The sequence below is a fragment of the Aythya ferina genome (genome assembly GCF_964211825.1).
Source record: "Aythya ferina genome assembly, chromosome: Z".
NCBI lineage: Eukaryota > Metazoa > Chordata > Aves > Anseriformes > Anatidae > Aythya > Aythya ferina.
In genome coordinates this window covers 47888586-48032764 of record NC_140299.1, presented here as the reverse complement: position 1 = coordinate 48032764, position 144179 = coordinate 47888586, and the positions used below count along the sequence as shown (strand labels likewise).

The following is a 144179-nucleotide window of genomic DNA, read 5'->3' as shown; positions in this document are numbered from 1 at the left end:
AAGATTTTAAAAGTTAATGAAAGGCTAGCTGCTAAAAGCTAACACTTGTGGCTTTGGGCTGAAGGAGCAGAGGAACAGGAGGGCAGCCGGCTCATACCAAATATCTGAGAGTACCTTACTCACGGGAAGCATTGGCAGACTATAAAGTGCTCTGTTAATTATTGTTGACATTGCATAGAGAGCTTCATGCTGTTCTTTCTCTGCCTGCTTCAACTTAATTTGTTTGAGAAAGTACTTTTTTTGTGCTGAAGATTGTGTAAATTCATATACTCTACTGCACTGACAGATGTGTCTTTGTTTTAGAAGAAGCCATTATTTTTTTTAGTGCTGAATGTGAATGGAGCATTTCACATTGGTTGCTTCCAAAAATATTTATAAAGTGAAGCTGAGCAGCTCAAAATATTTTGCCCTCCTACACTGACATTCACATGCCTTTATAACAGCGTTATCAAAAGCTTTTGCAGCATGAGTCGACCACAAAGATTGTGTTAGTCAACAAATGGCTGAAGGCACACATTTTAGTCAGCTCTACCCCACACGATGTGTAGCAGTACCCAGTAACACAACAATAGCTAATGGGGTAATTATTCTCTGTTGTGAATCAAAGGCAATCTTGTAATCATCGTAAGCTCTTATAAGTTCTGCTTATCTCAGGAGCCAGAGAGGGAAGAATTAGGGGCCAAATTTCCCTTTCTCTCTCTTTCTCCTGGTAAGATGTAGTTTGTCTTTTCGCTGACTTCCAAAGCCAGTGCTTGTTCTGAGGCATGCCGTTGGTCTGGTAACCTCGCAGTGGATGGTGGCATTGCTTGCCTTCCACATTTCACCACTGGTGATTACCTGTGTGCATTTCTGTTCAGCCTCCTGTTTACTGATTCTTCCCAAGCAGGCTGCTAAGAAATGAAGTATACCAAATCCGTTTGAGAATAGAGAAATGCTCCCTATGAACGCATGAATGCATACAACTAAATGACTCTTAGGTTTCACAAAATGACCTCTCTACCAATTGATTTTAATGATTTCCATAATCTTCACCACTGTACTGAAACCAGGGCTTCCCATGTATTTCTTCCCACAAAGAGTCATCTGAGTGGACTATATTTACAATTAGTGCCCTCCAGCTCAAAGTAGAAGAGCATGAATGACTGACCTCATTAGTACAGTGATGATAATTAACACTCAATAATTTGAATGGTAAAACCATATGTTTTCCATGTCCATTCTAGGCTCTTTGTGTGCTTCCATCTTTAAAGACTAAAAACGTTACTTAATGACTAGCAGAGTCCAGGAAGACAGCTTATAAACCTGCCAAATAATGTGTATCTCTTTTGGCTCTGGTCAGCCCCAAGGAGCTGGGGACAGTGAGACTAAGCAGCATGCTGAAACACTTTGATTCTCCTTGATGGGCAAATGGTTAGAGCAGGCATTTTAAACTGTGTGTCGCTGGGATGTCATTCTCCCTGAACAGTAGCAAGGAGCTCAACAGCAGGAGGAGACTGGGTCTGTCCTTCCACACCATCCTGCCTTTCTAAATATGAGTTTGTGATGATGGAAAAAAGGCAGCTTTACTTAACAATGAACAGCAACTCCACCTAATCCCCCTTCTTCATTATTTAGGAGATAAAATATCACTCTAATATACTCATTGACTGCAAGCTGGGTAGGATGCCATTTCTCTTCAATACATGTAGAAGTTTCTTTCCTCATAATCCTTGCATTGTTTGGACACAATCCTTTTCTGTATGCTTAAGCTTTTTCCATTGCTAGGTGATTTTTATTTTTTTTAATTGCTGATGAGTGCGTGACCTTTTTGTTATCTGTATTGAGTGTTAATTCTGTGGTATTTAAGTGTGTCAAAATGAAAAGTCCCTCAGCTGAAGATCATTTTCAGTGGAGATCAGTAATCGATTTTCTTTTTAAAAAATAAAAAATAAAAATCACTGTGTGTTGTGTATGTGGGACTTCTGGAGGCTTGCAGATCAAAGTTATTTCTGAAACTTTGAAACAGGAAAGAATAGAAGCCTTTCAAGCATGTGTTGCAATGTATTTGCTACCTTTTTTGGCAATAACTTGCAGCAGGTGATCCAGAATGGCATTCCTAAAGAAATGTGGAGGAAGGTTACAGCAGACATGTGCCATCTCTTGTCCCCTATGAAGTGTTTACTCCCTTCAATTAATTTGTACCTTAACTAAAACAAACAAAAACAAACAACCAAAACCCCCTCACCTTTCCCATTTGCTTAGCATGAAGTAAGAGAATACTAATCACTATGCGTAAAGTGTCCTTGAAGAATCTACTCATTCAGGTTCTGTGGAATAAAAGTGAGATATGGAGCTTGCCTCTGCTGTAACCGTGCCAGAGAAGGGAGGAATTGATGTGACAGATCATCTCAGGCTATCTAAAGAACTAGGTTAAAGGATGAGGGTCGACACGGATGTTCTTCTGGCATGAGGTATCTTTCTAGATGAAAAATGACTTATCTGTGCAGAGGGCAGTAATTTTTGATGTCCATGCCATGACTGAAGTAGGCTTCCTTCTCTCTGGGTGCTGATTTCAGATTTCACCAGCTCCTACTGCAGGTGAATAACACCTTTCTTCGACCTTGATGTTTCTGGCATAAATGTTTAGGGGCGTGCAAAATGCCTAAACAAATCCTCCTCTCCTTGGAGAAAGAATAAGTGAAGAAATATGTGATAGATGCTAGTGGCATTACTTAGTGCATGACTAAACTGCGCCTACTCCATTCTCACTGAAGTTCTGAGTGGCCATTGAAGAAAAGCAGGGTGTGGTATGGCATCAGTGCTCCTGGTATATTACTGAGCAGGTCAGACTGTGCCTAGGTAAGATGTTTGAAGATGCCTGGTTTCCCCAGGAAGCCTTGAACTTGCCTGCAAGAGTCTTGCCAGAGTTTTTGAACCTTGTAAAAATGCAGTTTCAAAATTCACCTCCTGCCCCAAAAGTGCAAGGGGGGTTTTGCAACTAGCTCACAAGATGCTCATCCTGATGTTGCATCATGGTACCTCTGCCTCTGGAAAAGCATTTTTGAAAAACATCATCTGTGGGTTACTGGAGTTTGCCTGCTTAGGCTGGGTTAGTGCAAGATGCAGTGCCCCATAGGTGAGCCATTTTCTACAGAGAACAGCACTGCCACTGTCCCTCACCTGCTGGGGACAACGCCCAGCTGCGGGTGGGTAATGCAGGCATAGATGTCCTACTGCAGGGAGAGATAGGAGAAACAAGAACTGGCCAGACTGGTTATAGAGGCCCTGCTAGGGGCTCCCTGGTGCTGGGTCTTGTTCAGGCAGGCTACAAAACCTGCTGCAGCAGGGTGGCTTGGTTTGGAAAGAGCCTAGTGCTCTTTTTTTTTTTTTTTTTTTTTTCATGCTCTCCCACTCCCATTTTTGTCCTAATTCCTTCTCCCCCTTTCATAGTGTTTTAATTAAAAGAATACACTGGCAATGCTGAGTGCTGCATTGGAGGGAGGCCCCAGTTAAACTGGTTCCAGATGTGCTAGAGCTGGCCCAGCCGTGAGCACCGAGGAGGAAAGTGTGCCTCTTTGGTTACGAGCAGGCACCCATGTGCCAGGCTACGCACGTGGCTGACTGCCACAGTTACTAACCTAGTATTAACTGTATTAATTGTGGACATAAACAGTGTTTAGTGCCAAGCATGTCACAAGCTGATTATAAAAGCTCTGGTGTAGGCAGGGTTTCAAATTGTGCTTCACTCTTAATTTTAAGTGCTTTCCCTCCCCCCTTCACCCTCCCCCTTTCAAATTCCTTGAATGTGTCCGTGTATTTATGAAAACACAGCCGTGTACCAGGCTGTAAATACCACCAGCAGTGCCCGCTGATGGCTGCGGGCAGCCGGCAGCGAGCGGCTTTTGTCGCCCGTGTGTCCCCCCCCCCCGCAGCCACCCTGCTCGGCACGGCTGACCTACTTTTTGCTGCACGTCCTTCCGAGCTGCACAGACCCTCACAGGCCCCAGGGCTCCCCGGATCCCAAAGCCTTGGGGAGCCGCAGCCGCAGCTTCCTGCACCCATCCCCAGCCGTGTGCCCCCAGCCTCTCCCCACAGCACGGTGTATTGGGGGGGTTTATGGCCCAATACCAGCTGCCTTGATGTGAAGAGCGCCTTTTATTTTGTTTGTCTATTGCTGTAAGCTTCCCTGGGCTCGGTGTCTGACCCGGCCATTATCTGCCAGTAACCCATCTTCAACAAAACAGTCCCTGTGGTAAAGCGTGATGTAACTACAGTTCGTTGCAAGGACAGAAATAGCACCAGTGGCACTTATGTACAACACAGCCCCGTCGTTCTGCAAGAGGACAGACAGACTGTGGATGCAATGCGAAGAGGAGGCGCTGCCCTTGGCTGTGCCGTGTGGCCAGCATCCTGCCCCAGTGGTGAGACCACGGGAAGGTGTGCTGGGGCTGAAGTGCTACCAAACCGTGGGCAGGATGATCTTTGGCCAGTTGGCTGCAACTCCCCTTTGCATCATATTTTGCTTTCCTGTGTTTCTCTTGAAACAGTGGTGGTTTTTTGTTTGGTTTTCCACTCTGAAAAAAAAAAATAAGGCTAGAGGAAAAGCCTTTTAGTTGCATAAGAGTTATGAAAGGAAGATAATTTTCTCTCATTTTTAAGTATAAAACTTGTTGAACAGGACAGAAGTAAAATGTTCTGAAAATAATGATTTGGCTTGGACACACACCTTTTAGACTACTATCTCATTTGCTTGGTCTGAGAAGTACATGCTGGGTTTTAATAAAGAAACGATTATTGGGTATCTGTATAGATATTGTCAGCAGAGCTTTTTTTTTCTTTTTTTCTTTTTTTTTTTTCTTTTTTTTTTTTCCAAGTACATAAATACCACTGAGCATACAAACAAAGCGCGTGCAAGTATGTGCAGGTAATGAAACGTGCTCTTTGTCCAAAGGAGTTAAAGCTTCCCTGGTGCAGCTGGTAAAACTTGGAAGACGAATGAAAGCAAAACTTCTGAGAAGGACATTTCCTGGCAGCGCAGATTTCATAGGCTCAGGGCCAATGGACATCGATGGAGTAACCAAGGTCCCTGGGCACTGTGACCCCAGTGAACAGCTGTGGGTCACTCTTCTGGCCGTTGTGCTCTTGGAGGACGGTGGGGACAGCCCTGTTCTGTTCCACAGGAGTGCAGCTGGTTCTGTTTTTTGAGTGGACAGGTTGTCTGCTTGGCCCTGCTTCACTGGTTTAAGGCATTTCCCACCAAGGATGCCTTGGCTGCGCGTGGCTGCTGACCTGTTTGTAACCTGTGTTTCGCAGTTTTATTTTGAGTGTGGTTAAGTGGAGAGATCCAGGGGCATCTGGGCTCAGTCTTCCCCTCTCACAAAGGAGGCACCTTCAGTCAAGCTCTGGGCTATCTTGTGGTGGATTATCCTTAGCTAACGTAATAGTGCCCTGCTGTTAAGGGCAATAAACAAATCCCCTACTGACTGTTAGGTCTTTCAGCAGCTTTGATGGGAACGACTGCCAGGTGTCAGCAATAAGGCCAGAGCCCTTGGCAGTGGTTTAGGGTACTATCCATGAGCAACTGGGGCAATTCCTGGAAAACAAGGATTTTATAGAGGAGTTATGGGTATTTGTTCACCTAGTCATGTAGGGAGTTGGGCTTTCCCATGTATCTTTCTCAAAACACAGTATGAATATTGGGTTGCAGATGGCAGTTACCCAGAAGTATAAATTAGAAGAGCTTCTGGGCACAGAAAAGTGCAACTCTCTATCTCCTTCACAGTTGTCTCTTTCTTGGTTTTATTTTGGTCACTAGACTCTTCAGTCAGCATTTATTTGTTTGTTCTCCAAACAGCTGCATGCCAGTTGCAGGACAAAGAATTTGCACATAACACAGGGAATAAGTCTTGTGTACCCAGCCAAGCACAAAAGTGAAGATTTTACAGAATAATGGGGAGGCAAAAACAGTTCAGCCCCAAATTAGCCATCAGTTCACTATCATAAACTAATCTTTAGTTTTCTGTTACAGAAGCTGAATAATTCTTGACTTCATTAACAATTAAGTCAAAACTGAGTGGTGACTGCAGGAGTTGGTCTGTAGTGACAAAGTTCGTGAGATAATCTTATTAAGGAGAATTATTCACCTGTTTAGATTAACCCACAAAATCTGTGGAATGGGAATTGATGTTGAATGAGTGCCACCAAGTGTCCTCCGGCTGTATATGAAAGCCAAGGTCTTAAGTGGGAGAAAGGTAACACAGTACCACAAAGTTTTGCAACTTTGAAAGGAACATCGCAGTGACAGCAAATTCTGTTAGAGTGACAGACGTCATTATTAATGCCACACTGAAGTGCAATAGTGATCTCTGGAGATCTGGTAAAGGTGAAATACCCCCAGTGGGGGGCAGAAATACAGACATAACCCTGGCTATTCATCCAGCTCACCCATCTGTTCCATACGGTGTTTCTTCTGAGTGACTGGTGCTGCTTGATGTTGATATTAAGCTGCGTGTGGCTGTGCTGCATTATGTCATATGATGGCATGACATTGAAGGATCTTCCTTCAGCAGACCTCGCATATGTCACAGGACTTCCTAATGGGTTACGTAAATTACAGATTTGGCAATTAGCATTTTGGCCCTCCTTCTGCTGTTGATCCCAGTGCCAGCCTTGTCAATGAATGCAGTAGGGGCAAGGCTGATGCTGGGTGTATATGCACAGACCAGCACAGTTTTAGCAGACAAAACAATTTAAAGTGTTGCCTAATGCCCTCCGAGATTGTTTCATCTCTGCCTATCTGTAAACTAGACTAAAAGGTTTTCAGGTTTTCAATTCAAACCCACAAGCTTGATTAAATAAGGAAGATTAATATTAACGTATCTCTAATCTTACAACTTGCTGAAACTCAGGTTCTTAAAGCAATGGATGCCCAAAATGTACCAGAACTCCACTTGTATTTCTCTGTCCTGGAAGCTCAGGCAAAAAAAAAAGAGATGCCAGAAAACCTTTTTATTATTGCACACAGTAATAACTACTTGTTGTGCTGGAATCCATTGCCTAAATTTCCATACTGCAGACAGAGACCATGCCTAAAACAGCTACACAAAGAGCATGAAGGAGGTTTTTCCTGTGGTGGGTGGCATCCCAGTTGCCTTTCCTGATCAATGCGAAGTCCCTTTTTTACTGGAGAAACAGCAGAAGGCAGTAGGCCAGGACAGGGTCCTAGACAAAGAGATGGTTTATTGCAGGATTCTGGCAATGCACTTACTGTAGGCAACAACAGCAACAAAAAGTAAGTCCCAAACTGTGCTGAAGGATGCACCACAAAATTTTGACATTTTTCCTGGAATGTGTTCACATATAGATAAACTAATCAGTGCTGTGGTAAATGGCACCCAGTCAAGTGGGAGGAGTGGCAGGAAACAAAAGGGAACACCGTACATTGACTGGGACTCTTGAGCAGCAAATGAACAGCAGACCCATTCCTTTTAATCAGCAGCCCATTGTATGTCTCAGAGCCTTTCCACAGAAGTTAATGGATGAACAGACTTTTGCTGGCATAGATTTTCCATTGTAGAGCACTCTGTTCTGTTCTGGTTTACCATTTTGCTATAAATTAACTTAAAAGAGTCACTTACCACTGTCAGAGCATGCTGTGAAAAAAAACAAAACAAACAAACAAACAAACAAAAAACTCACTTCTGAAGCAGTTTGTCACTCTTCTTTACATGATGGAACTGGAAAATACAGGAACAGGAATCACCATTATGGCCCTGAACTTTTTGGAAGGATTTTGGGGGACCTATGGAAACCAAAGGGGGTGATGTTTGAGTTGTTTAGTCTCACAACATGTAAAATACATATTATTGATTTGCTATATTTTTGAGTGTGCAGGGGCTTTCTGAGTGCTCTGTGAGATGGTGGATAGCCATGCTGCCAATGGGTACGGATAGGCAAGAGAAGGTACTAGAAGTAGATGATGGGAGTCAGAAGTACCTTTGTAGACTCGGATAAATGGCTAAGCTTTGGTTTAGACAAAATTAACCTTCTGCACAGAACAATAAAGAAATAGCTTCCCTTATCCTCTCTTGTCCTTTCCAAGAACAATAAGTACAGCTATCAGTATTCTTGCCAATATTTCATTTATTATCTCAATTTGAAAGTATTTTATTGTTTCAAGGACAATTTTTAATATACTGGAGAATACTTCTAGTAGGCTGTGGTATCTGGGCTCAATCTTACCATTTATACAAGAAGAGGAAACATAATAGCTTCTCTGAAATGGCCAACCTTACTACAGCTTTAGAAGCACTCTATGGGGAGTTGAATAGAAGGAAATGGCAAACTGAAAAGGGTTGCTAAGAAACAATTTCAGATGCTTCCAGATTTTATTAAAAAAAAAAAAAAAAAGGACACAACCACAAAGCCGGACTAATAATTTCCAAAAGGAAATGATCAGATGGCTCTTTTCTACTAGCAAACAATACTAGTTTACTAAACAAGGAAATAATAAGGAAATAAGTGCATTGGGACCTAGTATAATTAATAAACATGAATGGGGAGTCTTTCCCAAAGAAAAGCTTTGTACGAGGCCTGAACTTTGAGTAAAGCTTCTGCTTTAATAGCCTCAGTGGAGAATCTCTTAAACAAGTTGCACAGGTGATTGGACATGTTGCATTGATGAGCGTCAGGTGGAAAACCTGCAGTAATAGTCCACTTTGATGCAAGGACTGTTCGTGCTGTCATGACAACTGATGTGTGATATGTACAGATATGCCCTACTAGACAAACCAGCACTCCCAATCAGTTATCTGTAACAAAAGATGTTCTCAACTTCTACTTTTCAGCTGTTAGATAAGAAAACGGCCTTGCAGTTGCAGCTGATCCCAGATACATTCATTCTTAATGCATACAGCTTGTGTTATGTACTTGCATTTTTTTCATGTTTCTACTCATGAATCATGGTTGGCTGCTCAGGTATGGTTTTACTGATAGTTTGTTTTTCCATTGTTTTTAGACTTTTAACCACGTATACTTTCTCGGCTACTTTTTGAGGGACTACCTCATAATACACTTTAAAAGTTGGCTACCAAAGGTCAAAAATGATGCAAGCCAGTCCGTTAATAACTAATGAAGTAAGTTTTCTTTTTTTTTTTTTTTATTTTTATCTCGTGAAATCTTGATCGGTACATTCTTCACAACTTCTTCAAGGAAACATAACCCATGAACAAGTGAATGAACCAAAGAAAGTTCATCTGGCACAATTTAGCAAAGTAGCAAGCTACAGAATAGCTGTCAAGATGAAGTGGACACTATGCTTTTGGTCCTGGAACAAACTGGTTACTTCAGTTTTTATTTAATGAGGTAACACAGGAATATGTTGATATTGTGATTCTATTCTCTCATGTTCTTTGTAATGTAATTATATCCTCATGTATCTTTGTCAAATATTTTGTTGTTTACAAAACCCAATAGTAGATGTTCTTATTACACAAAATTATGTTAAGATATTAAAATAAGTGTGAATAATTACGCAACACAGAGTTTTCCACCCCTCTCCAACAACTTAAAATTTCCATTTTTGACTGATAGGAACAGCAAAAAATTACCTACAATCTTTACTCGGTTGAAGACAGTTTTATTAGTGTCATGCTAATTGATACTTAATCTAACTTCTGCTGAAGTATTTCAGTTAAAGGCATTTGGAACAGGCTCTAAAATATTAGCTTGCATGCAGAAAGACAGCCATTTTGACTTCTTTTTATTTTAAGGTTCATTGGACCTCCCTTTGAATGTAGGGTGAAAAAATTGGCATTCTTAAAAGAGTAGTTTGTACTAAACTATAGTTCTCTGACTCTGCAGTCAGAGAAACACAGCTTTCATTGTGCTTTGTGCTATCTGAATCATGTGCTCAATGAATGATAGATCAATGCTTAGTCAAGCCTGGACATGGTGAACTGCAAAAGCTGATGAATGGAAGCCAAAACGGGTTACAAAGTATAGTTACTTCTTTATGGTCAGCAAAAATATCCCACCAGGATCTCAAATCCTGGGAAAAAAAAAAAATAATACTGAGTTTAGCATGACAAAGATTAATTTAAGGTCATATTTTGACTGCTACGTAGATAATGAAAAGAGAAACTGAAACAAGAGATCGCCAAGTGGACAGTGTTACACTCAAGTAGTGATTGAGCCTTTTGGATCTCAATGTCCTTCAAACATCTTGGAGAATCAAAAGAGAAGTGACCATATCTGAACAAAATCCTGCACTAAACTGACTCTCCTACCATCTGTCTCAGTCCAGATCTTTGTGGATGCTGTCCAGAAGGAAGAAGAGATCTCTGTCTCCATGAATGTCAAATTCTTGACTGCTGTGATTTTCTCCTGTCTTTGGTCTTCTGCTTTAATTCTCCTTTCTCTTAGTTCTTAAGAAACTTCTCCTGATGATATGACCATATTATTCTCTCGTTAGATTCCCTTCCCTTCCCTTCCCTTCCCTTCCCTTCCCTTCCCTTCCCTTCCCTTCCCTTCCCTTCCCTTCCCTTCCCTTCCCTTCCCTTCCCTTCCCTTCCCTTCCCTTCCCTTCCCTTCCCTTCCCTTCCCTTCCCTTCCCTTCCCTTCCCTTCCCTTCCCTTCCCTTCCCTTCCCTTCCCTTCCCTTCCCTTCCCTTCCCTTCCCTTCCCTTCCCTTCCCTTCCCTTCCCTTCCCTTCCCTTCCCTTCCCTTCCCTTCCCTTCCCTTCCCTTCCCTTCCCTTCCCTTCCCTTCCACTCTGCACGTCTCTGTGCCTACTGGGAATATATGCTGAGCATCACTACAGGCAGGACCAGCAACATTTAAGGAGTTGTGGCAGCCTCAGTACTGTCAGGCCACTAACATTCATAAATCCTTTGCACATCATTAGGTTGCTCTTGATGGGAAAAACAACACGTAAGCAACACAATTCCTGAAAGCTCATAAGAGGAAAATCACATCTTTTCATGTTTCACATCTTCGGTTACAAATTGTATTCTAGTTTGCACACATCCAGTTTCTTAAAGTATAATCTTGCATCTTAATTAATAATAACTTATAAGTAAGTATGTTTTTTAAATGAACGGCAAGTGTTTCCCTTGGTGAATGCCCACATGAGACTTGTCAAAGTTCATATAGGTTAACTTTCTTTACTGTATCCCAAGAACATAAATTTTCATGCATGAAAATCCTTTGGTAGAGTTAAGACGCACATTATTTTGTTTGGTGGATACTGTTGCCCCCTGGAGGCCGTTTCTCAATTATCACAATATTAGATTGGAACTTAAATTAAAACTTAGAAATGTTTGCTATTACAAACAAAATATTCCCTTTAGCAATTAAAAATATTGTGATTTTAATTAAAAGGGTTTATGAGCTTATCAGAGAAATAACTGATTTCTTACTATGCTAATTATTTTTCTACATTTGCTGTTTAGATTTGCAAATTACTAGACAGTAAAATTTAATTGCTTTTTAAGGGAGATGAATATTTAATTTGAATACAGTACTTGGGAAAAATAGGGATTTTCTGAATAAGTGTGTATGTTTAAGCAGCATAGCTAATCAAACTAGGGAGTGCAAGTGTCTCCACTTGCGCTGCAGACACGTTTCTTCACAGTGCTACTATTGCTCATGTAAGGGCAAGACACAGAAAAGTGCACAGTTGCGAGCAGAGGCAGTCCTAGATTGCATGCATGCTTTATAGCTCCTGTATTGCCCCTGGTTGGAAACAGCTATGAAGTCAAAGGCAGCTCGTGGAGTTAAGCATTGTGCTTGGCTATCAATGACAGCACTTACCCTGATGGCCAAGCAGGCAGGAGCTCAAAAATCACGTCCAGCTCCTTCTCCACTGCATAGTCTCCTGCTGAGAGAGGGCACACAATCAGGTACACCCCTGCAGGGCACCTCATAGGCATCCTGAAGTGGAAACTACTTTTCTGCACTTGCATAAAACAAACGAAAAATACATAATTTTTTCCTCAGTTTCTGGGTCTGTGAAGGACTTGGAGCAACTTTCAGTGGGACCTGTCTCTCAGCCCCTCAGGTCTTGACTTCTATAGCTAGAACTAAAATAAATTGCTCATTAGAACAATTTGGTGGTTGACGGTCTGTAGCTCACATCCAGCCCAGGTAGCAATGAATTTTAGTCCTTGGCCACTGGAGTCAAAGCTGGACTACTGAGCCAACTTCATAGGTAATAATTAATTCAGCACTCCATGCAGAAAGATATTCTCTATGTGAGTAAGAGTCTATTTCTAAATATTTAGTTCTTAAAGGCATTGCTAATCAGTATCACTAGTGGTATAAATTAAGTATTAATTTATACATGTCTACTTGTTTAGCTTTTGCAATTACTCCCTTGTCTACACTTGTAATTAGGCTGTTTTTTCTTCACGAATACTGTATCTCTCAGTCTTTTTTCTCTGCTGGTGCTCTGATTTCTGTTGCCTCCCCATCCCCATGAGGTGCTGGAGTTTGCTTCTGCTATTCTTTGCTGAGCTTCCTGCCCCAGCAAGGGAGACACCTGTGCTGACAAAGAAGCAACCCCACACTAGTGCAGGGATGAATGGGGCTATATACGATATACATATGATGGAAACAGGACAAGGGCAATGTGTGGTAGTGCTTCTTATATATGTTGCCTAGACTCAGAGAAGTTGGTGCCACTGATGGTTCATGCATCATGCTCCGTGGCAGGCACACCAGCTTATTTTGCCACGCACCAGTTCTTCAGTTTGGGCTGGTGCTTCCTTCCACATGCAGCACCACGCTGCAGGCTGCTCTGCAGCTTTCTGGGCAGGCAGGTGCAAAGTGCTTGATTCTACTTGCAAAGCCCTCTTTGTCTGATGGCTGTCAGCGTGCCTCCTTCTCCAGCATTTTCTTCCTCTTCTGACTACAGGTTCAGTATCCCTTCCATATTCCCACATAGTTCACATTGTGCTGTGTAACCTTCACGCAAAATTTAATGCGGTCCATTGCACTGAGCTTCATTAGTACTTCAGGTAAGCTGAGTGAGAGTCTTAAAAATGCTGAAAAGCAGATGAAGGGCACCTGCTAAGAAGTGCAAGAACTGGGCTTGTGCTACCTGTTTTCTCTCAGGAAGAGCAGGGCGACATTAAATATATTCAAGTATTATAATATAGCAGGGTAATAACTGTTCATGTTATTGTTGCTTTTTTTTTTTCTGAGTTTGGGCATGAGTAAAGATTTCATGCAAGCTGTTAATCCAGAAGTTCATAGCCAAAGTCTGTCTCACTATGCTCCCTTACTACTTAAAAGGATTAATTTTTCATCCACTGCAAATATTCAGTCCACAACATAGCTCAGTTGTGTTTATACACAGATTAATATATATATATATATATTTTTTTTTTTTGAGGACATGATAGTTTGAATCTGGTGAGACTATGTCTATATACATTCACCTTGTTTTTGCATGTCTGTTACATACATTAATGATAAAGTTTATACTTTTATATGGAAACTAACAGTCTATTATTATTCCTTCCACAATTCTAGCTTTAGACATACCAAGACAAAAAAGCACGTTGGTTGGAAAATGGAGAAGTCCTTACTGCCTCCTGTCTGCAGGCTCCCTCTGTTTCTCTCTGACTATTCCCATCTTGCCTGTCCACACATAATACTCCAGCCAGGTTCCTCCTTATGCTGCTTTTGTCTCTCTCTCTCTCATTCTCTCTCTCTCTCTCTCTCTCTCTCTCTCTCTCTCTCTCTCTCTCACACACACACACACAAACACACACACACAATTGCTATGCATATATTGCCATATATATTGCATATACATATATATATGTGTGCGTGTGTGTGTGTATACATGTATATTTATATACATATACATACATATATATCTTTTTTATATATTTTTTCTTATTCCTCTGTCCTCAACCCCTGAGTGATCATACAATGCTCATTAGCTTCAGGAGCAAATGAGGTTGCTCTCAATTGCCTCCTGTGTTCCCTCTGTGGAGGTGCTGACCCAGCCTCATAACGTGGGCCCCTGCTGAGCTCCTGGAAGGTCTGCCCATGCCCAGTGGCTCTGAGCAGCCATTTTCCAATAAAAGAGGCAGAAGGAGAGCAATGGAGTTGGATGATGTGGCCGGAGAGGATGGGGTTACTGCACAGACATGCAGCCTGAGGCAGGTGGGACATGTGGCTTATCCTTCAGGGACGACTTGGCACAGGCCTGCTGAAATTGTCAGTGAATGTATGGTAGGCGGACATTACATTGGGCTGAAGAGGAGTATTGAAGAATAACTTCATCAAGTTAAAAATTGCTGAAATGTTTATCTGCTTCTGGAAAGTAAAATAATAATAATAATAATAATAATAATAATAATAATAATAAGGTGTTATTTGCAAGAAGGAAGTTTACAAATGGGAAGAAAAAAACAGTATTTTGGCATTCAAAGCATTGTTTCTACCCTCACTGTGCTTGAGTCTGTGGTTGTGACAGCATTTGAGAGATCAAGCCTGCATGGAAATGAGGCACCCTGTGAAAGCATGCTTAGGACCAGAGCTGTAGGAGGGTGGCAGGGATCACAGAAGATCAATAGCACTGTCTGAGAGATGAGGCTGTCCAGCTCACTCACCAGTGCAGGAATCTGGGCTGACCTGCAGTAATGCTTGCAAAAATGCAGGCAGCACTTTTCCCCCCAAATCCCTGGGAAAACTGGGCAGTTGTGAGAAACTTGAGGCACCAAGGAAAGGTGAGGTGTCTCCACAACAGGCAAGGGTGGTCTCGAAGATAGATAGTCCAGGTGTGCTGGCTCCTGCTATATATTACTTCTGTTGGTTAGAAAAGGGAGGAGAACAGGTAGAGCTTAAATCCATATTGCTTTGGAAAGCAGAGGAAGTTAAAATGTCTACTTCTGTTTGAAATCTATTTTTATTTTTTTTCCTGTTTGAACCTCTGTTTTTTTGAATGAAGCTTTAATGGTGACCACAGGGAAGGTTTAGGCTAACCCAGGCAGTACAGACAGCTAATCCCACCTTCTGCTTCTGCTCTGACCACAAAACACAAACCCTAGCAGGCCCAAATACAGCCACGGGTGAGAGCTGCCCTGCGTGCAGGCTGCGTGGTATTTACAGTTACAGCAGCATGAGCGGAGCGCGCTCCGGAGAGGCGTTAATCGCCGTCGGTTACAGATACCACGGCAGGAAGGAGAACTAAAACCGGCATGCAGCTTCTCACGTTGGTGCCACAAACGGCAGGTCTGAGTGAGTAGCAGGTATCTGTAAACACCAGCGAGGAGGAATTCTGAGTTGGAGCAACCGCGTGCTGACCACAGCATGGCCATGAAGGGGCGGCCAGGACAGGCGCTGCAGCTAGGGTCTGGCTTTGTCTGCCACTGCGAGCGGGTGGATGGATGGATGGATGGATGGATGGATGGATGGATGGATGGATGGATGGATGGATGGATGGATGGAGGTTAGATGGAGAAGGAGGAGCCTGAGAAGGAAGAAGAGGAAGAGGGGGGACCAAGATGACTAGGGGGGACCAAGCCGAGGTCTGTGCTGGCTTGGGCCTGGTGCAGACCTCTGGCACTTTTCTCTGATGTAAAGGGAGAAAAAGCAACAGAAGGATGCAAAAATGTGTTGTACTTTGTGACAGACCAAGAATCTCATCCTTAATACTCCTGAGGATCACCAGCTTAGCTCATCTCAGCTCAGGGATATTGCTATTGCTGGCCCTGACCCATTCAGCTCAATAACTCCCAATCCCATGTGCAACTATTCTACTCTAAAACAATAAGACTTATTGGAGAAAAACAAAAAACAACAACACCAAAAAAAGACACAAGACCTTCAGAAGGTCCCTTTAATTTATTTATGCAGCTGCACCCTACATAATATCATTAAACTTTGAAAGGGTTTGGACAAACAGCTCTGCATCTTACACAACACTTTTATATTTACCTGTAAGACATTAGTTTGTTCTAGGTTGCTCACTAGGCAAGTAAGTTGTTTGTTTGTTTGTTTGTTTTGTTTTGTTTTTAGTTCAGCCATTAGGCAAACTGCTGTTATCTATTTGAAAAAATAGTACTTCTGTTTATAGTGAAGCATTAATAGTACTTGTTAAAAACGAGCTTAATTTGGCATTACAGTTACAGGGTGGTTGAGCAAACTTGCTCTCACAATAATTTAAAATTTGAATTTATGTCAAGAAGTATGGTTACAGCTACAGTGCTAATGACTCAAGTGTTAGCACTCATGACATAGAAAATATTTGGGTGGTAACTGTGGCTAGGAAAACTTTCTGCCTTCATTCTCCCCTTAGTATGTGGACTTGAGCAGCTACTTGCTCAAAGGCTCCGGGAGCTGCCCCTGCTGGGAGGTCAGAGCTGCTTTAAGCTGGGGCACATTAAGTGGGGATACGGAGTCAAGACATGCATGTTGACAATGACCAATGAATGTCCATGGCTGGTGGTTGATAGGTCTTCTGCAGTTTTCCATGGAAACAGGCTAGAGTAAGCAAAGTCTTGTGCAAGGGAATTGGAAAGAGTCCTATATCCCATAACCATGGGTAGCTGAAGGCAAAGGCTGGTGGGGACAAAAGTAACATCATATTTTCCTGTAGCTCAGAGCATGAGGATGTTAGTCTGAATCTGTATGTCTGGGTGTTGATCACTTGGATAAAGCTGGCATGGCAGATGTACCTTGAGCAGCTGTGTGACAGTCACACTTGGGCATCTGTCAGGCTCTTGCCCCTCTCGTTCTTTAAACCGTAAGAATGAACCTGCAGATTCTTTCATAGCACAAAACAGCTTCAGAGAAGGGACAATGTGCCTGTGCTCTGCTTTCAAAACCCTTCCTTCTCCCTGAACAACTTGAAAATAACAATTTCCAAATCAGAGGCTGGATCAGAAAAAAAGCAGTGATTTGTGTGGTAGTGAGCCTGAGGGAAGACAGGGAGAGATGGTGGCACAAACGTTGGCATCCAGGTCTAGGGCACACTGTTAGCTGACTTTTAGAACATTTGTCATTTGTTTTTGACTCATTCAAATGAACAGCATCCAAATATGTTTTTTTGAATTGACAAACGACAAGAAATTAGGTGGCTGCATTTCTGATTTCTCTTCCTAATATGCAAGGGCTCCCCTTCCCCCTGCTTCTCAGCAGAAGTAAACAATATTCCCTGGGACAAAATTTAGCTTTCCTCTAGCTCTTCATAACATTTAGCTCATGTTAGTTAATGCCATTAGTCAGAGATCTCCAATTTAAGTGTCATAAAATGCTAATTATAATGAGGCGCTTGATGTCTCTCCCCGGGTGTAACATCTCAGGATGCTGCTGAAGTCCTATTGGACAAGAGTTACCGGGACAGAATGAGGAAGGTGTTTTGCTGTGCTGTAGAGGTTAATTAGAAAACTTCTCATATTATCGGTGAACCTAATTAATTTCACAACTTTAGAACAGAGTCCTGATTACATCTGGAAAATAGCTGATAGCCCCGATAGCAAATTATGGATAATTTGATACAAGACCACTGTAGTTTGAGGTTACCTGGCAACAGCACATTTTGCTGACTTTTAAGTAAGAGTAATGACTACGACCTGGGCGAAGAGAGCTGTGCAGAATGTCCAGGGGGCGGAAAGTGCCTTGTTCTGGTCTTCTAGGAGGAAATCCTGATGATTTCAGGGAGTAAAAGAGGATGTTGCCATGGAACACATACTGGTTGTGCCCCATTTCCACTAAGCATGTCATGTCTAAAGACTGCCTTCCCACAGATACTGTTGTGTCCAAACTTACTTGCTTGACATATGCTTAAACTCTATCACACAGTACTAATAGTCTGCATTCTTTATTCTTTCTATGGATTTATAAATAAATAGTTCTAGTCATTGCAGCCATAGACTTACAAGAACTCAAAGATAACGCAGTTTTCAACCACAGCTCTACACCTGCCCTTTGTGAAGGTGTATTTAAAAAGCAATCTTCCCACCAGCTGCTGGGCTGGTGATAGATGGGATTGAATTAGTAAGGCAGATAGATAGATTCAAGCTGACATCCTTGTTGAATCAGCTGCTGGAGCTGGAGGTTACTGGAAATCCTTAAGGGCACATGTGCACATATGCAAAACCATCAAGAAAAAGAGCAATATAAAGAAAGATTGTGTCTTTGTTAGAAGCCAGAGCTTGTCCCAAAGATTAGGCTTACTGGAACTACTGGCTGAAAGCCCTCCTCAGCTAGACATGGGTTTTGTGTTGTTGTAACTCCTTCCTTCCTGAACATTTATTAATTCTTGCACTTTAACATCATATGTACTCTATTACATCTGGTTTACCATCAGCCTGCTATATCAGCCTATGGAGAATGACTGGGAGGCTGGCAGAGCTTCCCAGGAATTTGTCAATGCTGGGAAGTCCCACTGAGGTTTTTGGGGCGTTCCTCTGCTGACCTGCCAAATCCGATCTGGATTCTGGTAGCACAATGCAGGGAAACATAGCCTCCTGGGCACGTGCTACCCCCAGCCTCTCAGGCACACAGCTGGGCAGTTGGCAGAACGTCTGAGACTTCTCCATGTTCTTCTGAGATTATATATGAGTTTCTGGCTGCCTCACATACAGAGGCCAGGAAGGAAAAACGAAGATGAGAGCTTGCCCACACCAGAGGGAGTTTGTTAGCACACTTTTCCAGAGAACCTCTGTTAAAACAACACTGATTTTTTTTCATTCTTATATTATAAAGTAATTCCTTTTAGCTGTGTTGGCAATTACAACTTTTTTGCCAAATGGAGCTTGTGTCTAGAGCTTTTGGCATTACAAGAATGTCAGGCAGGGAATGAGAAATAAATCATAGCTGTGCTGACAGTACCTTTCAACGCTGGTGAGCAATGCCTGCGATCACACACAGAGATGGGAGATGAGTAAGAGATTTGAGGCCACATTCTGCTCCAGCTATGCAGAGCTGTTGAAGAAAAATAAAGTAGAGCACATTGCTCAGGAAAGTCTCTCAGAGCTGTGGGATGTTGGATATGTGCCCCTATTCTTTGGGAAGGTAGTAGCATTAAGCCATGGATAAGAGAAAGGAAGGCATATACTCTTCTGAAAAAAAGGCCTCTTTTCATTACTTTTTATTTTTTATTTTCTCTCCCCTGTTTATTTGTTTGTTTCTTCAGTCCAGGGGAAATCTTGCAATGTAGCTTGGTGGACATGTCACACATTTAAATAAATCAAAAGATGAAAAGTCAATTCTTGCAAAACACAAGAAGAGTTGCTTAAGAGAACTGACCTGTTATTGCAAATGATCTGTCCATAGATGTACAGTTTTACAAGTGCTTCCGTGTCTCTACAGATCAGGAGTTTGCAGCAGATTGCGTCCTGCCCCATCAAACTTGTACTCTGTTAGTAGAGTTAGGTGGTGTAAAACAATTTCTGTTAGGAGGCTTTGGTGAGCAGAATGCCCAGCCGCTCTGCACCTGGCAGCCTTGGCCTAAATGTTTGTGATAGATAGAATTTTGATCTAGAAAATTTGAAATGTTCAGGTTTGTTTGTGCACATACTATGCCCTGGAGTATCTCATGCCCTTTCTCACCAAAATCCATAGATGATGAAATTCTGCTCATGATTGCCTTGCTGACATAATATTCCTGTTTGCTCTCTTCCTGCAGGTACCTGAAGAAAAAGTTATTAGTCTTTTCAAAAGAGGCTTCAAACAGTTTACCTGTCTGATTTTCCTTTAAGCCATTATAAGCAGTTAATTGTTGGGTATGACTTTTTTTTTTTTTTTTCTCTTCCCCATAATTATACCAGTTTGCAAGCTTACCTTTAAGGCATAGTTTGAATTTTGTGAGTAGAACTCCAATAAAACACTATCATTAATACATTATTTTCAATGTTCAACTATCTTGATTATAAAGCATAGTTAGTTTTTGATTCAGTTTCTAAAAATCTGACTTTTCTGTGTCTTACTATCAAGTACAGAAGTGTCTGTGAGCTGAGTGTCATGCTGAGCTGAAGGATTGCTCTCACAACCATAATATGTTCAGGAAAGCATCCAAAAGGAGCTGAGATCTGCCCACATATAGAGGGTCAATTTCCCTTTAATGTGTAGTTAGTGGAGAGTATTTCTGTAAACACAAAAGGAAACCAAACATGTAGATGTTTGTGGACCAGAATCCTTAATTTATGGAAATCACTGCTATCCAGCTGAAGTCAGTGAAGCTATGACAGCTTATTCCCTGCAGTAGATTTGCCCACTGGCTTCTGCAAATATGTGTTTGTGTGGGCAATGTGGGACAAGTTGAATATGGTCATCAACATTGACTAATGTCCTTCCAGGCTAATGTCCTTCCATGGGAATAGAATACCAGCCTCAAAAACATCACTTTTGCAAACTGTGTTCTGCATAGGAATTGGTTTCTTTGTGGCCATGAAATACAGTCATGTTACACCCTGCATACAGAAAGACATTGCTTGCAAATTATGAGAAGATCTCAAACTGAATGAGTGGTAAGACTATTTCCTGAGAGGAGCATTCTGATCAAACCAGAATATGTCTAAAAACTTCAGCATGCAGGTAAGAATATCACGTCTGGTCCTACCTTTCTAGGTGTTAAGCACTGAAGGCCCCATTAGACCTTCAGAAGACCCTCCAGGTCTTGTTGATTCAGACCTCTTACAGGCACACTAGTAAATAGGTTGAGGAAAGATTTCAGAATTCTTGACCATCTCCACATCTTTTCATGGATTAACTGTTACTGCTGCTTTTTCAATTTGCAGCAGATTACCAGCAGAGAGAAAGAGGGAGAGAAAGAAAAGAAAAAAAATAAATAAATCACAGAATAATCTTTATTTGCACACCAAAACAACTTAAGTTCAATTTGCAAAGAAAAAAAAAATTGCAATCCCTTATTCAAAGTACTTTTCTCCTATCCATTTTCGAAGTATAGGAAGAAGATTCATGAGAGACATTAAAAGCAGAGACAGTGAACCACTGGGATAGAATGTGTTGAGAGGCTGTGGAGTCCCCATTACTAGTGTTTGATGTTTGTCTTATCTCACCTAAGATAAGACAAACATTCACAGGGAATGACATAGATGGTGTTTTTGCCCTAAGAAAAGGAATAGCTGGCCTCTTGAAGTCTCTTCCAGACTTCTGCCTTCTTCCCCTCCCTTTTCCTTGTGATTTATGGCTCCTTGGGGTTTCTGCCTGCCCTCTTCTATTTTCTTGACAGCATATTATGGAGGACTTGCACGTAATTGTTGACTACTTGAGTGCAATAAGCTGTTTTTGATTTTCTTTGATTTTCTGACTGTATTTGGTTAAATATCTGAAATAGCATGTGACCTTGTTAAACCACACTCCAGTAAACTGTAGATAAAGAATATAATTTTGTATTTAGAGTTTGGCAAAGAACAAACTGATCCCATGCCACTGTCCCGCCAAGGAAAGATGTGGTACGCTTGAGGTGAAGGTCCTTAGAGCTCACTCAGAGGCCTCAGAGATGCTTCCTGTGCCACTAAGTATATGGGGCTGGATCACAGGGAGGGTATTAATGACAGGGTTGTTTGGGTGGTCTTCTCTGTTACTAGGCCTGGCTAGTTGGCAGACTATGCCAATCCTCAGTCAGCAAACAACAAAGGAAAAAAGAAGGGACAGCACTTCTTTCCATGGTAGGTGAACCATGCATTTCACTCTGCCCCAGAGCCTGCTTGAAGCTAAGTTTCTGCTGAGTCTTAAAGCCAAAGGGACTGCTGCGGCCTCCTGTCATGTTAAAAAGGTAAGATCCATTCTCCAAAAAAGTGTTGTGTATGGAGACCTTAGAATGCCTTTTCCTGAATAATTTTACAAGACTTTCAGAGTAAAACTTGAGGGTTATTCTCTCTTTTATGTGTATGGGCATGCATGTGTGTAAATACGCCCTTAGGTAAGGAGCACTCCAGGCCAGGGCTCGGTGCTGCCACTCTTACGCAGTCCTCTGACATTGTCTAAAGTATTTGCCACAGATAAAGCGAGAAGGCCTCAGGAGGGTGTATAGATCTTGACCCCTTGCTACCTTCACACCGCCTCACATGGCATTACTCCTGATAAGAAAACATCTCACTGCAGCCACAAGTGACATGCGTCTTTGCTGCAAGCAGTAGCACGATCAGCCTGTGACAAGGTTTTTCTTCAGTCAGCACAGGTGGAGGAGGTCAGTCTAGAAACCCTTCTATTACCTGACCTCCCTCCCCTTGTGCCTGGAGCACCTATTGATTGCAACAGATATGGGCTTAACAGCATGGGCACCTGGGATTAAGACAGTTGACGGCCCTGCGTGTTGGATTTCCTATCACAAAACTGACCTTACGAATCAGCTACAGAAAAAATAAAAAATAAAAATAATAAAAAAATAGAGTTAAAGTGGAAAAAAGGAGACTTCGGTGCGGTTAAGGTTTATATTTATATCTGGCTGCCATGAAGGAACCAGTGCCTGAAGCTGTCAGTTGAACGGTTGCACTTGCTGAGACCGAGTGTCAACGTCTGTGCAGGGGGGTTTATTTTTCTGCCAGTACAGACCAGGGCTCCCCTATAATTAGAGGTGGCATGGGGTGAGGTCCTGCCACAATCATGAGTTCACTCCGGCTCCTCACTCAAAAATAGGATTTGGGGAAGCGGGGAGGTGCGTGGGGGTATATCGCCAGTTCTCGTTTTTTGCACAAGATGCACCTAACAGAGTAGCACAGGGCATGATTGATATCTGCTTGAAGCAAGCTGGGTTTTATTTTTTTTCTGTACTTAACCAGACCTGAAAAGCAGTCCCAGGCTGTGGCTTCAGCAACCGGCAGCGTGAGGCCAGCTGAGTTGTGTGGACTCCCACAAAGGGTGTCTTGCTTCCGGCAGATGTCCCAGATACCAGGCCATTTGATCCCACCACAAAAATAGTTGCGTAAAATATTGTGCGTTGGCTCTAGCCTGACAGCGATGGGACTGTTCCGCTTCGCTGGGCTGGTGGAAACATCCAGCGGGGCTGTGGCTCTTGTCCAGCAAACCTTCTCCCTCCATGGGGCAGCGAAGCGCCTCTGCAAGAACGAGAAAGGGAAGGCACCGGGGAGCTCTCCCTTCCTTTCTGCAAGTCAGGCTCTTAAAAAAGGGCACATACTTTCCTAGCTGAGTGCTCGCACCTAGGTTTGTTGCCAGGAGGGATGGAAGAGAGAGTGCTGCATAGCCTAAGGCCCCTGGCACATTTCAGGATTGTTGCTATGCCTTCAGGAAAATACGGACTGCCAGCCAAATCCTCAGCTGGTGCTGACTGGCACAGACCTGCTGTCTGCAGCACAGGGAGGCCGATTTGCACCTGTTGAGAGTCTGACCCAGGAGAAAAAGCATAAAAGAAGCAGGTCCTTTTGCACTGTGCTTCACAAGGTGTTGAGGATCCCCCACCCAGAGCTGAGACTGCTGCTGGTCTTCACAGTGTCACTGGGAGCAGGGCTGCAATCCTGCAGAATTTTAAGCCGCAGTGAATGCTATTGATGGCTGCACACATATATTTCTCAAAATAAAAATCATGCCACAAATCATCCCAATTCCACAAAATAATCCCACATGGGCAGTGAAATCATGCAAGAATCCTGCTTCCGAAGACAAAATGTTCTTAGCCAGAAGAGGTTTTCTGTTTTGTTCTGTGGTTTCAGACCTATCTGAAAACTGGCTCTGCTCGCCTTGTCCTTCATCCTGGTTTTATGGGACAAGTACTGTCAAAATGAGCCGTGAAAAGGGGCCAGGCACCACATCCAGAGAAGTGACAAATGGATACAAGCACCAGTGAACTGGTGGGAGCACATCCCTGTAGTCTCAGCCACTGCTTGTGACAAGGCCTTGCAGGCAGCATGGAATAAATTAACTCTCCTTGGAAAGTTCAGGCATGCTGCAGCCACATGGGCATGCAGAACCCAAACTTGTCTCCATCACCATGTACTGAGAAGTGTACTTGAGACGGCAGGCTATGCAAAACAGGTGTCAGCTCTTCCAACCCAAGCTAGAAAACATTGCTAGAAAACAATTCAAGCTGGAAACCTGAAAAATGAGCACTCCCACTCTCCTGCTACCTGATAAGCTGTCCTCTGTCAGTGTCTGGTGTCTAGTGTCTGTTAATACTCATCAGTTTGTTTGCAAGGCTGGATGCAACTGAAAGCTGATCTGACTCCTGACTGCAGCAGCACATGGCTTTTACCTCTTTTCCAGCCTAAAAGAAACAGTATTTTGTGGTGTGCTAGCAGTTTGTTTATTTTATTTTATTTTATTGTTTGCTTTAGAAGAATTTCTGACCACAGTAGGTTTTCCCATTTTCTAGGAGCTGCATTGCAGTGGAACAATGGAAGAATGAGAACTGGGGAGAAAATGATAGGCTTACATAAATTAGAAAAGAAATAAACTAAATTGACTGTGAACACAAAAGCAACCATATAAGGTTGGAAGAAAAGCTTATCCACTCACGTGTCCTGTCTCTGACCTGTGCTCAGACCAGAGGAAGCACATGCTCCTGGGGCATCCTCCAATCTAAAAGCTCCTGGCTACCAGTCAGGCTCAGAGACTTCCCAGGCTAGAGGTTGCTGCCTCTCTACATCCAGCAACCCTTTTGAGGACTTCCTTCCATGGTTTTGGCAAATTGCTTGTTGAGCCTCTTTATATTTGTCCTACATAAAGCATCTCATGATGGATGAGTTCCACCATTTTACATTGTGAGGAACAGTATGTTCTTTTATTTGCTTGTAACATTGCAGTCTGTAAATAAGGACAGAGTGCGGAGTTGCCATTTCTCAGCCTGATGTAAAAGCACAGAAGCACAAAAAGAAAGAAAGAAACAACAACAAAAACACAGGAAAACCTATTGGACCATAACAACACCCAGAAGAGAAAACAAAACAAAACAAGAACAACAACAAAAACAGGGACAGAGTGAATTTGGCTATGCCATGGAGCATAACATCCAGTTATAAATGTTCTTGCTAGGCTCACCCCAGGTTAGAGGGGTACAGGGTGTCACGACCTGGTACAGCTAGGTGAGTCACTGACTGCAAGGATATCAGCACTGTTGATCAATCTTACTGCATCTGTGCCTAAAGGTCCTAATTTGTATCTGATCGTCATTTTCCAGGTGCCCTAAACACACAGTGAAAAGACAGATCAGCTCCTGAGGGCTGGCCTCTGAAATATTAATTGAGCGAGAGCTGGCAGGTACAAGGTGCACAAGGCTATTGATACCCACCAGATTTCTTTTGCTACTTCTAGACTTGCTGGACACCTGGGCTCAGACACCCCAGGTTTTGGGAACACACGTAAGACTGTAACCAGAAAAATTAGAAGTTCTCACTGGTTTCTTAGCCCCTTACAGTGCTTGCTCAGAAGCAGCCACTGCCCTGGGAAGGAGCCAGGCCAACATACCAGCTAGGTGCATGCTTCCTTGAGCTGTCCAGGAGGTGTTCAGTCAAAGCTGAAACTCTTTTTTTATCAACACCAGCCACTCAGAAAGGCAGCAGAAAGAGGCTTCTGCATTTTAGCCAACATGCTTCCCTGGTGTCATGGTTTTGGCTGGCATAGAGCTATTTTTCTTCACAGAGGCTTGTGTGATGCTGTGTTTTTGGATTTTTGATTAAAATAGTGGTGATGACACACTGCTGGTTGCAGAACAGTACTTACATTAAGTCAAGGACCTTTCAGCTTCTCATACTGCCCTACCAGTAGGGTACTGTCTTTATCTCCACCCATGAGTTCTCACTCCATTACTTCTCCAATTCTCCCTCCCATCACACCTGGGGAGAGGGAGAGAGCAGCTCTGTGGTGCTGACCAGCCTGCTGGGGCTAAACCACAACACCTGGTTAAGTGCATAAATGGGAGGGTGCCCAGTTCTCTGTCTTTGCTCTTTGCCTTCACTGAAGCTGTTGCCTTACAGTGAAGAAAAGACAAGCATCTTCCTTTGCAAACTGTAGTGTGTTTTGAAAAAAAAAGTGTATTTCCTTAGTAATGATGAAAGCATTATATATGTGTGTGTGTATATATGTTCATTGATAGATCGGAATAGGTCTGTCACTTTAAAAATCTAGACCCCATGATAATCTTTACCTCTGCTCTTGGACATCACAATCTGCTGTTTGTACAGTACCTTTGTTTATGAAGCAGGGTGCAGAAACACTAATCAATCTAGTAGGAAGCTCTAAAATGTAATGTAAGTCATCTTGAGTCATTTAAGCCTGGTTATGCTCAGTGCTTTTGTTTCGGCACTTGCATAAGTGGTTTCTTTGCTTTTATAGAAGACAAAATATAAGAGATGGTAAAGACATAGTGGCAGGAAGGTGTAATACTAACACTGAAATTTGTGAAACTGGTCATATCGCTCATTATCACAGCAAATAAGGCCAGATCTGTGCTTTTAAATGTTATTTAAGCTATGGCCTTTATAGACTGATATTGAAGAATCTTACTGTTTGATAAAATAAGGCACAAAAATAGTACTGGTAATTAGTTGTTAATTTTTTCTTCTTTTGTTTGAGACTCACTTTTAAAAGCTTGAAATAGCATTCTCTGGCTGAAGTAGGCCTCGGCAGCTAGCTGGAAAAGGCTGGACATCTTGATCTATCATAGGAAAATGGTGGGCCAACTCCAACTGTGTTAAGAGTGAGAATAGCTCAGGAAGATCATTGAATTTGTTTATAAAGGTGCCAGGTAATAAGTGATGAGGAAGTATGCTTACCCTATTTGTTCCTGATGCACGCCACCATCAGAATTTTCTGTTGGCCTGAATGACAGCACACAACTGAGGACTTGCAAATACCTTTCTATAAGGATCTAAGGAATTCAGGAGCTTGACTTAAAATAGATATCTAACGATATGTTTCTCACAAGCACCTAAAATGTGATTTACCACTCTTTTATTTATTTATTTATTTATTAATAAGCATATGGTACACTTGCTATTTGTATGCAACTATATTAGCCTTAAAAATGCTTTAACCTAATATTTCTTGAATATTTCTTCTCCCCCTACAGAATGCTTTGATGTGTTGTGGAAAAAAGTTTGCAGCAACATTTGTGTTTCTACAGTAAGTACGCACAAAAGCTGTAGCTTTTCAGATGGAATTCTAGGTCAGAGTTGACAAACTGCCAAGAGATTTTGCATGCAGAAGGATGTTGTTAGAACAGAGTGCGAATGGCTCAACTTGTTGAAACAAGTCAAAACAACATCATTTATTCCTGGATAATTGCATCAAATCAAGTTTGAGATAAATGCAGTTTTGCTATGGAGAGAGCTAATATAATGTAGCTAAAATAGAATAGGAAAACATACTTCAGGAGCAAAATTAATTCTTAATATAACTACAGTGGAATCAGCAGATGTTACATTGGTGATGAATATGATTCGCATTATCATATAGATATATGTGAAAATGACCTTTTTTAATGTGTTACTAATCACATAATAAATCAAGTATTAAATGCCATATTTCCTAATGAGTTAGTTAAAGTGTTGTAGCAGCATTTGTCTAAGAGCTTTTTTCTAAGTCTTGGGAGAGTTTCAGCAATGTGGCACACCTGCTTAGCAATCCAGCATTTTCATATGTTAGCGCGGGCCATAGCCCACTCTCACATATGCTAAGAAAGACCATAGGAAAGACAATAGGACAGCATGTACCAAAGTACCTTTCATTCTGCTTTGGAAGGATTTGTCACATAGCTGGAAACTGCTTGTTATGGACACTGTACCTTAAGAAAATATTCTGTTATTTTTTCTCAGACATACAGATATTGTTTGGATTATTACAGAGTGAAATGAAATATAAAACAAACAAAAAAACTGATGTCAGTGTCGACAGGAATACATATAAAAATTTACTCCTGAAGACACACTCACTGATTTCTGACCAAGGGGAATATGATTTATCCTAGACAAATTATTTTGAATTTATTATGTCTGCTAATATAACAAACAATAACTTCAAAATACAGCCACAGTGTCCTCAAATTATGTGCTCTGATCAAAATGCATTAACTACGCTTATAGAATTTAGGTTTCCCCTGTGGTTGATATCTTTAAATATCTTTAAATGGCCTTTCCTTTTTTTAATATAAATTTGTTTTTGTTCTGTGATTGAGATGATTCTTGAAATAAGCAGAGCCAACTGTGGAAAAATATATTCTCAAATTTTCATCAAAATAAACTATCATTGTTTAACACTGCTCAAGCTAAAGCACCAATCTTCTTTGTATAGGTCAAGAACATGAGAGTACATCTAGATCATCAGAAGCTTCCACAGTGATTTTACTGTGTAAAGAGAAAAAGCAATGGGACGAGGTACGTGAAGACCAATAATGTGCCCTCATGTGGGGGCCCTCATGTGGGAGCGGTGCTTGGGGAGAAAAACTTCATTGGCTCTCCAGCTGAAAACAGTTCCAGCTAAACTGTGGTCCAAAAGGCACTCAAGGAGGGAACAAAGCAGTGGCTGGAACTTGCAAAGAGAACTGTCTTAACTTTCAGTTTTTCTTGTTCTTACACCTTTTCCAGTCTATTTCTTCCTACACACAGCCTGAGGAAGACGCTGAAGTTAACTACAGGATAACATTTGCATAATATAAGGAACTATACAAACAAAACTCTCAACTCTTTGTGTGCTCAGCCTCCAAAACAAGAGGCAGGTAATTTCCTTGATAGAGAGGGAATCTATTTTATGTAATTATTCATTTTTTTTTTTACTAAACGGGTATGCTCATAAAAGACAGTGGTTTACCATAGGTAAAAGGGTGAATAACTTCTTGTTTTATTGCTGTGGGCTCACCATAGGGGTCTGCAGGTCAATAGAGAACCCAGAACAATGCAGAAACATAGTTTTCCATGTGTTGGTTTCCAAATAAAGGACAAAAATCTCTAGTTCATGTGGGCTAGACCGAGGCATACAGACAAGGTCACTTCACTATGGGATGCCACAGAGGTTTTCTGCTCAGAAAGACCATGAGGAGCTACTGCACATTGTTCTTTTTCTTACGTTGGGATTAGGTGTACACACGATGGGATTTATCCGGGCTGGTAATTTTCATTAGAAGCTTGGTATTTATAAAACTGTACAATTGGTGTGTATTAAACTTGCCCCAATTTACTCCCTTGGAACAACAGCTTGAACTATGTGTCTTAAAAAGGCTTTCTTATAGTGTGTGTGAATGTGTGTTTATGCCTGACAAATAATAATAATAAATGCACTAGAACTGAAGGTATTGAAAAGGAATCCCATAAACTGTTTTTACACACAGCAGCTATGTTTGGTCTCTTTGGCTCTATTTTAATTTCTGACCAGTAGCTTCAAATCTATCAGTGCAAGATTCTTGTTCTTTCAGCTATTCTTTAAAATTCTCTTTCAAGTCTAGGCACCAGCATTTTCTTCTGTTCTTCCCTCTTTCCACATATTTCTGTATCAGACAGATTGTATTTGTTCAGCAAGACAGCTAAAGTCACTGCCTTTAAAGCTTGTACTATGCATTACACTCTCACACTTGACTCTCATTTTAAATAAAACTTTGTTCTTCATATACTCAGAGACCAGGAAAGGGACAATTTGGCTGCAAAACTACACAGTTTGGAATCAGATGGAGAGCTCCATGTCTGAGTTTCAATTTACCTTTATCCACCATCTTTTGGGGGTTTCTGGGTCTAGCTGTAATCCGAGCAGCTCATTTTGACAGATTTAGAATGTTTCATACAGTAATTGGAATTTCACTGCTTTAATGTCTTCATTCAAACAGTGTCTCTGATCATGGCACTGGAAAGGAAGTCTTATGCTATACATAGCTTTATGTGAAAAAAAGGAGGTTTATATGATTATGGTAATAGTTCATAAAATCTAGCAGACAAAGAATAATTTAGAATTCATTTATTCATAACAGCAGAAGTTAATATTCTTCTTGCCTACAAAAGAGCTTCAGACATTATTAATCTTTTCTCCCAGATTTCTACTATTCTGCAGAGCTAGTTTGGTTTGCTTCGATGTTACAGATGCCTTAACTTTTTTTTTTTTTTTTGTACTTTTTAGTCTCTTCAAAATACTCTTTTTCCTTAAATAAATAATGCTGATTCCATGAAGATGGTATCAAAGTTGTCTTCCAATTTTCCTGCAGATTTATGTAGGAATTTGAATAGAACACTGCATTCTGCTCTCTGTTCTGCACCTAATGATTTTATTGGTATAGAATAAATCACTTCCCTACAACTGAGGATTTAAGCAATTTAGCATATCCCTTCATAATCTGAGAATTTCTTTTTAATGGTTTATCTGCTTTGAGAACAGGGGAATAGTGTGTGTGTCTCTGTTTCTGTATGTTATTCATATTATTTTATTAAAACACCCTTTTTTTTCTTTTTCTTTTTTTCTCGTCCTTTTATTTTTCCTTTTATTTTATTTTTTTTTTTTTTTTCCTTCTGGTGATTCTCCTCTATTTCTTCATCTCTGGCCAATCTACGATACTTCAAACCTCCCCAAATGCAATTTTAAGCTGAGCTCATAGCAGGCTGGCAGCAGCCTCAAATACTTAACTAGTTACTTGGGACCATTTCTGTACTCCCTTGGCCTGACTTTGTCGAAACCCTTCCAACTGAAAGCAGAAAAAATTTGGCATGCGGCCACAAGAGAACTGAAAAGCAAAGACCATAGGCACAATGTCAGATTAATCTCTGTGTTAACTTCACTGGAGCACTATGCCTGGAACATATTAATACAATTTTGCTGTGTGATCTGTCAGTTGCATGCTATCATTCTAAAGAGTGGCTCTTTAAAACCTTGTCCTCCAGGTTAAATGAATTTAACGATAGTGAACTGGCAGATCATAGGAGATGTTTGTCCTTAGAGGTGTCTGTGGTGGAAATCTGCAGCTTTTGGTGCTTGGTCCAATGATTTTTTGCATTTTTATCGGTGAACTGAAAATACAGGTAAAATTGCTGTTGATAAAATTTGTTGATGACAAAAGGAACTGAGATTTTTCTGGGGAAATATAAGAATAGAGAAGTCAGGCAGAAAATTTCACAACAGCAATCTGGCCATTTGCCTTTTTGCTAATGAGGTGTATTGATAACTGGAATCTCTGTCTGTGTGTGCACGCATATGATATTTTTTATTGTTTTCCCTCAGGAACTGGAACTCAAGGTTAGAGGTAACAAACTTCTTTCACATATATTATTATATAGTATATACAAGTATATTGTTATGACGTATGTTAAAATTTGGTGATCTGTGGTGAGCTTTGTGTTCACTTACTCTACCTACAAAGTGCATATCTGGAGAGGGCTTTGTCCTTTTGCTCAGATAGGAGTTGGAAGAGACCACCTATTTAACCCTTGAAGACTCTCAGGTATGTGCCCCACCTTCCATGGCAATCTTTGCAGCTTTGGACACTTGTCTAGTCTGAGCTGTTTTTGTTAACAGTTTTGTTGAGGTCATGACTAGGGAGCAATGCCCTAGTAACTTTAGGGGAAGTGACCTTCTGGTTCATTCGTTGTCACATTCAGACTAGGAGGAGGAGAAACAAAGAAGCTGTCATCATCACAGCCGAACTGTAATAATTTTGAGTTATAGGGGAAAAAAAGAGGTGAATTCCTGACCTCAGAATTTATGGGTGTTTGGCAATTCACTCTAACAAAACACTGCCTTCTTTCTGAGGCTGTCAGCTTTACCTAGTCACCTTAGAGAAGGTTTATATTGCTCAGTTAAAATATATATGTGTATCTATGTATATATTTAATGCAATTAAAAGAAAAAAAAAAAGTTAATTTCCAAATATATGTTTTGCTATAGAAAAGTCTTTCCAGAATGTAAGAAAAATCCCCACCAACAACACGCACATCTATCCCCTGCCTCCCTGTGGTGATATCTCCTGCCTCATTTCTTTTGTGCTTTCCTTGCACTGGCAGCACTACTGGCATTCCTGCTCAGGCAGCCCCCAAACAGGCCACCTTCAACAAGAAAAAATAAGGCAATTCCTATAGATGATTAGCATTTGCCTAAAAGGCAGAAACAGCCTCCAATGGTTTGGCTGAGGATTATAATGGCATCCTCACTCCCCATTCCCATCTCATTAGCATCTTGTGGCACTTCAAAACCAGCCAGAGGTATGGCTCTGGTGCTACCCTGGTAGGGTGGGATGCCTATATCCCACCCCTGGCAGCAGCAAAGGGTGGCACTGGGTGTTTTTTTTTGCTATTTTAGTCTTGCCTGGATCCTCACTGCTAGGCAGTGCCCTTTGCACAAAACCTGCCAAGGGGCAAATGAGTTTTCTTCATTAACAGCATAATTGATGAGGAATTATGGACAGCTCAGCAGGAAGAGCAAAGGCCATGAAGATGAGCAAAAGCACTGCGTGCACAGCAGTAACTGCAAGGTTTTCTTCCTGGAAGAGGCAGACCTTCACCAAGCTCACCCAGCTGCTTAGATCTGGGTGTACTATGACAGGTGGCAAGACCAGAAAATACATTCCTGTTAATTCGCAGCAAGAAGAAAATATTTCTGAAATAAGGTATATTTATACATGGTTCCATGTTGTCTTGAGCCTTACTGATGTCCTGGAAATCCTAGTCTTTGTTTTCACCTCAGTTTTCTACTTTATTTTGTTGGCATAGAGTGAAAAAAGTGTTTCTCTAAGATTCTGCACATGTGGCGTGTATCATATCTTTCCCCCTTCTCCTCCTGCCCTGGCTTTTTGGAGTAATTGGTTTGCTGGTGACTGCCCGGGCTCATCCCCTAGCCAGGGCCTGATGCTAGTAGCAGATCATCTCTTCAGGGAAGCATAAACAAGGGCTCGCTGTGTTTACTAGTTATAGCGGTAGCCCCCCTTCCCACTACAGGAAGAGTACACATCCCAGTACAGATGATGTGTGACATGTATGCTGGCTGAAAACCAGGCAGCATTTGCTTATTTTCCCAGTGGGCTGAAGGTCCAGTGACCCCCATCCCCGCCCCACAGAACATGGCGTTGCCGCCTGGCCACGGTGTTCTTGGTGAGGACTGTGACACAGGTGCTGAGGTGGACAATCCGCAGGCGAGGCACAGGGTGTGCCTGCCACCTCCAGGGACACAGCAGGGACAGTGCCGCTGCCAGTGCCGCCGCCAGCACCGCCGCCTCATACAGGTGAGCTGGGCCCAGGCCTCCATGGGGCCTCACCCAAGATTTACATTAAATAGCAGCCTGCAAGCAACTGTGAGACCCAGAGCCCTGGGTGAAGCTCAAGGCTTTAGGAGAGGCCAGGCATTTCAAGAGGATCCAAATCCATCTCACAAGCAGCAGGAGTTGACTGCTCAAGTTGTAGCAGACTGATTTACAGGCTGCGCAATGGCTTTTATTCTCTCAGAGGTCCCTAATACCCAGTTGTGATGGTCTAAGTTAATCAGTAGTAGAAAATTTATGGGGGTCAGGAGGAGGACAGCCTCATTCAGGGAGTTGTTCAGGGGACGAAGTGTGATTGGAAAGATGGGGACAGTTTGGTGACTACTTACGAGGCAGTCTGCAACATTTAGGCAATTATCTGGGGCCTGGAAGACAAAACTGGTACTTCTGTCATCAGATAACAGGCAAAGTATAAATCAGTTTACAAATACGGGCATTTGTTCTTGGGGCTGTCTAATTGAAACTTGTATTTCCAAAAGGTTCAGAGGCTTTGGATACCCCATTGCTTTACATACAGAAGTCATTAACTTGCCCCAAAGCCCCACCTCCACCTCTCCTTTGCCTTCCCTTGGGTCCCAAACTGTCCCTGCCTGGATCCCACCCGTTCTGTGCTGATGCCCGTTGGGTTGCCATGGCAGTCCCATGGCACAGAGATGCCCGTGGTGGCGCCATTTTTACTGCAGAACACCAGGTACAGGTGGGATGTGAGTGCCAGTCAGGCAGCTGCAGGTGATTCTCAGCTCCCTCCCTGCTCCTTCCTCTTCTCCTTCCTTTTCTCCACAGCAGCAAGATGTCTGGGGTAGAAGACGCTTTCCGTAAATTCGCGGTATATGGTGACACGGCTGCCAGCGGCAACGAGATGACCGGGAAAAACTTTTCCAAGATGTGTAAAGAGTGTGGGGTGATGGATGGAAAAGCTGTGACCAGCACTGACGTCGACATAGTATTCAACAAAGTCAAGTGAGCGTGGCAGCGAGGGGTGTTGGGCAGCGCTGTTGGGTGGGCAGAGGAGATGGCATGAAGCAACCAGGCTCTCAGACAAGGGGCACCCTGGGGTTTTCCTATCCCATTGCCACCCACCTGCAAGGTAACTTTCCTCTTGGTCTCCCCTGGCTGTAGGACCAAGGGTGCCCGCACCATCACCTTTGCTGAGTTCCAGCAGGCCATGAAGGAGCTCTGTGGTAAGCGCTTCAAGGGCAAATCACCAGAGGAAGCACTGCAGGCAGTGTATGGCCTCATCGAGGGGAAGGAGCCGGGCAGTGCAGGCACCACGGTGAGTAGGAGCTTCCTTGCCCACTGTGCAACTGGAGCTACCATGGGATCACATATCCCAAGGGCTATCCTTGCATGTATCCTTGCCTATTTGTGAGCTCACTCCTAATGCTGGCTGTCTCCTGCTGGTTTCCTTTTTTGCAGAAAGCCACCAAGGTTGGTGGGGTCGAGAGGCTGACGGACACTAGCAAATACACCGGCAGTCACAAAGAGCGCTTCGATGAGAGTGGTAAAGGGAAGGGTCTTGCTGGCCGCGAGGACCTGACTGACAACAGCGGCTACGTTGGTGCCTACAAGGGAGCAGGCACTTACGACAAGACACACTAGGCATGAAACTGCTTAGGAAAGCAAGGACTTTCTTCCCCTATTACTTGGGAGGAGAGGCAAATAAATCTCATGCAAGTGGCTTTCTGTGTCTGTGCACATCAAATCTGACAGGGTGAGAATGCATGGGGTGGGCACTGGATGATGGTTGTGTGGGGGTGGTTCCCCATCCAATGATGCTTTGATTGCTGTGCAGCAGGGCTTGAAAGCACCTCAATCCAAGGACAAGATAACCTTCTGGAGAAAAGTCTACGGGCCAAATAGCCCACTGCTATCACATGGCTTCTCATTTCTAATTAAGTGAACAGTAGGTTAGTCTTCAAATATTCACTCATTATTTTTATTATCCCCTACCAACACACTTGTATTTTGTTGTTATTTTTGGCCTGGGGAGCAATGCATACTTGTCTTTGTATTGCCTCACTGTGTTACACTTCACGCTGGCAGTTTCTGGTGGCAGACAGCTCACCAGCAGTACCTTACCATACCTCAAAGAGTACCCTTATGAGGCATAGGATGCAACAGTGCAACAGGTACTACCCTGGGAGGACGGTAGAGGTCCCAGTAACACCAGTCCCTGCTTTTTGCTTTTCCCTATTCGCCAGGTTAAACCCCCTCACATATTCCTAGCACATGCCTGGGTCACTCATCACTATTTCCCCTGGTTTCAGGGTGCTGGCAGCTGGGAAAGAGTTCATGACCTCAAGGAAGTGAATAAAGTGTGATGACTGACCGTGACCTCCTGTGCTGCCCATGCCTTTCCTGAGAGTTTTGAGGGGATGGGAGACCAGGAAGGGGGCAGGAGAGGTGTCAAAGAAGAAGCTGAGGTGCTTTCCCAAAGTGTTTGTTCAATTGCTTGTCTTTATTTCTCAGTACCAGAACTGATCATTAAAACTTCACCTTAACTGGCAATAAATAAAATTCTGTGAAATTCAGACTCAAGGTGGTTTTTTTTTTTTTTTTTTTTTTTTTTTTTCAGCCACAACAGGATGAAATGCACAAACTAAGATGGAAAAAAAAGCGATGAAATATATGTAAAAAATAAAGGCCATATGCCCACTTTTTAATTGGCTTTTTATAACTCAGATAAAACACATTCAAGGTGGCAGCAACACTGGCATAGTACACCATGTGCTGTACAACAGTTTAAGCAAAGTACATGTAGATTAACAGGTAGCAGGGCATTGTCCACAAAAGAAAAGGTAATGCGCTTATGTAACAATGGAAGAACATTCTCACCTAGCTCTGCTTTTGATGTTATACCATTCCTTATTTTAATGCAGTCAGCAGGTAATTGCAACAAGTATTAATATTTCAGAGCTATGACTGTTGTTCCTGACACTTTGTGTTATTCCTGAAGTGGCTCTACTCAACTTATTGCTCTTGAGATGCTCTGGTGAAAACATGTCTGGGAATCTGCAGGACTGTTTGACAGTGCCTGTGCCTGGACACAGCTCCTTAACTCCTTTCTCTGGAGGTCCCCTGCTCTTCCTAGGATGGAGGCCTGGTTGGTTTTCTCCCCAGAACATAGCCCTATATGGACATTACAGCTGTTGTGTGTTATAGTGTTATCCAAGGTATGGGTCTGAGGTTTTCCCAGTACTTTGCACCCTACAGCCCCATCCCTTACAAGGGCTTATTGTGGGCCACTTACCCACGGTGGGTAGTGGCCCCTTGGTGGCCAAGCAGAAAGGCCTACCAGCTCCAGCAGATAATGCAGTTTTCAAGCAAAAGATGTAGGCACCAGCCATCTCACAGCTGTACCAATGTCCAGGCTTGGTGTGGTGTTTTGTGCCATTCCTTCTTGCCACATTTTGAGCAGCTCAGGACCTTGTCATTTTGAAGGAAAAGAAGACAAGGACTGTCCTCAAGAACCTTGATTATTTATTTGTTAAGACCCCAGTTTCCTTAAATAATGAATCAAGGAATAGTCCATGTAAAGTTCTGCAAACAAACACAGGGATGTGTTGATGTGTTGTAATATTAGCTTCTTTTCTTCTTCTTCTTCCTTCTTTTTTTCTCTCTCTATATATAGTTGGCACAGAAGAAGCTGTGGGAGCTTGGGGAACAGACTGAGAGCTTTGTACTTGTGTACTGTGAGTTCTGGTTTGCATTAGCTTGGGTACAGTGTGACACTGGAGGGTGGATTTCTGAGACATGATTCAATCTACTTCATCCTGTAATCTAACTTGTGTAGTACTCCAGCACCAACAAGAACCACTGCTTGTCCTGCCTATTCCTTATAAGTAGAAACCACAAAAAGATGAGGAATGCCATGCTCCCTCCCTACAGCAGCTGCAGAGTGGACAGATGAAAAGGAAGTTGTGCTCGACAGAGGAGTTCAAAAATAGTACCTGATTACTACATGCCCCTGGGGAGGCAGTAATAATAGTGGATCTAAGATTTTAAAATAAAGACATGCATGCATCAATGGCAGCATCAAAGGCACATCTGCAAGCAGGACAGAACAAAACACAAAACACAAAACCAAAACCAACACAAAAGAAACAAACAAACACATGGACAAAAAGCAGTTTATGCTTTAGTACATTGGGAGCCTGCAAAAATTGAGAAGATTGCCCAGTGCAAGGTGGGGTGGAGGATTCCTCTTACACCACCGCCATCTAATACTAAATTTCTGTACCATTTTGTGTTTACTCTCTTACAGAGGCCATATTGTCTAGCAAACCAACCATGCCGGGAGAAAGAGGTTAGGAGCCTTCCCCATGGTGGCAGCAGGTGCGCATCACAACCCCTGTGAACATTAGGGGAAAGGCGAGGGTGCCTGCTGGCACTCCTGTTGAATGGAGTGCATGTGTTTAAGCAGTAATGAGAACAACAAGGCTGGTGGAAGCTGCCAGAAGAGCAATGTAGCTCTCTACACATGCAAAGTGCTGGATTTGGGGGTAATACTGGGAACGCTGGAAAACTTGCTGAAATAGAACAATGCTGCTAATCTAGGAGATTATACCCAGCTATGGCTAAGATGTGTCATTACTGTGGAAAAAATGGAGAAGGATTGGCTCCAAATTATCTGTGGGGGAAAGAAACATTGGACCAAGACATGCTGTCAATTTACAACCACTTTAACACAAAGGCAAAAACAAACAAACAAAAACCCACTAAATCGTGTTCTTTGGAAAGCTCAGCAGGTTTGTATCTGTGGTGTGTCTCTGGACATACTCCTCATCCCCCAGACTCCAGTCCTTCCATTCCATGCAGTTTTCTGGCTATCTTCTAGAAATTTGACTCAAGACCAACTTCAGTAGTTCTTTGCTAGCTGGTCTTTGCTCCAGGGTACTGGAGCATGTTACATGTTACACCAGTCAGGTAGAAATTGCTTGATAACATTGATGAAATCTGCACACAAATTAGAACAAGATCTGAAGATATGTCTTTGTGACTGTGCTGCAAGAGCAGAGGCAGTAGGACAGGGAGTTATCTAACACTGGTAGGAAACAGATAAGAAACTACAGATACATGCATGCATGTAATGGTTTTAAAGCAACGTCTTCAAACTACTGAAGACCTCTGCTATCCCTTTTGCCACATGGACACGCAGTAACAGACTTGCTGTTGCTGAAACCAGCACGGTTTTACTTTACAAAGCAGGAATAAGAAAGAACAGGTAGCTTGTGTTAGTGCAGCCACTGGCTGGTGGATGAAGAGTTAAGATGGAGAGTTAATGATCTATGTATCTTTATACTGATCTGATCATCAAGGTAATATTTAAATTCAGAGTTATGAATTTTAATTGAAAACAATGTAATACTTTCCCTGTCTCCCTCATTTCCTCTGCTTTTTTGGTTCTGCGCATCTCCAGCCTAGGGAAGCAGTGGTCAGATTTGGTGAAGAGTTAATTATATGCCAAGAAAGCCAGTGTGTATGTGCCTCAATTAACATGAAAGGGGAAAGGGAAGGGGAAAGGGAAGGGGGAGGGGAAGGGGAAGGGGAAGGGGAAGGGTGAAGGGGAGGGTGAGGGTGAGGGTGAGGAGGAGGGGGAGGGGGAGGGGGAGGGGGAGGGAGAGCGGGAGGGGAAGGGGGAGGGGGAGGGGGAGGGGGAGGGGGAGGGGGAGGGGGAGGGGGAGGGGGAGGGGAGGGCAGGGGAAGGGAGGGGAGGGCAGGGGAAGGGAGGGGAGGGGAGGGGAGGGGAGGGGAGGGGAGGGGAGGGGAGGGGAGGGGAGGGGAGGGGAGGGGAGGGGAGGGGAGGGGAGGGGAGGGGAGGGGAGGGGAGGGGAGGGGAGGGGAGGGGAGGGGAGGGGAGGGGAGGGGAGGGGAGGGGAGGGGAGGGGAGGGGAGGGGAGGGGAGGGGAGGGGAGGGGAGGGGAGGGGAGGGGAGGGGAGGGGAGGGGAGGGGAGGGGAGGGGAGGGGAGGGGAGGGGAGGGGAGGGGAGGGGAGGGGAGGGGAGGGGAGGGGAGGGGAGGGGAGGGGAGGGGAGGGGAGGGGAGGGAAGGGAAGGGAAGGGAAGGGAAGGGAAGGGAAGGGAAGGGAAGGGAAGGGAAGGGAAGGGAAGGGAAGGGAAGGGAAGGGAAGGGAAGGGAAGGGAAGGGAAGGGAAGGGAAGGGAAGGGAAGGGAAGGGAAGGGAAGGGAAGGGAAGGGAAGGGAAGGGAAGGGAAGGGAAGGGAAGGGAAGGGAAGGGAAGGGAAGGGAAGGGAAGGGAAGGGAAGGGAAGGGAAGGGAAGGGAAGGGAAGGGAAGGGAAGGGAAGGGAAGGGAAGGGAAGGGAAGGGAAGGGAAGGGAAGGAAAAAAACATCTGGAGGTCATTGCACAGTACCAGTTTGGCTTCTCAGAGCTCTAGAGTTGGACAACTCTCGCTTTCAGTTGGGTTTGCAGTATGTCACTCTGTTGTTTCACTGGAGTTCATGGTGAATTAAAAACCCAAAGGAAGATGTACATGCCATAGGCTTGTGTCTTTTTTTTCCAGCAGTATTATCTAATCTACTGGGAGAATTTTTCTTTCCCTACACACTCTTCCTTTTTGATCATTGCTCATGCCCCGCCTTTATTCCTCCCCTCCTTTTCCAGCTCCAAAGCCAGCTGAAACCCCTGGAACAGCTTCACAGGTTGTCTGGGTGCCCCTGTAAGGGTGTTTGAGTCTCAGCCCCCAGCTGCCTGCAGCTGCAGCAGGAGGCACTTGTCTGTTGAGCTTTACCCATCAGCAAGCACAAACACCCCCTGACACCACTGGGCCCACAGGCTGCCCCAGCAGAGAGAGCTGGGGACCAAACACGGTTGTGCTATAGCCTTGCATCACACCATGCCAGGCAGTGCTGGGACAGCTCTGGGAAATGGGTAATACAGAGTATGAAGTGGTTCTTTTCCCTCCAGGTCTGGGATCATTTTACCTCTGGTGTTGTTTTTCGTCACTGTGATTGTAAGGAACCATATGGTACTTTAAAAAATAATATATGTGTATATATATACATGTATATATATACATATATATAATATATATATATATAAATAGATACTATATATAATATATATACTATATAATATATATATATAAATATATATATAGTGTATATCTATATATGTATATATTCTTCTGCATTACTTAAAGGCTGTTTGTACTCACTGAACTTAAAGCTAGTAGTTATAATTGATGACTATGTGCCCTGTATTCAGCATAGCCTTTTTCTTCTCTCTCTCTCTCAAAAGTGCAATATCCTTGTGCAGGTTTAGGTGCACCCACCCACGCTGGGTGCGTTTCATTCCTTGTCTCTCAGCCAGATGCCACCCTCACTCTGTTCTGTGCAGATGTGGGATATATTCTGTATCGTGCTACCTGGAATTTCCCACTTTTGGTATCAGAGACAAAGGGTCACACGGAGTTTCAGAAGACTTTGCTAATCACCCTCAACTAACCATTTATGATATAAATAGTTCACGAACTGTACTCACGTGCAGTACACTCACAGCAAGTGAGTACATTTCACAGCAAGCAGTGAACAGATTAGCGAGTTCCTCTGCTGCACAGACTCAGCAAGAACCAGGACGGGATGGAGACCGCCAGAAACGCTCAGACAAGTGCATCAGTCTAAAAGCGTTCAAGTATTGCCACCTTCTGGCAGGGCCATGTCATTGTGCTGCTTAACTACAAAATCAGGCCTCCAGGCCGTTCTCAGATGCTCACTTTATTGAACCTGCAGTTCTGACTGCAATCATTCCAGAAATAAAATTTTTGGATATTTTTCATCCTCTGCTTAAATTTCCCGGTTTTTCATAGCGTTTGAATTAGGTGGAGATTGGTGCAGGTTTTTTTATGCAGTCTGGGTTGGTCTGTATGGAAAAAGGTGGATGAACTCCTCGCATTCTCAAAAATAAACATGCATTTGTAGTTTTGAGCCCTAAATTACAAAGCTGTAAACACGGTGTATTTTCCTTCTAAGAAAAGCTGGTTTTACATGTTCTCACCTGCTTCTTCCTCTGCACGTCACTCACACCAGCTCCCCTGCCTCCATGCTGAGGTTTACTACCCCTTAAGCTCTGCTGTGACAATTACTTGTGTGGCTATATTGCCGAATGATATTTCTGTTATGAATCAATCTAAAATTAATACAATATTAATAATAATCAAATCCACACACACAAAAAAAGACAAAGGCCTCTTCATGCCAGTGGCTGTTTATAGCACATTCCTACAAATGGGAAGCTGGAAGTACCTGCTTGAGGAGTTGTCTGCCTTTGATATTATTCAGTCTCAAATTCAGTCACATCCACCTTTTGTTTTCCTGGAGACTTGTCCTTGCAGCAAAAGCTAAATGAAAGAGTTAAGATCTCTCTGTTATTTCAGAATATCCAAAAGAGTGGCCTTCACGTTTAAGGGAGGCTCCATGCGGACTAATGCGACTTAAAACCCCGCACAGCTGATACCTGTAATGCAGAAATTCTTGGATAGCTTATGTGAGGCACTGGCTCCCAGCACCTCTAACTTCCCAGATGCCACAAAGTGTCACTGAAAGACAGTATCTTGGGAAGGCTTAGGTGTAATAACAACATACATATTTTGAGGGATTTTCCTGCTAGTCCCAAAAGCAGCCTCCGGCCTTAGTGGGTTTATCTGTTCTGTCAGGTACCATTCAGTGTCAATAAGGGCATCTCAGTTTTCTACAACAACCACAGTAATTCAGTAAATACACAAGCTCTGCACATCATCAGCATTTTTCAGAAAGCATTTTAAATCTGAAGGATTCTTGTTAAAACAGCAGATTTTCTAAAACAATGTTTTTAATCTCAGTTTAAAAATCTAATCCAGTTATTTCAAAATACTTCATATCCTTATTGTAAACTTTTATTACAGAACAGTGAAACTAAAAACAATCAAGCAACACCAAAAGAGACATTCACTTAGAAGAGAGGGGAAGAACTATTCCTCCAGTTTTCTAATACTAGGTAAAATTTTAAAAAACATATATACGTATATATTTCAGGGAAATAGAGTGCTGTCACTCACTGGCTGTGCAATTGGTTTTATTTGTGCAATTGATTTATGACTGATATCCCCATGAATGTACCAATTGCACATGTAAAGCTGACAGTTTCTCTGCAATAGGGATAATGCTAATAAACAACTATATATAACTATGGTCAACATCTACTCAAGCTGTTCATGTAGAAAAACTGTTTTCTAAAAGTAATAATAAAAAAATTATCTTGGATATAAGTAACGTTTGACTCACATTTGAAACATGGCCTATTGTACTAAGTATCTTTCAGTAGCATGTGCTTTCTGAAGTGTCTGGCACTGGATTCTGCAAAACAAAACTACCAAAAAAAAACTAGACTTTTTTTTTTTTTTTTAAATAGACCATAAAATGAGTATAAAGAAACAAACAGTTTTACAGTAAATCCCACATTTTTATAGTCATATTTTATGCAAATTATTTCATGCTTTCTCATTGTAATTGCCCACACAATTTCTTTCCTAGAGAAAAAATATCACTGCATCTCTAAGAATACCCTGTTCAAACAACTAAAAACATATGCTCTAAACAGCTGTATGCAACAAGTATACCTAACTCTAAATCTTATTTTTCATAGTCTTCTAAAATCTCTATATCTAGCAGAATCCTGAGATACATGTAAGTGCCTGTAATGTGCCTGCTTGTGGGGAACACACAAGCAGAAATTTTGATTTCTAGGATATTTAAAATGAGATTGGACAAAAAACACATAAAGGTAAAAAATGGGAATAGAGATTGGTTACATAATTTGTAATTATCATTGCTATACTTACACAGTACTGGAAACCCTGCTTGGGCCATTACAAAAAATAAAAGGTAAAACAAATACCTTTTCCTGAGATGCTCACTAGCATTAGTAACAGGATAAATAGTAACATTTAGGAGAGGACGAAAGAAAAATGGTTATCTTTAAGCCTATTTTAAAATATTTGATCTGGGACTAAAACTTAGTTTCAGAGGTTATAAGCTGTGATAAATTCTCACAAATGCTTTTCAAGAAAGGCTTGAAAAAAAGAAATGGTTGCCACTCAACAAAACATAAGAAGCTTTGGTATATCCAAAGAGGAACATGGAATCTCTAGAGAAGGCTCAGACCACACAAAGGAAAAAGTTGCTGCTCCTTCACCGTTCAGTGCACAGCTGCCTTTTCAGGAACCACAACACTTACTGACTTCAGGCTAAAACCCAGAGTCATTGTCTAAGGTGCTGATACACTTTGTTCCAAGGTGAGAGCAAGTCCCTGAGTTCCCAGGTTCCACCAGGAAAAAAATAACACCCTGATGGACAGCTGGGCTTCCACATGAGGTGAGAAAAGAGAGGAGTTGTGAACACTTAAAAGTTAAGAGCTGACGATTCCTCTTTCCACATGTTAGAAATTCTCATCTCCTGGTTTCTTGCTGCTTACCTTACTACTGAGAACAGACTTTGGTTATAAAGCAGCTTGGGGGTAAAATCAAACACACTGTCAGTCAAAATGACTGACACTTTCACAGCAGATTTCCTTCACTGTGAGAAGTGTTTATGCTATTCTTCCTCAGGTAGGGGGAAAGGTGTAACAATACTTGTCCATTTAAGAGCTAAGAAAATTATTTACAAGAATTTAAATCCCCATCTGAACTCAAATACAATAAACGAAGAAGGATGAAAGACTTTAAATACTTATACATGACAAAAATGTAAAGCATATAAAGCTGTAAATAAAATGAAATGGAAGGTAGCAAAAGTCTAAGCATCTGCACTTACATTTGTGCTGCTCACTTTGTGTTCCCAATGTTTTCAACTTTATTTAGGAGCTTGCTATTCTGCAAGCAAGAAAGAAAAGGCAAACCTACACACAGGGCTTAGCTCTGAGCTTTATATGGTAAAAGTGGAAGTACAAAAATCCAAGTCACTTGGTTTCGGAAACTGAACTGCTTCTTAGAAGACGTTTGCTGGACAAGGCAGCTGCTGTTCTTCATGTTGTTAGTGGGAAATGTCGTAATAGTAGTTACGTAATCTCAGCTCAACCGCAACGAATCCTGGTCGGTCATCAACACTGTGGAAAGATGACAAATATCACTGCAAAGGAAGGAGATAGCTGAAAAGGTACATTGGCCGTGCAACACCTTGGACTTCTCAGTGACAGATCCTATAAGCTGCTCACAGTATTTTAAGGCTACCAAAATGTTGCTACCAAACGATAACCAAATGGCAAATGGCAATACATAGTGAATTGTCATGCCTGCTACTTTCTGTTGATGAAGGTATTACAAGAAATATATAGTAAATCAGCTCCATTTAATTTTGTACTTTGTTTACTTCAATAGTAAGAAGAAAAGAAAATTTACAGGGTATTATCTGCTTCATAACGGGTATTACAGTCATACAGAGCAGCTTAGCACCATTGAGAAAAGCCTAGGTATAAAATACATGGCTATACTGTCTTTATCTGCACCTCTGTTGATTTGGGAGAATATAATAAAAATAACAAGACATGAGAATTATACTTTACATATTGAGATAGTTACACTGCATGACCTGAGCATTCTTATTATTGATTTTCTTTTCTTTTCCTTTCCAGTGTTAAAGCTATTTGAGTACAAACAAATAAAACCCAATACCCTTGAAAATATGCTTACTAATCACAATGAAAATGATACAGATTTACTCTAAAACTGCTGCAGCATTGTTTGAGACAAACAAAAAAGCAGAATTTTTTTTATGGCTCCATGTTCTTTCTAGAGTACCAGGTGTAATAAAACTACCAAAGAACAAGGTACCTAAAGGTGAAGTTCCAGACCTCCTGAAATGGAACCCAGAGACCTTTGCTGAAAATATTCTCCACATATTCTCCAGATGGTGAATTGGAAAAGTAAGTAACAATGGACTTTGGATGCTTTTTGGAACTCTTCCTACAGCTAAAGGTACTTTCAACAAAATAGTTTAAAATGAAAATTGTAAAACATTTGAAATGAAATTTTGCAATATACTGATTAAAAAAAAAAAAGTATTAGATGGGCTTTCTCCTTCCTTCTTTCCTTCCTTCCTTCCTTCCTTCCTTCCTTCCTTCCTTCCTTCCTTCCTTCCTTCCTTCCTTGTTGTTTTTTTTCCCTCTTATCTATATTTCATAATTCTGACTTTTGAAATGTTGCTGATCAGAAAAAAACGTTTCCTAAACATTAGGTACAACTTGTAAAGATGTTTTGCCTTTCACTAGCAGGAAGTCAATGTGGTATCTAAATTGAGGATGTTTAGAAATGAGACAAGAAAAAGTCAAAACAATTAAAAACTGAGGAATAGAGGAATAATTTGATAACATGATTGAAATTTTAGTAGTTTTGGAAATCAAATTGAAACAAAATACAAGCCAGAATGAAACAAAATACAAGCCAGAATGAAACAAAGATGTTTCCTTAATTTCAAATTTTCTTTTGAAAATACACCAGGCTGACGTTCTGGTGAAATAATTATTTCTGATTATTATTATTATTTATTTTATAATCATTCCAGCAATAAATAGATCACCTGTGCAAAATCAGATTCTTGTACATTTGATAACTCACATCATTTTTGTTTGAAAGTGTAACTGACTCCTTCCTTTGCATGTTGTTTGCAAGCTAAATACCATCTGACATGATATGCTTTGAAATACTCTTATTTTATACTTTCTGGATGTCAACTAAGCAGATTAAATTATACTGCTATTAAAGGAGAGAGCATCACATCATACTCACTTGTACGTCCAACACAATTTCATTAAGTTATAGACTTCTGTTGGACAAGCTTCTGGACGTTCCATTCGTTCTCCTCTTTCAATCATCTGTGCGACTTCACCACCTTTCATTCCCTGGAATAGAATTATAGAATTGTTAAGGTTGGAAAAGACCTCCTGGATTATCTGGTCCAACCAATACTACCAATACTACCAATGTCACCACTAAACCATGTCCCTAAGCACCATGTCCAACCTTTCCTTAAACACCCCCAGGGATGGTGACTCCACCACCTCCCTGGACAACCCATTGCAATGCCTGACTGCTCTTTCTGAGAATACATTTCCCCTAATTTCCAACCTGAAGATGGGGTGCTAAGGCCTTCTTCAACCTGTAACTACTCTTTCAGGTAGAATAATAAAGGTGTTGGTTAAAATTTGCTCTGAATTTTTACAGTAAAAGAACTGCCAGATAGAACTACTCACCTTATATGGTTTTTGCCCATAAGAGAAAGCTTCCCACATTAAAACCCCAAAGCTCCAGACATCACTTTTGCTAGAAAACTTGTAGAAATTCATACATTCTGGAGCATACCACTTGACTGGCCATTTTCCATGACTTTGTGCCTAAAATAAGGAATAACAGAAAAGAAAAAAAGCAGTCTAGAGACAGTAGTATGTAGTAAACAACACTGTAATTCCTATAAGCCAATTTAACTTAGATTTGCGTACATTTGTACCAAGTATTTCTAATGTAATGGCATTAGAAAAAATATGCAGAAGCTTCTTCAAAACTGTTACAAAATTGTTCTTAATTTTCCAGACTCAAATAACACACTGAAATGAACGCTATGGCAAAGCTAAGCCCAGCTGAAGGACCTGGAGTTATGTTTTCCATGGCATTCAATTTTAAGCTCTTTCAAAGATTTTTCAAGTCTATTTTTTGCAGGAGGTAAGAGATATCTACTTAGCTACACTGAGTCTTCTTTTTAGTTTAAGTCGGTATTTCATTTCAAAGCAGCTGCAAGCTGCAATTTGCTTAAATTATGCCATAACACTGTGTCACAACAATGCAGGTGTCAAACCATACCAGCACAATGCTAGATCTGGTAATATAATCATGCTGTATTTTGTGAAGTTGTAAAAGGAATAGGCCTTTGATACCAGATCTCAAACCTCTGACAAGCTAGGCTAGTGGCAATGATTTAAGGTGCTACTGCCTTTTCTGGCAGCAGTTACTGTTCCCATAGGAAGGTCATAAGAAGGCAACATGTGCTTGCTCCTTCTCTGCAGTGTTTCATAGTCTGACTTACTGTTTTTAAACAACTGATGAAAGGAAATAGGCAGAAAGAATAAATAATTTTAACTTTAATAGCAACATATCAGCAAAGAAGATATAGACAGGATTAGAACATTTGTCTCCCAATGATGTTTTTACCTCATTAAACGTGGTAGTTATTTAAGTCTCTTTAGCTGTACAAAGATCCATATAAGTTAAAACTAATCTGAACGAACTTTTCCTAGATCAATGATTGCTTACCAACTGTACTCCTCCAACAAAATCCCCCAATACAATTGTGTTAGTCACACAGTGTGCTAGCCTATATTTTCCTTGGACATGGTGAAAACCATGTACTAAATTCTTACCTGCAACAAATACTTTTTCCCCCTTTTATGGCAGAAAATGTCTAATTTCTATGGAAAATTTCTACCCTCTAATGACAAATTTACCGATAGTAAATAAAAGAAGCAACTAAGTAAGGGATTATCTTTTCCCTCCCTATTTCTTAACAATCGCTAATTTAAAAAATCCATGACCCACTAGCAGACTATGAAACAATAGATGACACATAGCATTTCTTATTTTCAACTCTTAAAAACAACAGTACTTAATCTGAAAACAATCTCATTAAGATATGTTAATACACAGCTTTGGTGTCTTGTGTAAACCTTACCTTGTAGTAATTTTCATCAGCGCTAAGAGCCTTAGAAAGTCCAAAGTCACTGATTTTGGCATAATGTTGGGTGACTAATAGCACGTTCCTTGCAGCCAGATCCCTATGCACAAAGTTATTCTCCTCCAGGTATTTCATCCCCATGGAGACCTGATGTACCAGCTCTGTTATATTCTTTTCCGTGACATGTCTGGAAATCATAATTGAATCTTTAAGAGTTCATTTTCATGATTTTTCAAGTTCAATTGCAAATTCTCCCTATGAACTGCCTCACATCATACTAGGAATGTGATCCATTTGTGTTTAGCTAAGCTTTAACAGGTAGCATAAGAATGTCCTGAACAAGACAATATGTGAACATATCAACAAATGAGCAATTGAAGAATGTCTGAAAATTCTTTAATTTATGCAGAATGCACTATTTTACCAGAAAGGTTTGACAGTTTGGAGACATCTGCAAGATAATTATGTCTAGGTGAAGAGTAACTACAGTAACTAATTATTAGATAAACGTGTTTTCAATGTAAAATGTCCCTGAATTTAAAGACAGAAAAAAAGAGCTGTCTGTTTTTCCCCTTTTGGATAAATGCTATGAAAAGGAATCAAAGTTTACATACCTATTTTTTTGCAAAAATTTGTTCAGTGGCCCAAGTTCAGCCATTTCCATTACTAACATCCAGGCCTCAGCTTCACATATGCCTATCATTCGGACAATATATGGGTTATCCAGTTGCTGCATTACATTTGCTTCTCTCAGTAATTCATCCTTTATGGCTGGATCATTACTCTCATTCTTAAGAATTTTTACAGCCACTGGCTTGGCACCCCTACAAAGAAGAATCCAACTCTGGGATTAGTTGATGAAAAATGTACATAATCTTCAACTGATGCTTCTCTGTACATAGTACAAAATGTGACAAAAGACAGAATTGAACACTAAGACAGAAAAGAAACTGATTGTAATGGGAATAACTCTCTATCAAATGCTCAGAGGACAGCTAAGCAAAAGAAAGAGAATAGAAAGAAAATTTAAAGTAGTTACAAAAGGTCTAAACAAGCTTTGAAATAAATGTACCTTACAATATTATCTTGTCCATTCTGGCTAGCCTCAACTAATAAAGAGACCAGGAAATAGTGGAAAGATTTACTAAAGAGTTCCCAGAAGAAAAACTACAAGGGCCTTTCTCAGCACTGAGGTGTTTTGGGGGTGAGACTAGAACATGCAGCATTGCAAAGCCCCAAGGCAGTGCTCTGACCTACAGAGAAACTAAGCCTGCTCCTGCAGCCTACAGCTCATACAAGTGAAAAAGTCACTGATGAGATGGCAGAGCTCAAATGTGAACAAATGCTGTGAAACAGGATTAGCAAATACACAAGCTGGCACCAGAGCCCTTCAAATCCCCTCAGACTGCACTGGAAAATGAAAAATCCTCCTTGGCTCTGAAAATCTCAGTAAAAGAAATGCCTCCGGTTCTGAATGGTGAAAGTATATACATAATCAGTCCATGCACTTAAACAACATACTGATAACATTTTATTACGAAAATGCACAGTCAGGTGCTCCCACTTCTGCCAGTTTAAACAGGGTCTGTTCCTACTGAAATTGCATGATAAGGGAGGCCACAACATTTTCTGTCTACTTGAAAATCAATACTGCAGCTTCATGAAACAGGTATTTAGAATGATTAGTTTAGGTGAAAATCCATTTGCTCCAGGTAAACTGTGCACGACAGTCTACACAATTTTTCTCAGAAAGACTGCAGTTGTGAAAGAAAAGAATAAGGGGAATGACTGCCCACATTGTGCGGTGAAAAGGCATGGGACTTCTCACTGTATTTTATCCTGGACAGGAGAGTAAATAGTAATAATGGTCATTTCCCCACTTCACAGACAAAAATAAGAGCTAGGGGGTGACTACGTTGCAGCCAAGAGATGTTTGCAAGCTGAAGAAAATGAGTGCACATGCTTCCATGTACAAAGACAGAAACTGGTGAATTTTAGGCCAAATTACTTGGGTACAATCTGTCAACCCAAATGACAAGGTAAGATTACTTCTGCTCAGATAGGTGATAAAGCTTTTATGTATTAAACTTTATGAAAATAGAAATAAATACTTACTTTTTCATCTTATAGAACCCTTTCTTTACAGTACCAAAATTGCCAGAGCCAAGTTCTCCTTCCTCCAGGGTTAACAATTTCCTGTCAAGAGTGACATTTTTTGGTTTCATTTCATCTGGATCAGCGTATGGACTTTCATAGACCTCAGTGTCCATGGGTAAAGCCTCTCTCTGATCACCTGCAGTTCAGTGAATAAACATATCAGAGATTACATGAGACTGTTTTGCTGCCACAGTTTTATATTAACCACATTCATGTTCAGGATTATCAGCTGCATCTTTGGGCTTGATTTATGCATTATAACAAAACCACATGCAGTCCAGCCACAGGCACTTTAGAACATCCCAAATTAGAGTGACCTCTACCTGGTGACATGTGCTAGCTGTTGAATAACTGCATAATGTTACTGCCAGAAGGATCCTCGACAGGAGAAGGGTTAAAGATGTGCCTTTCATCTTAGTGCTTTCCATTAGTGCTCAGACAATTCTTCACTCAGAATGCAATATTTAATTACATTTCACAGAAAGCCTTGGCAACAGCTTGGCACTGTGGATTCAGTGGGGCACGATGCTTTCTATGAAGTGTAAGGATGCAGCTTTTAGAGTCAAAGAGATAATAATCCTCCACTTCAACATGCAAAAAAGGGATTACTGTTAAATCACTTCTATTACAGACGCTGACATCTGGCAGTCTCAGCTACCAGACTTGAGCTATGATAGCAGTAAAACAATACATAACATGGTGTGAAATATAAGTAAGAAAAAAGAAATGTGGGTAGAGGGAAGACCTCTCACATAAGGAAACAGATGTTATTCATAGCATAAATTACTCTGCTTACCTTTCTCTGCTCCCATAAGACCTCTTGTCCTTTGTAGCACATAAGGATTAAAAGCTGCTTGGTCATCAGATGGGGAGCCAATAGGTGGCTGAAGCTGTAGCACACAGATAGAATTATTAAGTTTAGCAATATATATGTAAGTTAAAATCATTTTTTTCCAGAGGATTATGGCATAATGATTGCAAGAGACACATAGGTAAGAATCAGAGAGTAAGAAAAGGATCAAACAAAGCTTATTCATTCTGGAGGCTATTGCTAGAGTATATATGCAGGCCAAATTACACATACACTGCTAAAGCATAAAAAGTTACTGCAAATATTTCAGAACATTTGATCTGAGAGAATTAACTGGAATGGGTCATGCACAAATCTTACCCTGCAGATACTAAATTTTCATGCTGTCTTCAAATCTGCTATGTAACATTGCAAATCCTAAGAATTTCCCTATAATTTGTCCTTCCTCCCCCTCCAAGTTCTTTCTCACTATACCTTGGCCATAGAGAAGTTCCTAGTACTAATGAAAACAAACAAACAAAAACCCTACCCTGTTTTTCTTGTGGATGTTGTAGAGTGTCTCAACTTGGAAGAAACAAGGGTAAAAAAGAAATTATTTTAATAGGCTCAAATGATTGAACATCATGGACCAGATACTCTGGGCAAGCCTGTCTGCTCTTTCTGGACTAAGGAGGGAGAAAATTACCAAATTTCTACTACATTTGAAAATCTGATTCAAATATTATTCCTCTGCCTTTGTTGCTTTTGTCAGAAGCATTTCATGGAGCACACAAATGAATCTGGAAGAAACACTGTGCATTCTGGAGCTGCTTGGTTGAAGGATGAATCTCACAAAATAATCTATAGGTTAGTTAAATTTATAACCTGCTTTATTCTGTCTGTGATCAGGGAGACATTACTTTTAAGAACAGGGAATTACAAAAATTATTTCTGTAAATCAGTAATGTTTCTTTCTCAATGTTAAATTTTTACTCTAGTGATGAATGACTTCACTTTCCTAAGAGAGTGTTTCAAAACCAGAAATTCAGAGATCAACACGAGTTTGCTCCGTTCTAGTAGGAAATAAAGATGCATTGTACTTGCAGAATACTGGATAAATCTATTTTGCAAATATTCAAGTATATCATTATTTTTAATAACTGAAGATTTCAGTGGTGTAAGTTTCTGCCTGAAACAGTTGTGGTTTGCAAGTAAGAAGAAACAGGGAAATGTCTAGGAGTTAATTGGCATTTTATCACTTGGAAGCAGCTTTTTGACCCAGGATGTACAGATTATTAAATCATAATGAAGTGATATGCCCAGGTGGATGAAGCAGAAGAGGTTTCTACACAAACTTCACAGCAAACCACAAGTAGGAAACAAACGCTCAGCAAGATTCTCACCTAGCAGGATGAGTGTGGTGGCATCAGAGATGGTAAGAGATCTCTGACTTGAGTCATTCAGTCTTGCGGAATGGTGTTGAAAGGCCATTTGCTGTCAGGGTAATCCACATGAGTACTGACACAGCTCTGAGATAGGCCAGGGACAAAACTGACCAGCCAGCTTCAAGAATAAGGAGATGAACGATATAGAACAAGATCCATTCTTTCTCCTCAGTCCTGATTTTGTTTTCCTAACCAGGTAAACCTTGCCAGATCTACATGTTAAGACCTGCACGTCCAAGGCCTAAATCACTTGATTTTACAAACAGGACATATGCCTTGGTAAAAAAATAAATCACTAACAAAAAAAAAAAAAGAACTAAAATTGGAATTCAATCTTAAATTCAATCCTAAACCCCTCAAGCAATGGGCTGCTAGTTTTACTGTGAACACACTTAGGATAGCTTTTCCGTACACAATCTCCAGATATATAAGGAAATACTTATGGTCTATCAATGCTATTTTTTTTTCCAAAGAAAAGTCAAATCAGATGGAATTATAGTTACTGAGGACACAGTGATTTTAGTTTGTGGATTTAATATATTCTCTATTGCTTCAGAACATGCCAAGACCCCTATTTTGTTTGTTTGTTTGTTTTTTAATCTTACTGATAATTACTATGACCCATTCCCTATCACCACTGAGAAGTGGCTCTAGTTCCACTGAGGGGTTTTCTAGATGTGTTCTTGCTTCTGCAGTTAAGTGTACACACAGGGAGATAATCTTACAGTCCAAAAGATAATTAGTAATGGGTAACTCACTGAATGGATACAAAGCAATATAGGCTGACATTAATACCTGTAGTGAGATAGATATATGTACAAAGGAAGCTGTTGCAAATTATTACATTGCATGGGTTTTATGGAAGCGTCCATTTAATACTTCTTGGCCAAGAAGTCCAAAACAAGAGAGTCAAAAAAGGAGAAAAATATGTTGACAAATTTGGAAAGGAGCTCAGATGTTGAATCTTCAGTGGCAGCTTCCAAGATACTGGAAGAAAAGTTCTCAGATACTTTGTAATGATACAATCACAGTCTCAAAATATACCTTTTGCATACTTTATCCTTAAAATAGTCTTTCTGACAGAAATGCAAAGTATTCAGTAAATGACATCTCCAAGACACCACATTGTTCTGGGACTCATGCTTTTTGAAAGCTTTAGTAGGACTTATCAATTGTTCTCTGTTCATTCTGAGGAGTACCTTGACAATAAACCTAAAGTGTGATGTGAGTATCTGAACCCAAGCCTTGGAATGTCCCACATCATACCTCTCACTTAAAACACTGAAATCTTTCTGTTGTCACAATTATGTGAAGCACATCTGTAGCTCCAGGCTAATGAAACGAAGTATCGTAGCCCTGTTTTCTTTCCACAAATGGTCAAGTTCTTGCTAGAGTTTGTGTGATTGCTGTTACATGATGAGGAATATAAATTAAGCCCACATAGAGTACAATATCAGCAAATCTTTCTAGTCTTCACATGAGTAAAAGGTTTGTGCACCAGTTGTTGTCACTGCAGCTGACGCTTAGGAGAAATGAGATACAAGCTCTTTAAAAAAGGCCTTTAAAGTAATAAACTCAGGTTTTCAAATGGCCATGAACTTTGTGCTGGAAAAAGTGATTCTCGTTTGATATAGCAACAAAACGCTGCAGGCAGAAATATAATGATGGTAATTCTGCTGCAATACCTTGTATAAATCTGATAAGTAAGATTTATATGATTATTGCTGAACTACGGGGCAGAAACACTTAGAAGTTCAGTAGGCTCAGACAGTACTAGACAGCCCCTCAAACTTTAAAAACCTCAGAGGGCATATATTTTCATGTGGTTAGTATTACCTGGGCACTAGAGAAGTAGTTAAATATCCCTGAAAATAGGTCGCAGGGTATGAACTGACCTACTTTCCACTGGACAAACAAACTGATGTACACTATATTCATATGTCTCACAAGAAGCTCTTCACCAGTCCAGAAAACCTGGTAAAAATATACTTTTGACTATGACATAGCTGACTCTTTATGTGAGAGGTAGACAGACATTTCCTTTCCTTTATAATTCAAGAACAAAACAAAAGAATCAGAAAGGACTGGGTCACCTTGTTTAGAAACTGCATTAAAAAGGAGTGCTTTACTCCTATTCTTGTGAATTAATCTCTGTAGATGACACAGTAACGCCAAATCTAACAAAGTTTTGAGTGGATTCTTTCTCAGAAAGATTCTCATGTGAAGATGAGTGATAATGTCTTACATATCATTAGGGCTAGCTTAGTTAACTAATAGATATGTATGTGTGGAATGATATTCCCCATTGCTGCAGTTCAATTAAATAGCTTAATAATATATATATGTATATATAATATTTGTTTAAACTGTAATTTGATGCTTCACCTTTTCAGCTCATGCGAGTAATTTGGGAATATTGTGTAGCACTCAGAAAACCTCAAACAGCAGCATTCTCTTCCTTAGTTCTGACAATTATGTATTTGTGACACGTAGTACCCTGCTTGCCTTTGAACAGGATATTCTAACAGAAAGGTTGGAATTTTTCTTTTGCAGTCAAGAGCCACGGTCTAGAAATGGTGCAGGAGGTCTCTATCTTTGCATATATGGTGGCCTGGGTAATAGTACAATAAAAACTGCCTTTTAGTTAATTGTCGTTCAAATCCAGAGTCCTTCCTCTCCTTGCTTTAAAAGCAGCAAGTTTAATTCTGCAGGTCTTCCTGACAAAGGGAGCTTTGTCTTAATACAGCCCACGTATTAAGACAAATAAGCCCATGTATACAGCTAGAGGATTACTCCTTATATTCTTACCAGAACCAGAGAATGGGCAACATAACTATGAACTTGCTCTTACAGTTAAAAAAATAATATATGAAGACTCTGCTAGAGGAACCCGTTAAAAATGGCACATCTTATGTGCTACCTTGTTGTACGACCTCTTGTAAACTGTGAGGCTAGATGTCATATAATGCTTTCCTACTAGAATGCTGCTATGACCTTACCCATTTTTTAACATGAACAGATTTTATTTTATTTTATTTTATTTTATTTTATTTTATTTTATTTTATTTTATTTTATTTTATTTTATTTTATTTTATTTTATTTTATTTTATTTTATTTTAGCTAGGGTTTAATTTCAATTGGATGAAATTTTCAGATATACATTGTTAATCTAATCTAAATATGTTATTATTTCCCTTATTAGGGACTGACTTTACTGATGTAGCAACCTTGTAGTAATAGAGCTATATCCACAATAAGAGGAAAGTAGGAGGTAGAGAGTTTGATCTGAGTCAAAGGTAGCTCTCTAGTAAAACGAATAACACTTTCTGTGTATGGTTAAGGCCTTGCTAGGATAACCCCTATGTAGGTATGACAGCATCCAGTTGCTACACTGAGAATGAGATACATTTACTATTTGCTTTACAATATGAATGAAAAGGCTCCCATTTCTCTGTCTAATTTATGTAGTAAAGACTGTTATTTGATAGTAAATATTGTATTTATGCAAGCAATCAATACAGAAAGTATTATTTCTTTTCACGTTAGTAATCCTGATTTGCAATAAACCAAACGTATATACAGGGCCACAGAGACATCTTGCTTTGCTAAACCAACTGCGAAGCAAAATGCTGCATGACAAAGACCATGGTAGCCAACTACTCAACGAGCTTTGACTAAAACTAGGTTACCACTAGGTGGCAGAAGTTCATTTAAATAGTCTAAAATGACAATTTTATGAGTAAAACAGCTGGAAAAAAATTGATCATAGTGCTAAAAATACATCCAAATAACCAGTTCGTGAAATAATAATAATAATAATAATAATAATAATAATAATAATAATAATAATAATAATAATAATAATGACAACCAACACATTTTGCAAGTCTGAAAAAATATAACGGTGTAAATTTTAGGCTTTACTGTCTGACATAAGAGAAGTAGCTGTATGTAAGTAACCAGGTGTAAGGGTGTTAGGTGTGTTAGGTAAGCTCTCTGTGTCGGGGTTAATGGATGGCTAATTTTGGAAATGTTAAAAGCTGGACTTTTTGTTTGTTTGTTTTCTTTAGGGTCTGAATTTGTCAGAATGATGAAATTTGTGCTTAAAGAAAAATTATGATCCAAACAAATTTCTGAATTATTTTCCTAAATGATTGCTTTTTCTCTCTATGCTTCAGTTAGTACTCTGTGTGCATTCCCTAGGAAGCAGAATATAGGCGTTTTATTGCAGAAAGCAACCTGACAGAAGCACAGGTTTTATCATGTGAACAGACAGCAGTGAACAAAGCCAAAATATCCCTCTTGTCTAATATGTGATAGTAAGATAATTTTTTCCAGATAGATTTAGAAAATGCCCAGATATTATACACATAATTGTATAAGAGGACAGAGAATAAAAATGAGGCAAGAGTCCTATAATAATGTTGAGGGTGTGCGGCTACTGGTACCTTAATATAAAAATGAACTGAAGTTGTATAAAAAAGAGTAATTGTTTTTGTCAGGATTATCGAATATAGCATGTGTCCAACAGCTTTTCTGAACAGCAGTGTATCTCTACGGCTTTTTGTGCCTGCTCATTTTTGTTCCAGAGCAACCAGTAATAAATAAATGAATAAATAAATAAACAAATAAAATGAGAGACTCGTGGGTAGAACAGGGACACACATATTATTCTCAGCATGCAAGCCCATAATTAATTACATGCTTCACAACTGCACCAATTACTGGACAGTATCATTTTCTGGCCATGCAGCAACACTGCCATTAGTACTAGACTGTGTTCCCTTTGACACCCTGACATCTACTTTCCCATTCTGCTTGGTCTTGCAAAATCTCACACTTTCCTAAACTTCAATGTATAACAAGATTTGTGCACACAAGTTCTGTAGGAATACATTCTGTGATTGCTATTAACAAACTGTTCCCTAAATGTGCTCAGAAATAATCTAGTAAGCAAGCCAATTTTCTAATTAGGAATGGTATTTACTGCTAGAAATATCACTTTGTTCTGCTATAAGTGTTTTCTGAAGTATTTTATCATTTACACTTTATCTGCACACATGTTGAGAACAGTACTAATATTTTGGGATGTGAGAAATGACTTGAAAATAGCCCCCCTCACACCTCCCCTCCCATTTTATAAAAAATTCTTTAAAGCTATTGCTTTAGTTAAGGCTACAATTATGCAGATGATTACTAAAAAAAGCAGAAGCTTACAAAATCTTCACAATCAGATTGTTAGTAGTCAAGACACACATTCAGTAACAGCAAGCCAACAGGAAAAAGGAAGAGGGAAATTAGTTAAGTGTAAGTCCTTTTAACTCAACCAAAAACCTAAAAAGACTGTATGAGGCACCTTTTTGCTGCCAGCCTTTGGAAAGGTGTACGATTTGAGTCTTGAGATAATTCCACCTCTTGCCCAACTCTAGAAACCACAATGTCAAAGAGGAACAGTAAACGTGTCAGGAAAACTGCTGAAGGTATTTTACAAAACAGATGTAGTACAAAAGAACATAACCCAGCCTTTCTCTTGTGTGTGCCTGGTTAAGTACAAAAATAAAGCAAGAAATATAGTGTATGAAATCTTAACACTAAATTTTCTTTAGACGGTATTATTTTAAACCAAATTGGATCTGTGCATGTATCTTAAAGCAACATGTAATTCACAGACTGCCCGTTCCCTGGTTGTTTTATACCATGTTTCTTCTGCCTCTGTTATTGAGCTTAAACCCCTCCCAAACATATTAAGTTATATGAATCAGTTGTTAAGTTTAGCGTGTTGAAGGTTGATTGGTGTAAAGCAAAGTTGGAACCACCCCTTGGTCTTACAAAAAACATTATGGCTATTGAAGCAAAAAGCAAGCAAATTGACATTAATTCCAGCAAAAATGAACAGGCCTTAAATTTTTCAAGTGCACTTATGTTCTTATAAAGATACCTTTTAAAAATTCAACTATGTTTTAAAAGCAATTAAATGTGACTAGTAAGCATTTCTAGTGGTCACTGAGAGATCATACCTGCCTAATTAAAACTGCAGTACTTATTGAGCAAGCATTTTGCCTGTATCTCAGGTTGAAATAGTAATGCGATCCACATCCTTAGTCACTTAAAATTATTATTTTTTTCTATTTAGCTCAAAAAATAGTTTTTCTAATGATTGGATTGAAATTATATTTTTTCCAAGCTTATTTGATTATTTGATTTTACATAGAAAGGTATAAAAATTTCAAATATAGCTATGCAGTCCTTATTCCTGATGGAAGAACAAACTTTCTCAATCCTTGACCCTCTTCATAGCTGTATGAGAATTCAGTAACTGCATATTGAAAAGGCTTATTGAATCTGTTATTTTCTTTTACCTCATAAAATTCTCTTTCCAATTGTGAATAAAGGAAACCCAAGGCACTCTTTTATTATTTTACAATAAATAAATTCTGTAAGGGTGTAAGTGTTTGCATGTGGTGAATGTAGTACATGTCTGCATATTATACTTTTACAACAAGAGTAACTCCCAGCACTTCACCTAGCAGCCATTTGCACTGTCTTTATGGTAATAGTCCTTAACTCAAATGTTTGTATTAGATAGTCAAATATATGCAGATAGTAATTTTAAAACCTAATCAAGGACAGCAACAGCGCCAGTTGGTAGTGAAAATTATTATTTTCACTGCACAAGGATTCAAACCATTGTGCAAAGGCAGATGTTAACTGCATACACCAGGTATGAAAATATTTGGCTTTACTCAATAAAGTGAACCTTCATTTTGCTTCTGCCAGCAGTCTCAAAATGGGCAATTTAAACAGAGCAATATCTCTCCTCCAAGTGATGATACAGTCACTAGACAACTTGACCGTTAATGTTCAATGAGGCATTTTGAACATATTGTTCAATGAGACATATATGAAAACACCACAATTTCCACGTATGTTGTGTATATAAAACAAATTCACAAAATTAAATGCTTAACAGCTCAGTACAAAAATCTGATGAAAACAATAAATATGACAGAAATGTTAAGCTTATTTGACACCTACTTCTAAAACAATCCCTTAAAAAAAATACTGCAACAACATCCAAGTTGTATGATTCCTAGAGTATTATGTGGCTGTAGGGCTTCTTAAATGAACTTACTGCTATATCACCACTTACTCTTACCTTTGAAGGGGTTCCAGGAAGGGGACGAGTGTCAAAAACAACATTATCTGTAAAAGAATCAAATGTAGAAAGATACTGAACAAGGTTAGAAATGTACTACAATAATAATAATTACAAAAAATAAATACGTAATTACACAGGGGGGCAACTTTCTAGCTTTTAGATCATATTGCAGCATTTCTCCTGGCCCATCTTCTTGGCTTTTTGCTTTAATGTGGGGCAGTCACACTCTGCTACTTGCTGCTACAGAAACAAAGGTATGTGCACTGCCTTAATGGGAGTGTAAAAAGTAAGGGCGTATCTGTACACCATGTCCCTGGTTTCCAGTCAGAAAGAGAGAAGAGGGGTCCTTAGAGAGACAAGACCACTTCTGGAATAGCAAGAATCAGACAAGGATCAGGCAGGATTATCTTTGTCCTGGCAAGTAGTGAAAGAGATGACTAGGTTTCATCCGTGTAAACCCCAAGCAGAGCTACAGGCTAGGAGAGGAATGGTTGGAGAGCTGCCAGGCAGAGAAGGACCTGGGAGTGATGGTGGATAGTCGGCTGAATATGAGCCAGCAGTGTGCTCAGGTGGCCAAGAAGGCCAACGGCATCCTGGCCTGTATCAGGAACAGTGTGACCAGCAGGGCTAGGGAGGTGATCGTCCCCCTGTAGTCAGCTCTGGTGAGGCCGCACCTCGAGTACTGTGTTCAGTTTTGGGCCCCTCACTACAAGAAGGACATGGAGGTGCTTGAGCGGGTGCAGAGAAGGGCGACGAAGCTGGTGAGGGGCCTGGAGAACAAGTCCTACGAGGAGCGGCTGAGGGAGCTGGGCTTGTTCAGCCTAGAGAAAAGGAGGCTCAGGGGTGACCTTATCGCTCTCTATAGGTACCTCAAGGGAGGCTGTAGTGAGGTGGGGGTTGGTCTGTTCTCCCACGTGCCTGGTGAAGGGGACGAGGGGGAATGGGCTTAAGTTGCGCCAGGGGAATTTTAGGTTAGATGTTAGGAAGAACTTCTTTACTGAAAGGGTTGTTAGGCATTGGAACAGGCTGCCCAGGGAAGTGGTGGAGTCACCATCCCTGGAAGTCTTCAAAAGATGTTTAGATGTAGAGCTTAGGGATATGATTTAGTGGGGACTGCTAGCGTTAGGTCAGAGGTTGGACTCGATGATCTTGAGGTCTCTTCCAACCTAGAAATTCTGTGATTCTGTGATTCTGTGAACTCAGATGACGTATGGGATTAAAAAAGAAAGAGGCCCAAGAGCGCTTTGGAGGTCAGGATACCCCTAACCCTCCCAGAAATTAATTCCTGCAGGCACTGTGGCAGTTTAAAGAACCCCCTTTTCAGCATCAGGTGCAGCCAAATGTTTGTACTGCCTGTCTCCTGTGCTCCCCAATATGGGAAGTCCTCATCTACCAGCAGCTCACCTGTCCTGTTGCACCCAACCAAAAATGCCTGTACCAGAGCTGCTGGCATGCCAGTCTCCACTTGAAGTAAAGGTCACCAGAAGAGGAGTGCCAGGACAACCACGCTGTTAGCATGTACAGGCCAAGTACAACAGACTGCCATTTTCATCAGTAAAGTGCATTTTGGATCTGACGTTAATTTTAGAGCTGGGGGTGGTATCATCCCTTAAGGTACAGGATCTGACTCTATCCTGCATGACCTGGCAGATCTTAACTCATTTGAAAAGTTAGAATTTATTTTTTTTTTAAATCCAAATTTAAAATTGCATCTACAGAAATCTGCACCCACCCACCCTTAAAGTCAAAAAAATGCACACATTTTTTATCATCTTTAACACAGCTATTTATACATTTCAAAATAATAGGAATAACTCACCACTTTCTAAGCCAAGTCGTGGACAGGGAATGGTAAGAACTCTTAATAATCCATCTGGTTTGTATGAATAATGCTCAACTAACTAACAGAATGAGAGAAAAAAAAAAGAGAGAAAGAAGAGCAAGAGATAAAAAAAAAAAAAGGGTAAGAGAGGTATTATTAAATAGATTGTCTGCTTATAATCACATGCATATGTACACTATTTGGTATATGTTATAACAAATGAACTGGGCATACAGCAGAATTTTACTGCATGTACTCTTATGCCATCTTTACTTCTCTCTATCAGAGGTGTATGTTTCTGAAGCAACTTCCTGGCTGAATCTGGAACCTCACCCAAGAACTGGATTTACGAAATAACACACTCCACATCTGACTCTGCTATGAACCAGCTTTGTAACTCTGAGCAAATAACTTCTTTTTACACCTCTGACTTCTACCTATTTGTTTTGGTTTTGGTTTGGTTTGTTTGTTTTTGAGTTTTTATTTTAAAGATGGTCAAAACTCTAGGGCAGGAGTTATCTTTCTACATGTATGTAATGCTTTCTTTGGGCTCCAGACTCAGAATGGGATGTAAACAATTAATAAATGTATAGTACCAATAGTTGTGCACATTTGTGTTCCTGCATTATCCTGTCCATGCCTGTTGCCATTTTATCATAGGTACATGACTGCTATTTTGGCTTTGGTACATTTGGGTAGGAAGGTGGTGGTCTGCAAGTGAAAAATTTACAGAAATTCAAAAAATGTGCAAGTTTTGCAGGTTGCTTTAAATTTCCAGTTATTCAGGGAAAGAAATATGCAGGATATTTACAAGCAAGACTGAGTTAATAAATACAATTAAAGGCACATATTTTAGATTTATGACTGGCTTTATTTGTCTTAATAGTTTTAATCAAGAAGAAAATTCTTCATGGTTTTTACTTCACTTTACCCAGTCATTTCTCCAGTTTTATTCCTTTTTATTAACAACTATGGCATAGTTAACTAGCCACTCATCATTTGATTTACTTTTACCACAGTTCAGACACATTTTGGAAGTAACCATTAGCAAACTATGTTTATTCAGTCTACAAAGGTGGGAACTTCAATGCTAAAGAATGCAATGTGTGTGCAGCATCCCAAAACAACCTACATGCTTCCCAGAATTCTGCTTATCATTATTATAAAGGACATAAACCAAAGACCTGGCATAGCTACTATTGAATACGATCATTTACAAATGCAAATGGTCTTCCATTTTAGAGAATGTTCAGCTAATTGAATAATGATTACAGCAATTTTAAACTCAGTGAGGCTTCAACATCACATTTAAATATGATGAAAATCTCTACACTTACTTAGATTTTTACACTAACATACCTTTTATCCATGTATGAAAGCCATAAAAAGCTGGAAACTTGACAAATAAACTGCCAAAACATGCTGCTGTTTAGCCAAAGACAGTTGACACACAGCAAAGTAAAACAAACTGCCAAGCTGGGTTATATTGCAACATGATGACAGATATCCAAGCAATTCAAACTTAACAGACCTGCCAGAGGGTGTCAAATCTTTTTCCATCTGGTATGGAGAGCTTTCCTGTCTTATCTCTGTCAATACGGTAATGCAGTACTTTTCCATCGTTGAGCAGACACAGGGCATAGGAACCATTGCTGTCCCTTTCTCGAATTCTGAAGGAATAAGAGAGATTTTTAGGGTTATTCTTTGCTAGCAATGAGTAACTAGGTTGAAGATGCTTTTTTAAATCAACTTTTCTCAACTTTCGAATTAAAAACAAAGAAAAATCTGTGCTGCAACTTCTGAAGACATTTTGCTAAGCCTTTCATTTATTTCTTAGTGTAATTTGTTTTCAGATAGAATTCCCTAAGTTTCTCTTTTCATCTCGAGTCAACATATGACAACAGAAAATCCACAATGTGGAGCTCTTTGCTAGGCAGCTACAGAACATTGTGCAGTGCACAAAGTGCTCTCTGAGCTAGGAAGCACTTCAAGGCTTGTGCACTGCAGCCCTACCAAAGCCCACAGAAGTCTGAGGACAGGATCCAACATGTATAAGCAGCTACACTTCTGTGTCTTCCCCAGCTGACCTAAAATTAAAAACAACAGATATGTACCCCCATTAAAATAAGATTTCTCTCATTTATCTTTAATTTTGAAACAGAGATGACAGTGAGAAGAGTAAACAAAATAGAACGTAATATGAAATACGAATAAAAGGAAAATTTTCTTTGTGCACTGAAGCAGTTTCTGGTTTGCCTGGGAAATGAAAATAACTTGTACATTTCTGTTATCATTAATTCTTTTGATTTCTGGAAAGACCTTAATGCTTTCTTGCAGATTTCATGTAAATTTCACATGAAATTTCACACAGTAGTTGGTGATAGATCTGCTCTTAATTTCACTAAGGAGAAATCATGGAATGTAATATAAAATAACTGTCTAACATTCATGGGTAGCCAGCATGATCTCCTGCTTCTAGAAGATCTGGAAGCAACAACTGAGATACCTACACTGTGTTACATAGCTGTTTAAATCTTACTCTGGGCTAGATCACATTGAGAACAATGTCTTCTAGTGACTGGACCCAGAATAGGTAGCTTGCTACCAGCTCCATCATAATTGGCCTAGGGTTTCTAAGTTTAGAAAGCAGGTTTTAGTTTGAGGTGCCTGTGTTCAATTATTACTGATAATGAGACAGAAGTGGAGTTAGCTGAAAATTTGCTGCAATATATATATTTTTCCTCTATGAAAAGCACAGATTGGGCAACACAGACATTTTATGTTCCAGTGTGCACAGAAAGGTACTCTCCATTGAGTTTGCCTCTTTTTCTCCCCGTTGTACTGACAGTATATGATGCTGATGAACCAGGGCCTTAAGAGCCATTGCAAGCTAGGGAGCAACCCATCTGACCACTTCTTTCCTAGAGCTGTGTGGAGAACTGAGCTGCTCAGTAAATGTTTAAAGTTCCCAAATCAAAGACGCCTGGATTTGAATGTCCCCCAAGAAAATGTTCAAAGTGATACCAGTTAATTCTGTTTTGTGTGAAAGGGATAAAATATGTACTCTGAGAGAAGGGCAAGATGACCCAGGCCTTGGAGGTGTCTAAAGGATGATTAGCTGAGGAACTGCTAATCAGGAAGACCATTATGTTGCCATTCTTGATAGAAACGTCCTGCTGTATGCCCTTGAGTACATCACCAATCAACATAATGTGGATAGTTGGCTGAAAAACAAAGATTAAGAGTATTCTAATGTGAACTACTTGTGAACTATCCGTGAACTATCCTTATTAACAAAAATCATGCCCCTAGCCAGGGAGACCCCAGCCCAACAAGGGACACTTCTCTGAGGATGCACAGAGTGATTCTGTTGTGTCATCAGCATGAGAGCTCTGTAACCAACCTGAGGCTAGGGGCTCGTACAAACATGTAAATATAGTGATAAGGGATTGTACAAAGAGTTGCATGGGAAGTCCTAAGGTGCACCCGCTTTGTGGGAAACCACCTGGTAACCAAACAGACTTGCACAATTCTGAAAAAAGCAATAACTCAACCTCGTGTATGGATTGGCTTCTTGCACACCAGACAATGAATCCCAGCTGTTTATCAGACAACAGAACTGCTGCTCATAAAGATTTGAGAAGAGAGTTTTCAAAACTCTTTTTTTGTTTTTGTTTTTGTTTTTGGTTTGGGAAGAGGAAAGACTTCTGGGGTCAACTATATCTGCCAAACAGTTCTCAGAGATTGCACATTGAAATGGACATTACCTGTGAGCATTTACACCAGCAGTTATCACCTAGAGAAAACAGCACTACTTCATACCAAATAATGTGGTTAACTATGACAAGGTTACAATATACTCAGTAATTTTTCAGAAACCCTGAAAAAATACCGCAGAACACCCTTGCTAAAGTGCTGGGAGGCGTTGCAGATGCAATGCTACTACTTGCAGTCACATCTCCAGAGACTGCAGTGGCAAGCATTAAATTCTGCTCCTCATTAACTCACTCAACTCCGAACTACAACGGTGTTTTACTTCAACTACTCATGCAACTATTTTTCATGCAGAGTGCTTCTTGTTGCCAAAGATGTGAACAGGACACTGGCTAATGGAAAAGGGAAGTAGAGATGTTTTTTTTCTAAAACCAAAGTAGCTTGCATACTGTCTCTAAAGCAACTTGAAACACATCGTGGTTTTTCATGACATGCAGGTATTTTCTCAGCATGCTGATTTCCTGTGCTGACTGACCAGTGGAGAGCAAAGAATGCTTTGTCTTCCTCTTCCTCTGACTTGCTCTTAGCAAGTTCATCTACAATGGAACCTAAAATTTGATCTCCTGATAAGGCTATTGTGGTCTGCTGCACAGTGAGAAAACACCTTAGCAAGCAGGACTGAATCACAGGCATATATTTTGCTCACAGCAAAATACGGGACGCTGCTCCTAAACTCTACTTTGCTTCTAAAGTTTTGCTGTAAAACCGCACCTGCTATGGTTCTCGGTACAGCTGTTTTGGTCAGGATTCACATCTTTTCCTGACCTCTCTGACCCACTGTGCTGCTGGAGCACATAGCACAGAGACAGCCTTAAGAAGCCATGGTCCTGCTGCAGTGGTCTGCAAGTGGCACCTACCTATGTACCTAACTGAAAATAAATAAACAGATCTTCCAAAGACAGCTTCTGTGAGAGGGAATAAATCTCTTCCAAAGTGGGTTTCTGTGAAGGGGAGTTAATTACTTCCAGAAGCATTGTTAACAGTCTAATAATAAACAGTAATGATAAATACTTTGTCATTTATCTTGTAAAATTGCCATGGCCATCTAAGCCTAGCAACTGCTCGACATCTTGAAGAGGAACGTTATCATTAATTAATGTCCCTGAATTAAGGTTATGTTTACTAGGATTATTTTCATTTTGTCTGATGTCAAAAATGTCCAGGTCTATTTATGAATACAAACATAATAAGGGTAGATGAATATTAAAGAATACTCTGTAAGATTGGATAAATGGGGCACCTAACTAGGTATACAGTCTTGTAGTGTCAAATGCCTAGAGGAGGACAGTAAGAGTAATGCAAATATAGGCAGCTACATGTATTTTTCAACAGCTACAGTTTTTTGGTCGGACAAAAGACAAGTAAACTCTTACAAACGACTGCACTTCAGATCTTATTATTTCAAAATGGTGTTACTGGTGTTAACTATTGTGACATATAAGAGGCAGCTTGGTCCCTTAAGGTCAAGAGATGCCATTATGAGTGGTGCTGTGAGCCAATTTATCAGTCTTGACTAGTCTTGTACATCTTAATAAATTTAATTACATATTAAAGACAGTTTTCTGATTTATTTATTTTTTTTTACATAACTTTTCACATTTTATGTGAACTACATAAAAAGGTATATGGAGCCTAAACTGCTAATTGTGCAATGCCTTCAACCAGACTTTCCTTAAAAGTTGACCTTTTAAGTTAAACAGTATTTCTGAATTATTGTTTATTTTCCTTCAGCTTCAGATTTCCTTCAGCTTCAGAATTTCTGTTTTTTAGCACGTATACAAGATCACACATTTATACAGCTGAAGTGGTCACCACCAATGACAAAGTAAGATGTGCCAAGAGCTATCACATACTTAAGAGAATCGTTTCCTGTGTGAAACTGCGGAGAAAGTATTTTTAATACCGCTGGTCTGTCACCATTAGCAAATATTTAGTTTATTTTTCAACTGGTCCATGCATGCATGAGCTCACATAGATAATACTACTAACAACAATAACAACATGTTATTAAATCACATTAAGTATGTTATGTTATTAATAATAATATTAACTATGATCATCTAGATAACACTGATTGCCATATTCTATAATTATGTTCTCTACCAGGGAAAGTTCAATGAAAAACTAATACTTTACAGAACTCTGGTAAGAAACAAAGTCCTGTACGGCATGAAAAATAATAATGAAACAGATGGAGTCTTTAAACAATTTAAATCCTTTGTTTTCAGTTGCTCTTTGGATCATCTTACAGATGTCATATTCTCCTTCTATTCTGCCACTATAATTTTTCCTCCAAATGTTGTGGCTAGAGTGGCAATCTTTTCCATGAATGTTTTTTCCAGAAGAAGTGGACGCTGATTCCTGTTTCTTGTCATGTCATGGCATTGTTTCTACATTTGGCTTTGAAAACAAACTCTACAGTACCCACATACATTCTTATTTCCCTAGCTTTTCAGTCCTGACAAAAATCTTAAAAAGACCTTTGAAAACACCTTAGTGAAACATTGCTCCCACATAACTCTTCCAGCAGCTTGTATGAGGGACAGTCCTAAATTTCTGACGCTATTCAGAATGTTTTGAAATGAAATCAGAAATATTTTCAACTATTTCCATAGTTATTGTACACAAACATATGTAGCTCTGATAATCTTGTAGTGATGCAATAAACTGGTAAAGAAATCTAAGCATTACATGTGGTCTCACAGAGACCGCTGTACTCAATTTTGTTTCAAGCTAGGTCAGACATCAGATTTCTAGTGTGATTACATTTTTAGTGACCCTTGCAAAAGAATATAAAGAAATATTGTAACCTTCTAAAATTTATTATCCTTCCTGTAATAAACAAGATTCTGTTTGTCATATACCGGCACTTAATTCAGATCTGCTTGTGCAGTTGATCAATACCTCTGGAGTTCATCTTTTCCAAAATCTAGCTTCCCTTTATGTTCCCTGGATGCTTTCTAATTCCCACTTCAACAAGTGACCTTCTTCTAGACAGTGAATGTTTCTAAATTTTATCCTTTAGTAAGCTACCACACTTGAGTGTCTCAACCAATGTGAGAAAAAAGTCCCTGCACATTTCCAAGCACAAATTCACAGTAATCAGTCCAGAGATGTACAGAAGATTCTGATACGCACTGCTACTGGGTAAGGAAAAAATACAAAATATGTGTGCCTGACATATAAAACAATGTACCTCTCTAGCACTCACAATTTTCATGCTACTGTTTCAGTTAACTAAAAAATGAGTGATTTATTTGTCAAGGCTAAGCAAGCCTGTGTTGGGCAAACCACCACAGAAATAGAAAATGTCTCTGAATTAGACATTTGATTTGTTATTTGGTATGGGCAAGTAACAGGTCTACTTATCTGAGAGCCAAAAGGACTTCAGAAGGAAAACAAATAGATTTCTGGTACAAATGAGCAACGTTACATCTTTTGCTGGTCTGGCTGCTGAATTACGGGGCCAAGATCTTGTCCTGTTTTTTTCCCTAGAAGCATGAGTCAACAGCTGCTAGGTGGCTACTGACCTCTATACCTGCCAGATAGGCAGTCTATGTAAGAACAATTAATGCATTTGAAAGCACCCTGCAGATGCAAAAGAAAACTATTAAGGCTCCAGTGGCACATCTTACAGTTTAAACGGAACCTCTAAGTCAGAATTTTTCTCTCAAAGGGTTTATCTACCTGATGTGAAAGAAGCCTTCTGAGCTGCAGCAGAGCTATCTAAGCACACCCACTGACATAAGCAGTCCTACAGGAAGAAGGTCTACCTAGTCATCAAGGGTATCACTGCAAACAGTACCAGAGATGCCTCTTTGGCTATCTCTGAAGGAAGCAGGAAAATTCTGGGAAAGAATTTCTATTTAAAACTCTAGGAATGCTTAAAGAAGATTAAAAAGAGACCAGAAACTACAATGGAGACTGAAAATGTCCAGTCTGCTAAAAAACTGCCCTAACTCCAAACCCTATCCTTGTGTTTCCGAAATGTTAGCTAAGGAATCCATTTTCTCTCTCTCTCTCTTTCTATTTATTTATTTATTTATTTATTTATTTATTTATTTATTTATTTATTTATTAAGAAATATAGATTAATTTATTTTTTTTTCCAAAGAGAAGAACTTTCATGACATAAAAGCCAATGCGTGCAAGGGGTAAACTGGAAAAACTGTGAATTTTAATATATCATCAACATCATGACTCAGATGATGAAACAATAGTTTGGAAATATATTAATGCATAAAATAATATTTTAGAAAAAAAAAGTCATAAAAAAGGGTTGTTTCATTTTAGTATTGTATATACATTTGCTCCAATGGAGAAAAATAGCAACAGAGAGTAGCAAAGTAACAAGAGAATGAAAAGGAGAGAAAGCATGGCATTGTTGTGTTGGTAATTATCTACTCAGTGACTACGAATCAGTGAAAACTCTTTTGTGCTACTGAAAGAAGATTTCAGAAGAGGTGAATCTGTGACAATGGGAATATTTGGCTCCACAAACTTGTAATATTTCCTCCTTACAATTTGCAGAGAAAACGTCTCGGTAATGACTTTCAGAGTGCGATCCTAAGAAACAGAAAGTAGTAGGCTGAAAATATGAAGGTGCTTGGCTGTGATAGTTTTACCCTGCTGGGCAGCTGAGCTCCACATTAGCTACTCTCTCATTCACCATCCTCAGAGAAGAAGAGGGAGAAAATAGATGTAAAGGGCTCATGGGGTTTAGGTAAGGACAGGGAGATCACTCAACAAGTATCATCAAGGGCAAAACAGACTTAGTATAGGGAGATTAATACGATTTATTGCCTATCACTAGAACAGTGAGAAACTAAAAGCAAATTAAAAACGCCTTCCCCACATCTACCCTCTTCTACCTCCTCTCCCCCGAGTAGCACAAGGGAATGGGGAATGGGGAAAAGGGAATGAGGAATGGAGAATGGGGAATGGGGAATGTGGGCTGCAGTCAGTCCCTGACACTTCATTGCCACCGCTTCCTTACAGTCACTCCCTGCCCCTGCTCCCCGTGGGGTCCCTCCCATGGATGCCGTCCTTCCCCAACTGAGTCTGTGGGGGCTGCCCACACGCAGCAGCTCTCCAAGCACTGCTCCCACACGGCTCCGTTCATCCCACGGGGTCCATCCATCCATCCCCCAGGAGCAAACTGCTCCAGCACGGGTCCCCCACGGGTGGGGGCAGCTCCCCCCAGACCCCCTGCTCCTGCGTGGGCTCCTCTCCATGGGCTGCAGCTCCAGCCTGGGGCCTGCTCCTGCGGGGGCTCTCCATGGGCCGCAGCCTCCTCCAGGCCACATCCACCTGCTCCACAGGGGCTCCTCCACCCATGGGGGGGCTGCAGCGTGGAGATCTGCTCCATGTGGGACCCATGGGCTGCAGGGGGACAGCCTGCTCCACCAGGGGCCTCTCCCTGCACAGCCCGCAGGGGAACTGCTGCCCTGTGCCTGCAGCACCTCCTGCCCTCCTGCTGCACTCAGCTGGGGGGCTGCAGGGCTGGTTCTCACTCCTTGCACTCCGAGCTGCTGTTGAGCATCAGGTTTTTTCCTTTTCTTAAACCTGCTCTCCCAGAAGCCCAACCAGTGTCTCTCCCTGTCTCAGCTCTGTCCAGCAGCGGGTCCCTTTTGGAGCCATCTGGAGCTGGCTCTGCTCTGACAAGGGGCAACTGCTGGACGCTGCTCACAAAGGCCACCCTTGCAATGTCCTGTTACCAAAGCTTTGCCACATAAGCCCTATACAGTGGCAACTTTGGTGAGAATAACAATGAAATAAAAAAGGACTGAGACAAGGGAGATTTAAAGAAAGGAGATGTCAGTACTCAAACTATTAGTATGTAAAACCTGATAGGAATTAACGTTACTGGAAAGAAGGATTTAGAGGATTTAATAGTTTTTAAAATAAATATTTGAGACTGAAAATACAAACTACTCCATATGGAAGCATATGAAAGCTACATTGACACTAACAAATAATGGGGCAAATCAGTAAAGTAAGACAGTGGGTACTGAAGAACTGTATCCACCCTGTACATATTTCTAGGGTTTTGCTTTGGAGAAGCTTCAGAAAAGTCATAGATTAGTACTGAACAAGGTTATATAGGTGATGAAATTTCTTTCAGGAATTATATAGATCTAAGTGATTCTTTCTTGCCCATGACCTTTAAACTTTAATTTTATTATTACATAAATATTTATTTATTTATTTATTTACTGGGGGTGGGGGTGGGGAGAAGGAGGGAAAGAGGCAAAAATGCCATGAAGAAAACATTTATACTTTTCAAATGAGGATTTTCTCAATTAAAAACTGTTTTGCTAGGAGATTTTGACTGACTCTGATCCTGAGAAGATGATGGCTGCTCATCACCACCTTAATTGACATGTTTGTGCTCATATATTTTAATAATGGGGCTACATTAACATGAAGGGAGACAGACACAGAATGAAGTTACTAAGGTGAAAGAAATTCCTTCTCTGGCTTAATTTCAAAAGAAAGGCACATCTCTGCTCTTAGGAATACTGACAGTTATGGATACCAGACGTGTAAGACAGACAGCTTGTTAATAATTGTTCTGCTTTGGTTAAATCAGTGCGTTGGGTGTTGGAGGAGATGCTTAGCTTGGGGGGCACACCAGGAGGAGGCTGGGCTGCCCTCTGCCAGGCATGGCTGTGTCCAGTCAGTTCCAGCTGTCTGCAGCAGGCCCCGTGGAGGGCACCACAGTTCCCTCAGCCATGTGCGCACACTGCTGCCCTTTGAAGATGTGGACAGTTCCAGGAGGAACTGTAGCCCCTGGAGCATGCATTTCTGCAGGAAAGAGTGTGGGGAGAAAGGAGACAGAGAGAAACTGCTATGGGCTGGCCACAGGTTTGTTTCCCTGGACCCATAGATTTTTTTTTGGGGGGGGGGGAGGGAGGGACTTTGCTTGGGGAGCAAAGTCCCACCCACTGTAAGTGAAGAGCAGGCTCAAGACCACCTGATGAAACTAAACAGGTAGAAATCTATGGGACCTGACAACATGCATCCCAGGGTCCTGAGGGAACTGGCTGATGTAGTTGCCAAGCCTTTCTCCATTACATTTGAAAAGTCTTGGCAGTCAGGTGAAGTCCCTGGTGGCTGTAAAAAGGGAAACATCATGCCTCCTTTTAAAAAAGGTAGAAAGGAGGACCCGGGGAATGACAAATTGATGAGCTTCACCTCTGTGCCTGGAAAGATCATGGAAAAGATCCTCCTGGAAGCAATGTCAAGGCACATGCAAGACAAAAAGGTCTTCAACTTTACCAATGACATGGACAGTGGAATCGAGTGCACCCTCAGCAAGTTTGCAGATGACACCAAGCTGAGTGGTGCAGCTGATACAATAGAAGGAAGAGATGCCATCTGAAGGGATTTGGACAAACTTGAGAAGTGGGCCTAGGTGAACCTAATGAGATTCAACAAGTCTAAATGCAGGGTGCTGCACCTGGGCCAAGGCAATCTCAGGCATGAATACAGACTGGGAGAAGAACTCATTGAGAGCAGCCCTGCAGAGAAGGACTACGGGGCTCTGCTGGATGAAAAGCTGGACATGAGTCGGCAGTGCACGCCTGCAGCCCAGAAGGCCAACTGCATCCCGGGCTGCAATAAAAGAGGAGTAGCCAGCAGGTCAAGGGAGGTGATTGTCACCCTCTGCTCTGTCCTTGTGAGGCCCTACTTGGAGTACTGCTTCCAGGTCTGGAGCCCCGAGCACATGATGGATGTGGAGCTGTTAGAGTGGGTCCAGAAGAAGGCCACAAAGATGATCAAGGGGCTGCAGCACCTCTCCTACTTTGAAAAAATGAGAGAGCTGGGAATATTCAGCCTATAGAAGAGAAGGCTCCAGGGGCACCTAACTGCAACCTTTCAGTATCTGAAGGGGACTTATAAAAAGATGGGGAGTAATTCTTTGCTCAGTTGGATAATGACAGGACAAGAGGGAATGATTTTAAATTAGAAGAGGGGAGATACAGATTAGAGGTTAAGAAAAAATTCTTCACTCAGAGAGTGGTGAGCACTGGAACAGTTTGCCCAGAGAGGCTCTGGATGCCCTATCCCTGGAGGTGTTCAAGACCAGGTTAGATGAGGTCCTGAGCAACTTGATCTAGTGGCTGGCATCCCTGCCTATGGCAGGGGGTTGGAACTAGATAATCTTTGAGGTCCCTTCCAGCCCAAGCAATTCTATGATGATTCTGTGATGATGTCCACAACCCCCTGCCCCCCATCACCCTTTGCAGTCTGTTGGGGAAAAGAGTTGGGCTGGAAGGAGTAAAGTTGAGCCTGTGAAAATGTGGGGACGTGGTTTGAGTGCAATATGTTGTTTGATGTTTTTGTCTTCGTTACTTACAATCCAAATTATATTAATTGGTAATTAAATTAATTTTACCCAAGCAAAGTCTGTTTTGCCTGTGACAAAGACTGATAAACAGTCTCCCTGCTGTCTCTCCTCATCTTGACCAACAAGCTTTTCCACTTTATTTTCTCCCCCTGCCCATTTGAGCTGGGGGATTATGAGACTGACTGGGTGGCCTGATGTTAACCCACCACAATCATTTAGCACTGCTTATCAATTGATTTATTTTATTTTATTTTATTTTATTTTATTTTACTCATTTATTTATTTTGGACGCTGAACTTCTTTGATGTTCCATTTAGAATACTTGCTTAAAAAACAGGGACCCAAACATACACTATAGTTTCCCATCTTCAGTTAAGTGAAAACTGAACCTTGGACACACTTGTTTAGTATAGGAATAGTTGCATTGTGTAATATTTATCATGCTGAATTGAAATCTCTCTGTGAATAAGCCATCTTTTAGGACACTCTCTCACTTGAGATTCATTTAAGTGAACTATGTAATAACACTAAGGACAAACAGCAATAATATAGGAAAAAGCACTCACAAAAATTTTCCATTGTTTCTTGACCCAATGAGGATACGGTGCTCTGATTCTTCCCGAGAAATCCTCCCGTGGAACCAAGGCATCTTCTCATGGGCTGTAGTAGCAATCAATTTCTCCAGCTGAGGTTTTTGACTTATGATAGCTTGTTCAAGAGCATGACCCTAGAGTGGTAGAAACACAATGGGACAATCAAATTGTCTTCTGCGATAGAAAGTTTACATATAGATTCCCAGTATTGTATGGCTTTTGGGACATCTGGATCCTGTACATTTTGTTGTATATGAGGAAAAGTAATAGTTGCTACACAGACATTAAAACAAAAGATAAAATAGGGTAATCTAAACATCACAAAGCTAGTTTTTTTCTTTTATCTCTGAGAAGTGGAAGGAAAAATAATGAGTAAACCATAAATAGATTAATATCTCAACCAAAATTTGTGTCATATTTTTATGCTAGTCTGGCATAGCAAATATACTTGATGTCACTCTGAGATGTCATAACATACCTCCATATTACACACCTTATGTCAGCTTGCTGACATTAACTAAACACACTTTGCACTGTTTCAGCATGTACTTATTGCAATATCATAAAATATAAAATCACTTAAGTTGAAAGGGACCTCAGGAGGTCATCTAGGTCAACTTCTTGCTACAAGATGGTACAACTTGAAATTCAGACCAGATTGTTCAAGACTTTGTCCAGCTAAGCCTTGAAAATCTCTATGGATGGAGACTGAAAACATTTATGTTTCAACATTTACCTGTGCTCAGGGGTTTGTTTGTTTGTTTTTATATTCAATTGTACTTTCCCTGTTACAATTTATGACCACTGTCTTTCATTTTCTCTCTGTGCATGTCAATAAAGAGCCTGGCTATCTTCTCAGTAACCTCTACTGCAGGAAAAATACCCACTGCTCATAAAAATCTGATAATTAAAATTCTGTTGTGACAAAATACTATATAGCATATTTGGGATTGATGTATTGTGTTTGTGTGTGTTCGGCAGAATATCCAAGTTGGAAGGGACCCACAAGGATCACTGAGTCCAACTTACGGCTTCATAAAGGACCTCCTGAAAATTAAACCATATATCTGAGAGTACAGGCCAAATACTTGAACTTCATCAGCTCGGTGCTGTGACCACTGCCCTGGGGAGCCTGTCCCAGTGCCCGACCACCCTTTCCCTAACCCCCATCCTGACCCTCCCCTGTCCCAGCTCCATGCCGTCCCCTCGGGTCCTGTCGCTGTCCCCAGAGAGCAGAGCTCAGCGCCTGCCCCTCCGCTCCCCTTGTGAGGGAGCCGCAGGCCGCCAGGAGGCCTCCCCTCAGCCTGGTCCGCTCAGGGCTGAGCAAACCAAGGCACCTCAGCTGCTCCTCAGATGCCTTGCTCACTAGACCCATGACAATCTTTGTTGCCTCCCACCCCAGATACTCTCTAATAGTTTTATGTTCTTGTATTGTGGTGCCCCAAACTGCACATAGTACTTGAGGTGAGGCTGCACCAGCACAGAGCAGGGCGGGACAATCCCTTCCCTTGACTGGCTAGCAATGCTGTGCCTGATGTACCCCAGGATACGCTTGGCCCTTTTGACTGCCACAGTTGATTCACATTCAAATTGTTCTTGGCCAGAACCCACAGATCCCTTTCCATCAGTCTGATCTCCAGTTGTCATCCTCCCGTCTGTACAGACATCCAGGATTACTCTGTCCCAGATGCAGAATCTGGCACTTGTTCTTGTTAAATTTCATATGGTTGGTGATTACCCAGCTCTCTAATCTATCAAGATGTCTTAGTGCAAGTTAGTTAAGTAGGACTTTCCCCTCATGAACTCATGTTAGCTACAACAGCAACTGCTGGAACCAAACCCTGTACTTTCTTTTTATCCTAATTCAAAGACCATTTTATGGAAAAACCAGCCTGCAAATTTACCTGCAAATTCCAAGTTTGTTTGACGTACTCTCTGATGAGGTTCTCTTTTAAATCTTCAAAGGGCCCTGTTTTGGGTTCAATGCCTGGTGGTCGGTTGAAAGGTTTTCTCAGTAGACAGATTAGGCCATCCGCTTCCTCTGAATGATAGTTAATTAGTTCAGCAGGACTTGCATGAGACTTCCCTCCTGCAATAGCATATGTGCCACTCAGCTCCCTCTCAATTGTATAATGATGAACCTTCCTTCCATGGGCCAAGGATAAGGCAAAGCCTCCAAGGTAATTCCGACTTTGGCGAAGCAGATATAGTCCATCACTCACTCCTCCTTGCATCAGATACTCCTCAGCTTCCTCACGTGTAATATTGCCAAAGAAGTATGGCAAATGGTTAGCTGGGTTAGTCATGCTGGAAGCCATGATTTATTTATTTTTGCTTTCTAAGAAGCCAACTTAATGTTTAACACCTGAAAAGAAAGAAGGAGACATGATTAACAGTTGAAAAAAGAGAGGATAAAACCATAACATGGCAGTTCACGTGTGGTATGTTTTTAATACATTTTTGAAAAGCTTTTGGGAAGAAGGTAACATTTTTGTTTTTATCTTGTTAGAGGTTGTCTTTCTAAATGCCAATAGTGGGTTTCTCCTGGTTATATACTGCTGTTGAAGTTTCCTGAAACTCCATGAGTATCCTGCAATTCTTTCTCTGTCCTCTGGTCTTTTTCCCAGCCATATAGAGTCTTGACATTTTCACTTGCCCAAATATCTCTATCCATTTTTTTCATTCTGCCTTGAGATTTTTCTCAATGTAAATAAATAAATAGGTAAGAAAGACTTAGTAAGTAGGTTTTCTTTCCAGTTTTGTGTGACTATAATTTTGCTTGTAAGAGTAGCTTATGCCAGTAAGTGGGCTGAATATGGACAAAAGTCCTATATTAAAATAGTTAACATTTTTCTCTCACAGAGCTTCACCAGAAAACCACTTTTTTTTTCTCTCTTTTTTAATGGTGAAAATAATAGTTAATGTAATAGTGTCTTCCTAAACATTTTTCATTTCAAACAGATTATCTTGAAACAATATGAAGGCACACTGCCAAAAAACACACAGAAGAGGACAAAGTTCAGCATTTCTGAAGAACAAGATGAAGACAATATAAATAGCTTCTTTTATTCTGAACTTAATAATGCAAAAATCTCTTATGTTTAAAAAAAAAGAAAAAAAAAAAAAGGAAAAAAAGCATTCACAGGAATACTAGGAATACTCAGGAATACTACTCTTCTTTTCTTCTTGTGTCCTGTTTTCCCCTGAGCTATTTCAGTCTTCTACATTGTCAACAGAGAAACTTATTTTCATTAAAACTCATGACATTTTCACTACCTGGACAGCTAGGTATTATGCTGGAATTACTTTTGTCACTTTCAAGTCACTGAAGCATATACATCAGAATGGAAGAGATGGATTTTGTTTATTATTTGTCTTAGGGATATGGTTTAGTGGAGGGCTGGTAGCGTTAGGTTGGAGGTTGGACTCGATGACCTTGAGGTCTCTTCCAACCTAGAAAATTCTGTGATTCTGTGATTAGTGCTGTTTAAATGACAATCTAATAGAAACAAGGAAGAACACCACAGCTACCTGCTGACAGCATTTAAATGTATAGCAAGTGAATATATTAAGACACTAATGATAACTGCATTCTTGCAATAATATTTGCAAGCTTTGTTTTAACAGATGAAGTGATGCACAACTACAATTACTTACATCATGCCAAGTTTACCGCTCAATTCATGAATTGTTTCCTGCAACATTATAAGTTTTCATATACTTCCTCCTCCAAATGCTTTCCAGACCTAATCACACTTTAATTGGGACTGATTGTAGACTGTAACATCCACGGTTTATGGGGCATAAAACTGAAAGTTCCATTTAGGATCAGTTCTACATCTTCTTCCAGTCTAGAAAGAATGACTATTGAAGAGAAAAAATTCCACTAAGTATTATTGCCTCTGCATATTTGAAGTCATCAGATGAATAATGACTTTCAGAGAATACATGAAACGCTGAATACAACTAGCAGGACATGCTTATATTTGCATTACTTGTGTTTATTAAAGGAAGCTTTTCCTTAGGAACTATCTCACAACTTCATTGCCAGAATTATGATTTGCTTGTGGTTTAAGTTTGGTTTCGACAACTTAATTTTGAAATAGTCTCAGGTATAGATAACAGGCGACAGCCTCTATTATCTGTAGTGTATTGTGTAGATTTTAGGATAACTAGTTAACACTACAAATATATGAAAGGAAAAATGTTGTTCTTTATACTTACAAGATAACTGTATATCTTGTATTATTTTTTTCAATGTATGTATATTAAGAAAAATCTATGCATGCTAAATAATAATAATAATAACAACAACAATAATAATAAATACAGATAGGATGTTAACCTATAAACCAATTATCTGTTTTATTTAGCAACTCTTTCCCACTTTCCATTACCTTGAATGAAAGCCAACAAAAGGATTGGAAACTCAGTTCCTGTCTCTATTGCTGTGCAGGATCTAGCAGCAGAAGCCGTGTGCCCTTCACACTTAAAAGGAAGGGCAGAATTTTAGGAAAGCCAGGCAGCAGCCCATGGAACCAGCATGAAATAATTCAGAGGTACATAACCAGGGTTAACAGACCTCTCAGCTTGTAGCTGGCTGAAGTGTGCAACTGAATCATGTGAGTATGGGTGAAGAGAACTTTAGGGAAGACCACCTAAGAAAGGAGGGTCCATGATGCAAAACTGCAACTAGGGAGTGGACGTCTTAACAAAGGACCTTTAGGCAGAGCGTGCTCTAGGCTAACATCTTCCCTGGCAGCCCTGCTGCATGCATGCATAAAGCTGCTCTTTATGTGAGAGTGAAGTGTATTAAGCTCTGCCTAGGGCTGGATGAAGAAGTGAGTCGACAGGTAACAATTAAAGGACAGGCTAACATGGATGACACTGTTGTGGGTGTTTACTTCAGGCCACCTGATCAGGAAGAGAAAGTCAACGAGGCTTCCTACACACAGCTGAAAGTAGCCTCATGGTCACAGCTCCTGGTTATTATGGGGGACTTCAATCACTCTGACATCTGCAGGGAAGACCACACACCTAGGCACAAACAGTTTTCCTGCAGATCATTGGTGATAACTTTTTGACACAGGTGGTGGAGGAGACAGTAAGAAATGTGCTGCTGGACCGTGTACTAACAAAGAAAGAAGGACTGGTTGCAGATTAGATGGGTAGGAGCAGCCTTGGCTGCAGTGACCGACAATGATATGGTGGTGTTCAGGATCCTATGTGGAGGAGGAAGCAGGGCAATAAGGATTGCAACCCTGGACTTCAGAAGACAAAACTTTAGCCTCTTGAAGGACCTACTTGAAAGAATCTCATTAGTTAGGGCCCTAGAAGGAAGGGGGTCCAAAAGAGCTGGTCAATATTCAAGCATCACTTCTTCCAAGCTCAAGGTTGGTACATCCCTGTGAGTAAGAAGGCAAGCAAAAGGGGCAGGAGACCTGCACGGGTGAGAAAGGAGATCCTGGCAAAACTCAAACAGAAGAAGGAAGTATGCAGAATGTGGAAAAAGGGACAGGCCACTTGGGAGGAATATAGGAATGTTGTCAGAGTCTGCAGAGATGTGATGAGGAAGGCTAAGGTCCGTTTGGAATTAAATCTGGCAAGGGATGCAAGGACAACAAGAAGGGCTTCTTCAAATACATCAGTAGTAAAAGGAAGACTTGGGAAAAGTCTTTTGACACTGTCTCCCATAACAACCTCATAGGCAAGCTCAGAAAGTGTGGGATAGATAGGTGAGGTGGACTGAGAACTAGCTGGATGGCAGAGCTCAGAGGGTTGTGCTCAGAGGTGCAGAGTATAGATGGAGGCATGTAGCTAGCGGTGTCTCTCATGGATCAGTACTAGGTCAAGTTTTGCTCAACTTACTCATCAGTGAACTGGATGAAAAGACAGAGTGTACACTCAGGTGGTTTGCTGATGATACAAAACTCTGGAAGGAGTGGCTGATATACCAGGGGGCTGTGAGAGATCTGGACAGGCTGTACAGTTGGGCAGTGAGGAACCTCATGAAGTTCAACGAAGTCCTGCACCCAGGGAGGGATAATCCAATGCATCAATACAGGCTGGGGGCTGACCTGCTGGAGTGCAGGACTGTGGAGAAGGAGCTGGGATTCCTGGTGGCAGCACGTTAACCACCAGTAAGCAATGTGCCCTTGCAGCCAAGAAGGCCAATGGTATCCTGAGGTGCATTAGGACAAGTGTTGCCAGAAGGATGAGGGAAGTAATTTTCCCCCCTTTACTCAGTCCTGGTTAGGCCACACCCAGAGTATTGTGTCCAGTTCTGGACTCCCAAGTACAAGATGAACATGGTGCTGCTAGAGTGAGTCCAAAAGAAGACTACGATAGACACGGAGCATCTGTCATACAAAGAGAGGCTCAGAGAGTTGAGCCTGTTTAGCTTGGAGAAGAGCAGAGTGAGAGGGGATCATATCAATGCATTTAAGTATCTGATGAGAGAGTATCAAAAGATAGGGATAGACTCTTTTCAGTGGTAACAAGTGAAAGGATAAGAACAACAAGCACAAACTGAAACACGGGAAGTTCCATCTGAATATGAGAAAAAAGTTCTTTACTCTGAGAGTGACAAAATGGTAGAAAATGTTGCCATGAGGACTAGAGGAGTCTCCTTCTCTGGAGATAATTAAAAATGTGATGTGATCCTGGGAAACGCACTCCAGAAGCCCTGATTGAGCAGAAAGGATGGAATACATGAATTCCAGAGACCACTTCCAAACTCAGCCACACTGTGACTCTGTGAGCCCATGATCAGGAAACACTTATACTGTGAAGGTGACTGAGGACTGGAACAGGTTGCCCAGGGAGGTGGTACAGTCTCCATCCTTGGAGATATTTAAAACACTTCCTGGCAGCCTGCTGTAGGTGAGCCTGCTGGAGTGTGGACATTTTCCACGATGACCTCCAGAGGCCCCTTCCACCCTCAACCATTCCATCCTGTCAAGGGATTTCACTCTGCCTTTTCCCAGCACTGAGTCCTTCTTCCCTGGCAGGTCTCACACAAGGTGAACTGGGGCATCTAATGGGACTGAGGAGGTCACCAGGGCTCCCTTGCCTGCACTGCTCCTCTGCCCGTTGCTGGGCCTTTGTGCCTGGGGGCACCGGTCTCTCATCACAGGACCCGACAGGCCTGAAGATGAGCAAGTTGCCGCGAGGATGGCAATGTCCCACTAGGCAGGCTTTCCCCCCTTGGGTTGTTTGCCTTCCTTTCTGAGCAGCTTTGCAGGGCAGCCGCAGAGCCCCCTGTGAAGTCAGGAGCATGAGTGTAACTGCGTATGAGCTCTGCATTTGGCAGAGGCCACAGGCGCTGTCCCTGCACACTTCGTCCAGGGCTCGTGCGGGCACACACACAAGTTGTGCAGGCTCGAGCAGGACTGTTGGCATGCTCGCCAATTATTGGCCTTGTGGGGAGCAGCAGCTCTACACGCTGAGCCAAGGCAGCCCCTGCCAGTGCTGCTGTCCCTGCTGCCTGGCTGTGGGGTGCTGAGGGTCCCACAGAGCGGCTGTCCCTTGCCTGTGGGTATGACGAGGGAGCTAGGGATGTGAGCAGTCCTGAAGGCTTCCAGTCAATTGCTGTACCTTTCCTGACCGCCTCCTTCAGGTACCCTGGGCTAACTCAAGCTTTGACTGGGATGGAGCACTGGGACTCCACAGCCTTGGGCATGCCAGCTCTTCCCCCAGCGCTTCCTGACAGGAGGCCAGAGCCCACCTTGGGCTTGAGCCGTGGGCCAGTGTGGAGGACATCAGGGCTTCCCTTCCTGGTCTCTTCCTACTAGTCTTCGCACATTCAACAGAAACAGACGCAAATCCCATCCTGCCCCACATGTCTCTGCCCTGCCCCAGCTCCTGCCAAGGTCCCGGCGGGGACACTCTGCCATGAGCCGCACGTGCTCCCCCTGCCCAGGGAAGGCCCTCTGACCAAAGCTGCACCAGAGGCTGCCATCGCTGCTTCTCAGCCCACCAGGAGCCCCCTGGGAAGCCTTTGCCACCTCTCTCCCACAGTATTCTTGGGCTCTCCCTGCTTTCACACTCAAAGCGCAAGGAACTCTTGGCCACTAAGCATGTCTCTCTTGGCAGGACGTGGCGTTGCGCGCTGAGGAACTCCTGGAGGAGAGCAGCCCTGCTGTGACGGGCAGCAGCAGCCAGCTGCAGCAGGTGGGGCCAGCTGAGGCAGCAGCAGACTGCCCATGCCCCATCTGCCTCGACAACGCCACAGCCTACATGGACCCATGCTCCCACCGCTTCTGCTACGCCTGCATCCAGCGCTGGGGCAGAGGGAGCAACACCTGCCCACTCTTCAGGCAGCTGGTTGAGTAGGTGGTGCGCAGGCTGTGAGAAGACGACGAGCGCGAGGAGTGTGGAGTCGGCTCGTCTGCCCGCCACAGGAGGAACTGTGCCAGAGAAAGAGTGCGCAGCAGTTCCCCGCAGCAGCGCTACAACTTGCGCAGATGGCCCAGCAGCCGCGGCCCCTCAGCTGGGGGAAGGGGACCTGTGGGGCCCAACCAAGCACCCAGGGGCGGCGCAGCTGCGGGGCCTGTAAATGCCACCCCCCGGCAGGCTCATGCATGCAGGGCTCCTTGGGGCCAACCCTACGGCATGCAGGGGAGTGCCTGGGAGGCCTGTGGCGCTAATCTTCATCTTCTCCGGTTGGAAACACCAGGAGCTGGGATCTTTGAAATCTTTTACTTCCAATAAATGCCCAGATACATTTCTGTGTGGGTGTTTTTCTAAACCAAAGAACTATCTCCTCTAAGGAAGGCTTTCCAACATGGTCTCACAGTGGAGGAAAGCCAGGGGGGAGTGTTTTGTGGAGCACACGATGATTGCATTTAATGCAAATGCCAAAGCAGAAGGCACTTCCCTCGCCCTCTTCCAGGCTCCCACTTCCCAGAACGAGCCCATGGCTGTCCCAGCCCTTTGGCCAGCACCCAGCTTGCAGGTCCTGAGGAACTGCGTCTCATGCAGCTGCCAGGAATGGAATACAGGCCATGCTCACAGCCCCGTCCCCGCTGTGCACCCCAGCCTGAGGGATCTAGTACTTGAACAGGTTGCCCAGAGAGGCGGCAGAGTATCTATCCTCAGAGGACTTCAGAAGGTCACCCTGACAGGGTCCTGGGCAACCTTCATTAGAAGGCCCTGGTATAGCAAGTGTGTGGACTATATGATCTTCAGAGGTCCCTTCCAACCTCAGCCTCTGTGTGATTCTGTGAGCCTGTGATCAGGAGGCACTTCTGTACTGTGAAGGTGACTGAGGACTGGAACAGGTTGCTCAGGGAGGTGGTACAGTCTCCATCCTTGGAGATATTCAGATGCCATCAGGACATGGTGCTGTGCAGCCTGCTCTAGGTGAGCCTGCTGGAGTGTGAACATTTTCCAAGATGACCTCGAGAGGTCCCTTCCACGTTCAGCCATTCTGTCCTCTGAAGGGTTCTCCCTTTTCCTTTCCTAGCACCGAGTCCTTCTTCCCTGATAGCTGCCATAGGTGGGGAATTAGGGTATTGACATTTTGCTGTTGGATTAATCATTCTTCTCCATTTATCTTCTCCACCGTACTGCTCTGTCTCTTAAGGTTGTACTAGATCATCTCACATGCCTTTTCAAACCTAAATGATTCTATATGATTTTATAACCAAGGTTTTAGATGCAGTCACTGTCTGGAATTTTGGAATAAAAAAAATAAATAAATCACAGAATCACAGAATTTCTAGGTTGGAAGAGACCTCAAGATCATCGAGTCCAACCTCTGACCTAACGCTAGCAGTCCCCACTAAACCATATCCCTAAGCTCTACATCTAAGCGTCTTCTGAAGACTTCCAGGGATGGTGACTCCACCACTTCCCTGGGCAGCCTGTTCCAATGCCTCACAACCCTTTCAGTAAAGAAGTTCTTCCTAACATCTAACCTAAAACTCCCCTGGCTCAACTTAAGCCCATTCCCCCTTGTCCTGCCACCAGGCACGTGGGAGAACAGACCAACCCCCACCTCGTTACAGCCTCCCTTGAGGTACCTATAGAGAGCGATAAGGTCGCCCCTGAGCCTCCAGGCTGAACAAGCCCAGCTCCCTCAGCCGCTCCTCATAGGACTTGTTCTCCAGGCCCCTCACCAGCTTCGTCGCCCTTCTCTGCACCCGCTCAAGCACCTCCATGTCCTTCTTGTAGCGAGGGGCCCAAAACTGAACACAGTACTCGAGGTGCAGCCTCACCAGAGCTGAATACAGGGGGACGATCACCTCCCTAGCCCTGCTGGTCACACTGTTTCTGATACAAGCCAGGATGCCGTTGGCCTTCTTGGCCACCTGAGCACACTGCTGGCTCATATTCAGCCGACTATCCACCATCACTCCCAGGTCCTTCTCTGCCTGGCAGCTCTCCAACCATTCCTCTCCCAGCCTGTAGCTCTGCTTGGGGTTATTGCGCCCCAGGTGCAGGACCCGGCACTTGGCCTTGTTGAACTTCATGCAGTTGACCTCAGCCCATCGGTGCAGCCTATCCAGATCCTCCTGCAGAGCTTTCCTATGGAATTTGTCAAAATGGATTTGTCTTTTCACTTCTCTTTTCTTTTTAATTTGTACTACTGAACAGCATGTAAAAATCTCCTTCAAATACTAACTTGCTCTGCAAATGTGGCCTTGTTTCGTATGAATAATCAAGACGTTTACAATTCTGAGAGGAAGCCTGTGGGCAATGATGCATTATTGGCACAACAGACACCTCTGTAAGCCAATTACATTTTTCCTCGTAGATGGTTCTTCCAACACAATAAATGGCAGAAAAAAAGAAAAAAAAAAAAAAAAAAGAAAAAAAGAAAAAAAAAAGTTCCAGGTGCAAGACTTTTCTTTCACTTGGCTTTCACTGCCATGCCTACAGGCTGACCTCCCCACAAAAAGACAACAAACATATTGAAGCAAAGTCATCTAGGCTAGAAGCCCATCCTCACTCAAAGACAGGTGCTTCTCAGCTAGGCCAAAATATAAGAGAAGTAACAGCATGTATGTTTAATTGTGCTTCCTTTGCCCTAAATTAAATTTATCCACAATTCATTGTAATGAGAAAAAATTAAGCATGGTACCCAAGAGAACACAAGGAAGTGTTCTTCTTAGGAAGACTTAGGAAGGCTGCATGGCTATGACAAGACTTAGAGTACAGGCAAATGCTCTACTGTCTAAAATTTTCCAGCAGGAGGTTTTTGTTCTATGAATTTATTATTTTATATATATTTTTTTGCAAACAATGTTTATATGCTATGACTAATGCCGTCCTCTAATGGATTAATTTTAAATTATTTTTCCCTTTTTACCAGTTTGTAGTTTCTAGAACAGGAAAAAAAATCTCCAGGTTAAAAAGCAGATTATTGTTTATGGATTTCAGACAATGTTTCTTTACCACTGCTAATATATGAAGAATAATCAGTGTTTGACAACACTGGGAGATGTTTGGACTGATGTAGTGCCCCAGTGAAGTGCAAGGAGACAAACATACACACAAAACATTAGATAATGTTTAAAAACTTCAAATTTGGAGGAATTTCTGAGTTTGAGATGGCTCTTTTCTTTGGCTGGACCTTCATGTTTTGCCTTCATTTTTGGAGTTTAATGTCCTTCTAGTAAGATAGTAGAAGTTTTTTTCCCTCCTCTCAGTTCCTTCAGAGGACATATAATTCTGAGCTCATTGAGTTACCACAGTTACAAATGTGAGGCTCTGAGATGGAGATTCAGACCCCAAAGGCTGAAGGAAGTACGTGAGACACGTACTTGAGTGTAGAGGCGTCTCTCCCCATAGCCAAAAAATGTGACTTTTAAGGAAGCTAAAATGCAAACAAAGATCGTGGTTATCTAATATGTGGGGTGTGGGGAGAAGTGGGGGGAAGTATTATGCAAATACATAAGAAAATCAGTTACGCACTTCCCTTTGGGTAACTTCCTCATCAATGTTGCAGAGAGTGGGTGCTCCAGACATAATACATGAGTTTAGCATCTCAGCCTTTTCATCCATGGAGAGAGGTAGAACATTTTTACAAAACAGAGGAGCAAAACTTAGGAAAACACACCTTGAAAGTGTTTGAAAGAATCTGTGCTGATCATGCAGCTACCCATAGCTTACTCCTCTTTTACCTGCTATGTTTAGACAAGGATAAGGCTAAAATCATGGTGTTACTGAAAGGTTTTCTTCACAGTGAGCACAGTGTTACTGAGGTATTGATCTCCACTGTACATAAAAAAATAATAAATAGGAAATATGAATCTCACTACAAAGATAAAACAAGAATATGGAAGGAGACTTAGGGTCAGCCAAGTGATTACTGTACTCATCCAACTATAAAAAGAGCAAAGGACTGAATTAGGACAAAAGATCAAAAGACATGCAATGGTGAAACAGAGCTCTGAGTAAGCTCTTTATTTGAACAGTTAATTTTTCCATTCTTTTGTTTTTCAAAGTAATATTCTGTGGGCAGTCAAGGAACTAAGGAAGTATAGTTCAGAGCAACTGTCTTCCTCATGGTCAAGACTTAAGAAATATTTACTAGACAGAATGATAAAAATACAGTGCAACAATTTGTTCTAGCACAGGGTGATACGAGGGTCAGGCTGGGGGTTAGGGAAAGGTTCTGCACCCAGAGGGTGGTTGGGCACTGGGATAGGCTCCCCAGGGCAGTGGGAACAGCACTGAGCCTGCCGGGGTTCAAGAAGTGTTTGGACAACGCTCTGAGAAATATGGCCTGATGTTTGGGTGGTCCTTTGGGGACTGAGGAGTTAGACTCAATGATCCTCATGGATCTTTTTCAACTCAGGATATTCTAAGATTTAAAAACTTAACTTGAAACTTCAACAGTTTTCTGATTATACAGAGGGAAAAAATAAAGAAAAAAAAATGTGAATATACATTTTTATCTAACATTCTTGTTTAACTAAGACTCCTGAAATCAAGATGTATTCATCTTTGAACAACACTAACATTTTTAATTCTAAGATCCTTTTCTATGTTCTTACCTTACATACCACACATAAAAGCTGAAAGGAATTAAGCACACATATATTTGATTGTGACTTCACTCAGTACATTAAGTATTGTGTTATTTTCAGAGTTTTCTATAATCTTAATAGTATATTCCATAATTATATAAATTCTGTCATGATGAGCAGTATAAATTTATATATATTATAATAATATATATAAAAGTATATAAAGTATAAATTTAAATTTATTAGCAGTATAAAGGCAGTATAAATTTATTGTTATCACCTCACAGATATTTACATCTTTATGCATTTGGAGCAGATATTTAAATCCGTGTAGTATTTTGACAAATACAATGGATAATAATAATAATCTCTTTTCTTCAACTTCAGCTTTAAAATCACCTTCCAGTCTGTCTAAGCAGCTGAGTGGTTGTCTTAATTTGATTCATCAGATTAGCTTTACATGTTTGCTTTACCTTCCTGCATAAACATAAAGATTTAATGTCTATCTAGACCTTAGGAGAGGAATTTTTATGTGAAAATTATGCTGAAATCAGGAGGAACACAGTGAATGTTTAAAAATAGACAGGGAAGGAAATGAAGCAGAATACTGTTCTCTCAAGTCACTCCAACAAACTCGAGTTTGATCAGGACACTAGGTTGACCTTTCTGACCTACTGAAAAAATCTAAGATCTTATTAATTCAGCTAGTAACACTGATGATTTTTACAGCTTTTGTAGATAGTGACATCTCTGAACAACGTCCACTCATCATAACGAAAGAGATGGGTATAGTGCTGGCATAAAGAAAAAGGTGACATCCACAGCATCACCACCACATTTCTTGCAGTATGTTAGTCTTCCTTAGGGAAGTATCCTGGCTTTGTATTGAAGCCTAGGGCAGTCCGTCTCAGTATCCATGTACTGCATCTCTCACCAGCTTACAGTCTACAGCAGCTTTTCTACCACTCATCTTTGGACCTCCATCTCTATGAGAGAACTCATGACTTTTATTCATGAGTTTTCTCCAGTGTCTCCATGAGAAGTTTTCTTCCTATAGTCAAGTTAATTTATCTGATTTCTGTAGCTTCCGTCTGAGCATCTAAGCATTATGCTGCACTATTTTTATTCTACACTTCAGACTCTACAATATGCTTTCTTTCATAGAATCATTAAAGTTGGAAAAGACGTCTGAGATCACCTGGTCCAACCACCCCCCTAGCACCAATATCACCCACTAAACCATGTCCCTTAGCACCACATCCAACCATTCCTTAAACACACCCATGGACGGTGACTCCACCACTTCCCTGGGAAACCCACTCCAATGCCTGACTACTCTTACTGAGAAGAAATGTCTCATAACTTCCAAACTGAACCTTCCCTGGCACAACTTGAGGCCATTCCCTCTAGTCCTGTCACTAGTTACCTGTGAGAAGAGGCTGACCCCCAGCTCCCCACACCTTCCTTTCAGGTAGGTGTAGAGAGAACGAGGTCTCCCCTGAGTTTCCTCTTCTCCAGACTAAACAATCCCAGTTCCCTCAGCTGCTCCTCATAGGACTGGTGTTCTAGGCCCTTCACTAGCTTCATAGCCCTTCTCTGGACATGCTCCAGGGCTTCAATGTCCTTCTTGTAGTGAGGAGCCCAAAACGGAACACAGTACTTGAGGTGTGGCCTCACCAGAGCAGAGTACGGGGGGATGATCACCTTCCTGGACCTGCTGGCTACACTATTCCTGGTAACAGCCAGAATGCCGTTGGCCTTCTGTTGCTCCACACACACTCCCAGGCAATGCTGACAGATACACAACGCATATCTATTAGACTTCAAGCAAATTTCGCTGATACTATTTCTTCAGCTTTTGTCTCTTATTAGCACTTTTATCAGACATCTGTTTTGGGAGCCAAGTTCCATATTTTACTTTATAGCAGTTCAGTTTCAGAAGCATTTTCATACTTTCAAATAATTCTGATTTCTCACAGTATTTTTAGGATAACTACAGTGATCCTGCTAGGGTGTTTAAACAATGAGATGTACATTTAACAGAATTGTAGCTTAAATAAAGTCTGTCTGGGAACAAGCCTTTGGTCACTAGTAATCACAACAGCAGCAGCTGATGTGTACTGAGAAGTATGTGGGGCTTGCGACATCTCAGGAGGTGTGTGAGGGGGTGCCTGGGCCCTGCCTCTTGGCCTCTCTGCTCTGTGTGCACTGTGTCTAGAGGCACCAGCCTGCAGGCAACAGCCTCAAGAGAGGGCCTGGCACAAGCTGGGCACAGCCAGCTGAAGCAAAGTCATTTCAAATGCCAGGCAGTCACATATAACCCACCCCTAGAGTACTCCAGCACCCACAGCAGTTTGCATGGCAGTCCATAGGGTGGCCATTAGAAGGGCAGCACATCCTGTCACTCTGTCAGTGGGTGGCCCTATCTGGTCACCTGCTCTGCTCACTAGCAGGCCTGGGCTGGGGCCTTGGAGGCTTCCCCAGCCAACAATAAAACACATTAAACAATATTCTGTCAGGTGTGTGGCAAGGAGGAGGCACAGACATGGTGACCACCTAGCAGACAGCCATGCCCTCTGCTTCTGTTCCTCTCATGCTCTGTGGGATGGAACTCCAGCAACCCGGCAGCTCGTGTGACCACCCAGCTCTCAGGCTGTGGGCTGTGCTTGGTGCTACTCCTGAGACCTACCTGCCTCAGTGGAGGAAACGTTAGTTGGCCCATAAACTAGTGAGACTGAGACTGAAAGTGCTTTAAACAAAGATCACCAAGGCACTAGTGAAATACTAGGCCCTAGGAAATTAGGAATACTGAGGTTAAGCCAAAGGACAGTACAGTACCATCTGAGGATGGCTCCACAGGGAGAGTGCAGATTTGCAGTTCACATCTGCAGGGAATAAAAAGACAAGCCAAAGCTCCACCTGAGTTGATACTGGACAATGTGGTGTCAAATAAACAAGGTCTTACTTGCCAAGTATGTCAATAGCGAGATTAGTTCAAAGGAAAACATTGCACTGGTACCTAATGCAGGTGTTAACCTAACAAGTAAGGATGAGGCTAGGCAACTTGTACCCATTTACAGAAAGAGCAAGAAGGCATGAGAGAAGACCCATGAAACTACACACCTGCTAGTCTAACCTCCATTCCTAGAAAAGTTATGAAGAAGATTTTTCTTGGGGATTCTGAAAGTCGGTTAAAGAACAAACCTATTACCAGGAATAGTCAACATCGGTTCATCAAGGGAAAATCCTGCCTTATTAACCTGATCTTCTATGATAAAGTGACTCACTTGCTGGACAAAGAGAAAGCAGCAGATGTAATCTTTCTAGAATTTAGTAAGGTATTTACTGCTGTCCCTCACAGCATCCCTCTGGATAAATTCTTCACCTGTGAGATAAACAGTTTCGTGCTACACTGGGTGATGAACTGGCTCAAAAGTAGTGCTGAAAATGTTGTGAATGGGGCTACATCTAGCTGGCAGCTGGTCTCCAGTGGTGTTTGCCAGGGGTCAGTTCTAGGTCCAGTTCTGTTCAACACTGTTATCAATGATCTGGATGCAGGAGTGGAATATATCCTCAGCAAGTTTGCCAGTGACACTAAACTGGGAGGTGCTGTTGACTCCCTTGAGGGAAGGGAGGCCATGTAGAAGGATCTAGATAGATTAGAGCAGTGGACAATCAGTAACAACATGAAGTTCAAGAAAGGAAAATGCCACATGATACTCCTAGCATGCAGTAATGCTGAACATAGCTACACACTAGGAGGCCAGTGGCTATAGAGCAGCTCAGCAGAAAGGGATTTGGGGGTGCTGGTCAACAGCAGGCTCAACATGAGCCAGTAGCACGCCCTGGCAGCCAAGAGGGCAAACCACATTTTGGGGTGCATTAAAAAGTATAGTTGGCCATTCAAAAGGGGTCATTTTGCTGCTGTATTTAGCACTGACTTGAATATTGTATGCAGTTCTGGGCTTCTCAATATGTAAAGAATGTGCATCCAGAGGAAGGCAACAAAGCTGATAAAAGGGCTGGAAGGCATGTCCTGTGAGGATAAGCTGAGGACACTGAGGTTGTCCAGTCTGAAGAAAAGGAGGCCAAGAGGTGACTTTATGGCTGTCTACAACTTACTGAGGAGGGGAAGTGAAGAAACAGGTGCTAGTCTCTCTCGCCCTGACAGGACATGTGGGAATGGCACAAAGAACCTCCAGTGGCGGTTTGGACTGGACGTTATGAAAAATTTCTTGATTCTGAGGGTGGTCAAACACTGTAAGAGGCTTCCTAGTAAGGTGGTTGATGCCCCAGGCCTGTCATTATTCAAGAGGCATTTTGACAATGTGCTTATTAATATTCTTTAACCTTTGTTTAGCCCTGAAGTGTTTAGGTAGTTGGACTAGATGGTTTTTGAAGGTCTCTTCCAACTGAACTGTATCTAAGATATAGAATATAGTAGCTTTGAGCCCAGAAGATTTTTCTGCTGAGCAGTTCACAACCTGAGTCTAATAATACCATTAGTAACAAGTGGGATTGTCCATCTGTGCTAGGTTGTGTGTGCTCTCATGATTCTGAATGTCAGTGGCCTTGATGTTAGCTTTCTCATCTTAAGTAAAAACAGTGTTTGCTCCAGTTAATGTAACTCCTCAGCATTTTGGCCACGTGAGAACAAAAACCTGCTTGTTGAACAAGTTACACTTCATCTACCAGGTTTAGAGTAAACACCAGTTATCTACTCCTTTGTACCAAAGTCATTCATCCAAAGAACTGGAAAAAAATCACAAACACTTAAAAGTATTACCAGCTTCAAAAAAAAAAACCCTGTTATTTTAAAAATATTTTTGTTTGGATGTGCTTTTCAGAGTCATTTCTATCTGTACTGAAGATGGTTAGATAGATGTTTTTATCTACACTGAATCATGACAGAAAAGCCTTCAGTTATTTGAAACTGCATCTGACACTCTGATATCATCAGACGACTCCAGGCACTATAGCTAGTGAAATATTTCCTGAGGAAATATTACTTGACTTGGCAGCACTATTACTGTCCTATTACAAGGCAAACAGATGCTTAGAAAAAGCACCATGTATGTTATTCAGGGGCTTCCTATGCTCACAGTAGGAATTCTAAAACAAACAAACAAACAAACAAACAAACAAACAAACAAAATAGAATTTGTTCTGGTGCTCATAAAGTGTCTTTTGCTGCCTTCCATGAGCTTCTATACTTGGAAGAGCCATTGCTCAACAAAAAAACCCATCTCTAACTGATGCTAGGTATCTATTTTCTCTCTTCCACAACACGTTCCTTTTCAGACTCTTCTGTCTTTGGAAGAATATTCACATTTCACAGTTTTCCTCGAAAAACCTTTTGATACTTTGAACTTTAAAATGCTCAGAATGTTACTGAAACTAAATAAATAAATACCACCAGACAAATAAACAAAGCTTTCTCTTTTCTCTTTTTGTTTTTCTTTAGGAAAAAAAAAATCACAAAAATATCAACACTTCCTTTCCTCTTCTTAGAATGCTCAACTAGTCATTATTTCTTTGCCTCCTTTGCCAGGGAGCTCTTACGCTGTCACAAATGCAATGATTGCCCCCGGCTAAAGATACCTCCTGTCAAAGCAAGCATTCCTATCTAAAAACAGGTAGCATCATTTATATAGAAGCATGCTGCCTTTGGGGCAAAGTAGTTTACTTTGATCAGTATTCATTAAGCCACCATACAAAAAAAGCGGACCCACTATTTGCTAATATCCAAAGGAAAGTAATCAAGATATTCCAGGAAGACCCTTGTCTAGTCTCCTGAGAAACAGTTTTCCTTCTGTGACAAGATGTGAACAGACCTTTTTGGGTACAGCTTGCCCTTCACCAACACAGATGCTTAGAAAAAGCACCATGTATACTATTCAGGGGTGTCCTATGCTCACTGTATGAATTCTAAAACAAACAAACAAACAAAATGTAATTTGTCCAACCAGCTTTGGGCTCTTCAGTGACTACAGAAGAGTACATGCATAACTGTCTCTTCTCAGAGCTGACAAAACAGACTGGGTAGAGGTGCTCTTAGAAAAATGTATTTGGGGAGCCAAAAGCTACCTCTAAGTACTTGAATTACTGAGCCGATATATAAAGTTTTTATATATATGTATCAAGTTCTTCTCTTTTTTTTTTTTTTTCTGTTTGTTTGTTTGTTTCATATTTAGTGCCTTTCCAGACAAAATAGCACTCAAACAGTAGAAAGTAAAGCACCTTTACGTACCATAGAGGCTATCACTGCTGCTAGACAGAGCTGTGAAATGAACATATAAAGTCATTCAGAACATGTGAAGAGCAAAACAAAAATATTATCAGTCTACTTGAAAGACGAATTGCTAAAAATAACAGCAACTTCCCATCCAATGGCCTGGGTATTTTCAGGTTCAATGACAGAGTGACACTGAGCGTGTCAGCATAGCATGTTTCCAGATGGAACGTATTCTTTTTACAGAAGACTTGGGTTGTAAACCCGAGGCTGCTACAACAAAATAGTTATGAGCAAGAAGTCACAGTAAAAGCAAAACACATCAAAATGTCACTAAAATTTCCTAAATACTTCCCTTCCTTCTCTCCCTCCGCCTCCTCTCCCCCCCCCCCCCCACACACACACATACACACACACTTTTTTTTTGTCTCTTTTTCTCTTCCTTGGGGAGGGGTGGTCAGAGGGGAAGAGGTGGTAATGTGATATTAGTTTACACAGCTAGACTGCCAACATTAAGGATCAGTTTCTTAAATAAAATCTGTTGAATAATTTTCTGATTAGAAGCCAGATCAAAGGAAGGAAGGCTTCTCCAAAAATAGTATCTTCCAGCAATGGGGCCAGCTCTTCCTGGCTAGCTTTTATGAAGACACATATATTACAAAGGTAGACTACATAATGAAAATACACTACTACCAATCAGCACATCATTGAATCAACAGTCCAGTCTAAGAGACAGGAAACCCTTTTAGCTAGCAAATGACCATTTGGATGAACTGTACCCTTACCTCTCATGTAAAATATGAGAATGTTCGAGAACTGCAATGCAGAGAGATGAGCCCTCTCCTTCCTCCCACAGAGGAAGCCCATTTGCAGCACCTGGACCAGTGAAAGACTCTCAACAAGGCACGTTTATCACTCTGGGCAGAGAGAGGATGCACCTGGCCTCAACACGTTCTGGGCCAACAAGCAGTATTTCCCTAGCTCTTGCATGACAAACTGCCAATCTGGAAAAAAATAGCTCATAGTCAGGCTTCTTTACTCATGGTGTACAGTCCTCTGTGCAATGTCAGTGATTACACTGCCAAATGGTCCAGTGGTAGTAGTTGTTACAGCAGGCTAACAGAAGATTGCATCCTTTGTTGCAGCAAGAGGGTCCAGTGGATTTGAATTCACTCTTCCTCTGCCGGATATTTTCCTGCACTTCTGTGCACCTGTCCAGATCTTTGTTATGCTCACTGGATGGAGATAATCACAAAGTAATTCAGCTAACCGGAAGCAGCAGCAGTTTCTTGCCTCATGTGACGTGAGGAGAAAATATTCACTTGATACCACCTGCCTCACCTCCCACTGTGATTTGGGGCCTGTCCTAACGTATGCATGACCAGAACTGGTCAGAACTAGGCTCTTTGTCTCAATGCTCATTATTTTAAATAACACATAGAATCATAGAATGGCTTGGGTTGGAAGATACCTTAAAAACCATCTCATTCCAACCCCCTGCCATGGGCAGGGACACCTCCCACCAGACCAGGTTGCTCAAAGCCCCATCCAGCCTGGCCTTGAACACCTCCAGGGATGGGACACCCACAGCTTTCTTTGGGCAATCTGTGCCAGTGCCTCACCACCCTCACAGTAAAGAATTTCTTCCTTATATCTAATCTAAACCTACCCTAGTTTAGTTTAAAACCACTGCTCCTTGTCCTATCACTATGCTCTTTGACAAAGAGTCCCTCCCCAGCTTTCCTGTAGGCCCCCTTTAGGTACTAGAAGGCCACTCTAAGGTCTACCTGGAGCTTTCTCTTCCCCAGGCTGAACAACCCCAACTCCCTCAGCCTATCTTCATAGGAGAGGTGCTCCAGCCCTTTGATTGTCTTCATGGCCCTCCTCTGGACTTTCTTCAACAGGTCTTCTTATGCAGGGGGCTCCAGAACTAAATGAAGTACCCCAGATGGGGTCTCATGGGAGCAAAGTAGAAAGGAAGAATCACCTCCTTCGCCCTGCTGGCCACACTTCTGATGTCTCTCAGGATATGTTTGGCTTTCTGGGCTACAAGTGCATATTGACAGCTCATGCTGAACTTCTTATAAATCAAGATTCCTAAGTTCTTCTCCTCAAGGCTGCTTTCAGTCTGTTCTCCACCCACTTTGTACGTGTGCTTGGTATAGCGCCAGCCCAGAAGCAGGACCTTGGACTTGGTCTTGTTGAATGCCATGAGGTTCACACAGGCCCACCTCTGAAGCCTGTCAAGCTCCCTTTGGATGGCATCCCTTCCCTTCAGTGTGTCAACTACACCACAGAGCTTGGTGTGATTCTTAGAAATTTGCATGATGGTACCCTAATTCAAAAGATAGCTAATCCTACTACTTGATTTACAAAAATAATCCTTACTTAAACATATGATTGGCTTTACTAACTTTTGAGCGAAATATCACGTATTCTTTGAAATACAGTTGTAAGTTCTAACACTCTGTGTCAAAGAGAGACTACATTAATGTTGCTTCCTTCACTTAAATTCCCTATATTTCAGATATTGGAGACCTTCACCTTGCCAAAGTCTTTCTTTTGTTTTTACATACAGTGAATGTGTTGTCTTGATTTGCATTATCAAATTTGGGCTGAGTTTCCCGGAGTTGGAACCTATCCATAACTGCCTGCTTAGCGCACCCGCCAGCTTGCTTTTCTGTGTTCTTTACAAACAATATGTTTAAAAGGGGGGTTCAGTCCAAATTTTCCTGTGCCATGTTTTTAAAGAGGTTGAAAGAAATCTGTCTTTATAGTAAGTGTCTAGCCACAGTTTTTCAATCTAAATTAAGAAGCCAACTTTTCAGGCAACGCTACCAAAAATCAAGAAATAGCGTTTCTAAAAAACATTACGACATTGTTTTTAACTAAGATTAACTCTGCTGAAATTTGTCAAGCCAGTTGTGAAATCTGAACGAGAATTTTTAAAAGCAGAACTTCACACTTGGTGATCAGCAGTGACATCCATTTTAACATTTTAGCTCATCATCCTGAAGTCTAATTCTGTTCTCAGATATACTTGCTTTAACTAAGAGAAACCCCACAGGCTTTTGCATGTTTTCAACACTGTGGTCTAAAAAATAAAGTTTTTCCTTTTCTCACTTACTTCATTATCTAGTTTAAGGAAAGAAGAATAATAAGAGAGACTGTGTAGGAGGATGAGTGCAGGACAGCTGTGGCTGGTGCATTCAGTGTTGACCCCTGGTCCTTTTACTCATTTCACTGGATCTGTTGCTTAAGATAAGAATTTTTAAGTATTAAAAAAAAAAAAAAAAAAAAGTCAAACGTTATTTTTGTTTACTTTATAACGTTAAAATATTTAGTTGATTGTGCACCCATTTCCCTGGCATATATATTCTACTCTAACACTTCCTGCCTGTGTTTTCTCTAGCTACCTCCAAACACAATTGTGATTCCTGCAGTCCTGTAATTTCAGCTCCATCCCCAGCCTAGGAGTTACTGTGTGGATTTGTGAGGCTAGATTTACATACTAGTGCCTCAAATCCTACTTTTTTTACAAAAGTTTTTTGTGCCTCTGATCTCTTTACTAAGCATCAGCTCTGAAATATTCCCTGTGCTGTCTCCTTGCATTTTGAAAGGAAGAGAAATTGCTGTATATATTAGGATTTATCCATCCAGGACACCTGGTATCCCATACCTGACCTGAAGAACACTGTCCCAAGGCAAGGAAAGACAAAGCCAGACAAATGGCAAGGTAGTTCTAGCCATTTAAATTAATATATTTCCAACATAAGCTAGTTACAAACTGAGTGATAGTGAAACTGCACAAAGCAGTACTCTGTATCATACTTCTGCATGCTTGCTATTTAGATTCTAATACTTGCTAAATTTGTAGTTGCTCTGGTACCTGGTAAAGCGGAAAGGCTTGCAGCATCTTGCAAATACAGGGGTTTCCTTAGAACATGAGGATCCAAGCAGATCTCAAAAACATTCTCCCTTTCTTTTCTTTCAACAAACATGTTTAAAGAAGTGGCCACTTAGTCACTGTATGTACAGGGACAGGAAGTTATGACCTAAATTTAGCTTTGGAATGTAAAGACAGGCTGCAAAGTTTTATTTTATTTTTCTGAGGCAGGTGTCAAACATATCCATTTTCCATTCCTCCATCAATTTCTATATTCCACTGGTGTGATGCAGCAGCATAAAGGCTCCTTCACACTTCTTGCACTTGCAACGCTCACGTTTACTCATTGCCCCAACAAGCAACACAGAAGTTGGTGTCCAAGGGTTTTCTTTTGCTTAATTTTACGCCTCCGTGTTACCCTGTATCATGAAATTAAAAGCTACATGACACTAGCTATGTAACCTTCCTGCTGAAACCTAAAATTACAGGCTGAAAATGCAGATGTTAACCATAATTTTGTGATAAAATTATTTTTACTACACTCGAAATAAATACTAATAATTGTGTACTTTACTACCATCCGCAGTGTAAGAGGATCCTGCAAGACCCAGGGTTTATCTTTTTCTCAGAAGAGAAAACAAAATGCTTAACTGAAGCTGCAAAAATTTTTAACATTTCTTTGTTAAAGCATAGCAAATATTAGGAATGTTTATCTGTACAAGCATTCCTAGAAATGCCAGCTAAAACATCAAAAAGTGAGCTAATGTCACCTTTTTCCCCAATATTTTAGTTTGTCAAAGACAAGCAAAATTACTGTTAAATTGGATTATGAAACTGTTTCTCTGTAATAAATTGTTTCCCTTTCTATCCCCCCCCCAATTAGAAATTAAGAAGCTGATCCTGCAAACCCTTGCAAGGTGAAATGTTTTCATTCTTATGACTGAACCTTATTATTTGTGCTCACAAACATCTTCGTCTTTTAAAAAAGACTCTTCACTCTAGATCCAAAGACATGGGTAGTCTGAGTGGTACACATGTTTGTCCCAAGTTAGGAACTCACATAAGCACATGATTATATCTAAGTACAAAATAAATAATTTAAATAGCTCATTGGGATGATTTCTCTGTAATTGTAACTCATATTCAAAGATATGTATTGCATTCCATTTAAGTAAGATATAAAACATATAAGATCCCATTTTCAGCTCTGTTACTCTGCAGCTAAACATTCAGCTGATGTGCACACAACAGATCTCCAGGCACTGATGAGAAAAGCTAAAGATACAAAGTCCACAAAGCTAAAAAAACAAAAACAACAACAAACTCTCAATTTTCAGTTGGTACAGATGCAACAAACACAACTGCTTACAGTCATAACATTCTAACCAGGAATGCCAGCAGCAGACTCATTGCTTTCTGCTAAATACTGCATATTGTAAAATCCTTTAGGAAGGAAAAAAATAAAAATAAAAATAACACAATAAAAAAGTAAAAATTATGATTGTGATCCCAAGACCTCTACACACAACGTACAATTCAGAGGTAACTTCTCTCACTCCTAATGTCTCTGGCAGAACAGATGCAAAAGAAAGGATGGGAGACTGTGACTACATCTCCATATAATATTTTTTGCTATCAGTATCTTCACAGGTGCTTAAATGCAGCTTATAATTTTACCATCAGTCTTATCAAATGTTATTTTGTTCTCAACATAACCTGCCATCTGCTTCTAAAAACAATTTTCTTTTTCTGTCTTCATGCAGCTTTGGGTTGAGTCCTGCACTTGTGTCAGAACCACAGTGTGAAAATGGAAGAGAAACACAGTTCACCCTTCATTTTTTTGTGTTAACATTTCTAAAAAGAAGCAAAACCAGAATGTTTCAAATGTTTTGGGATTTTGCAGTTACTTCAAGTGAATTTGAAATTTGAAGCAATTACTTACCTCTACCTATTTCAGTCTTTTGCGGGCATGTTAATTGATTCCAAACCCTTTAGTTGAAACTATTTTGTCTTCACCAAACCATAATTTTTCTCCCCCACAGGAAAACTGTCAGAATATAAAGAACATTCAAACTTCCTTATTTGTCTGTCTATCACTCAATGCTCAACAGAGGGATAAAAAAAAAAAAAAAGAAAAAAGTCATAGTTCCTCTAAGTGGGCTGCCTCAATGTGCTGCACTCTGCTGTACTTTACGGCCTCCACGCCTGTAAAAATACACAGCTTCAGATGCTGATACTAGCCCTGCACCGGATGGCTGTGCCCATGGATTAGGCGGCAGATCCAGCCCAAAATGTCAGGAGACCTAAGCTTCCTCGGACAAAAAGAGCATGAAAAAAGCCCAACAGAAAAGAACATTAAAAAGTAAATAAATCAGGAGCAGATCATTCCCTTAAAAGGAACGATTTTGTTTTAAAATGGAAGTATTTTACAATGTATCACACTATCTGTAGAATCAATGCCACCTAACAAAAGCATTGCTCAGCATTGGCCCTGAAAACATCCCTTCAACCAGCACAAAGTTTAAGCAGTGTGGCGGTAGAAAAAGAAAATTAAATGAACGTTGGCACACACAAGAAGTGATCAGCAATGAGCTGGTCATCAGGCCCGCAGTGCCCCACTTTCAGCACTTCTAGTAACACTCTATGGTTGCTTTGTCAGAAACAAAATAAGGAAGTTTGATAAGAGAGAAGCCCGTTTTTAGAGACATTTTGTCGGGTGTCAAGTCTTTGCCATATCATGCACCGCTCAGAAGCCCTACAGCGGCTAGCTGTTGTGCAGATTTCGCTCTGTTTAAAACCCATCTCCACCTGCGCATAGTTACATCTATTTTTCCCCGCTGAAATTCCAGATTTGGGTTTCTCGGACGCCGGCACTGTGCTCTGCACCTCTTTCCCCGACGTCTCCCCCCGGCGCATCGTCCGGAGCCCCGTTTGCCGGCCGCTCCCTCCCGACGGGCGACGCCGGTGCCGGGGCCCCGCAGCCCAGCGTCCCCCAACCTCCCTCCGCCCGGAGGGGGGCTGGATGCCCCACACACCGCCCCACACACACACCGCCCCACACCGCCCGGCGGAGCGGCCGCCCCTACAGCCCCGGCCCCGCTGCTCACCGCCGCTCGCTCGGACGCCGCCGCCGCCGCCTCCTGCCGCTGCCGCCGGGAGCGAAGCGGGGCAGGGCGGCTCCCCCGGGCCGTGCCGGGCCGTGCTGAGCCGTGCTGAGCCGTGCCAAGCCGTGCCGAGCCGTGCCGAGCCGTGCCGAGCCGTGCCGAGCCGTGCCGAGCCGTGCCGGGCCGCCGAAGCGCCGGGAGCGGGGCTGGACCCGCGCTGGGCTCCGCAGGAGCCGCCGCTTCCTCGTTTTCTCTCGCAGCCCCGGCTACTTCCTCAAGGGGTGTCTGTCTGTCTGTCTGCCTGTCTGCGCGCTCGCCCTCCTCTGGCACGGCCGCTGCCGCCGAGCCCCGGACCCCTCCCCCGGGCACGGCTCGGCACGGCCCCAGACCGCGCGGGGCTCAGCTCCGCTCCCGGCGTGCAGGAGCCGAGGGCGTCAAACGTGGGAGGAAAGGAATAAACGCGAGTGGCGGAGTCCCGTGTGTTTCGGGACCTTGGTGGGTTTGGGGGAGAAAATCGCTTTTGGAGGAGGGAAACAGTTTCCCACTGAAGCGACGCAGGAGCCTGTCATGGGACGGCATCTCCCCTTTGTCCTCTACTTCGCTCAAAATGTATTTCAATCAAAAATATTTTCTAGTTTTGTAGCCGCTCCTGGTGTGGAGGAGACTCCCCTGCCTCCAAACACAGCTAAAGGAAGCTCCCTCTTCAAAACCTCCTCAGCACCCCAGGTGATGGGGAGCCAATTCCCACCCAGGTGGCCCAACGCAGCTGAAAGGTGGCAACCATCCCCCTCCAGGGAACAACTGATCCTGGGAGGGCAAGTGGCACAAGCGTCCTCAGACTCGGCGAGTGTGGCATGTCTCCATCATCTGTGACTGCGCGGTGTGGCACACAGCCTGTCCATGGTGGGCAGTGCCGCTGGGAGGTGAAGCCCGCCTCAGCATTACAACAGCGTGGGGCACAAACCTTATCTTCTGTGAAGAAACACTGGCTCTCTTTTCCCATTGCAAAATGGATTGCATCCCTTTTAGTTAGTAGGGTTGCCAAAGTACAAAAGCCTCATGTCTCCTGCTGGTTAAAAATGTTTCTGTTTTCACTCTGTTTCAGTGAAGGACTTGTAATTGCTTTAGGGTAGATACACCTCATATTGGCACTGCCTACATGCTAGAAAAAAGCAAAGAATTTACAAAGCCTGATTCTTGGATATGTCTTGATGGCATGGCTCTTTTCCTAACAACGTTCAAGTGTGAACAAAGCATAATGTGCAGGAAACGGCTTTTGGAAAGTCATTACAGTGCTATGAACTCGTTTTTAAGTAGAAGTCTCATCTTAATCGGTAAAAAAAAAAAATAATAAATATTTAATGACTTCAAATTATACATGAGCTGATTACTGGATTACTGCCCAGGGTGGATTTAACTTTATTCATAGCAGGCAATATGGTGCTGTGTCTGGGATTTTGACTGAAACAGTATCAGTAACACACTGCCATTTTGCTGTTGCTGGGCACTGCTTGCACAGCATTGAGGCTTTCTGTGTTTCACACTCTGCCCCCATCCCCAGCGAGCAGGCAAGCAGTGAGCAGTAAGAGGAGGGAACATGGGTGGGACAGCTGACCCCAATGGACCAAAAGAATGTTCCATACCATACCCAGCAATCAGCATGGGGGTAGATGGAGACAGGCAGGGGGCAGTGCTGTCTTCTGTCTACTGCTGTGACTACTGCTGGCTACTGCTTGGAGACTGCCTGGGCATTGCTCTGCTTGCGGGAGGTGACATGACTGCTCATTGTCCCCCCCGTGATGTATGGCTGTGCTCTTTAGGAAGCCAGTAACCGATAATGTAAACTTATTCTTCTCTTTGGGGAAGAGGAGGGGGAAATTTATGTCTGGCAAAACAGCTATGAACAAGTTATGTCTAATGCTTCTGGAGTGATTCAGCTGATCTGTGGAATCTCCTGCCCAGTATGAATACATTCAGTAGAAACCAATAGCTTCTTCATAGCCTCCCACTAGCAGTCTCCATACAACTGCAATCATTTACTTTGTAATCCTCCATACTTTCTGTGAACATCTGAGGAAGTTTTGATGCTTAGTTTCTAAAAAATACGATTTCAAAGACATCTGCTTTCTGAGGACATGCCTATTTCCTTAATGCATCTACTGTGGTGGGAGGCTTTGCAACCACACGACCATGTGCCGTATCAACCAATGCTAGGTGGGGGAGCTGGAGCCTGGGAAAAATGCCATGACTCTTTATGGTGAAACTTCATGCTTAAAGCTGAATTTAACTTTTAGTCCAGCTACTAACTGTAGAAAAAGTCTGGATTATATATATATAAATATATATATATATATAAATAAAGAATTTCAGACCATTTCTTACATACTATGACACTGTTGCAGTCATCAGTTGGCCTGGCATTTCCACATATAATCTGGCAGAATTTCCTGCCTAGTGGCAGCAATTCAGATGACCTCTTGAACTCACAGAGCCTAAGTGGAAGGAGAGGGGTATTGCTGTCAATTATGAAATTTATTCTACTAGTTTGTTTCAAACAGATGAAAGCAGTTGCAGTTGGCAAGGGCTGAATTTTACTCCAGCTCAAGCGGTCCTGTTGCAGCTCACTCTCCAGGTAAGTAAAAATTGAAGCTGAGCATTTGTTAAAATGCCATCTCTATTTCCACAGTAAATGATGTCGTAAGCTAGGCTGACACTTTGTTGTCTGACTGAAAGTTAAAATCTCAAAAAGATGTAGCAACAAAATATATATATCATAAATGGACCGTCTTGTTTGAGGTTCAAATTACAAGTTCTTGAATACTGTACAATATCTACAGCTAAAGTCAAAGGCGTCTATCTGTGATAGAAGCTGTTAGTGTCAGTACGACGGGACTCTATGTCTACACAAAGAGAAGAACATGAAAGTGACTCATTTTTGCCTAAGGAATATAAAAATTCTGCACGGTTCATTGAATTCAGTCATGATTTGGACAAAAATACATGCTATTTGGGAGCCATTTATTGTCTATTTCATTTTAATTTTGAAGGAAGCAGTAATTCAGTGTCAGTACAATAGCAGTAAACAACATTATACAAAACCAAAAACCAGTAGCCTGAAAGCCATGTTTTTACACAAAAACAGATTTCCTGTATTACAGTCAGAAGGAACTAAGGTAGATCAGAAACCTCAAAAAGTAAGGACCGCATTTTCTTATCCTTTGGCCTCTTTCTGTTACTCAAAGAGTAGCAAAGACCCTTATTTAATATTAGAATAAGGTCTGAAGATATTACATACATTGTAAATAATTGCTACTTGTGCTTCTATAAGGATTTGATTTACATATATCTGAATTTAAAAGGAAAAGAGTTGTGGCAGTCTCTAGGGAAAACTGAGTACAATTACACAGAAGTAAACTGGGCAAGATGTACAACAAATTAATTCACCTGCCTACTAATTGCTCAAATCTATCAATTATGACTATTTTGCTAATTTTCTGTTGTCTAGATAATGCCAGTAGCAATATTCTTTGCCATATGAAATTAAGAGTAATAATTAGGAAACTCAGTGCCATCAAGATATTTTCATTATCAGCTAACACTGATATCTGCATTATGTATGTAACAGTAATAATTTAAAAACAACATAATTTTGCTTGTAGGAGCTATATTTCATACCTTCCTCCTCTATTTATACCTTGAAAAAAAAAACAACCCCACATTCATTATGTATGTCTGTTATAAGACTAGTGAAAGTCTTGCTCACTATTGATCAAGAGTAGTCTCAGGATGTATTTATTGTTTGGGAAAGATCATGATGTGAGGACATACATTTTCTGGACTTACATGACCTTACAAAATGTGTTGTGTTAAAATGAAGATATAGGCTTGGGTTAATAGGCCTGTTTTTATGACTTCATATACCACATGAGTATGGCTAGTTATCACTTTGGGCTTTTTGGTGTGTGTGTGTGTTTGTTGTTATTTTTGTTTGAATAACAATAAGAACGGTGCATTTTTTTGATCATTTTGAGCATAATGGCCAAGAGGTACAAAAGCATATACAATAGAGAGATCGGATAAGACAAAAAACAGAACTTTGCAAGGTTGAATTTTTCTTTAAAGTAATTGACTAGTAGTAGCACAGAAAATAACTAAGGCAGCGGATAACAAAAAGCTGATAAACACATTTTTAAGAATTCTTGAGCAAAGCCCTTAAGAAGACCCTTCAGAAAACCCTTCAGAAAACTCTTACCACTCCTATGAAGAAAGGCCAAGAGAGCTGATGCTGTTCAGCCTGAAGAAGAGAAGGCTCAGGGAGTGATCTTATCACAGCTTTTCAGTACTTAAAGAGAGCTTATATGAAAGATGGAGAACAAATTTTTGCTCAGGCACACAATGACAGGACAAGGGGGAATGGCTTTAAACTAAAAGAGGGGAGATTTAGATTAGAAGTTAGGAGGAAATTCTTCACGCAGGGGTTGGTGAAGCACTCACCATCTGTCCAAAGAAGCTGTGGATGCCCCATCCCTGGAGGTGTTCAAGGCCAGGCTGGATGGGGCTTTGAGCAACCTGGTCTGGTGTGAGGTGTCTCTGCCCATGGCAGGGGGGTTGGAACTGGATGATCTTTACAATACCTTACAACCCAACTCATTCTATGATATGATATGGTAAGAATTCATGAGTTAAAGAATTGGTAAGCTCTTCTTGTGTGAGAATCATGATAAAGGCAATAACAAAACTAAAGAAAACAAAACAAATTCATCTTTTAACTGTCATAAGATTGAGTAATAATGAGGAAAGATTCTGTTTCAGCACCACTTCCAGAAGAATTTAAATGTGTGAAATACTGGATCTCTATACTTCTGAAAATTATCTTGGACTGTTTCAAAGAGCAAGCAAGAATGGTGTTGGAAGCCAGTATGCTAGAGCTGAGGATTGCCTTGTCATAAAGTCATACCACCTACATAAGCCTTTTTTCATTATTTGCTGTGTACAGACATTCTGGAGTATGGACTGGATGTGTTAGGGTACACATTTTCTCACTCCTGTTCTGTTTGTGATTTCACCTTGTTGGGGGATCATATAATGGACAGGACAATTCACCATACCACCTCTTGTGTACTACAATGTTTAATGCCTGGTAGGCATTCCTTTGCAACCATCCCAGAAATATAAAAGCATGACACTAATGAATGGAAGCATACTGTTAGGAGAGACTGTCTGGGTTGGACATAGAATACAATTAGCTATTATGCCACATGGTAACAGGCATTGGCATTTAAAGTCTAAAATTGAATTCTACGACTATTAGATATTAACTTGTATTAGATATTAACTTGCATATTAAAAGCACACAGGCTTAGGCTGAATTTAGGGCATCAGCAAATACAGAGTAAACTAGACAAAAGCTACAAGTCCCTAAAAGAAATTAGAAGCAGAGATTCTACTTCCCCAAAAAAGTGTTCCCAGTGTAATCCTACTAGTATCCCACAAAAGTCATACATTTTTATTTTCAGTTGAAAGATGATTGGATTTGTAAATAGTATGAATTACTTAAATAGTATAATTTATTTATTTATAATCATACTTGCAGATAGTATGAAGCTAATTCAGTACCAGCTAAGCTTATAGGTCTTTTCTACAGTATTTCTCACAAACTCCATGGTCTAGAAAGACATATATTAGTTAGGCATCTCATGCCATGTCTTTGTTAACGAGCCCTTCCCTAATCTAAGGACTGGGGACCATACGAGAGAGGGAGAATGCAACAGTCAGTGTGGATCCAGCCACAGATTTATTCTTGATGCAACAGATGTAAGCTGCTTCCTGAAGAGCCACTTTGCATCTTTGCACTGTGGTCTGGGACCTCTTTCTTATTTGCTTAGATGCAGTGCTGGCCCAGTCCACATCTGTGCATTTATACTTAACCTATTGAACCCTTCTAGAAAGTGAATTAGCAACCATCCTTAATGCTCAGAACTAATAAATTAAGTTGGAAACACACTGCTTCCTAAGTGAGCAGAAAGGGCGTTTCCAACAGCAAGAACTACTCCTTTTTATAAGAACAGAGTGTGGTGACACACCCTTTGTCATTTCATCAAACCAGGTTATAATTGTCACAAATTTTGGCTGATGCACAGAAAGCATATGTCGTATTTCTTGGAATAGAGCTAGCACTGGAAAAGATACAATTACATTTCCACAGCACTGCACTTGAACTAACCTGTCCTGTCAGATCTGAGCTGATGTTGCATCCCAGTCACAGATCTTTTTCCCACCAAATTGTCTGGGCACTTAGCTTAGGATTGTCTCAGTAGCTGTCTCAGGCTGCCTTTTTATAATGCAAAATACTATCCATCTGCTCTCATAACCTATTTTCCTGTCTCTACAGTGAGAATATACAATTCCTTAATGTCAGGAGTTCTCATACATAATTTAGTTTGGGTTTGTTTGCTGCTGATGTGTAGCTGGAGCCTTCATGCTGAACCATTATATCTGAGAAGTTGTAACCCATAGAATATCTTAGAGATGCACAAATAACACTTTTCTGTTTTCCATCGTATTTTGCTTCATGAGTCTTAATTTATCACCAGCTTTACTTTTCCATAGCCTGTCTCTGAAATCTTCCAAAAGTAGTATGTAAAATAACACGGAAGTTTGTTGTTTTGTTTTGTTGATTGTTCTTATTAAAAAAAATATATGTTCAGAATGCTGTGAACTGATAGAATTGGCTTTAGAATCTCTCCCTTATTATGTTGCAAAAATCTGCATATCATGCCTTCTATTCTGTAAGAGGAACAGAACTATGTGTCCAGATGAATATGTCATTTATACAGGTACTCACATATATCCTGGTATATTTTACCAAAAATAAAACACCCTTCCAAGAGCTACAAAAATGTCTGTCTTCAGGAAGACAGATTTTTATTTTTATTTATTTATTTATTTATTTTTCTCCAAAAAGCAGAAGGATTTCACAATTAGAAAATTTTAGGCTTTTTTTTTTTTTTCCGACTTTTTTTTTTTTTTTTCTCTCTGCATTTTATTTGTGTCATACTGTAGGAAAGGCACAAAATAAAACCAAAATTTGGTAGGGTTTAGTGGCATGTTTTTCTCCATATGCTTACATATATATACGTGTGAATTTTAAATGTCTTAGAAAAAATATCTTTAATGGCTTGTATGCAGCTAAGGCATGCCTTTAGAAACATACTTGCCTTTAGAATTTTGCAAAGGTATGAAAAAGAACTATATCAGCATGATAATTGTTTTTCTTACTCTCTGGTGCTACTGATTAGGTCTGGCTGGTCTATGCAAGAATGTAAGCAGTCACACAGACATGGAATACTTTCAGAGTGAAGAACCCAGGAACAACCTCTACTTCATGTTCAAAATGAGGCTCCAGAGGGCAAAACAATTCAAAAATGTTTAGAATGAACTGTGAGTATGGGACAGCTAAATATGAGCTGTCTCTGTTGTTTCCCCTTCAGAATGTGAATATGGGAAAAATTGTCTCAATCAAATTTCTATCAGAATAGGTGCAAGTGTATATGTGAAAATATTCGTAACTTGAGAACTGAAACTGCTGGGGGTCTCATAGGAAGCAGGAAACAGGAAGCAGAAGTTTGTTTGACATTCAATTTATTTAGATTGATTTTATAGAACAATGACTTTATGTCTAGCAGACCTCTTGAATAATGCTTTAAAAGTTATCTTCAATGATTATAATGTCTGTTGTGTCTAACCATGCTCATAGAGAAGCAAAACTCTTATGAAGCTGTGCTGAGAAGTTAAATGAATGAGCTTTATATGAGAAAGGAACATCTCTCTAGATTATTTTTTAAATGTAGGCATGATGTCTGAGTCAGAAAGAGAAAACAGTAGTTAAAGAGGAGCCCTTTTATAATCACATACGGTATTGCAAACAGCCCTCATTAGGCATGGAAGTATAAGCACTTATGTCCAGCAACTTTAACCACACGGGTGATATCCTTTTCGATGTGTCATGACCACAGTACTCTAACAGCCTGTGAATGCTAAAGAACAGACACAAACTATATACTAGTTCTTGAAAGATAGCTCTTTTTTGTTAGTCCTATTTATTTATTTATTTTCTGCTGTAAAAGCATGTGTCAGAGACAAAATCAAACAGTTGGAAATTTGGGTTTCTTTAAAAGGGCCAGGCTGAGGAAATACGTTTCTTTTTCCCTCATTTCTCCCCCCTCCCCCTTGGAAAGTACAGTTTCATTTCATTTCATTTCATTTCATTTCATTTCATTTCATTTCATTTCATTTCATTATTTCAGTGAATTATTCTCTTTATGTGCTCTGCAGAAGTTACAGCCAAATGGCTATTGCTTTCCCAACTTAATTCATGCACCTTTTAAAACATGAAAAATGCATAGGTTACAAAATGAGAGAGGTGCTCCCAGTTGGCTTGTGGAGCTAAGGAACTACTCAGGTTGCTAAGCCCATTACTTGGGTATCTTAGGAGAATTCCAGCAACTGGTTGTGTGATATCAGGATTCACAAGATCCCAAAGGTACATACAAGTTTCTTCATAAAAAGAGTTAGAAGAAGTAGCAGATTTTTGCTGTGATTTTGATTGCATGCAATCATTTTTTTTTTTTTTTTGACAGATTTCAGGTATACAGTTGTAAAATCTCATTTCCTAAGTTTCCATTATCTCAGCTTAACATCATTCATCATGGAAATCTGTGAGGAGCATTGGTTTGAACATATTATGTATTCATCTATATGCATCTGTGTTACTATAAGGCAGTGGTAGGTTACATGCCTCTAGGGATAGCTGATTTACTTTTTGAGACTTCCTACATCTACACACACACACACACACTTGGATTTCCCAGCATCATCTGTTTGTTTCTGTTCTCTCTCTATCTATAGCCATAATTTATATATTCTTAATGTGTCATATCTGTAACTCTTGTATGACAAAGAAATGGGCTTTCATCTTTCTTTCAGTAGAGTGAGTGTCAGTGAAAGGATAGCATAGGTTTTTTGAAAAAACTGTACTACATTAACACATGATTTAAGTGTTACTGCTTTCAAATTCTGTCTCCTTAGTGGCACCATGTACTGCATTAAACCAACTAAGACAAATAACTTATTTTGTATTGAATACAATGAAATACATAAAGAAGCTATGAAAGAACATCAAGTCTACTTTTCAATGTGCTGAAACAATAAACATCTCATTCAGCAGTTCTTCAAAACATAATAATGTGAGCCCACAAAATAAGCTTCTGATTTATTTTTTCAACTTATTATTATTTATATAGCACCAGAGGGGTAGATGACATTTCAGAGGTTTATAAAGCAAATCCCGAGCATTGTGGGTGTAAAACAAAACATGACAAATAATAATATAGTGGTGTGTGGGTAGGAACAAGGTGAAAATAAAAACTAAAAAGAAAAAAGGAATGAGACCTTACCTAAAGAGGGTGTATGTAATAAAATATATCTATTAAGTATGGACACACACTTAGAAATACCACAGTAAAAGATCATTGAGGTCACAAAGTTAAATAATTAAAGAACTGCTAGAATTTAAGGTCATGTACAGAGTTTTAAGTTGTCCTGCTTCACTGCATATAACTTCGGATATTGTACAGCCCATAAGCCATCTTTTCCAGGAGCCCTGGCTCATGTCATGAACAAGATTCACTGGCTCTGACAATGACTCGGGTTGATGGAGATGAGTTCTGCTGATGGAATTCACATGAGTGCAGGAATTTTTAGCCTAACTGGACACTTCTCGAAGAATGAGGACTTGCCTGTGAAGGGGTGTGATACCATACATTCATGCACAAGTTTAAAGCACAAAAACTGTGCACAGAGCCTCCTCTGTGGATACCTTCCACTGCAACTGAGAGAGCCTGTCAGTGTGTTGGCTCATCATACTTTTGGAGAGGAAAGCCCTTCTTCCTGCCTCCCTCTCCTCTTCACTTTACTGGGAAGGTGGCAAAGAGTACCCACACGGGTCAGCAGGGAGGACAACTGATAGATTCCACATCAGCTCTCATTATAGTTACCACACAGCACAAAATCTCTTCCACTCAAACTGCTCCATGACATATATCAAATACTTGTTTCTCTTCACAGAGTTGTTAGAATTCATCACTGAATAGTCCTAAATATTTTTTGACATAGACAAAGGTACCTTTATTCAAGTGTTTTAAGGGATTCAGAGAAACTATTTCTGATAAACTTTAAAAGAGAAATTATGAAAGAATAAATTTTATGCAGGCACTGGAGCATGTAAAAACTCAGTGAGGGGTCATGGTCTGATGAAGTTATAAGCAGCTGACGACAGGGCCTTCTGGAAAGGTCATGAACTTCAACTACAACTCTATCTGCCGCATTTGCATCATTCTGTTTTTTGTTTATACTCACTGTTCCCCAAATGTCAAAAAATGTTCAGAGATTATTTCAGGGGTAGAAAGTAAGAAAGGGAGAAAGATAAATAAATGTTTACAATGATTTTCATTAATTCAAATGTTCTTTCCTGTTTTAAGAATCTTCTTGAAAGTTCTTCTTGTTGATTTAAGGATCTACAAGAAAACTTGTGAACCATGTGATAGCTGAACTCTTTCATCCCAAGAGTTCCAACTGAAAAGAGGAAATGTGTATGTCAGGTTAAAATGAATAGCAGATAATATGCATAGCAGATGACTGGTGGCTTATACAGTCTCTATTTGGGAAAAAAAAAAAAAAAAAAAAAAAAAAAAAAAAAAAAAAAGATAGATAGATAGATAATGAAAATCATTATTTCCACAACAGGATTTAACTAATACTCCAGTTGATGGAGAAAATAGAACGATGGGAAGTAGGATCTATGCACACTGGACAAAAGTGATTTTTACCTGAGGCACAATATCTGAGTAGTGTTACCAAGCTAAAACCATGCCTTTTCTGTAAATCAGTTTATAAATACCTTTCCCCATGACTGCCAGTCTAGCACTGATAATTACTGCCGTATCCATCCACACTTTCTCTCCTTTTGAATTACTTTCTAATGGATGACATTGCTGGATAACAAGGAATCAGCTATAGAATGTTAAAAATATTGGATTAATTTGACTTAGGGTCTAAAATTACTTTTTGACTTCACACTTCAGTCAATTTGAGATGGCACTATACAATATTTTGTTATGAAATACTAATTAATTTGGAAAAAGTAAATAACAACGTAGAAAAGCTAGCAGCTGTGCCAGGGAGGATTCCCAAAATGTCATTCTGATCTTACCATAAATTTTACTCAGTCACAGTAAGAGGTAATAACAGAAAACTACTTTCTCACTGCACCACACAATCCTTAACTAAGCTCTGGTGTGAGAAAAAGATTGCCTTGAAAATGTCAGTGAGGCAGAGAGCTTTATGACACAACAATGTTATTCACCTCAGTAAATCTCTGCTGCTCTTTTATCTTGAAAATGTGACAGCTGAGATAAAAAAGTATTTTTCACACACATGCACAGAAAGAGAGAGAGAGTGAAAATAAAAAGCTGTAGCAATAAGAATCTCTAAAATATAATCAGGCCCTGCCCTGCTGGAAAAAGTGCAGGAACTCAGTCTATAAAGAGTAAGAAACATTTACACTCAGAATCATGGCAATTCCATAAGGATCATAGCAAGGTGATGCTTTCATCACTTAAAGGATTTTACCAGATTGAGGAACACAAAACACTTATTCACTCAAAAAAAGTAAAAGTCTCATTTTCCTTACATATTTATCTCTGTGCCATTACAGTTCATATATATCTTCCAGCTGTGATACATGAACTTGAAAATCTTTGGGAAAAAAAATCCTCATTATTTGGCTTCAGGACAGTCTGTGCCCATTGCTAACCAAAGTTACAAATTGGAAGCTCCACAGTTTATATCAGTTACTCAGAAGTAATAGCACTGATTCCTCCTAAGAGCATATACTTATCAAGGTTTTCATCATATGAGTGATGATGGCTTGAAAGATTTTAAGTAAGATTATTTTTAATATATTGTAACTCTATTTAATATCGTTTTCCAGGGAAAATTCTCAGCAGACTCTCAGCAGTCTGTTTTCCACATTTCAATGACTTGATTTCACCACAAGGGCTTCCCAGAATCTTTACTATTTTTTGATTGCATTTCTTTCTGTAGTAAATTCTTTTCTGAGACTGTCTCAGTTAGTGGAAGTGGTCCTGTCTAATCCAGTAGTCTTCATCTCCCAGGCTATTTCATAGTAACCTGTCTACATCCACAGAGACACACACATGCACACACAGTCACATGCACTCCTGCATGTGTGCACACAGACACACACACACACAGAGAAACACAGATACACACACTTAGACACACACACACGCTCCCTCTATTTTTCTTTCTTCTGTAGGAATCTGTAGGGTAGAACAACAGGGCATCTCCTTCTTTCTGATCCATGACTGTAGTAGTTCCTTCCTCCTTGTATCTGTGACAATATCAGAGGTGTCCAATCTTTCCCCAACATTTGACAGCTAATAATGCAAAAAAACAAACAAACAAAACAAACAAACAAACAAACAAAAAAAACAACCAACCACCACCACCAACAACAAAAAAACACCAACCTGATGAACATTGCATGCAATGGAAAGTGATAAGCTGTTGGCCAGCTGCAACTAAACTGAGCTAAACTAATATGACAATAATAAGAGAAACTCAGATGTCACATCATGTAGTGAAAAGAGAACAGTAGGATGAAGGACATCAAAAGACAATGAACAGGGTGGTGTTAGTTCATCAGAGTTGCTGTTGGCTTGAAATTATCAAATAAATATATGATGTCAGCAAAACCAGGGTAAAAAAATGTAATGGGTGGGTTTGTATATTTGGAGAGGAGGCATATATAGAACAAGGAGCAATGGGGTTGTTTGGGAATGGGATCTCTGTAGAGCAGCCCTGACCTTCACTAGCTCAGTAGAACAGGACAATAGACCTGTTGTGACCGTACTGTGTGTATCTGACCTGCTTTTGTGTTTTTCTTGCACCCAGGGCACTTTGCATAACTTCAGTGAGGGGACATCGTGGAGGCTGCAGAGGGTGGTCCACACTTTCCTAAGAGTCATTGAACAACTTCTGCAGTCCTTACCTCATATCCTTAGAAAGAGAGGTGTGGATGATTACTTAGTTACACAGAACTACAGGCTGCTACTCAAATGAAAATGTAGAATATGGAGCTCACACTATTGTTGTTTCTCTGCACAAAGTATTTATTCAGTTATGCCTGAATACAAAATGTGCTTAGTAAAACGGCAGGGAATATGAAGCTGAGAGACATTGTGGGTTGGAAAGCAGTATTACAGTTATAGGTGGAAAACAAAGTGGAGAAATGCTCAGAAAAAATTGAATGAAAATTCAAGAAGAACAAATGAAAAGAACTACATATAGGAGGGAGTACCAATGACAGAAATGGGGGACAACAGTCAACTGGAGATAGTAGTTCATCTGAAAGTGATTGTGAGATTATATTTGATACCAAGCTCAATTGTAATTAACAATATAATGATGCTACAAAATACCCCAATAAATACATTGGAGTTTTTGGAGAAAATGGCCAACAAAGTATGCAAAAGCCTCCTTCTGCTATAGGCAGCATAACTAAAGCTGTGGTTGAAGTGCCTTTTCCAGCTCTGGGCACATGTGTTTTCAGTAAAATACAGGGAAAATGTCCAGAGCAGAGAGATTCAGAAATTGTTCACTTAACAGAACTAGAACTGGTCGGGGGTCTGGGAACCAAGCTGTGTGGAACTGTTAGCATAAAGAAGACAAGAGAAGACATGAAGGTTACCTTTTTATAATAAAAGTGCTATAAGAAAAAAAGGAAGGAAGGAAGGAAGGAAGGAAGGAAAGAAGGAAGGAAGGAAGGAAGGAAGGAAGGAAGGAAGGAAGGAAGGAAGGAAGGAAGGAAGGAAGGAAGGAAGGAAGGAAGGAAGGAAGGAAGGAAGGAAGGAAGGAAGGAAAAAAAAAGAAAGAAAATGAAAGAAAGAAAGAAAGAAAGAAAGAAAGAAAGAAAGAAAGAAAGAAAGAAAGAAAGAAAGAGAGAAAGAAAGAAAAGAATATATTAGATTTTATCTCCTATGTTGAATTTGAGATGTGTGCAGATCCATGCTAGTTTGTTTTGTTTCCAGCAAGTGGTCTGTAGAACTCATAACCCCAGTCATAGGCAAATATTCACAGTCCTTAGTAGTTTCCTGATTCTACACAGAGTAGATTTTGGCCTTTATTTTTCACAAAAAAAAAAAAAAAAAAAAAAAAAAAAAGTATAGCCTGTAGCCTGAAATAAATAAATAAATAAATAAGGGGAAAAAAAAATAAGCCAATATGTCACCATTATTCGGAAAGTTATAAATCATTATTCAGGAAGAAACTGTCTAAAATAAGCTGGAAAGATCACTGCTACTGGAAAGACCTCTGCCACTTGAAACAGGTAGCAGATTCCTCCTATTATCATTACATATTCCAGCAATACTTGTTCTGGTGTCCTTAACCACATTTTTGAGAATGAAGTTCTGAAAGCTGAATGACAGCTGTAGTTGTACAATTTCTGAACAATTAAGTTGTAGTCTTGACATTATTCACAGTATAATTTAAAGCTTTCAGTTTGCCTTAGTTTGCTTTTAAGCTGTTTCATACAAAAGGAAATTAAAAGCCAAGGACACAGGTATTGGACTTCAGTAGTCATATTTTTCATTCTTGTTTTCATAAGAAGTCATTATACTAGTATATTTTTAAAACTATAAAGAAAAAGAAAGGAATTTAAGAGCCCGACTAACCAATTTAAAGTAATTCTGGGAAAATCTACAAGTAAAATCAGTGAGAAGTATTTTAAGGGTAATCTTAGGCTGTGTGACTCTTGCATGGGCACTCAGACTGTCTTGTGGGTTTGCCTTCCCAGCAAGCTAGCACAGCTTTTGCTGACTGCTCTCACACCCTGATATGTGGACTTCCTCAGCATTGTGGTATGTTTTGCATTGTTTCCTTCCCTACTTTGTTCAGTAGCCCAGATATAATAGTTTATGCATGGCTTGTTTGGCGAATAAAGATTTAAATATGAATTCCACCATTTCAGTAACATGTTCAAAAGTGAATACAAAAAACCCAGCTTACTTAAAAAGAAAATATTGGAATTACTTTGTTTCAAAACATGTTTACTTCTTGGTCATTTTGGGGGTACCAGTGATGCCAGAGGTGACAAAAATTAAAACACTCCAGACACCTGCCCATTGACACTCATACTGAAAACACCCCATAATTTCATACACAACATTGGTATGTCATTAGAAGATGACAATTTGATGCTGAACATTGTTGAAGATTACATAGTGATGCCCTCCTGACCCATTTGTTATGAATTCTTGAAAAATTTCTCCAGATATCCCCCACACCTCACATATTTCCATGATCTCTGTTACATACAGACATGATTTCCATTGTCTGCAAAGTGCCAAGATTGATATAATGCATGGCTAGATATTTTGAATTAAAATGGTTTACTATGCCTGGGTAAAAAGCTGCTTCAGAAGGATCAAAATTCTGACTGACTGTGTCAGGCTTGAAAACAGCCTACCCAAGGAAACTAATTTGTGATATGTTAGGGTGCAAATTCACACTGTACAATTCACACCCTGCATGAAGACTCCATGTTAATCTACAACACAGAGAAAGGGTGAGAGTCCTCTCATCTAATTTCACACGTCTTTCATCATCTAAATGGTTGGTATATTTAGTACCAGTTGGTTATCTAGACTCCAACCAAGGACAAAGACACTGTGGAAAGATTATTAATTTTATAGGAAGGTAAGTGTCCAACATAAATGGACAATTCCTCTACTGGATTTCTCCCTTCTTTTCTCTCTGTAGACTGTGGAGGCAGCTTAGACTAGATGTCTAACTTATGTATGGCTGAACTGATGTGAGTGGGATGCTAACTTGGAGCTGTGACACCTACTTTATAAAAATGTTTAAGGAAAGAGACCATGACAAAGGAAAAAAAAAAAAAAAAAAAAAGATAGTAAATATTAGTAAGTATTTTCTTGCTCTTGGAGTAATATACTGCAGATAAAGGTTGCCCTGATACATAAATGAAGTTCCTAACAATTCAGAAATGATCCTTTTTTTTTTTTTTTTTTTTTTTTTTTTTTTTTTCATATAACACAGAGATTTCTGATAAATTGTTGTTAGGTAAGGACTGTGACTAAGATGAGAAGACTTTAACTTACTTCAGTTAATAAGTATAGACATTATAATTTCTTTCACTGAACTCTAGGAACATTCACTGGTAATTATATAACTCTGCATGTTCTGTTGATGGCACACATTCATATAAATGGCTGTAGACCTTTGTGCATTTAGTTAAAGTTAGATATTAAAGCATAGATATTAAATATGGTACAATGTAATTCTCTATATTATTAATATAGTTTTGAAAACAAATAAGCATCCTGGTTTGGTTTGGTTTTGTTTTTAAAGAAATGTTATAATCTCTTCAACTCACAAACTAATATATAGTGCCTAAAACTAAAAGACTAAATTCCACAATTCCACTTTGAAATACTCTTTTTGCAGTCCAAATTACCGTCAATGGAATTATATATTAATTCAGTTGGGCTTTACTTTGAAACTTCATTTGCTGTCTTGCTGTCTTAGCTGGAAGATGTGTCAACAAAAAATGTAGGTTTCAGAAGATTCTGCAAGTATCAAAGTGTCTTGACAAGCTTCTGTTCTGCTGTCTTCTTTATTTTATTTTTTTTTATTTATTTAAATGAATAGGAACATCAGTCAAGAGTAGTATCGTTCAAAATATTTGATGAGAAAGAAATCTGTGTATTTTAATACCCTGTTATTTAGAATAGTCATAATGACTAAAAATCTCTGCTGTGAAACATCAGTGAACAAACTACCACTGAACTTAAAACAAACATTAATAAAGAGAATGGAGAGGGTCATCAGTGGCAAGTACGTGGTCCAGCTGTAATCAAAATGCAGAGATACCTTAGCAGAGTATTGCTGTTTCTGGTGTACAGGGGAATACTCCTGTTCAGAGTGTCGTACACAGCATGGTAGCCAAGTCATATCAAATAATCAGCAGGGTGCCAGGTAAGCAGGAAGCTCTGAAACAGCATTGTAATGTGTTCCTGTATGATTTAGGTGAGTTCACAGAAAATAATTGCATATATTATCTCTAAAGGAGATCTGGGTAAAAAATCAAAATCTCCTTGAATATAAGCTCACAAACGTGACCACGCTTCCAGGTTGACCCCAGATTTATAACTCCTTTTATGATTCTCAGTTCAGCAAATTTATTGTCATTCAGCTCATCCCTCCACATTTGTGTGCCACAGCTCCTACTGAGGTTATTACTTTTTGTTTAGGAATCACTACTTTTGATGCAATGTCTTAACTGACATTTCACACTTTTTAGATTATCTAAACATCTAAACTTGCACATAGACGGTAGCCCTTACAGCTACATAGCACTTGTTTTCTTTTACATTGTTTTAGTCCACTGCTACCTGAACAGTATAAATTAATTACTTCCTTTGTGTACATTAACCATGCTCTGCCATGTCTATTTGCATATAATATTTTATGTAACACATAAAAAAAATCAGATGGCCAGAAAACGATCTGAAAAATTCCTCAGTAAGATGTCTCTAGGAGATTCATACATACCATACCACTTTATAATGTTATTATTAATGATATAACACCTAATGAGCTTTATAAAGAAGCTAATCTTCAGGCAGGGTGTTCACACTGAGATTTCTGACAAAAAGTGAGATATATGACTTGCAGCACTTAGCCCAGCTAAAGCTTAATGTAGCAACTTATAAATATTGCTGTAAAGCATGATTACTATGAATACAGTCCATTTACTTAATCCAGGGCTTCCACTGTTGGCTGGCCAAAAGGTGAATTAATTGGCTAGCAAAAGCTGTATTCAGAGCTTCATGGTGTAGGACAAAATGTCTGGAAAACCCTAAGTAATACTGCTAAAATAAACAACCTTCCTAGCACATCATGTCTCAATACTGAGCAAAACTCAGCAGGGTAGGCTCTTCTTGGTAAGCTTGAGCAGGAGTAAGATGTCATATTGAATATCAATAAGGAAGTTCCCAGTTAAAAGACACAGGAGTCCACAGAAAGCCCTTCATTTTTTTTCCTCCTCCATCTGTCTGCACTTTTCTGAGCTGCATCACAGAGGCAGATTTTTCCTCTGTGCCCTGCATATCCATCTGATGTCATTTAAATCACATCAAATCTTTGGTTTTCAGGATAGTTGCAGAATTTGTTACTGCATTTGATATCTTGCAGAAAAGGCATCTCCTATGATGTTTCTGCTAATTGTGTCTGAGATCTCAGTAAGGTGCTGTGTGCATACATCCATGGTGGAATGCATGTTAGGTAATAAATTGGGCCTTTTTCTGCATGAATAATTCTTCAAGGACAGAGGCATGCACTGGGAAACAACTCACATACATGCCTGATTCACCCGGCTATTGCAAAGAGCACCATTTAGCAGAGCTGGAATACACAGCCTAGTAGACTTAGTGCTAGAAAAATGCAGTATTGAAGGAGAAGCGAGTAGTTTGCGATCTTGCTGTAAGAAAGCCTCAACAGAGAAAACTGGCAGTACTCCACATCACTGCCTCCAGATTGTTACTAGAGCTCACCAGCTTTTTAGAAGTTCCTATTCCTTTCTCTTTTGTTCCCAATTATGAAACTCCTGATGTATCTTCTTACCCCCTTGCTTTTAGCTCTACTGCTGAAAACATACAACATGGGCAGCTCAACTTGATATGCCTAGGTGTGTGGTAAGGGTTTCCTTGATGACCCTGTCTCTTACCCTCCCGAATTCATGGTTCCTGGTACACTGTGCAGAGGTACCTAAGCCCTTTAAAGAGCTGGCAGAGTAGATGAGCTTGGGCTATGTGAATTGATCCCGTGCTGCAGTATTCTCTTAATAACCATAACAAACATTTTGTATGCACAGCAGCAGAAATAATGTTTGGTAAACCAGGCTGCTAAGTAATGTATAAAAATTTAATTGCCCACACTAACCTGCAGTTAAGGTATGAGCACAGTTATTTTGGATTCAGTTCCTGATTGTGTTTTAGGTCCTTTTCAGCTGTGAATTTAACAATGCAAAGCCATCTCCTTTTTCATACATGTTTTCAGGTATATGATATGTAATTTGGTCTGAGTGCTAACACATGCAAGACAACAAGGGTTTCCAACAACTTGGACAATAACCCCTATAAAGCAGAGATGTACAATTTAATGTTGAATGCATCTGAAAGGATACATTTTGTTTCAGTTTTACAAATTGACAATTTTTCCCCCCAAAAATAGAGACAGAGCCTTTTTTTTTTTTTTTTTTTTTTTTGGTATCACTTTGTAACCATTCTAGATAGGAAAAATGCTTCATGCTCTATATCTATTGTACAGTATAATTTATATTTGAAATCTGGTCTATCATTCAATTTTTCAAGGCCTGTACAGAAAGCTCTGCCTTTTTCATGTTGTGCTTTTACTTTGGTATCATTCTAGTTTTGTCTGGCTTTTCTGGGGAATCTTTAGTCTCTATTTTTGTATATGTTTATATCAACTTCATCAAAGCTATCTAAGGCATGTTTGCATATATATGTCTGACTATGTACTTTTTGGTTGCATTTCTTGATTTTCACTTGTCAGAAGGAACACTTTTTTTGAGATTTTACTTTATTTTATTTTTTGTTCCCTTCAGAAAGGAAGTTCACATTCCCCATCAAGGGATTTATTGGGAGAAATGATCTACCAACCAGAGACTCAGTCATAAAAGACATTGTTGTAAAAAAAGTAGTTTAGCAGGACAATGAATTTCCATGTATTTGGAGGAAAAAATGTAAGTATGATTTCTTGTGCCATGAATGGAGGGAAAATACAGTTCAGTGCTTGTTGAGTGTTCTGTGTGTTATGTGGTGTGTGTGGTGTGTATGCCTGTGTGTGTAGGGAGTACAAGATATCCTAAATCAGTGGTACAGGGGTTACGGCGATGGACACCATGCAAAAATGAGAAGAAACACAGTCCCCTTCCTGTTTTTTGTATTCCATAGCTGCAGATCAGGGGAATTTCTGGCTATAAAATGAGAAGACATGAAAAGTGGATTCTGAGACAAACTGATTAGGCAATTTTCTGTCATGGTTAGGTAGGTCAGTTGGAAGGGCAATGGCAGAACTTATGATTTCATTTATGTATTTTTTGTTTATGCATTCTATATTTGGAGGGAAAAGCTTAACTTTGGCTAATAGTCATGTCATACGACTGGCAGAAGAACCTCCTTTATTGCCTTTTACTACTTAATGCTGGGCCCTTGCCTTGGCATGAATTTTTGCTTTAAATGCACCAGTTTACACTATGGTAACTGTTACAGTAACAGGTTCTGTTTTGAACACAATAACCAAGAAAAAAAGAAAAAAAAAAGAAAAAAAAATCTATGCCTCTTCAAACGAGGAAGCAGTCAGCTTGGGGGCTTGTTACAGGTCTAAGAAGTTACAGAGGGTGACTGGAGCTGAGATGACAGGTGCAAAACAAATTAAAGGCTTAGATCTTACAGCATCTAATTAAGCTGTGGGAGGCCTTGCTACAGGTTGCTGTAGATTTAAAGAGTTGGTGCTAAATTAAGAAGCAAACATCCAAGCTTTTAAAAGAGAAACACTCTGAAGGGTTTTAAATAAGGAGGTCTTCTTATTCAAAGATTTATTGTCTACAACAGAAAGTCCCTCCGACTCAAGTAACTGGCAAGTGAGAAAATATTCAGAAAGTTTGCCTTGTTTGTAAAGTCTTCCCTGGCTATTTGTTATTTGGTTCCTCTTCTAAACAGGATGTTGGGCAAGTTTGTGTGTAGTCTTTGCGTGTATGCATGTGTGTAATTCTCTTTAAAAATAAATAAATAAATAAATACACATACATATATATATATATATAAACTGCCATCTAAAACATTATTTTAATGATGCTTTCATATTTGTCTACCACTCCCTGATAATCTGCTGCTAGCAGCAGAACTTATGAATGGATAAGACAGTTTGGGAGTGAGTAAATACAGACCAAGACATGTGAAAAACAAAACACCCATAATGCTTTTACATATATAAAATATTTTTGTTTTGTTTTGTTTTGTTTATTTTAAAGAAAGGACTGCGTGTAGATAGTTCTACTTCAGATATATCTGGACAGCTCAGTTAAGCTGGACTGGCACAGAAATGTGTGCCACTGAGTAGGGTGAAAGCATGAATCTAATATGCAGGTGCTGTCATTGCTATCCTAACTGAAAATATAACTACTGACTTCAGAAGGTTTTTTTCAAACTTGGGAGCAAAGAGAAGCTATAAATAAATGATTGTCATTGACACTGATATCAAGGAATCACCTTTCTATATTAAACAAACATAAATATTCCTTGCAAGTGATTTAGGTTAAAGACATTATATATCAGTATTTTAAAATTAAAAATAAAATAAAATAATAATCTCTTAAACATGAATTGCCTATGCAATGTGATCACTGTGATAGTAAGTGTGGTATAAAATCCTGACAATAACTTATATTTATAAGTTCTCCTCATAAAATATGCATGAATTAAACTATGAGTTATCTTGAACTATGCAAGTACTACCATTTTAGTATTAGGACTTTTGACCATTCAGCTGATTGCCATAATTTCATTTAGTTCCCAGAGATTTGCTAAGTACTTCCTGGAACAATTGTTGATAGCAAAAATCTTACAAAATTTGTAGCATAATGTGCCAAAAAGAGTAAAAAGACAATATGCACAAGGTATGAAAGGACAGTAATGTAAGAAAATCTGTTACAGCAATGCCAGTAGAATGTGCCTGGTAGTTATACAGAACAAATGGCTTGAGGGCATCATTATTTATTTATTTATTTATTTATTTTTACTGAAGGTTCATTTCATACTGATGTCTTTCTAGAAGGGGTTAAAAAACAACGGGTTGCTCAGAAAAAGAGTTGAGCTTGCCTCTAGAATATAGACACTTATGGAAAGGTAAGGATGTTAACAGGAAATCTAGTTAACTAGGCATCAAGGAGAACAGAGCAACAGGTGGAAAATTAGAGAAGAAAGCATGTTGGCCAAGAATAAGGCTCTGAGTGATAGCTCTTCTGGGATCTCTCTGTGTATTGTTTCTGTGTACGGTTACTTACCAGTAGGGAATCATGCAATGTAGTTAAATAATAAAGAGAACTGGAAGCATATCATGTAATATTTTGAAACAGAAGTTAAACTTCTATGTGGTGAAGAGTGGTACAAAAACATCATGAAGACAATGCGATTGAGTATATTCTCTATATGATAGAGTATATTCACACCCAGCACCTGTTTAAAAATCAGATCCCAAGTTTTAGGAAATCATAAATTAAAAGGTATTTGCTTATTTCTTCCCAGGATATTTTTGTTTCAGTTTTCGGTTTTGATTTTGTGTTCTCTTTTAGTGAGCTTTGTCCACATTGCATATTCCTTTAACTGTGCCCCACAATGCATTTGCAGCTCAGGAATCTCAAACTGTGACTAGAGGAGGTGCCGTGTATAGTTTTAATTAGTTGTGGCAGAAGTGGATTGGGACTTTTTTTACATCAGTTTACAATCTGTGCCTGAAATCAGTGTTTGTTACAGCACTGTTGTTGCATCTGATTTTTCTGAATCCCCAAATCTCATTTACTACGTACAAGACAGAAGAAAATGCTCATCTGACTTATAAAAAGAAAACACAAAATATAAACATTTTACATTAAGGAAGTACATTGATAGATTTCGTTATTATTTTACCAGCTGTGCAGACCTTTTGCCTTGCCAATATTTGCTGGAAACTTCTGAGTTTTCTCTTCTATTGGCTATTTCATTCACTATAATTTGATTATGGAGTCTATATTGTATCTGCCCTTGATACTCATACAATTGCATTAGTATCTGTATGTTTCAAAACAAAGAACTATTTTTTTCCCTGTACTTTCAATTCTAAATTGCTATCTTCTTCACATATACTCTACTAATAGTTTCCAACTAAGTTTGGGTGAGCAATTGGCTAACGGGCAGGGCCCAAAGGGTTATGGTAAATGGGGCTGCGTCAGGCTGGCGGGCGGTCACCAGTGGGGTTCCTCAAGGCGCCATTTTAGGGCCGGTACTTTTCAATATTTTTATAAACGATCTGGATGTAGGAATAGAGGGTATTTTGAGCAAGTTTGCTGATGACACCAAACTTGGAGGAGTTGTGGACTCAAATGAGGGCGTAAAGGCCTTACAGAGGGATCTGGACAGGTTGGAGAGCTGGGCGATCACCAACTGCATGAAGTTCAATAAAAGCAAGTGCCGGGTCCTGCACCTGGGACGGGGAAACCCTGGCTGCATGTACAGACTGGGCGATGAGACGCTGGAGAGCAGCCTAGAAGAGAGGGATCTGGGGGTCGTGGTAGACAGCAAGTTGAATATGAGCCAGCAGTGTGCCCTGGCAGCCAGGAGGGCCAACTGTGTCCTGGGGTGCATCAAGCACAGCATCGCTAGTAGGTCAAGGGAGGTGATTGTCCCGCTCTACTCTGCGCTGGTGCGGCCTCACCTCGAGTACTGTGTGCAGTTCTGGGCACCACAGTATAAAAAGGACATGAAACTGTTGGAAAGTGTCCAGAGGAGGGCTACGAAGATGGTGAAAGGCCTTGAGGGGAAGACGTACGAGGAACGGCTGAGGTCACTGGGCCTGTTCAGCCTGGAGAAGAGGAGGCTGAGGGGAGACCTCATCACAGTCTACAACTTCCTCGTAAGGGGGTGTCGAGAGGCAGGAGACCTTTTCTCCATTAACACTAATGACAGGACCCGCGGGAACGGGGTTAAGCTGAGGCAGGGGAAATTTAGGCTGGACGTCAGGAGGGGGTTCTTCACAGAGAGGGTGGTTGCACACTGGAACAGGCTCCCCAGGGAAGTGGTCACTGCGCCGAGCCTGTCTGAATTTAAGAAGAGATTGGACTGTGAACTTAGTCACATGGTCTGAACTTTTGGGTAGACCTGTGCGGTGTCAAGAGTTGGACTTGATGATCCTTAAGGGTCCGTTCCAACTCAGGATATTCTATGATTCTATGATTCTATGATAAGTGTGTTCACATTACACTTGTCTGTGTGGCTGTTGGAAGTAGTCTTCAGCTGGTCCCCAGACTAGAATAAACAACAAAATTTACAGAGGTGTTTTTACATCATAGTGGGACAGGAATGCAGAAGAAATTTTACACCTATTTTGCACCTGCTGATACACAGCAATACATGCTCAGAAATTACATCCCATATATTCTTTAATTAATGCATTATAAGGAAGATTATGTTGGCTTCTTACCTACACTGGGCTGCTATTTTGAACCTTCTTTCTTCATTTACATTTTTCCATAACTTTTCTCCATACACAAGCCCAGCCCAAACACTACTTCTGTACTATTGAGAAGCTATCATGCCATTATTTGACACCGTTAAGCTAATTTCTAATCTATTTGATTCTAATCTATCTGACACCAGTGTCAAATTCTCACTTCTCAAATAAGCCAAAAGCAGTGCATTCAGGCTATGGAGGAAATGACTCATTGAAGCTTTGATTTTTACTGATTTGGTAAAAGACACATGAAAGACATGAAGATATTCAAGATGATCCAAGAAGAATGAATGAGGGACATCATTTCTATATTATGAAATGGTAGGCTTATTATTAGTGTTTATTGCTGACAGCAATCTAGAGATATTATTAAGCTGTCAGCCTGAGACAATTACTGCATACAAATCTCATCTTATCACTGTCAATCGAAATGGACATGCAAGATAGCAATGTCATGTGCTATGCAATTTCCTAATGAAAGAAATGTTAAGTCTCACTTAGATGCATGATTATTTCAGAACTGGAGAGCAGCTGATCACTACTGGGGACATGTATCTCACTGATGCTCACAGCCCTAAAGAACCTCTTTTGTAATTAAGTGGAGAAGAAGAGAAACACAAAGTAGTTATCCAGTAAAATGTCAATATAGCACTGGTAATTCTTTATACTGCATTCTTCTGCTGGGGTGTTTGTAGGTAGCTGTACAGCAATTTGTATTGTATGGCTGACTGCTTATCAATGTGTTTTCCTCTTCTGATCAGAGACACAGGGTGGGGATATGGTATAAATCAGCTTTTGTGGTTTGGAAACATCTCTGTTTTCCTGGGAGAAAGGAGGAAAATATAGAAACTGAGCACAGCAATATAGCCTCTGCCAACTCTTCTCCCCATCCAGCGCTTTGTCTGTGTGTCTTCAATGCCACCACTAATATGAAGTTACCTTAGATCATGTTCCTGGGAAAGACTGGTGTGATACAGACCTGGGAGATGACTTGCTGGAACCTCCCAGCCTCCATCACTTCCAGGCAACCCTGCCTGTATGGAGCAGTTGGCTCCTGCTGCTCCCTGACACTACAACCTACATTTCCAGGCAGAACTGTATGTACAAAATAATGCATATTGAGTACCAATGAGTATACGAATACACAGAGTAGCTCGAAACTTTCTGGATGCAACAGTCTATCAGAAAAGATATTCTTGTCAAAGGCTGTATCTGTTGCCAGGAACTGTCAATAAAGAAGAAAACATTGACAGAAGAAGCCAATTTCTCCACTTCATTAATGTCAATTTCTTTGACTTTTATAAGGTATTGTAGCAGAAACCTCTGAACAAAAAGAACTGAAAATGGCACCATTTCCCATTGTGATAACAAAACGTTTCAGTGAGTTCACTATGAATTTGGAAAGCAGTTCTGAATTTCTCCACAACTGATTCTATTTATATTTAATTTCGCTAAAAAAAAAATGTACAAAAACAAACAAACAAACAAAAAAAGAAACTGGAAATTTTAGAGAACAGGAGAGATATCGGATATACAGGTGTTACAGAATTCATCACATAAGTTTCTATGGGTGTTTTGGGTAAGAAATTATTGGAAACCCTACCTCTACCATTTGCCAATACAGCATGAAAAATCATTTCATTGTTCAATGCAAATCATTTAAAAAGGAATGAAGTTTTAAAATATCAGTTTTGTATTTTTATGCGATTTCTGTTTTCTTTAGATATGGGGAATTTTCACCTACTGTTAGTGTTTATTGATTTGTTTGTTTGCTTTGTATACCATGTTAACGCATACAGAAGACAGGAAGGTGATTAGAGATACACAGCATGCCTTCACAATGGGTGAATCATACCTAACTAATTTGGTGGCCTTCTACAACAGTCTGACAGCATTTGTGGACAAGGGAAAAGAAACTGACATCATCTACCTGGACTTGTGCAAATCTTTGATACAATACCACACAACATCCTTGTCTCTCACCTGCAGAGAGCTAGTTTTGATGGATAGACTGTTTGGTAAATGAGGAATTGTCTGACTGGCTGAATCCAAACAGTTGTGGTCAATGGTTCAATGTCTGATGGAGACCAGTGACACGTGTTGTCCCTCAGAAGTCCACACTAGGACTGGAACTGTTCAGTATCTTCATTGGTGGCATGGGCAATTGGATGGAGTGCGCCTTCAGCAAGTTTGAGAATGGCATTGAGCTGAGTGGTATGGTTGATACAACATAGGGAAGAGATGCTATCAAGAGGGACCTTCACAAGCTTGAGAGGGACGCCCATGCAAACCTCCTGAAGCTTAACAAGGACAAGTGCAAGGTCCTGCACCTGGATCAACACAACCCCAAATATCAGTACAGACTGGGTGATGAATAGATTGAAAGCAGCCATATGAAGAAGGACTTGCAGGTATTGCTGGATGAAAAACTCAACATGACCTGTCAATGTGGGCTTGCAGCCCAGAAAGTCAGTGGTATCACATCAAAAGAATGGCCAGCAGGTCAAGGGAGATGATTCTCCCACTCTACTCTTGTGATACCTCACCTGGAGCACTGCATTCACCTCTGGGGCCCCCAGCACAAGAAGGCCAAGGGAATATTATAACAATAACAAAAATTTCTTCTGAAGAACGTGGCAGGCAAAAGTAGCAGAAGTCTTTGGTTTATGGAAATGGGGACCCAGGACTATTTGTACCACTTATGTATTACAACCTTGCTCAAGTGGTTTATTGACAACAGAAATTCTGCATGTCACTCATTTCACTTCTAAATATAATATTTTCTTGGAAGAAAGTAAGGATCTGCAATTACTATTTAATCTGTGTCTGGTAAATGACTCCTACCAATACTTTGGATGTCAGTGGAGACACTTTGTCATGGCCAAGTCATGTTATGATCAGAAAGAGATAGGTGAGCAATGCAAAACTTTCTTAATATACAGTGTTTTGGTATTGAATATAACTTAGTTTCCTAGAATGTTGCTATGTCCTTTTTAAGGCAGAAACAAATTGAAGAGAAACAGCAGCATTTTCACAGTGTGATGGCACAAACATGGTCACAGGCCAAGAGGCAGAGACATAAGAACATCTTTATCAATGAGAAACTTCTTATACAACTACCAGACAAAGCAAGAGATTTAGCATCATTTCATTTCTCTGCTTGAAATTGGCAGTAGAAGTAAAAGTTCAATCCTCTGTGGTCTATTTTTACTGCAGAAAGAGTATATTGAGAATCAGTACCAGAATTGCAGGCTTGGAGATAGGCAGGAATTCATACCCTCAGAACTAGGACGTTACTCTTTGGCTTCTTTTCCTTGAACAAAACAAATGAAATAAGGCCTTATTACTACTACTACTAGTAATAAAATCACTAAATAATAATAACAGCAGCAGCAAGCAAAGCATCTATGATGCATGGAAGCAAATACCGTTTGTTAATTTCCCCCATTATGGATTTAGAAACTCTTACCTCAGCTCTTTCTCTTTGGCTGGCTTTCCTCTTTAGTGCTGACTTGGGTGAGCCAAGGATGGATTTTTTCCACCACATATTAATGACTCCTCTTTAATATTTTCCTTGAAACAAAATTACTGTTTTCTTTCAAAATATAATTGATCTTTTTGCATAAAAAGAAAAAAAAAAATACACTTTTCACAAATATCTCTAATTCATAACACTGTGAGAACTTAATATCTTACTTAGAACTCCTGCAGAAGTGATACTTTTTCATTACTTAATCTGGATTTTTTTTTTCTTTCCATTTTTGGATGTTGCTTTGCAAATCTTACCCCTGCATATGCTCTTTGACATAGAGAGTTTATACACAGAGCAGCATGAACTGTGATTCATTGGGAAATGATAGGAAATGATAAGATGAGAAATTATTGTATAGAGAAGATATATTACTATACAAAAATAATTGCTTCATTTTAAATTAATCTTTTCCATACACATAAGGCTTTTCTTGTACTGTAAGATACCAGTAGATCTAATACATCCAGCTAACATTCAGCATGACAACACATTCAGCATGACAGAACTGAGTTAATATGGATTTACAAATGTATCCTAACCTTCAGCCACTTAAATAGTTCTAGATTAATTATCTATACATTTTAGAATCCAAAGCTTCCTTGATTCATTCTGTAACCACTTCTAATGTTTACTCTGACTCAGTCACACAATGTGAATGGCTATAAACAGAGTTGTGTGAAACAACTGACTCAATCTGAAGCATGTCTGTTGCAAGTGTTCAGTTATGTTTCCCCATTGAAGCTGGATATTTTTGTTCTCTTTTGTATCCTGATTTAATCAGAATATTTCAAATACAGATTGTAACTGAAGGGGAGTAAGTAAAATAACATGCTGTACTGGAGCCTGGGAACATGTTTAGCAACTGCAGTTGCAAGTTAAAAAAAATACATCATTTCTCAGAATTTTTACTAAATAATTTTTGTAAATGGGAAACAAATAAAAAACTTTATGCTTGGGCTGATGTACTTTAGTAGTATTTTAGGCTTTAATTTTGGAAACCCAAGTATTTGCCTCAGGTGATGAAGTAAAAGCTGAAAACCACAATTTGAGATTCTGACCCACATCTGACTTTGCAAGGCTGACTAAAGGATAATAGCCTTTTGTTAAAATACGTAACTGTCATTGAATGGTGCAATACTATGTTTAAGGGCTTAGTATTTGTTCATATAACTTTACTTTAGACAAAGAGTGACAAGTGTTGGGGAGTTTTGACACACACATAGCTGTTTCATATGAAAATATCCCATGCAAAGCAACTGGTTGAACTGTTCTTCATTAGCACTAGCATTAATTCTGAAACTCCATTCTTCTTCAGAGGTGTCTGGGATTCATTATTTACAGGTCTGGTTTGTATAAGAAGAAGATGGTGCAGGTCTCCAGTGCCATATAATCCTAAAAATGTAGGCATGTTTTTTCTGATGTATCATAAACATTTCCAAATTTGCAAACCCTCAAGAAATGTTAGTTTATGTGTGTTTCAGTTCCTAAAAGTGTTCACATGTGACCAATCTTCAGAAACATATGGTTGGCAGCAGCCCACTGGTTTCAAATTCAATTATATTAGTTATGTTCTGCTCCTTGAAACAAAAAAGACTTAACACTGCACTATTTATTTATTTATTTATTTATTTATTTTTGCTTTGTCATCATCCTCTCAAAGAATGAATAAAATGCAAGGTATGTGTTACTTATATTTTCTGGACAAACTTTAGAAGTTGCATGAAACATCCCTTCAAAATGTTGGCTTATTGGTTGGACTATGGAAATTGAAAATATAACAACATACTACATAAGTAACTGCAAGCACTACCATGTCACCAGTAATCAGCACAGAGTCAGTTGATCATCATAACTGAGATTCTCAAAAAAGCAAATATTCAATGAATGAACAAAACATTGAGAATTTCAACCAGATACTTTAACTGAAATGTCTGTTTCCCCTGACTTTTGTCATGGAGGAAGAGAATCAACAAAGAAGCCATGAAGGGAAAAATAGGCTGTTGTTATGTGTTTGTTTTGTACAATATCTTGAGCAAAAGAGTTCTGTTCAATATCTGAATATACCATGTCATCATATTTTGGAAATAATGGATAATTATCTGAGAGATACATTGATTTCTGTTATAGGTAATCTTAACTAAATGAAATCTCTCATGATACAAATTTCAAAGTTTTGTTTTTTTTTTTAATTTGTTTATAAATACACAGAAATGCATGGAACACAAAAGATACATGATTTAAAACACAGTCTAGTTAAAACTATGAAATTTCACAGTTTGGGGGAAAATTTGTTAATGTTTTTGATCTATCTAACTGTTACAGTGCATGAATGTAACTGTTTTGAAAAATATAGAAAATATAGAAATCAGTAGAACGTAAAATACAACCCTCTAGATGACATACTACAGTCATTTAAGCTCTGTAGTTCAGAGAACTTCAGAAGAAACTCTACCGAAAAATGGATACCCAATATTTTAACCTGTGTTCACACTGTGGAGTAACCAGAGAAGTTTTTATACTTTTCCTTTGTGGCTTTTCTATATTATCCATTGGTTATCTCTGATTATTGGTCATATTATAGTCATCTCTGATTTTCTTCAGTTTTTGCTGTGCCTGTTGGAGACAGGATGTCACAGCATCATTTAAAGATATAATTTTAACTTTTTCTCTGTTTCTCTTTGTCCTCAAAAGGGCTAAAGACACAATAGTGTTTATTTATTATTTCTACTCCATCTTCTGATTGACCTTCTCATGTTTTTCTGTTCAGTTCATTAGGCTGAACTTTCTGGTAACTGGACCCTGAAATCTTACCACTTTTTTTTTTTTTTTTTTTTTTTTTTTTTTTTTTTTTTTTTCCCAAAAAAAAAAGTAATTTTGTCTGTCCAACTAGTTGTATTTAACAGATTCCTGACTACAAACTTCTGTTCATATCTGCTAAAAATTTGCATGCATTCAAAGGAAGTCAGTAAAGAATTTTCTTGTAAAAATAATTTTTATGAATAACATGAAAATATTTTTGTGCTTAAGATCTATCCATTAAAACTGGTAATAGGTGTGATTAATATTTGCAGAACCCCTTTTTGCACTATTACGTCAATGAAAACGGCTCTGAAATGGTTGTAGCTATGACTTGCTCCAATCTAAGACCCTTTATTCTGTGTAAAGGCAGTTGAAAGATATTTGTAATGAAAATTGCACTCTAAGAAATTACAGAGCTAATTTATTTGCTTGGAATTGTTTTGTCCTGGCTTGAAAGGCCAGAACTGTGACAATAGGGCAAAGGGTGAAAGGATCACTGAGAGACCAAATGAGGACAGCATTAGCTTAAATTAATTGTTTTGGGGAAGGAAATGCAAAAGATAAACAAAAAACACAGATGGGAGATTACTGCTTTAATATAGACCACACCTCTTATATTAACAACAAGAAATTGATGGCAAGGCTGACAGTCTTTCTTCTTGTACAACATGCACCCACTTCCAGAATCTAACCCTTAGGCCAACCATTTTCACATTATCAAGTAGAATATGCAATAAATTATCTGTTCCTTTTTGTACTTTTAACTATTCCTTACATTGCTTTTGCTTTAAATTACCTGAGAAAATACAGATCAGAGCACCAAACACTGGATACTTTAATTTAAATTACCAGGGTTGCTTAAAGCATAATCTGATATTAGATAGAGTCGCATCTTGGACTTCACACAGACAATAATTCACCCTATCCATGGAAAACAGTCTAATAGAAGGTGTCCTTGCTCATGGCAAGGGCGTTGGAACTGTATGATCTTTAAGGTCGCTTCCAATCCAAACCTTCCTATGATTATATGACACTTGAATAGAACAGGAAAAAATCTTGTATTCTGGATAATTGTTTTTAGCTCAAAGATGAATATATACCACACCAACAGTGGAAATGTCACACTATTTCTTAACCCACAAAAGGCAAATTTTCTGGGAGCAATGTTATGGATGTCACAAGGACGACAGTAATCTTGAGCTCAAACAAATGAGAAATGAATCCAAATCTTGAACCTAGTGAGGAGCAGAAAAAAATCTTTTGATGTATCCAATTTCAGTGGACAGAAATGATTAGCCTCAGTACTTGACAAAATAGAGGCTGAGTAATAATTAGATAAAGAATATTTACAAAAAAAAAAAAAATTGTTAAAAAAATAACTGCAGACTCAGAGGTCACTCATATATGTGGCCTTGGCCCAGATCTTCTGTGTCCATGTGGTGCAAAGAGAAAGCCATAGTGCCAACTTGAACAATCTCTTGTAGGTTTGGTGACAAAAACATCCAAATGATGGTTAAAAACTGGGCAATAAAGTCCACAATGTACCCCTTAGTGGCCCACAGATCCATCATAGACATCATAAAGGGCCTAAGCAGGGAAAAATGAGCAAATAAATGCTAATTTATCTACTATGCTAACAGATGGATGGCCATATCTGGTTGCCAGAAGGATTGGTCAGAAACAAGGTGTAACATCAGCAAACATAACACTGAAATTCCCTGTCTGAAGTTGGGCACCACAAAGCAGTGGTTTCACGTGAGACTTCATATAAGAGTGCTTATGCTCCAAATACAAAGATTTTTACTACTGTGCACATTTTAAGTCTTGAAGAGCCACAACCTACTGCTATAGGGTCCTTCACATGGTGCTGACCTGGGACAGGAAGGTGCTGTGAAAGAGTCGAACCCCACGTTGCAGAGAAATTGACCCATCTTCACTTTTTCAAACAGCAGACAAGTGGGGCTTTTTCATCTCAAGTGTTGGCTGTCCATATACTAGACATGTGACAAGAAATCTTACTCTTGACCTTTGTACTCAGGCTATTCAGCTGTTTCAGACAAATTCCCTGAAAGAAGCATCTGCAGAATCAAGTCCTGTACAACTATATTGACTTGAAAGGAGATATTTGTAAGACAGGATTCAAACAGATTACTACAGTGTGTGGATGCACACTTAAATGCCAAGAAACTTTGAGGCAGAGCAGAGAGATAGTAATTTGTTGCATGTAGTATTCTGACTTCTATTTTTCTTAGCTTTGTTTCTGACTGGTCAACTACTATTGCAGAAGTTGCAGATGAATTTACAACAACAACAAGCAGAAGGAGAAAAAATATCTATTAACTTTTTTTTTTTTTTTTTTTTTTTTTCACTATTTGTTTCATTATATTAGTTTATTATCCCCTGGATTTATTCTGCTTCAGGGTGGGATACTTTTAAATATATATATATGTATATATATATATTTATTTTTTTTCTTCTTCTTCATAGCAGCAATGTCAGAGGATGCAGAGGTTTCTGTTATTTGCTAGTCAGGTACCACAGAACTGTAGAAAATGCAACAGACAGCAAACATTGAGTTTTTGAACTCCTAAAAAAGGCATAATATAAAATATGGCATAAGCCTTCCTTCTCAGCTTTCTTTGTGACCTGATGAGAGGTAAATCTATTCTGGTGACTCTGTCCTGTCTCAGGATAGCTTTCTGTACTGAATTTCTAGACACTGATAAACTTCAAGAGAACAACTATAAAAAGACATTGGGAATCTCACTGAGAAGCTTTCTGATTCCTAGACATAGTATTTCTGGAAATTACTTGGTGTGTAAGTAGTGTCTAAGGAAAAGATTAACAGAAGACTTAAAATAACTTGTGCTGAGACAAGATATTCAGTCAAGCCTGTCTAAAGGATTGAAATAATTAGCAAAGTGAGGCAGCTTTGACGATTAGGCCACAGGCAACACTCCTGAAAGCAACAGGACTTCAGACTTATCTGCTTTGTAGTGGAACAAGGTTGACTGTGGAACTCACCAGAACATTGATCACAGAAAGGCTTCAGTGAAGTGCTAATTAATGTAGGATTTTTAGGAACTGTACTTCAAACAAGCAAGTCTTTTGCAGAGTTATGTGTACTAATGGGGTCAAGTGACTGGTGTGGCGTGCACAGTAATATCCAGAAATGAGCAGTGAAGACAAGGGTACTGAGCACAGGGGAGGCAACTGTCAATAATGTGAGGCCACAACATGGACATGTATATCTGGTGAAAGATACTAGCGGCTTAAAAACTGGTGTAATTTGCAACTTGTTTTCATCATTGTAAGCTTCGTTTGAAAAATGTTACCTCTTAGTTTTTGATCACCTTATAAAAGGACAGTTAAAATCACATTTCTTTGTACTGGCTCATGTGCTGATTCTTTTAGGGTTGCTGCCTCATCAGTGAGGATGGCACTCCAGTGCTTACCATAAGAGAATTGTTAGATAAGGGCCTGATTCACATGGTTCCAAAGGGACCCACTACTGGCCAGAGCTAAGCCAATAAGCAATGTTGTTTGTGCATCTGTGAGAACAGATTTAAGAAGAAAAACAAACAAACAAACAAACAAAAAACAAGCAAACAAACAAAAAAAAAACCACCTGCTGTGTGCTTGGAGAGAGGGATGAGAAATTGACAGAAAAACAGCCCTGCAGACACCCAGATCAGCGCAGCAGTGCAGAACGAATGCCTCACAAGGGCAGAGTAGTGGGGGACAATCACCAGTGACTGTGATGAACCACAGAAGCAACAGAAAATGAGGACTTTCAGGCTCTGGCTGAGGTTATACATGCAATGTCATTACTATGCATGTCTCTCCTGACAGTAAGTATTTTATCCTATGATGAGGACATTGCACACAATGACACAGATGCCCAGTTCGTCTCCCTGCTCAGTCTCCTTTCTGGTGCTTCCATGCTCAGAGGACTGGGAAATTTGCAGCAGTGGATGTGGAGCAGACTTTACTCTCTTCTTCACTCACTAGTATAGATGAAGTCTACTACTGCTTTTACTACCTGTCTCTGCTACTCCAACAGTTTATGTATGTATGTATGTATGTATGTATGTATGTATGTATTTATTTATTTATTTTCCAACTCTTCAGCATAGTTTAGGCTTCCTAGATGTCCTCTTGCTCCCTTTGATCTTCTCTAGACCTCTTCAACTCTTCTGCACGTTTCTTACTATGCACCCAAAGCTGAAGGTAATACTTTGAGGCTCTTCTAGGTGGTTGAACTCTCTTATATTGTTGTTTCCTCATCTACATTCCTATCACGTCACAGTCACTTTCACCCATACTGTCTTCTGCTAGCCTGCTCTCTATCATTTCTTCCCTATTGATTGACAATTACTACAGATTGGAATACACCTTTTGCTGTAGAAAAATCTCTACTTTCAGCATCTGAGAAGCAAGAAAATTTGCCACCACTCCTTTGTGAGACTTGCTGGACACATATTTCTTGCTGAATTATTTTTCCAGCTACACTTAGGATTGCTAAGGTCTCCCACTTACCCTGTTTGTATAATAAATATAAAAATACCAATTCCATTATTGTACTTTAGGTTCTGAAAACACTTTTCTCCTTTCTCTTCCATATCATTATCTGTCTGGGAAGGTCTAAATTCACTAAAATAGTCTAAAAAGGGGTGTTGTTTTAATCCAATATCTATTTAAAAATACTCCTACATTTACACACACACACACACACACACATATACTTAGTAAGTATATGTAGAGGTATCATTATAAACATGAAATTCACTCATACCAATTACAAAATTTGGCATATGACACTGACAGAGAGTAGCAAGAGCCAGCCCTGCAGCCCCCAGGTGGGTGCCGCAGGAGGGCAGGAGGTGCTGCAGGCAGGCAGCAGCAGTTCCCCTGCGGGCTGTGCAGGGAGAGGCCCCTGGTGGAGCAGGCTGTCCCCCTGCAGCCCATGGGTCCCACATGGAGCAGATCTCCACGCTGCAGCCCCCCCATGGGTGGAGGAGCCCCCGGTGGAGCAGGTGGATGTGGCCTGGAGGAGGCTGCGGCCCATGGAGAGCCCCCGCAGGAGCAGGGGGTCTGGGGGGAGCTGCCCCCACCCGTGGGGGACCCGTGCTGGAGCAGTTTGCTCCTGGGGGATGGATGGATGGACCCCGTGGGACGGAGCCGTGTGGGAGCAGTGCTTGAGGAGCTGCTGCCTGTGGGCAGCCCCCGCAGGCTCAGCTGGGGAAGGACGGCATCCATGGGAGGGACCCCACGGTGAGCAGGGGCAGGGAGTGACCGTAAGGGAGCGGTGGCAATGAAGTGTCAGGGACTGACCGCAGTCCCGATTCCCCATTCCTCCCCCCTCCCCCTCCCCCCCCCCCCCCCCCCCCCCCTTTTTTTTTTCTTTTGGTCTCTTACTGCTTGAGCTTTGTAGTAATAGGTAATAAATTTAATTAATCTCCCTGTGCTGAGTCTGTTTTGTCTGTTACTATAATTGTTGAGTGGTGTCTCTGTCCATATCTCAATCCTTGAGCCCTTTGCATTGTATTTTTCTCCCCTTTTCCCTTTGAGGAGGGGGAGCGAGAAACCTTTTGTGGTGGAGCTCTGCTGTGCAGCAGAATATAACCACAACACCTAGTCATGCACCCCTGAACTGAATTTTAGATCTTGCTATGTTGGACAAGAGCAATTAAAAAAATATATATAGATTACATATTAATATAATATGTAAGTATAAGATTAATGAAATCAGTAGAAAGGAAAAACTCATACAGTATCCAAATAATCTTTTGTCAATATACATGTAGACTTAGTGAGGGACTCAACTCTTGTATTTTTATTTATTTTGTAAGTTAGCAAAGATCATCAGGTCACGCTGGTGCTTTGCAAAGTAATAATAAAACACAGAAAACCTCCACAACCAACAACAAAAAGATATTGGGGTACTGCATTCAGACAAGCTCCCCAAACCTAACAGGCATGTAGATGTAAAATTTTGACTTAACTGAAGTGTCAGACTGCACACCTATATTAAGTGTCACTTTCACAAATGAACCTCCAGCCTTTAACTAGACTTTGCAGCTTTGCCTGGTTATTGTAAGAACCAATCTCTCCCCAAAGGAAATGGCATGGTTGTCATGCTCATTGGTAATCCTTATAAAGTTCACTGAAATCAAAATTTTTTTTAAAGAACCTCTCAAATCTCAACAAAGAGGATTCTTCCAATGAAATACAAGCTACAGAAAGAATCAAAGAGCTCCTCTATTACTTACAAGGAGTTCATCAAAATCTTTCAAATTATTCCTCTCACTCTTGGTTTTTCTGACAACTCCCTTCTCTAGGGAGATTCCTTTGTGATTAAGCAAGACAGTCTAGCAAGTCATTTCTAAGCAAATCTTTTCAAGACGTTACATTCCCATCCAAAACTTTTTTTTTTTTTTTTTTTAATAAACTGCCTGTCTATTTACAATTTGTATGCATCAACATAGTTGTCCCTGAAATTATATTGAGAATATTTTATAAACAAAATATTCAAAATCCATAGAGCAGTGAATTAGAATGATCAGGTTTATCTGTGAAAAGTCAGCAAATTTAGCAGGGAAAGAACATTTGCTAGGTTTTAAGAGATCGTGTTACTCACAGAATGATGAAGTGGTAGCAGCTAACACAAGTGTATTCTCTGTGTCTGTGCCAGCATGATTGATTTGATCAGAATATAGCTGCATTCATCCTTGTTCCAGGACTGCAGCAGTGTTACAGAAAGGAAAGAGCTCATTTATGTAGAACCCACTTAGAAGGTAGGTCCCAGTTCTCAGCTCTGTAAACTGGCACATCTTGAAGCGTAATTTCAATGAAGGTTCACCCACTGAATATTTGGCCTAAGATTGCTTACTTCTTAAAAAAGTGTCCCCTAGAAAGGGCAGAAGAAACAAACAGACTTCTCAAAGCTAGCCCTGGGATATTTTATAAAACTGTCAAGAGAACTCTTGTTAAGCATGCAAGTTTTGCTGTCTTATACAGGAATATCCTGTAGAAAAATTCAGTTTATTCTGAGAAATCTCATTTTTATCAGTAGGTGTTACAAAAGTCTACTAGCTAAATTTTCTGTCTCAAGACAAAGTCCAGAAAGCCCCAGTGTAAAAACAATTAGAATGTTATGCCATGAGTGTTACTATTATGACCATGTCATCGCTATCTATACAGATATGTTGCATTTCAGGACAAATTGTGTTGTAAGATACACCATTTATGTCCCTGAGTGACTATCAGCTTATTCTGAGTGACTCAGTATGCAGTAGTGCTAGATTAACATGAGTGTAAATTATTGCATTACTTCACAGTAAATGTGAAGTCCCAATGCTCTGAGTGCAAACCTTTAATCTTGACCACTGTGCAGCTGCTGGGCTTTTTGGAAATGTCTAAATGCAGCAAACAGACATGTAGAACAGGAGCCAATAACTAGCAGAGGTCCCAGAAATACAGTCATCATGTCCCTGAAGTCATCACACTACACTTTTTGGTAGAGCCAATTATTCTGAGAACTGCTGAGCTGAGATGACTGTGCTGTTTTTGATTTTGAAGCTAGCTTATTTGGCACAGACTCAGGTATCTCTGCATAGTCTACATTGTGTTCTTTAGTCATATTCCAAGTGACCCAGAGCTTACAAACAGAAGTTGTACCACTTTCTTGCATCCAATTATAGCATGTTTACTCAAGAGAAATGATCAGAGAACTTGAGTTTTGATCTAGTAGGTGCCTAATGGGTTGTCTACACAAAGAATTTCATGATCACAATCAGTCCAGGTCTTTGGAGTCCTATAATGCTCTACACAAAGCCGAGTTCTTGCATATTAAAAGCTTAAAGTACAGTAACAATAGCAAAGAGAAGGGTATACCTACCGTGCATAAGCAGTATGATTTCTTAATTTTTTCTTCATTTTAAGAACAAATTTTCTTAAATAAATATGATTATGCTTTTATGAAAATGTGCTAAGTTACCATTCCTTATTTCTTCTTAGGGAAAGCAAATACTATATATTCCTTTTATATTTGCACAGTATAATAGCACACAGCCTACACAGTGGGTAATTTAAATGAACAGCAGGCATTCAAATTACACTGAAAGGGCTGTTATATTTCAAGCAGGGAACATTTTTATTACAGTCACATTCCTGACATCCTACGTGATGCATACGCTTTTTTTCTTCTTTCTTGATCTTAGATCAACAGGGAACCAGCTGCGATAAGTGGGCATCTCTGAGATGCCCATGAACGGTTTATGAATACAGGTACCTCACCTTTTTGATGCTGGAATATTTTGTACAGAGGAAGAACTGTATTTTGTACTCAAGAACAGTAGCATGAACTGCATGCGGGAAGCCTCATCATATACAATCAGTGATTCACAGTTCCATTTGGAGCAGACAGCTACTAATGACATTACCCAGCCCAGCAAGCAGGGATTTGTGTACTAGTCTTCCCAAAAGTATTATCACAGCAGTGAAGGGAGGCAGCAGCACAGTTTTTTCTGTTTGCATTTGACCTTTAAACATACCTTGGACCTTGATGCAGTGTTGGCTGTTTCTGTCTTGCTTTGCAATGAGTCTGGCAATTTTTCCTGTAGTTATCCTAGGACTTCAACAGCTGGTAGCTCTACCCTACATATTTAGTCTATGTATGTTTTCTCACCTCATTAACTTCCTCCTTCCTCATCCTCACTGCCTCTTTCAGTTCCAAGGCTACAGAAGCTGTAGTTCATTAGTGATGTTCTCCTAGCTGTACAATTCTGGAAATTATTCACTGAAGAACTGTCACTGAAATAAAATAAGCTAAAATACTTATTAAAAGACAGGATTTCTGCAGTGTTCAAATGGCAGTTTTGCAAGTTCTTTATCACCTTAAAATGAAAAAACAAAAACAAAAAGAACACCACATTTGGGGATTCATAAAAATGCACACATTTTAAAGAGTGCTGTGAAAACTAAAAGAGTATAGGTGTCTAGACAATAAAACAGGGTCTTAAGCATTTTTGTTAATCTTTATATGTGACTCATATTATGTCTTTATTGATTACTGTTGTGAATCATACAGATATCCAAAAGTTCTACTGATAACTTGATTCTGAAAACAGTCTAACCAAAGGGACGCACAATTCCATGCAAGCAAATTTACTGTCATCCGTGCAACCACAGTAAAACTGCTTCTACCCCCTCAAATAACAGTGAAGATGTATCATCAAAATCCAGTGGAAATCACTTAACTTTATGGTTACGAATAATCTAATAAATACTTTTAAATACCCTGGTCCATGAGGCCACAGCTGCCTGCTCATAATGAACATAAGAAATTATCAGGAGGTGCTAGTGTCCCAAAAGCTCTGCTAAGGCTCAACAGGATCTATTCTTAGCCATGTCTCTGTAGAGTAGATGACCTTGGACACATGAATTCACCTCTCTAGGCCTCAACTCTACTCACAGAAGGATCGTGGTAGTCATCTGCCCTTGGATTATCATCTAGCATGTGCTTGGGAAAGATTTAAAGAACTATAAGATTACTTACTTGGAATAATATTTAGAAGGGTAAATCATTTTCCACAAATCATATAAGAATGATGAATTTCTGCCAAGAAATTTTGCCTACCCAAAACTGTGTCTTGAAATATGCTTCCTCATTGTTAACATCAGCTAACATTGGTTCCAAAGTGGCTTCGAACTTTGTAATGTCCACAAAACACCCCGCACTTTTCGTTCTCAAAAGCAATTAATAGCTAGTAAAGAAAAAAAAAAAAAAAAAAAAAAGTAAAGGTTTTATTTATTTGTTTCCTTGTTCAAGCTATTTAATATAATTCAAGACAAAGGAATTATGTCCATCATGTTGTTCATTTCTGTTGTGACCAATTGTGTCACACAATTCCACATTGTGTGGCTAACAAGTTTCATCCCCAATCATTTATTTTAAAGGATATGCAGACCCACTGGGCAGAGAGGCTGCCCTTGTAAAGAAGATAAATATGTCTGACCTATTGTCTTCTGCAGTGAATCCACAGTAATGGTATCAACATTGAGCAAGAAGAATTGGTGAGAAGGATCAGGTGGCATTGATGCCAGGATGTTTTACATATCTCTGCAGATATTAGTTGTACAGATCCCAGAAAAGCTCTTTAAATATTAAGACATTTAATAGGCAAATATATAGCTAGAACTGTAAAGGAAACTGAAACATCACCATGACATAAGGGGAGATAGGGATATTCCTGTCTTTTACATGGAACTTCAATGAAAATTTGGCACAGCATTAGGCAGTGACAAGGAGAAATCTACCAGAGATATTATCAACTGTCTTTCTCATTTTCATTAACTACTTAGTTTTCATATTGGAAAAACATGTAACTTTTTGCCTTTGTCAGTGTGGGGTATCGTTGGGGTGGGGTGGGGTGGGGCAAAGTAGTGTGAGGTGGCAGAAGGCAGCTGCCATTGCTGGTACAAGCCTCCCTGATCAATGCCAGGAACAGGATGTGTAGAAGGGGCAGTCTGATCAGCTTTCACTCTGACAAGCATTGTCAGCTAAGCAAGCTGCTGTACAGCAGCAGAGAACACAGCCTGATTTTTGCATAATGTTGTCAGAACTGCCATCCTAGTCTGCATGCCCCCATCACCCTGGGGAGATTTTAGCAGACTCAGCCAGCATTGCTGAAAAACAGTCAGGTGGCTGTGGCATTCTGTGTTCCTTCTTTAACCTTGACAGGTAAAGATGAATTTCAGTGTAAAAGACAGAACTCTTCCCAGCTGAGAGGGTGAAGCCTGTTAAATCCCCAGCTTTTCTTGGCAAGGTGATGGAGCACTGCTTGTTAAAAATTGCCAGAGACACATAAGATCTCTATAAAGGCAGAAATGCTGATGAGAGAATTGAATCAATGGAGTAAAGGGCTGACAGAGTGGGACAGGGAAAGGGAAGCAGATCAGTTCATCACTGTAATACATGACAAACAAAAAGAAATAGACATGTTCTTCACCTTGCTTCACATTCACAGCACATGTTTTACTTAAAAGTAGACTCTTGTCAATATTGCTACCAATAGGCTTGTACACTGGGTCAAATACTGTTGTAATATTTAACATTTAATGAGAAGGTTAGGAGAGTAAAACAGTTGATAATCAGGTACTTAAAGATAATAAGACCCAACTAAACAGATACCATCAGCAGTTGCACAGTTCTGCTGTCCTCCATGTACGTCCTGAAGGAAGAGATGAACAACATCAATGCATACCTCTGGATACAAACAAGGAGACAAGTACCAATGCTCTGATCTTACTCTTTATACATAAAGAAGTCCAAAAGCAATTGGAAGTGGCAATCTGGCAAATAATAGAGCGCTCTTTTCCCTTCACTGCTCACATCTGATTGTCACTGCAATTGCAATTGTACCAATTAACTCAGTGATGTCGAGACACCCTATGATGAAAGTTCCAGTTTAGAACAGACAACTATAAGGACTGAAGAGAAAATTGGGAACTGTGACTTTGCATAAATAAAACTAATGTTATTTGCAAAGGGTGTATTCTTCTGTCAATAGTTAAAATTTTGTTTGCTGCACTCCAAGGCATTAATAGAGAATACTCAGTTTCAACCAATTAGTCTTAAATGAAGAAATCAAGTTTCAGACTGCTCTGTATCAATAAAGGAGCACCTAATGAATGGCTATCTTATGAACTATTAGAAGTGCAAAAGTAATATGATTGTGCACATATATTGTTATAATTGATATGAAATCTAAGCAGATGTTAATTATTTATATTTATGTTATCTACATTTAAGGTAACAAATAATTATACATTAATGCTAAATAATATTATTTTCTTATAGAGAATCACCTATTTTCTGGCTGATAACAGTAAATAAAATATTTTTTCAATGATATTGAGTACAGTAATTATAATTCTTTCACTGGCCACTCAGTCTTTGTGTGCTCTGTAATCGATTACACCTAATAGCTGATCTAAAACTGGAATGGTGATGTCCTCCTTTTTAGGGGTACAAGATAAATGGATTATAAAATGAAGACTTGCACAGTTATGTTTTTTTTTGTTTGTTTGTTTGTTTGTTTAAATCATTTATCAACATATCTATTTTCAGGTGTGATGCAAGTAGCTTTTTTTTTTTTTTTGATTTTTTAAGGCATTACACTTGCGGATTTAAGTCTTCAACTACATAAAATACCATTCATTGTGCTGTGAGCTGTAATTACATTTGTAGTAGCTTAGTTGTCTTTTCTGATTCTCAGTCCTAGGTAAATATTGAAGAAAAGGGTAATCCCAGCTCTGAAAATTTGCTTCTTCTTTGTTTTCAGTTGTGTCTAAATGCTTGGTACAAAAAAGCATATATGCTCAGTAATATATTGGCACCCATGAGCAGCACAGTTAAGATCAATGAACAACTCTCATCTGGTCAAGGTCATTCATCCACGCTTATCGAGTTACATGTATCTTAACCTTCTTTTTCTGCAGTGGTGTTCCTCAGTCTCCCTGGGTGATTTTGGGTCAAGGACAGTGCAGGTTTTAGGGTGAATATTTATCAGCAATTGAGAAGACTGTTTTACATATAACTGATACCAAACTAATGTGACAGGTGCTTATATAAATTAATGAAGACAGAAATATTTTTTTTTGCTACAAAGTATTTTTAATTGTTTAGAAATTTCACAAAACCTTATTAACAATATTAAATATAGCTTATGCATTTTGTAACATAGCATGGTCATTTTTTTCATATAGATTTACTATATGATTTACTCTGTATGATTTATTGATGTCAATTCACTGCTTTCTGTGTGCATGTGTTTGTACATCACTTAATGCCTGCTTCTGGGGAGAAGGGAAAACTAGACAGTTAACTGTGAGCTTTTCTTGCTCTCCACAACAAAGATATATTTTACTCCCGTTCTTCTTTGATTATTATGAATGTCATCATTATACTTTTCAGAAGTGATCATGTTAAATACATAGCAGTGCTGTGTTCTTTTCCCATTTCACAGAAAATCAGATTAACTGCAGTTAACTACAAATTTTCAGTAATAATAACACTCTCCCCTGTGTACCTTGACAGGTATTAGAATCAATAGTCAATCTCCTTCAACCACCCTTATAGTATCTGATATCAAATAAGTTAACGGGGATTAAGCTATGTCTTGCTTCCTATGGAAATCATCAGCAAAACCCTACTTGTTATCAGTTATTCAGAAGCAGACCCTGGAGTTACAACCCT

The 144179-nt window shown here is 40.3% G+C and overlaps 2 protein-coding genes across 8 annotated transcripts; one reads left to right on the top strand and one right to left on the bottom strand.

Annotated features, from left to right (window-relative positions):
* Nucleotides 1-14049: 14049 nt before the first annotated feature.
* Nucleotides 14050-34944, top strand: LOC311427853 (tubulin polymerization-promoting protein family member 2-like). Of its 3 annotated transcripts, XM_084505499.1 has the most exons (10): nucleotides 25798-26160; nucleotides 26982-27034; nucleotides 28202-28284; nucleotides 28495-28625; nucleotides 31103-31124; nucleotides 32257-32483; nucleotides 32931-33095; nucleotides 33915-34091; nucleotides 34251-34404; nucleotides 34548-34944. In XM_084505499.1, the coding sequence occupies exons 6-10, from the start codon at nucleotides 32275-32277 to the stop codon at nucleotides 34728-34730; spliced, it is 888 nt and encodes a 295-aa protein (XP_084361625.1). In that variant the 5' UTR covers nucleotides 25798-26160; nucleotides 26982-27034; nucleotides 28202-28284; nucleotides 28495-28625; nucleotides 31103-31124; nucleotides 32257-32274; the 3' UTR covers nucleotides 34731-34944. The 3 variants fall into 3 exon arrangements, 2 of the variants coding, with proteins under 2 accessions (XP_084361625.1, XP_084361626.1); XM_084505500.1 differs by lacking the exons at nucleotides 25798-26160; nucleotides 26982-27034; nucleotides 28202-28284; nucleotides 28495-28625; nucleotides 31103-31124 and having other exon boundaries at nucleotides 32395-32483; nucleotides 32587-33095; XR_014687598.1 differs by lacking the exons at nucleotides 25798-26160; nucleotides 31103-31124; nucleotides 32257-32483; ... (2 more) ...; nucleotides 34251-34404; nucleotides 34548-34944 and adding exons at nucleotides 14050-14152; nucleotides 21660-21734 and having other exon boundaries at nucleotides 28202-29194.
* A 7063-nt stretch (nucleotides 34945-42007) lies between these two features.
* On the bottom strand, nucleotides 42008-100404 carry SYK (spleen associated tyrosine kinase). 5 transcript variants are annotated; one of them, XM_084504411.1, is made up of 14 exons: nucleotides 100141-100404; nucleotides 75843-76303; nucleotides 73912-74072; nucleotides 62750-62888; nucleotides 61216-61297; nucleotides 59394-59440; nucleotides 57594-57662; nucleotides 50798-50891; nucleotides 49960-50137; nucleotides 48459-48668; nucleotides 47842-48031; nucleotides 46373-46513; nucleotides 45909-46021; nucleotides 42008-44230 (listed from the first exon to the last, which is right to left on the bottom strand). In XM_084504411.1, exons 2-14 carry the CDS (start codon nucleotides 76254-76256, stop codon nucleotides 44158-44160), a joined length of 1911 nt encoding a protein of 636 aa, XP_084360537.1. In that variant the 5' UTR covers nucleotides 76257-76303; nucleotides 100141-100404; the 3' UTR covers nucleotides 42008-44157. The 5 variants fall into 5 exon arrangements, with proteins under 5 accessions (XP_084360537.1, XP_084360538.1, XP_084360539.1 ...); XM_084504412.1 differs by lacking the exon at nucleotides 100141-100404 and adding an exon at nucleotides 98976-99097; XM_084504413.1 differs by lacking the exon at nucleotides 100141-100404 and adding an exon at nucleotides 93166-93195.
* Nucleotides 100405-144179: the final 43775 nt, after the last annotated feature.

Excerpts from the sequence above, each read along its gene's own strand:
- SYK (XM_084504411.1), bottom strand. The coding sequence starts at position 76,256 with ATGGCTTCCAGCATGACTAACCCAGCTAACCATTTGCCATACTTCTTT. Across the intron at positions 62,889-73,911 it reads AGAAACAATGGAAAATTTTT|AATTCGAGAAAGGGACAGCA; the intron begins GTGAGTGCTTTT and ends TTATTCCTTCAG. Across the intron at positions 57,663-59,393 it reads TTCCTGGAACCCCTTCAAAG|AGTTGGGCAAGAGGTGGAAT; the intron begins GTAAGAGTAAGT and ends TGTGGTTTCTAG.
- LOC311427853 (XM_084505499.1), top strand. The coding sequence starts at position 32,275 with ATGGACAGCTCAGCAGGAAGAGCAAAGGCCATGAAGATGAGCAAAAGC. Across the intron at positions 33,096-33,914 it reads AGCACCGCCGCCTCATACAG|CAGCAAGATGTCTGGGGTAG; the intron begins GTGAGCTGGGCC and ends TTTTCTCCACAG. Across the intron at positions 34,092-34,250 it reads ATAGTATTCAACAAAGTCAA|GACCAAGGGTGCCCGCACCA; the intron begins GTGAGCGTGGCA and ends CCCTGGCTGTAG.